Source organism: Genypterus blacodes, unplaced genomic scaffold, assembly GCF_046128005.1.
Source record: "Genypterus blacodes isolate CSIRO-AG114 ecotype Tasmania unplaced genomic scaffold, CSIRO-AGI_Gbla_v1 ptg000128l_1, whole genome shotgun sequence".
Lineage (NCBI taxonomy): Eukaryota > Metazoa > Chordata > Actinopteri > Ophidiiformes > Ophidiidae > Genypterus > Genypterus blacodes.
Window position 1 is genome coordinate 589,987 of NW_027466930.1, and position 112,214 is coordinate 702,200.

At 45.5% G+C, this 112,214-nt stretch overlaps 1 protein-coding gene and 1 non-coding gene across 3 annotated transcripts; both read left to right on the forward strand.

Annotated features, from left to right (window-relative positions):
* Window positions 1–20,104: 20,104 nt before the first annotated feature.
* Window positions 20,105–85,492, forward strand: gria3b (glutamate receptor, ionotropic, AMPA 3b). Of its 2 annotated transcripts, none has more exons than XM_076162762.1 (15): window positions 20,105–20,183; window positions 20,683–20,841; window positions 40,055–40,294; window positions 54,122–54,309; window positions 63,657–63,710; window positions 64,548–64,709; window positions 65,275–65,442; window positions 65,845–65,949; window positions 67,902–68,006; window positions 70,550–70,756; window positions 72,707–73,080; window positions 73,544–73,742; window positions 80,098–80,345; window positions 81,131–81,245; window positions 85,247–85,492. In XM_076162762.1, exons 1-15 carry the CDS (start codon window positions 20,105–20,107, stop codon window positions 85,490–85,492), a joined length of 2,649 nt encoding a protein of 882 aa, XP_076018877.1. The 2 variants fall into 2 exon arrangements, with proteins under 2 accessions (XP_076018877.1, XP_076018876.1); XM_076162761.1 differs by lacking the exon at window positions 81,131–81,245 and adding an exon at window positions 83,754–83,868.
* A 14,085-nt stretch (window positions 85,493–99,577) lies between these two features.
* trnai-uau (transfer RNA isoleucine (anticodon UAU)) lies at window positions 99,578–99,668 on the forward strand. The gene is made up of 2 exons: window positions 99,578–99,612; window positions 99,633–99,668. It is a non-coding gene; the product is annotated as a tRNA-Ile (tRNA).
* Window positions 99,669–112,214: the final 12,546 nt, after the last annotated feature.

A 112,214-nucleotide genomic window follows, 5' to 3' on the forward strand; every position in this document is an offset into this window, starting at 1 on the left:
TTGATTTTGTGTGCAGTGACTGACAACCGCTCTTAATGCTGCAGGATATTCTGTCCTCCCACCGTTCCAGGGAGATTGGATTGAATGACGGCTTTTCTCTCTCTTCAACAGCATTTTACTTATTAATCACATTGAGCGTATGAACCGTGAAATGAAAGCCATCCTGCTAAACTGCTCTGGCCTCCACTAAATAAATGGTCCTCTGTGGGAAATAACTTTTCGCAGGATTGGTCTGGTGGCAATATTCAGAGACTATGCAAAATACGCCAAAAAAAAAAAAAAAAAAAAAAAAAGGCTGTAAATCAAACGCCGACATGAACCTCCGGGAGAATTAAACCGTCTGTATCATTTCAACGACTTTCCAAGAACTTTAGATTACTGGAGATGATTGGTGAAATAAACCAAAGTAACAAAAATGCGACGCAGACGTGCACTTAGCTCGGAGCGATGTATAATCACCGTGGCTGCCAAATTAAACACTCCAGACAGGTTGTACGAGTTTGTATACTTAATATAAAGTTTGATATAAAAAGAAGTTTACGACATCAACAGATGATGTGCATTGCAGACAGATGCACTCTGAAGTGTAGACAAGCAGAAAACACGCTTCATATGGGAGCCGTAACAGAGGGTGTCACTGCTTAATTACACACACGGCGTGTACAGCAGCTTCCTCCTTCCAGGGAAGTTTTTAATTATTTCTTTTCCAGGTGCTTGAACATGCACATCAAGTTAAGTGTAGCTTCTTTTAGTTAAGTTACATCATGCATCAATTGTCACTGTGACAATAAACACATTATGTTCAGCAGGTATCTAGTTTAAGAGAGCGCCTAAATCAGCCCCACTCCCTCTCTATCCAACTACATTTGTCATATTTGTGTATATAATAACGATAATAACAATAATAATGATAATACTAATTAAAATAGCATTGTTGTGAAGCGTGCTTGCCATCAACTTTCCGTACTGGATGAAAATTACTCAGTTGCATCCTTTGATTCATTTAAATGAGCTCAATGAACTGTGCAAAATGTTAATTTTCTTCATGAGGGCCTTTTGTGTTCCATATTCCCAAGGGAGTTGCGAGAATATACTTCATAAGTTACAGCAGCTCAAACTTGGTTCGACTTGAGTGCCCATGAAAATCCCACTGCCTTTATTACCTCGGCTAAGGAGGTGAAGTTTTTAGTCCCGATTATGTTTGCCTGTTTGTCTGTTTCGAAGCAGATTATCACGAGGAATACTTAAGGATTACTTTCTGGAGCCAGTGTGGGACCAACAGCACCACCGTGTAGCCGACTGTAAAGCTGTAACTTTTTTGTTAGCAAAATTGGTCAGTCCCGGTCAATTCTGGGTCAGTCGCGTGGTCTCCACCCAATTATGGACCTGCCTGAAACAGACCTGAGCAGACTTCTCACAAAGGAAAAGTGGTTCTACTCCAAGCTCCCTCCTGACGTCCGAGCTCCTCAGCCTGTCCCTAAGAGCGAGTCCCTCCCTGCACACTGAAGAGGAAACTCCTATCAGCCGCTTGTATCTGCGACCTCATTCTTTGGGTCACTACCCCGAGCTCATGACCACAGATAAGAGCTGGAACGTAGATCAACCGGTAAATTGAGAGCTTTGCCTTCAGGCTTATCCAATCCAAACAGATTTGGATGAGAAAGAAAAGAGGTTTTTTTGTCCAATTTTCCCGTAACTGGTGGCAAAATTCTCATAGGCATGGACTTTTTGATCAGGACGCGGCCTCTCCTCTACCATAACAACCTGATAGAGGTGTTTGCACTCATGCTGACCTTATATTTCCTTTCACAAAGAAGCAGCGACAGACTTCTGAATGCAACGTGTGAACCCTATGGTAAAATGTCAGTAATTGTGCAAAACAATTTGCAATGAGGTGGGAAAATAGCCTGGGTGGTACCAGAGTGGCTGATTTGTTTAAAAAGCCTCCTTTCACATGGGGACACTGAAACTGTTGTGGTGTTGAGGGTGAACACTGTGTGTTAAACACTGATGGAGCCAGAGGAGGTGCAGGATTTACAGACTAGATTAGTGTTGGGACCTTGCTGATGTAATAAAGGAATAAACTTTTAAAGGTTTTTAAAGCTTATGTAAGCAGCATTCTTGCAAACATCGTTTCATCAAGGGTCAAAGACTTTCTGATGTAATATTCCAATGTCTACTACATAAATTGTCTGATATTATTTCTCAACAATAACAACGATGATCAATAAGAACACAAGTGTTAAAGCAATAAACAGTGGCTGTTCATGATCAAACCCATTATTGATAATTATTTCTCCATCAAAGGGTCAGGAATGCTGGATGGACAAAAACTGTAAAATACATGAATTTTGTAGTACTCCATTGTCACTATATGTAGTTTAGTTTAGTTATATGTATATTTTCATATGTTGTGTGTAATCGTTGGTGGTCTCATTTTTTGTAAAAACTGCAAAGTCTGTGCAGAAACATGTCAGAGCGTTCACTTTAATGATTCTGTGAGAGGCTGCGTCTTCATTTATCCGTCACGATCTGTGAGCCGTTTGATACATCACTGCATATGAAATATATAAAGCAATTAAAGAGGGGGAATCAAAGAAACTCTAACATCTGCTGGCTTTTGACATTAACATTTTTTGAACCTCCGCTTAATTTCACTTTAATTCGATACCATAACACAGATGTATAGCGTTTATAGACGGACACCCACACACACCCACACACACCCACACAGCCACGGCCCCATATGTTCCACCTGTAACCAGCATGTGTTGAGTCTTTAGAGGACTTTTTTCCCTACTTTAAATCAAGAATGGTGTAATCAAAGGGTTTCTGATGCAATGTACAGAGTCCCATACATGTACAGGCCTCTTAAATATACACACACACCATCTGATATCACTGTACTACGTAACGAGCAACGCTTTAAAGCAACACACTATGGATGGTCATGATCAACTCCATTATTGATAATTATTATTACAATCCATCAAAGGGATGGCAACTCTTTCATCATTTAGTTCAAAGAAAAGACGTGGAGCTCATCTGATACGTCTTCCAATTCATCAGATAAGTGTAAGAGGCTTTAAAGATGTGAAAAACTTACACCGCTCCTCACTTATTAAGATTTGCTTCTCCTCATAATCCCTCATCAAGCTGAGTGTGCTGCAAGGCCGGAGAAGAATCTGCATTATGCAACACTGCGCTGTGGAGGAGATCCACAGGACGTCCTGGTGGAGCGGCGCTCTTCAGGTTTGTACACACGAGAAGATCGTCTCCGTCTACCCCGTTTCTTTGTTAAGCCTGTCTGAGTGGAGCAGCGAGCAGGGAAGGAGGGATGAAGGGAAGACGCGTTAAATCTTGATTAAACCAGCAGGCAGAGAGCACACACACACACCTCTGCCAAGACTCCACACAGGCTGCAAAAACAACAAACTAACTGTAGCGCCACCTTCAGGACTCTATGGAGGTTACATTGACACCCAGCAACAACTTTTTGAGACACGATTAAAAACACATCGACATAAAAGGAGGTTACGCGGTTACGATCACCTGAAATCTGGGATGACACAGTTCTATCCGGTATGACAAGTCGACGCCTCAGTTATTTCTCAATCTGAACACTTGTTGGACATTTTGAATCAGCCAGACCTCGCCCAGTATGAAGCTTTGTAGCCCAACACGAGGCCTGTTCTCTCAAAGGCTCAATTTGCCAACCATCTGCGTGTAAATCTCCCAAAAATAGCTGAAAACAAACTGTGTACTCTCTGGAAATAGTCCACTGAAACCAAAACACTCCTGCACGTCAGCGTTTCCATCGCGCTGAAAAACAGCTTGAATTAATTGCGAGTCATTAATTTTTCAAAGAGCGTTTCCTTTAATGGAAAAGGAGACACGATGACCTTTCCTGCCTGAGAGAATATTAATGGAGATTTACGCATTTAGGTAACTTTAATACCCAGCCGTGTTGAAAAGTCAGAAAGCGATTGAGGGAGAAAGTGTTTGCGCTCCTGTTGCTGAGGATGACGGTGTGTGTTCATGCAGGGAGCTCCGTGACAAGCCCAGGCACTGATGAAGGACCCAGCAGGGGCCACACACTCTACGTCCCATCTCCATGGTGCAACGTATTAAACTCTCATTTACTGACAAAAGACATTCAGCCCCACTGTTCGTCACACCAGAGATACAACAAGTCGTGGCAGAATGAGAAATGGCTACTCTGTGTGTTAATCACCGCTCCTCACTTTGGCGCTTTTGACTTCCTTGCATCCTGAAGTATGTCACGCAAAACCTACACATGTGGTATAAGATCAAAGTGGAATTGAGGCTCCTTTTTAAAAGCAGGTTTGATTCAAGGGATTTGAGTTTTTTATCTTGACAGATTCGCTATTTGCATTTCAAAACACACATTTCAAAGTCCTGCATGTTGTATCAGTATTATCATAATTACTTCCATAACAAATCAAATTATCCGGCATTTTCTTAAACCACAATTTGAGGTATTAGACTTTGGAACAGTTGCATCCGTCTTCCACTCAGACGTCCGTTTACTTAGTTTAACTGCAGGCAGGTTGTTTGGAATTATCAGTGTCCTAATTTTTCACATAAAGTGTCAGAAGAGAAAACATCTCGCAACATTTAGATTAATGATTCGACCGAGACCATTCTTTTATTTATCCATCATGATGTACAGCCAGTTTGAAGTAAGACTGCAGATGAAATATAAGCTGATTAAAGTGGAACAAAGTGGAACATGTGTTGGCTTTTGACAACCAAATTTCTCTTTAACCTCTGTAATTAATTTCACTTTGAAGGAATTTCATTTAGACCTCAAGTTTTATGACACCACCCACACACACACACACACACACACACACACACACACACACACACACACACACACACACACACACACACACACACACACACACACACACACACACACACACACACACACACACACACACACACACACACCCCCCCATATGTTCCACTTGTAACCAGCACGTGTTGAGTTATTGGAAGATTTCTTTTCCTCCTTTAATCAAGAAATGTTATGGTTCTGCTCAAGTCCATAAACGTCTCACTTTCCCATCGAAATCTTTATCACTTCATATAAAGAAAACCTGTCAGGACTGTTTACATGAGGGCGCAGCTGGTTAATAGATTAGTTGATGTGGACTTTCACATTACTATTGCAGTGTAAACATACAGTAGATTTAAATAAGAGCCCTTTAAAATGGAACTACACAAGCCAAGTACCCCGCAAATGGAGGCTGTCAGAGACTGTGATCATTCAGTGGTTTATCTCCTCACGCAGGCTGAAATCTGGAGGCCGCTCACTTCGGCACAACACTGGGACTGAAATATTGCGCGAACAACTCGTTTCAAAATGAGCGAAAAACGTTTTTGGAGACTATGACCAGAAACTTCAGAAGAGACACATTTGTTTCTGCGAGATAAACAAGCACAATGAGTCGAGTTCAACAATAAACCGCAGCAGTTTCCCCCGTCAACGCCAAATAAGTCATTCTGGGTAACCACGAGGCTCGGGAGGAGAAGTAAATGGGAAAAGAGTCGGAACGGCAAAATTCCACACAAAAGGGCAAAACTGCCAATCATTACACAATTAGGAGACGAGTTTCCCTGCTAATCACAATGTAAAAGATTTGCCGTCACAGCACCTGCACACCTCTCACGCGCCATAAACAAAAATCACCGCCGTGCTCGCTGTGTCGACGCAGTATAACAGGAGGTGTAGAGGGAATGGACTAATTATCCCAGTTTCCAGAGGTGGATGTGTGTTTGTGCCTCGTCTTTACTTATCACCAATGTTCACAGAAACTTTGGGTGACAAAAACCCAAACAGGGGAGCGTAGCAGAGATGGATCAGCATCCTGGGAATAAACGTGTGCCTCAAACGCACTCATGTCATTGACGTGTGCTTACTTAAAGACGCAAAGTCTATCAGGACAACATTTTAACAATACAAGACCCCAAGGGGACTGCACGGGGCTCATATACAGCTCATCGTTCACCCTGATTACTTCTTCCAAAGGTTTCCAACGTCAAAAACCAGCCACAAATCCAGACAGGCAGACAGAAACTACATGAACATTATGGATTTCTAATCCAAAGCTAGAACGTTACTAAAGAAATCAAGCACGTTCTTCTTCTGGGTCTATATTCATATCTGATGATCTTTATTGCGGCTGACTCAGCACCATCCTGGCTAAACATACAGCAGGTGGTTGTTGTATTGATTTATCATTGCATAGATTCTAATCAGCCAAACGGTGGTGGGGTTGGATCAATATCTGGTATCTGTGCGGAATTGCGCCTGCTGATAGATCATCACAGCACACACACACGTGTATCTTTTGAATCTCATCTTTTGATATTTATTCTAAACATTTAGACTCCAGTTGGCAGCAGGCTTCCACTCCTCAGGTCTCCACAGTTGAGGTAAGAGTGCTGTGTAGATACATTGAGTGTGTTTGGCCCCCGTGATTCTTTTTACAGCAGTATATCTGTCACTGTGTGCATCAGAGCATGTATTTTAATTTTGGGGAATCCGGACTTATTTATTTTGTCATTTTCCTGCTGTCATTATGCAAATTTAATGTGTTATTTCGTTCACCGCAATTTTAATAACCAATCCTCCCATTGTCTGCATACTGTATTATACCACTAAGATGGATTACATTAAGTTCCTAAGCTCTGGATGGCTGTATGCGCCTCTGCTTACACATGGCTCCAATTCAACAGTAGCAGGGATTGAAAACACAACTAGGAGGTCATTTAAAAAATTGTGCAGAGGAACTTCAAAAGCAAATGTACATATAGATTTGCTGCATTAAATATGGTAATGTCTGTGTTTGGAATGGAGCCTTCTGTCACACACACATACACAGATCAGAGGACTCAGAGGATTTCAGCGCGCAGATGTTGGTGCCTTACATCATATCCAGAACGTGTTCTTTCCAAGGGAGGAACAAATGTTGTGGTGGGACTTTGAACAAAATAAATGATTCTGCGATACGCTGGTGTTTTGGCTCAGCATGTGGAGCTCAATGAAAATCTCATTAGCAGTTACTGAAGCTGGTTGACAAGTTAGCACGGGAGGAACGCCGGGAAAGCCTTCATTAAAATGCCGGTTCATCCCTTAGACAAAACATTCCACAAACGTCTAGACGCGAGGCCGAGGATCCGTTCGGGAGTTTTCTCATTTGTTCTGCGGAAGCGAGGGCACATAAGCGATAACTCTTTGACTAAATATGGCTCCTTACACACATATTTGGCTTGTGATGGCAGTGACAGTAACACTAATGGCTTCTAAAGTAGTAGTCTTTCTGTAGCGCCTCGCCCGATGACAGCTCCGACTTGGCTTTCCCAATTTAGAGGAACAAATCTTACATGCGTGCCAGAGGTAAAAAGTAATAACATGCACCTCCTCTCGCTCAAACCAAACACTTCTGACAGAGCTTAAACGAGCTTAAGAGTGCTATCCTCCCCCATTCTCAACTGCGGCTATGTCTGGGGAAGGAATCTCAACATATATGCATGCAATCGTGTAAATTCTGCCCCGCCCTCCATCGGAATCAGTGTAGATTTCCTTGTGTCAGGCTGCGTATTTACAGCAGAAATGCTTAGTTAAGAATAAAGCAAAGGTATCCACTCATATCCTCTCAATTAACTGTCCTGCTGGCTCAAGTATACTACAGGGCATCATCAGCTGGGTATCAATTCCAGGGGCTGCATTAAAATGTGTTTATCACACCCGTGCTTAGGGACCCCGCAGTTCATAACACAGGTAGGCAAAAATAGAGATCCTAAAGGGACATCGATAGTGAGATAAAACACAGCGCGAGAACCCCAGGCGTAATTTACATGTTGGTGCTGCAGAATAAATTCGGTTTAATAAGGGCAAGAGATTCACAAAACACATGGACGCACTCGTGTTGGTGATGCATTCCTTACGTTTAAGGTTCTCTCCCTGCACCTTTACTTCCTGGTGGCATTTAATTTGAGTCTTAAAAACAGGTTATCTAGTGCTAAGATTTTGAAAACGTTATAATTGTGAGTGTGTGTGAGCAGCAGGCAGGTCAAAGCTAAACGTCGCCCGGTCCTTTCACACTTTAACAAAGCTGATCTGATCTGATGTCTTTGCTTTAATAACCTTGCTGGGCTTTGGGGCAGATTACAAAGCTGCAGGATAACTGGAAATAAATGTGTTTCCACGACAAAAAGGATTTACTGTCAGATTTCAAACAAACCAATTCCCCCCCGCTAGTCAGGAATGACAAACGTCTCAGACACAAGTTGAGGATCAATGATGTACATGGATACATAAAGGTGCAGCTGTGTGACTTTGCACACTAATTCATTGGAACGGCTTTAAAGTAGAGCCATAGACTAAAACACAACAACATGGGAAATCTGTGTAAGATTTCTTCAGAGAAAGCTGCTTCCAGTTTAAGGTTGGAAATTGTTTCCCCATCGCTGTGATTGCAGTGGTTTACACCCATTGTTCTCTTTAATTTGGCACTTGTTAAGATTTATCAAATTAAGTGGTTTGAGAACAAAACAGGAAGATGGACTGCAGCCATCTGTGCTACATTGGGATGATGTAATTAATTTCATTCATTTAACACGTTCACACATAAAACATTCCATTCATCTGGAGCACCATTATTTGTATTAAATGTTACATAAGTTTATCTGACAAACTCTGGTGGGCACACACACACACACACACACACACACACACACACACACACACACACACACACACACACACACACACACACACACACACAGAGGAAACCCATCGACCAATGAACTGGAAACACATGCTCACATTTACTAAACCTATCTGATGATCCATGAACACTGAAATAAAGTTCAAGAAGTGGGCAAATCCTCCTTTCTTTCTTCAGAGGATGCATGTAAACACGTAAACACGTCCCGGATGAGTACGTTCGCTAATAGCTCCGAGCAGGAACGCCACAATGTTCCCAACATCTCTTCCGAGAGCATCGGAATGTTTTTGCTTTTGCGTTCAGTTTCATGATGGCCTCTGCAGGGACGCGCCCACACTGAAGATGCAGCAGAAGAAGCAGCAGCAGCCCCCGATGGTGCTCAGGGCCACCGCATGGGCAGATTACATAACGTCTTAATATCTTTAAAGTGAGACGAATGAAGCCTCTCAGTGGACTCTCCAACACAAATATAACATGATAACCATTAACTAATTATTCATGTTTTCAAAATGCCTACAACACTGTTTTAATAAACGACCCTGGTTATACGACATGTGACGAGTCAGTCCAACATGAATGTATATGGCTCACTGGTAACAGATCAACTACTTCCAATCACAGTTTTCCTCTGTTTTATGTTATTTGTGTATCATCTCTGCCATGAGCCATATTCAAATACACACACACACAGACACGCAGAGGCTCTATTTCTGTGCTCCACATAGTGAACCGCCAGCCGTCTGCGAGGTGACAAATGAACACTGTCACTCAGCTAAACGCCTACTTGCACTTTTATTACAGTTGTGTCGTTGGGTCTTTTTTTTTTTTTATCATCATCCGTGAGGGAAGTTATTAAAATTACACATAGGGATTTGATTTCTCATATGAAAGCCTATAACCCCCCGTCACACCATCACACACACCAAACAAGGAAGAACACAGAGATACAAACCCACGTCAGTAATATGAATAAGGGCCTGTTAAACCCGTTCAGATCACGTATTACGCCGTCTTTACAAATGAGACACAAGACTGCAAATATATACTGTATATAGAATCGAGATGTGGTGGAATAAACCTGTGAGCCTGTGCCCTTCACGCCACCATGGCTTTGTATGTCTATCAGAACGCCATTAGGGGAGTAGCTTTGAAAGGCATTGTCACTCTACATTAGTCCACCATTCTCCTCAGTCCATTTCATCCTCTGTGTGTGTGATAGGACACAGTCTCTGCTAGGACTGCGGTAAGCAAGATCACCCCTGCGCCATCCTACACTCATGTTATTGCACTGCAGCACACAAAGGCCAAGAGCATAATGTCTCTCTGAAAACATTAAGATGAGGTCCACATTCAAAAGATCCTGATAAATCATCCCCAGTGATGCTTTTGTACATACAGCAAAGCAATTTCTAGAACTGGAGTGCAGAGATTTTCTAAAACCTACTATTGGTTCAAATGGATCAGATTAACACAGACCCCTCATGGTGCAGTTTACCTAACATTTACCTGTCATGAGCAACATTGCAGGGATGAATATACATCACAAAGCGTCAGCACATTGCTTTAAAACGTCGGATTTCTGATTTCAGGTGCAGATGTGGACAAACCCAGTGGGATGCATGCGTTTCCCTGTGTCGGCTGGATATGCAGGGAGCTTTGATACCAAGGTAGCCATAAAAATTAATGAGCTGACTGCAGATCGGGGAAGCCAGATCACACTGGCACAACCCAACATTACCAATCAATCCACTCTGGAGCACAATGTTGATGTAAAAACAGAAACAAACCCTAAAATATTGACGACTATGAAGTATTTCTAAACTCACAGCCAAACATGCACCCAAACGCAACATTAAACTAAAGATGTTTGGAAAACACTCACCTTGCTGTAGTCTGTGTCTTTATTTGATGATAGAATCCACGTTTTCCTGAAGTTGGTCCAACACGTTGATGAGTTGAATCCGCCACAAGACTCCACACAGGTGCAGCCAGGAGGCCCGCTTGTAAACAAACATGGCGGCGAGCGCGAGTTGCAATTTAACTTAAATAAATAAATATAATTAATCGCCCCGAGCCAAACTGTGAGTCTTTCATACTGAAAACCAGATAAACTGAGATAAACCATCATAACATTATCATTAACCATCATAATATTATCATGAAGCCAAAGAACGCGAGCACGGGCCAATCCTGAAAAAAGTGGTGCGTTTACTGACCATAGGAAATATTGGGGTTGTGGTGACTATGCACATATAGGCCTTTGAGGAACTCTTAAGTGAAGTGAGAATAAATACATAAATCAAATTAACTGAATGACAACGCAATTTTTTTGCAAAACAAATTATTCTTTAACATCCGTCAAATTATTGTAATATATACTCATTCTGTATACATAAATGTACGGGTTTCGGCAACATCATCAGCTTCAAAATGCCCCCCTAGTGGTCAGATACCGCTTGACAAGAAGTGCAAAAAAAAATACTGTATGATGTTTATCATTTTCATCACCGCAAATTTACACATTTATGTCACCTGCATTGTGAATTTTGCTGTTACTGTACTGTGATGCACTGCACTGTACTGTACTGTACTGTACTGTACTGTACTGTACTGTACCAAATCCACTATACCTACCAGGATAGACCACTGGAGTTCCTGTTCCACAGCTGAATTCCTCAACTGCAGCCCATTGAAAAAATAAAAGTGTAATGATACATTTAGCTGAGCTGTATTCCGTCTGTAATTACAGTCTTTCCTCGCTTTACTGTTCCCTCACTATATCTCTCTGCCACAGCTTCCTCTAATATGCTTCAAAATGATGATTTAATATTTGCGAAATACATCTCTGCTGTGATGAGCTGATATTTTTTCCTTTGTGAGAGGAAAATTATTTAATTAGCTTGGCCTTTCCAGGGAGCTTAACCTTTCAAAATGTCAGGTGAAGAGGTTTTAAAATAAGTGTGCCAAATTCTCAGAAAATTCCTGTTTTAGCGGCTTATGGTGACCTATAGCTGTGTGGCAAAGAGAGGCTCTGACAGTGATGAATCTTGTGGCCCGGGGCTATTTGTTATCGTTCACATATGCTCCTGGAAACTCCCTTGTAAGGCAGAGCACAACTCTTACTGAGCTGGAACGAACTGTCTTCAGACTTCAAATTTGCAAAGTGCACTTAACCATCGACGAGCCGTGCTGCTTTAAAACTTGTGTTTGAAATGTGTTTGAGGTCTCTTTTTTTTTTTGAATGGGCAACGAAAGGGTGAGGTATTTAGCCATTTGTTTACTCTGAGGCCGATCAATCCGGCTCCATCTTCTTTGGATTTCCTCCGCCGTTGTCGCTGCCACTCGTGCTGTCTTTGGCAATCATCAGCTCTGGTGTCAGATAAATGAGCTGCTCTCTCTCCGGTGTCGATGCACCTCCAACCCATGGTCAGAATAAATGGGACTGAATAAGTGTTCTTCTGCAAGGACACACTGTTGGAGAGTAAACACGGCTGAGCAATCAGCGCCTCTGTCAGTGGAAATTCAATCAAATTAGTGACACATCCAGCACACTTAAGCTCAAGAAGAAAACACGTTAAAACAGTTAAAACATCAACATTTCATGAGTCTAAGAGGAATATGATGTTCAGTCAGGGGGAGGTGAGGAAAGCAACAAACAGCAGTCGGTCACAAACAGAGAACCTCCAATGTAAAGCAAAAGGTTTGTCAGGATTTGTCTACAATTTCAGTTTTATTCCCCTAATGTTTATTAAAGCAACAAGTAGTATCATTTTGAATTGAAACCACAACATTCAAGAGGCCAAAATGAGAGTCTTCCTATTTTCCTTCATGCATATTTCATTATCTTATCTTGTTTTGGTGTGAAGTTCATACTTGGTTTGACCGTTTTTGTTTTGCTCTCCTACTTGTTGGTTGTGTATTTTTGGTTGAGTGATTTTTGTTTTCATTCCAAGGAGAACGCTCTCACATATTTATTCGCAATACCTTGATTTCCCAGGTTTCATAGCACATTTGTCATCCCTTTACCCCATTTCACAGCCATTTCACGTCACGCTTATGTGCTGGGATTTGACCCCAAACTGCAGAAAATGGACCTGGAACAACCACGGCCACAGTTTGTTGCCTCTCTTCTCCTCTTTTATGTCCATTTTGACACTATAAACCTTGTCTGCCGGTCTGCCTGGACGAACCAACCTTGCACAGTACAATTGTTTATTCCTCCCACATGAAACACACAAATTCAACTCACACTCCCAGCCTCCCACTTTGAGAATCACTCTATTCCATCCCCACCTTCTTGCGTCATCAGTATCAGCAAACCTTCTATCCTCCTCTATCTATCCGTGGAGTTGCTGCACCGTAATACTATAACTGCACGTTTCCAAACGATTACATCCATTCCGACTCCAAATCATTAACTGTAAAAACATGTAATGGCTGCTTGCTGACAATTGTTTCGTCCCTTTGTAGCTCGTTTGCTTTACATTGATTCAAATGATGTATAGAGGGTTTGTTTTAAAACTCTCTCTTTTTTTAATCTTTCACTGTATTGTTGGGATTGCGGCTCTGAGGCAGGAGACTATAAAAAGGTTTTAATGCTCAATAGCACCATTATCATCAAGTCCACCACTCAGCTCTATTATCTGCTGATCTGTCCGCAAATAGGATCTTTGTAAGCCCAGAGGATAAAGGTCTGCTAATGTCAAAAGTTTGCTGAGTGTGACTATAATGGGAGGGATTAGCTTACCTAATGGGCACGTTAACCATTTCTACTCTTGTTTATTTTCACTCTGATGTCTCTATTTTTAGTCTCCAATCAGTATCTGTTTGCTATTTTTCCTTTTCCCGCCGATGAAGATCAGGTTCTATTCCACGGCGTCACCCAGAGGACAGCCAGGATGGGTTTTTTTTTTTCCGAAGGCCTCATATCCCGCAGGTGGTGTTGATAGGCTGACGGTGGCTCTGCAGACGTCCTAATGTAATTAGAACAGTAGTTGTCTGCTGAATTGAACAAATGCTGAAGCTTCTCTGTAACCCCCCCCATGTGACCCGCTGCCTCCGCTGACAGCAGAAAACGCCAGAATATGCAAATATACATCATAAACCAGGAGAATTTACATTAAGACGTCACATTCCAAGGTTGCGTTTCTATGGTGATTTGTATTTTAAAATGCTGCATTCTCCTTTATTCCCTATTCTCCTGCAGTCATATTGCCCCCCTGGTCTCTGCCTCGTCAAGGACTCGTCAGCGCGTCGACCTGGCGAAATAGAAAAGCGCTTTACTTCAGCTCGCTCGCGCCACCACCGCCACCACCGCCACCGCTAAACTGTTGGGTGGAGAGCAGTGCATTAGCTTGATTATAGTTTTATCTGTCAAATGAATGCGCAGAAACAGCTGACAAAACATTATGTTGCAAATCCAATTTTGTATTGATTGACAGCAGACGATTCTCCAGCCGAGCCCTCGTTACAGCTTCCCCGGGATATTACGCTACATTTGCAATTGTCCGCGTTGGGGAAGAGGACACATTTACTGAGGAATAATTAGCTAAGCTGCTCTGACTTTGGATATTTAATTGCAGGTATAGTTGAAGCCTCTAACAATGGGGCTAACTAAAGCCTCACAGAGCTGCAAGGGACCGACAGACACAGACAGACAGACTTACAAACACACACACACACACACACACACACACACACACACACACACATGTACATACAGGAAAAAATACATACAGTCTCCTGACCTTTTGCTTCTTTGATCCATTAATAACATGCAATATTCATACGTGCAGCTCCTGAATGTTTCATTAAAACCCCGAAGATGGCGAGTGCATTATTAAGAAGCATAGCACGGCACGATGTTTACCATTTATCCTGTGAAACACTCGACCTTGATGCAGCTTCACGCATGTGTGTCAGAAATGAAATCACAAGCGAGGCTCCACTTCCCTTTTTTTCTTTTTTTACTTCACATACGCCTCCGAACCCGAACGCCGTCACACAAGCCAAGGTAAATATTTCACCTCTGTAATGAACCCATGTGACGTTCACCCCACACAAAGCCATTACACACAGCAACACTGTGGTTAAATCACCTTATACCCGAGTATTTACCCAGGGAGTATCTATCACGCAGTCTAATATGTAAGATTGATGTCGCTTTGCATTTGCTGGTTTGCGCTAAGACCCGTAATGGCTGGGACATCAATCATGGGAACAGTGCCAGTAACATGACACAGTGGACACTGGTAATTATTTAAAAGGATCAATGACTATTAATGGTATTTTACTTCACCTTTTCCATTATCTGTAGCAACCAGTTTGTTTTCCTCTCAATTAAGCACGCAGGCGGTGAACAACACGCATCTCCTATTACTGAGATATGGCAGCCCAGGCCGAGGGGGGAGGGGAGGAGAGAGAAGAGCAAGCTGCTGCTGCTGAAGCTGAACCTGCTGCTGCTGCTGGGGGATTGTTTTTACTATTTTCCTTGGCTGCATTTCATCTCTATATTCCCCCCCTCCCCCATAATTTACCCTATGCATTAAACCCCTGTCAGTTCCTTTTGGAGGTCTAGAAATGATTGGGGTTCATTGGAACCCCGAGTGCCACCTGAGCCTTGATGTGCTGGGGGGGTCCTTCTCCCCTCCCTCCTCCCTCCTCATTCACTCTCTTTGCTTTGTGGGGGACTTAAAGCAAAGGGGGGGTGGGGTTAGGGTTAGGGATTGATGAAGAAGTTCCAAACTAAACAGCTAAATATGGATGCAGGATTTGAATTGTGTTGCTATATTCTCTACTTCTACTTCGACTCCATAATGTTTCACAGGGACGTGCTGCTCTGTTCATCTGATGACTGCAGTTGTTTGTTATTATGCAGAATAAGACATTAAATTCAACATGAGATCAACTTATTCTGCAGCCTCATTGTGAAGTCACAGTGCAGATCAGACATCGTCTCAAGAGGCGTCATGACGAAGAGGAGAGTGTGAGTCTAACAACTTTCATGCAAATATATCAAAAATTGTTAGTTTAAGGAAAAGAAAACTTCTTCATCTCAATTTACAGGTGGAGAATTCTTTAATTCCCGTTAATTCCTTGCATTTCAATTTCATACCGTCCTTATCATTTCATTCTGAACTGGACGCTCGGGGTTGTTGATGCCGTCTACGAACACCGTCCCATTATTTATGCATTAACGAGTAGCAGATACATTTTAATGCATCAATAATGTAACAATCTGACAAAGACCATTCTGCACCTCATTCTTCACCTGTCACACTTGAGTACATTTTACTGCCTGCTGTCATTTACGATTGTAGAATTGTAGCTGCATGTAAAGCCTTTTATCTGTAATGGACCCTCTGCTATTACATATAGAAAGGATCCGGTCCTCATCAGAAAGGATCTGGCTTAAATACTATACCATGGCGACCACATCTAACCCAGACTGCCTGTTCGTTTCCACTAATAAGCTTTCTGAGGTCTCTTGTACAGTTTGGTGTTCCCTCTCTGTGTGGACACAGCCGCTGCAAATCCAGAGCGGGCGTAGTGAAGATGTCTTCCTGCCACGCCGGCTGACTGCTGCGCGGTTGCACGGATGTGACCACAAGCCTGGAGGAGGAGAGTGAAGTGTGTCAGCCCATGCAGCTGATAACGCCGCCTCAGTCACACGCAGGCCCAGAGAGCGTTTGGGCTCCAGAGCCCCCGAGCTCAGGATGAGGGCTGTGACGCAACACACAAACACAGAAACCAAGGGGAAGAAATTTTTCCTCTATTTTAAACCGCGTCACATCATTCCTAGCTATTTCTCCTTTTCTCCCATAAGAATATCCTGCTAATAAACTTACATAGGATTGCATCCCAGTGGTGTTTATGCAGATTTTGTTTATGCAGTCTATTGCCCAGATCTGGTTTACGAGTCGCACAATGGGTTCATAGGGAATGATTTCTTTAACTCCATTTGTTGTTTCTTTGCATCCGAGGGACACTCCAGCACAACAGCGAGTGCCTCACTATCTCCTCAGACCATTGCCTCCCTGCGGTCTCTTTCATGGGAAGAGCCACTCTGACAGAATAAAGAAGAGCTTCTTGAGAGCGCCGACTCTTATCAGCCTCCAACATCTGCCCAAGACTGATGGGCTCTTGGAATAGCTTTCCAAATATCATTGAGTTGGAGCTACATAATGCTTGTTTGACTGCATCCTTCCTATAATACTAATTCACCCCCTGTCATTATGTGTCTTTCACCACAGGAACCCATTTCTATGATTACAAAATTTAGCTCCTCAGTGGGATAGATTGGATGCGTGGTGGTGCGCTAAATGGTGAGAAAAGCAGGAGCTGAAAGGTGACTTGAGTCATATGAGCCAAGGAAACGATTTGAAAGATCGTGTCCACATTAAGTCAAACATTACAGGCTCAGGAATAAAACATTAAATATGCAAGTAAACTCAAATAGACCATCAACATGAAAAGCCGCTTCCCTTTGATATGCACGCAATTTACGCAACCCTTCCTGCAAGACTGTGATTCTTGTTAAATTGCAGTCATCATGGTTGAATTAGACGGTATAGGCGAGGCGCGTTGCATCCCATTAGATAAAAGCTCTGAGGTAATCTGCGCTAGATTTAAGAATTTAGCCCAACACCTGCTGCTGTGTGTGAATACGGGCTCACACTCATTCACAGGGCCGAGCCAATGTGTCGTGTTTATCCGGCTTTGTTCTGATAACAGCGTCACTGCAGCGAATCAGTGTCACCCAGGTTAGATGACTTGTACTGATAAAGCATCTGATAGGATTTAAAGGACTTTTAGCTGAATCATGAATACCATCAGAAGATCATATCACTCTCCACTTGAATGAAGTCGCTCATTATATTTGTTCCACTCTCCTTTTTTCTCTCTTTTTCCATCCTTTGCTTCTTTCCAAACTGTGGTTCAGAGGAGCAATCAGCTTTACCTGAACTCTGTACAGCAGCGATCAAAAGCCTACGTCAGCATCACAAAGCACACGCACACACACACACACACACTCGTGGCCTCGCTTCTAACCAATTTTGCTCAAAGATACAAAAAGAGATCTCATTGTGGAGGAGAAGCCAAATGACTAACTGCTGCTCGTCAGTGGAGCTCCATCATCCAGGCGACATGTGTTCATCCGTTCCTCCATCCTCCCTGTGTGTGTGTGTGTGTTTGCAAAATTCCATTATCACATAATTATTTGTCTTTTTGATCATATCTGTGATTTCTTTTCACAACACTGGATTCCTGCTGAGGTTCATTTGAGGAGATAACACAGCAGGTCCTGAACGTTTTATAATTGCAAACAATGCTGCACATTCATCAACCTTTAATGACACTTAAAACAAAAGCCTTATCTCTAACACTTTGGCTCCCCTTGTTGCTAATAATGACTTTTCTTTCTTTGAGGGTTTTTTTATTTGAAACAATTCGCAATTAGCTAAATCACACAGAGAGACAGTGCGTATATATTAACTCCTTCAATTGCTCCAATTGTTGAAATGGCTGTAAATTCTTTAATTGCTTTGCGTGAGAGTTATTGCAGAGCAGCACAGGTGGGCTTTAATTCCCCCGCTTCCTTCTCTGACGCCGCGTGAAGCGAACGGCTGCAAAGCGAGCGGCTGCAAAGCGGACGTGTCAGCAGGTCGGGGCGTGTGACATTGGTCGTTATGACTTCAGCATTCGAGGTCACGCAACCTCCGCCGTCCACGTCGCAGCTCGCCACTCTGAGACGGAGACGGCGGAGGCCCCGAGAATCAATGTGATGTCATCCCAGATTCATCCCCAGAGAGCCAGTGAGCTGTGGATATAGACATCAACTCTGACCTCTTTGGAAAGCAAATATCTTCACCCAGATGATGAGGTCATGACACATCATTACCTGACTGACGGGACTGATTAACAGCACGCCTTAGAAATGTTATATCACACACACATACACCATAATGAGCAGATCAGATCCCTTATATACACACACACAGCACTCACCTGACCCACCACAGAGCATATGGTCTTGAACCAGGCTGCAGTGTGTGTGGTGTGTTGCAGTGCCTTATAGTATCAATAGTTGAGGCCTCGTCCATTTGCAATGCAATTAAAAACTCAATTTTTCAAAGAGCTTTGCCCGGTGATAAATGGACCAGTAATCCCTTAATTGTTCTCTCTTCACAGGAATGATAGATGTTTCATTACCGGCCGAGTAAAAGTTTATACCTCTTAGTAAATAAAATCATACTAAATAATGCATTTTAACTGCAGACATAGGTTCCAGTTTACAATCGTCAAACCATTAAGCAAAGCAAATACTGGTTTGTGTGTGTGTGTGTGTGTGTGTGTGTGTGTGTGTGTGTGTGTGTGTGTGACATTTATGTTGTAGTAGTTTCCACAGCATATGTTTGTCTGGAACTCCTTTAGCCTTTCAGGACTTCAGACAGGACCCCCCCTCCTCCTGTGTGTGTGTGTGTGTGTGGCATAAACACACACACCACACACACACACACTTCCATCGATATAGATCAACATGTCAAATCTGATAAACATACTAGAACTGATGATGAGTACAAACACAACATATTCTAACTTTGCCCCCCTCCCTCCCCCCTCTCCCCCGGTCTCCTCTCCGCCGTGGTGCAGACGCAGCCTCCCCCTCCCCTCCTCCCCCCGGTCTCCCCCCTTCCTCGCCGCCCGCAAAATCGGTGCGATATGCGGCATCTGGCGCAGCTGGAGGCCCGTTCACGATCATTGGCCGCCGGGAGATTGCAGCGTTTCTCATATCGATCCCGTCCGACACTATATGCTAATATTGACAAGTGCGGCTGCGCTTATGACTGCGGCGGAGCGGAGGAGGAAAATAGATAGAAGAGATATTTATATTTATATTCTTATCCTATCTTTTTTCTTCTTCTTCTTTCTTTTCTTTTCTTTTTTTTTTTTGTAATTGAACGTCAGCTCAAGTTTGACCAACACTGGCCCGCCGCGGCAGGTCCAATCGGAGTTCAGATCTGAGCCTCTTCCACTCACCCTCCTCCTCCTCCTCCTCTCTCCCTCCCTCCCTCCTTCCCTCTCTCTCTTAGTTGCAAGGAGAGAGAGAGAGAGAGAGAGAGAGAGAGAGAGAGAGAGAAAGAGAGAGACGCTCTGCAGATGGGCTGCACCTCAATGAACCTAATTGCTGCACTGTGAGCGACCATCATCTCTCCACTGGATTTCCGCGGCGCTCCGCTTCCACACGGCGCGTATATGAACGTGCTCCGGCTGCTGAACCTTCCACGGAGTTGAATAGCAAAAGGTTCAGAGAGAAAAGAGAAAAGAAAGAAAAGAGAGAAATGGCACAACGCGTGGTTCTGTTTCTGCTCGGGCTCTTCGGCAGATCAGACGCCGGATTCCCGAACCAGATCAACATCGGTAAGCGGCGCGATGAAAGCGACACATGCCAGTTTGGTTGCGACTGTGTGTGTATGTGTGTCGGTTTGTGTGTTCGTTAAAGGCGAAATGTTGTGTGAAGACTGTAAAGCTGCGTGGATTTGCGGGACAAGGCTGCGCGGAGCTCTGCGTAATGACGGAGACACTAACTTGAGTCTCCGTTTGCTTCAAGCTGCCGCAGAATGATGTGAAAACTACATGTTAGTCATATTAGAGTGTAGAGGATGAGGAAGGTGTCCGGACAAGAAGAGGAGGAAGAAGAAGAAGGAGTGGAGTGTTTGATGAGGAAGATGGAAACATTCGAGTCTGAGTTGCAGTCCGGCTCTAATAGTTCTGCTCTGTAAAATGTCTCCATCTGTGTTAAACACTGAGTTAAACACTAAATATGAACGTATGAATCGTATGTTTTCACCATGTATGCACGTCAATGCTGTGCCTGATGTATGTGTGTGTGTTGTCGCCCCTGTGCTGGTGCGTTCAGGGGGTCTCTTCATGCGGTCCACGGTGCAGGAGCACAGCGCGTTCAGGTTCGCCGTGCAACTCTACAACACCAACCAAAACACCACGGAGAAGCCTTTCCACCTCAACTACAATGTGGACAACCTCGAGTCATCCAACAGCTTCTCGGTCACCCATGCGTGTAAGTGTGCTTCTATTTCCATCACCCACCCAGTCCCCCCCCCCCCCCCCCATCTCCCTCCCGCTGCTTCACTCCGAGCAGAATTATTTATGTCAAACTCTTATAGACCTTGAAAGTACCACTGAGTCAATACAGCTCAGGTCAGAGGGGGGAGGGGGGAATCAGTCATGTTCAATCAAAGGAGGCTGTAGTCATGTCTTCACCTCTCCTTCCATAAATTGGTGGAATTACACAACGCACACACACACAGTGTCCCCGCTAATTCCTGCATGTGAGGGTTGAGTTGGACCGGAGCGGTGTTCAGTTCAGTCGTCTGCTTATACGTGCGACTGTCTGAGCCCGGCCGGTTGGTAAATGTGATGTATATAAATATGTATGTTCCTAAATCCCAGGAATGCACCGTCATATTAGTTTCCTTGGCAACATGCTGAATCCTGCCCCATCATGTGTGCTGACATATTGGCCCTGGGAAAAGAAAAGAGACAAGACAATGGCCGCACAAACAGTTGGTTTGTTGGCGTATATGGAGTGAAATTGGAAAGCGGAGAGAGTGTTTGTCAACTTTCATCACACGTGAGATTCAGTGTTTGAGAGTGGGGCCTTATGTTCCAGTCAGTGGGTGTAAATCAATATGTTAAGTCCTATAAATAACACCTGATTCCTTTCCCGCCTCTCTATGCGTCCGGCTGTATGGTTACCATCCATCCCAGTGTGGCAAGTGGTGCACAGAGCCGCCGTTTGATTTGTAGTTGATGCTACAAATAACCTCCTTTATGTTTTGCTGCCTTTGGCTGCGATTTCTCCGGATCAGCAGCAAAAAAAAAGAGCAAACAACAGAGAGAGAGAAACGGACTGGAGAGTAGAATTTGGTGATGTCACTCTCAATGGCTCCACTCCGGCTGGATTATAGACTTTGGCGATGCTCGGGCCGTGTGTGTGTGTGTGTGTGTGTGTGTGTGTGTGTGTGTGTGTGTGTGTGTGTGTGTGTGAGCGGCGTGGCACGCTCATAATGGCCCCTCTGACTCGCCATGTGGCAGAGCATCGCCGCCTGCTCTGTCCTCTGACTCCCCCCTGTGTTACAGAGCATCTCCCCCCAGCATTGCAGAGTCAGCTCATTAGCACCCAGCCCTCATAGCACCTCACTGTGCTGTCATTGGGCGAATGGGGGGTGGGGGGAGAGGGAGAGAGAGAGAGAGAGAGAGAGAGAGAGAAAAATCCATAGCTCCCCAACCAACGACAGCAAATGAGTTGGGCTCAGACCTGCAGAGGAGGTGGGCCTGAGCGCTGAGGGAGATGAAGCAGAGCCTCATATCACACGGCACAGAGCTGCCAGAGCCCCGACCAAGCATCCACAAGAAACAATAAGCAAATGAGTGAATAAATAAGAGATAACGCCGTGCAATTTCACGCATGTTGAAGACGAAGGGGAAGGTTAGAATAAAAAGGTCTGATATCGGAATTTAATTAAATTCTGGGCGGGCCGAGCTTGAGCGGGGAGGAGGAAGGGGGCTTCCTGAGGGAGACTTGGTCCCTGACTCCCGTCTCTCGCCTCCATGTCTCAGCGTCTCAGCGTCTCCGTCAAGAGCTTCAGCATGACACAAACACGAGGTCGTGAAGAGGGAAGAAGAAGAAGCCAACGCTTAAGGAAAGGAGGGGGGTTGTCACGTGTCACGCTAGTGTTTGCTGAGAGCGTCTTCCTCTCCTGTGTGCATATTGATAATCTGAGACGCACTTGGAATGATCTGCTACTTTACACACACACACACACACAAACCCCCACACACACACGCACGCTGGCATAATGAAGTTTTCTTGTGAACCTGTTTGCTGTAATGGATGATCTGAGGCTTTTCCCGGTGTCCTGGGAATGTTGTAAAGCCGAGCCGCTGAGTCTCACAAACCCTTCAGCTTGTCTCTACCAATGTAGTGAATAAAACAGAGCTGATGCTTATTAAATATCACTTATCTGCTGACTGAGGAGGAGACGTCCTGTGTTATAACGCCTTTGATCCGTCAACCGTGTTTGTTTTGTTCTGCCAGCTGTCACTTTTATACAGCGGATATTCAGATTCGCCCCATCATCATCACCATCCTCATCATCATCATCCTCCTCATCATTGTCGGTGGCCTCATGTGGATGACTCAGACCTTTGTCAGCAACAGAGCGCCGCATCTATTTTATCACTCAGCCGGTTTAGACTAAGATTTCTCCTTCTTGCAGAGAGTCTCAGGGTTTATGTGGGTTTGTGGAGTAAATCTATTCCAGGGCAGACGTTCCTTTTTCCTCTGACCGAGATGAGATCTGAACGCCTCGCAGGCATCGGCCGGTCGTTAAAATGACAGCGTTCAGCAAATGAAGCCGAGTGTTATTTTGCTTTGGTGTGCTTTCTGTCTCTCTCCCCCCTCTCTCTCCCTCTCCCTCTCTCTCCGTCTCTCACTCTCTCTCCCTCTCCCTCTCTCCACCGGGGGACAGACACTGGCACAGCCTTCGCCCTCCCGCTCATCTTGTAGATCACTCCCCCTCGTTTGCAGTAAATCCCTTAAATGGAACCGCAATCGACAGAGGAACAAGACGGACGAAACATCCTGTCACTCACTTTGAACTCCACTGGAATTTATTTTACTTTACAGAAAACAAAATATGGAAATCCTCCTCTATAATGAAGGCAAAGGCTTGTGTCAGAGCGATTTCTTTCAAGTCTGCTTAAAGCCTCACACTATTAATTGAATTAGTGGCCGGCAGCTAAACAATGTGTGTCTTCAGTAATCCTTAAAGGTTTGTTCGGGGGGCTTTGTGTGTGTTTTTTTCGCAGCAAAAGTAAACGCTTTACCGGGAAAGACTGTTGTCGCTTTGAAGTGATATCAGAATTGGCAAAAACGGCGTAATTACCACTGGTGGGGCGGTAATGGCCGTACAAGCTGTGAGTCAGGTACGCTCGCGCAGAACGGAGGAGCGCTTCAAAGCGGCGTGTTTGAAGAAAGCAAAGCAGACGGCGTTAATGCTCCTGACGGTCACAGGCAGCCGGCTTAATGACACCGCCATCCCTCTCTCACTGTTTACTCTTCTTCTTCTTTCTTCACCTGAGGCAAGAAAACATCAAGCGCCTACCTACCCCCCCACCCCACGCTCCCCCCCCCCCCCCCCCCCCGCCTTATCTCACCACGCTATTTATTCGATTACTCGCCTTGATTCCCGTTAAAGGGAAATTTTGCGATGCTTGGCTTTAGAATCTCATCTCCCCGGTTCCCCATTCCTCATTCTGTCATTAAGCTAATGGCCTGTGTCCCCTCTGCCAGCCTCTTTACATGTGCCTACCCGTCTTTTTATTGGATCTTCCAGGTCCTTAAACCCTGGCAGAGGCAGACGATTCCTTCCGCGGCTGCACCGGGATGAGCCAAGAGTTGCTGTGGCTGTATGTCCCGGTTCCAAAAAAGCTAGAGCAAACAGGAAGTAGAGAGAGAGAGAGAGAGCAGAGCTGCTAGCCATCAGGGCGACTTCCACGACGCTATAAGTGAACGCTGCAGCGCTTATATCGACCGTCCCGGGCAATATGCTGCAAAATTAATTACCAGGAATTCATGCATATGCTGCGTTCTGCCTAGATGTTGTGTTTGAACATAAGGCAGGATGATGTATGGTGATGCTAGGATGGTGAACGAGTGAGTAAGTGAGGCTCAGAAAGTGGGGGGACGATTAAAATGGACGTTTCACTCAACTGTCAAGGAGGAAATGCCAGCAGATGCCTGATACGCTGCCATATCTCCATATTTGATTATGGTTATTGCTTAACAAGCGTGCCTAACTCTTGCCTAGACGCGGAACATCATTCACACTGACCTTTACGCCGACCAGCGGCCGACATGCCGACTGAGCCGGCGTCCCAAACGGCCGTACGTGGTGAAGCATTATTTAGACTGGCCCTTTACCAAATCTCTGCACGCGTTCGCTGTTGCGTTAGTTTGATCGGACGGTTAACAGAGCGACACGCGGGAGGAAATGCCTCCCCGAGACGTGGCCACGGTTGAGAGGAGCTCCTAAGGTGACGGTGGGGGTGGTCACCTGCTTCGGCCCCGATGAGAGCGTTTGGCGATCAGCCATCGCGGCCAAGTTTGGAGAGAGTCGAGAACGAGCGATGTGCTGGGGAAGAGGATTAAGGCGAGAGGTCTAGAGATAAAATGAATTGATGTGAGAAGGTAATCGAAGTTGCATCGTGTGTGTGTGAGAGAGGGAGAGAGAGGGGGGGGGGGAGGGGGGGGCGTCCTGGAGGCGATGGGGGTTTTGCCGGGACATGCCATCACAGTCCAGCTGTGTAGGAGGCGCAGATGGAGAGTCGTTCATGGTTGCACAGGCATCTACTTATGCATGCATGTGTGTGCACATATACACGCAGACGCCCTCACACACACACACACACACACACACTCACACACCCGCGCACTCTGAAGCCACACACACAATCACACATGCATGGGCGTAAAGTGAACAACACTCCGGCTCTCTTGTTAGATTTGTTGCTGAGTGCAGATATTTTGTACTCAAGCTCCCGTGACGCGGCTCATCATTCATTCTAAGTAAAGGTCACCGCACAGGAAATATGGCAGCCCGACACGCCACGTTGTCTTTGCGCGGCCGACTGACACCATTTTAAGAAAGTCGGCTCACTTTTCCCAGCAGTTCATCAGCGTGTGCAACACATTTTGCGTCCTAACTGTTCACCAAAGCGTCTGACAGGAAACACGAGACGGCAAACAGCGACGTAATGGTCCAATGCTGCATCGGAGGCCTGGGCGTTGGGCTTGGCGAGGTGAGGGGGGAACGGTCCGGGGTCAGGTTGCGTGTCCTGGGAACTCAGACGCCTTTGAGAGGGGAGCGGGACACCACAAGAAGAGGGTGATTGACGGAGCAGTTAAGATAGAGTGGCCGAGGCAGAGGAAGGGGGGGGGGGGGGGGGGGGGGGGGTGTGTCAGATAGAGCGATGAGCTATGATGTGACCTGACTGGATTTCTTCCCATTTTAATGCTGGAATCTTCTTTTACCCAGAGAGCACCTGGACCTGAGGAGACTGCAGATTCGGCACAATTTACATGAGACGGTGATGAATTGTGAAAGGAAATTATAATTCCTGGTTGTGGTCATGAGAGGAAAAGCCTGTTCTACAGCAAACATGCCCCCAAAAAAAGCTTTAAAAATTCCAATTCTGACCTCATTCTTCAGCCTTGAGTTGCCCTCCAATGTGGTTTTTTGGGGCTGTAATGAGATTCAGGAGAGGAATCAGCGAACACACTCCCAGGCAGATTCAACACAATGAATTTTTAATCAGAATATCAAAAGATCCTCTTAGAGCCAACCTGGGGAGAAGTGTTGCTGGCGTGGAGATTTGGTTTGTCTTGGATTCGGTGACGCTGGCAGATGTTGTCTCGATAAAACAACAACAGCTTTCCCGTAGTGCCTTTAAATCTAAATACATCTTTACGGCAAACACCAGGCGCTTGGCACAGCGTAAAGACGGTGTAAGAACAGGTTTGTGCTCCGGTAGATAAAAGGAAAGGCGTCGGTTTGTTTGGAGCTTTGGCTGATATCAATCATCTGTGTTGTGCTCAGATGGAAGGATGTTAAAGGCTTTGAATTTCCTATTGATTTTCCTTATCTGTCTGCTTAATGTTCTGGGCCACATGTGATGAATTGTGATTGAAGACGGAGACTCGGGTGGAATGATTATGGATGTACTGCCGCCACATGACAATATTATCACCACACAGCCCCACAATTACATTAAAGACACAATATGGGCCGGCCAAACCCGCGCCGCGTCCAGGGCCACGACCACGATAACAGAGCCAGACATATTCAGCACATATGAGCGAGAGAGGCCATCAATGCATCAAGGATGAGAGCAAATCTGTGAGGCAGAGCTGCGGGAATAAGGAAAATATATATTCGCAAACATATGTGATCGCTCATAAAACTTCACAGCTTTAATAGATTTAGCCGACAATAAACATTTCTACAACTATAAAAAGTCTTAACGCCACAGCTGCGCCATAAACACCGTCATGTTAAAGCAGTAATCAGCCAACGTGGGCTGAGGCTTACTTTGGGAGAGGCCTGACCCCTGAATGTGAGCTTTACGGCAAGCCCCTGAACGCACCGCGTAGATCAAGCCTCCTTTTGTCAGCAGACATGATGCGAAGTGACAGCCCATCTCTGCTCCACACATCTGTTCACCACAGTTCAAATAATAGGCCGGCTCCTGCGCTATAAGTCAACAAAGACAGGGTAAGGCTGCGTTCCCTTATTGAAGATCATATCAGCCCGGCGTCGGGATGAAGAAGCGTCGGCGGCTGGTTGTATAAAGGAAAAAGCAGCAGCGGTGATAAACGCTATGTGGGACCAAACAGACTCCGAATCTTTGCAGCAACATTAAACACATTGGCGTCTGTGCTGTGTGCAGACAAATAAACAGTTTCTGATAAGAGAAATGTTGTTCCATTTGCTGCATTTGGAAATGAAAGCGGAGTAAGCGCGGGCCGCTGTGGTGATCCGCTCCCCTCAGGTGCCTCAGGGACACGTCCGCCTGCAGCCCGCCGGCACGTGGCGGCTGCTTCCCATTTTGTTCTGTTATCAATGAGGAAAACCTCTCAAGAAGAGTGGGCCGCGCCGTTTGTGGCGGAGATTATTTTTCATTCCAAAGAAAGTCATTTACCGTGGCGCCGCAATTGTGGAAAAAGCAGAGATGGAAAGATGGAAATCCGGCGAGGAAGCAAAGGAGAGGGAAACAATTTTGAAGAGTTGTCACGTAAAGATCTCTCCGGCTGTGTGCCGAGCGTTTTAACGTCACTCTCGCTTCGCTTTAAAGATTAATGTTTCACAAATCACATTGTGGCCGCGCTCATCTGTCCTCCACACACACACACCTGTGAGCAAAGAGCCAGTAACCCTGACTCCAGCTGGAAGAGCACATCTGCATTCTGAGACGAGGAACTCTGTGCTCTTCCTCATTGACTGCGTCGTCCCGACCAAGGTCAGGCGACTCGGGAGGGAGAAGCACTTTTATTATTGCTTATCGACTATACAGAGTTTTTGGTTTCTCTCTGTTGGAGTGTTATTCCTGGGCTGAGGACCGTCTGGGATGAAGAGGACGTGGTGTGGCGTCGAATACAAAACATCAACAGAGAGCGTCCCGATTCGCTCTCCCAAACTGCTAAACACCGGGCGGCGGCGGATCACGGCTCGTCCAGCTCGGCCGGCTCTGTGTTCCCAGCGAGCAGATTGATGGCGAGCCGCTCTGAGGAGAACGCCACCGCCGCCGCAGGGCTCTGAGGAGAACGCCACCGCCGCCGCAGAGCTCTGCCAAAGCTGCATGTCTGCGCAGAAACCAGGGCTCCATCACAGCTGATCGCTTGTGACAGTTCACAGTCGCCAGGCCACTGAAGCATCATAACCTTGTGAAACTAGTGTACGGGCACTCTAGCATGAAGGCTTAAGGAGAGGAGGAAAATATAGATATTAACATATTTCTCGGAGTGATATGGCGATGCAGCCTGCGTGGTTTATGTTAAACCATCTTACGTAATGAAAGACAGCACAGCCCCAGAGACCCTGTGTGCATTTAGGCACAATTACCAGCAGCATGATAGCAGCTCTGTCAGAGGGGCTCGCTTGATGTGTTGGCGTGTGGAGCTCACTCCTCGGCTGATGACATTGAGTCAGAAATACCTTTTGGCAGCTCGGCGGAACAAATCCAAGCCACTCCGACCGCTCTGACAGCGCCGCCTTCATCATAACAAAGGCCTGTGCATTTTTGATTGCACGCGCGGATGTTTGGGGTTGAATGAATGATGAGCAACGTAACGGCTGGAACGATGTCGTCGCAGGATTTAAAGGCAGAAGTTCCGAGGTGCTCCGGCTCGTCTGCCACTCGTTAGCGGTGGAGGTGGTTTTGCCATTAAGGTGTCCATCATTGTTGTCTGAGAGGCGTTTTATTGCGACGCAGTGATGTGGGTTTGGCCATAACGTGGCTCTTACCCTGCGTCATTACCGCTCGCTATCCCCACGAGTGAGAATTAAATGAACATGATGTGCTCTCTCAACCGTCGCCTTCCTCTGTTCCTCCCTCCTCCGACGGTTCGTTCGCAGAGTGCAGTGCAGTTGTGTGGCTTTTGCCATTTCACACATGGCTTCATAAAACCTGTGGGCGGTCGCTCCCCCGGGTAGGGGGGGGGGTCGATGTGTTTGCGTGTACATGCATGGCGTCTTGATGTATGATGAAATATTGAAGGGCGCTATCAGCGGCCATCAACCAGCCCGAGGCGGCGAGCTCGTCCTTTAATTTGATTTTTCCTCCTTTTCCCCATCGCCCTGGTGTGTGTCTTTATTTTCCCCGGCATGGTGTGCAGATCAGGAAGGCGACCTAATCTGGACCCATGACAGAGCTAATCCATCGCAGCTGCGGAATGAAAAGGCCGTTTGGAGTGAATCTATTCCAAAGGCCTCAATGGGAAGCGTCTCTGCGATGCCCTTTGCAGCCCTGACAGAGCTGGAATATGATGAAAAGAGGGTTTGAGAGTTCAGAGGCTTAGCTATGTTTATGAGACGCCGGCGTCCGGGAAGACGCTGCAGAGGCCTGGAGATGGTGAGATGAAGTGACTAACCGCTCTGTGTGTGTGTGTGTGTGTGTGTGTATGTGTGTGTGTGTGTGTGTGTGTGTGTGTGTGTGTGTGTGTGTGTGTGATTTATAGCAAAGTGATGTAAACCTGGAATAGAGCTAGATAGTACAGGAGCCCTCCTCCTCCTCCTCCTCCTCCTCCTCCTTCATCTCTCCTCTAGCCTGCATTTCCATTACACCCTGTCCATCAAATTGCCGTGTAGACATCTGTGGAGCTGAGCTGAGGAAGTTAAACAGCCTTCCACAGGTAGCATGACGTGGAGACCTGGAGATGAATGGCTTTATGTTACCTTACTTCCTTCTTTAGAGACTTTCTGCAACGTATTTCCCATCCTCGCCCATTGTCGTGCTGCTCACCACTCCTAAGTCCAATCCCCAAAGCTGTAAGGGGATCAACTTCTGGTCCTTTATGCATAAAGGAGCTTAAGTTTGAAAATTGCTCTCAAGTGGTCAAAGTTTGTCAAAATCCGTTTCACATTTCTTTCACAATTTCCGGATTTCTTCCCAGTAAAGCTCTTTTTTTTTGCCTAAGGGTGTCGTATAAGAGGATAAAATATTTAGTATTGCACTGAAGACTTTTGTTGCGCAATGAGTTAATGGTTTTCATGCCTTTAAACTCATAGTGGTTAGCGTTAGAAGGTGGTCATCATCCAGATCCATACACTAATACAAGCAGAAAGGCAGAAACACAGAATTGTTTGCGTCATTCAATTGAGCAAATTACCTCATTCTTTTCATTTCGCTTTCATACTTTCCACTCATATACGCGGCAGCATCAGCACCAGCAGGTTGTCACGGCGCCTGAGGATGTAACGGCTGTCACCTAATTGGTCTGATATGACGGTAGCGACTGCGGTGCCACGCGTCCAGAATGGCTCTACTGAGGACGAGGCGGAACACATCCTTGCTCTAATGTGAGAAAACTTATTGTCTGCTCTCCAGGTGACGATATAAAGTGGGCCTGGAAATGAAACTGAGACTTTTTATGGCTTTTGGGATTACGGGATAGGATTACAGTTCACTTCAGCATCTCAGCCCCTGTGTTTTTCCATCTCTCTCTCTCACACACTCCATCTCTCACTCCATCTCTCTCTCTCTCTCTCTCTCTCTCTCCATCTCTCTTGCGGTCTCCAATGTTTATCATTCAGCGTTGTGGCAAGGGCACTAATAAGATGAGAAACGTGGAGGTGGGTTCTACATACCCAGTACCCGGAGAGGCTCAAGGGAATTCTTCTTTCGCTATGCCTTCAAGGTTAAACAACCCCCGGCCCCACCATCTCCTGTCCTCATTGACTTATTCCGTTCTGCCTCGCAGAGACGCAGACGAGAGGCGCTGCTTTAAAATTCAGCGCCGTAATCAAGCCTGGCAACGCAAATCCCTCAATGAATCTGCGATTTGTTGCATGGCCACAGGATATGACTTGCGATATGTAAATTGATGAGCCGGGGCTAAAGAAGGGGGGCAAGGTTTAGTTTACATGCAAGGGAACGTGAGCGAGGGGAGGAGGTAGTTTGTCCCCTGTTGGTGGCTGCATGCATGAGTCTCAAATATGGGGCAACGGGAATCTGAACTCCCCCTAAAGGACCGAAACCACCAGTCAGGAAACATTATCCTCAGCTGGTTTGTACTCTGGAATATGGAGTTTCAGAATCTCCTCACTCTCCTCGCTCTCCTGCCTTTCCAGATGCTCGGGGAAAAAACAGAGCACGGCTGAATAACACTTTCAATTGATGGACGCAGGGGGGGCAGAGGAAAACAAGATCCAGCATTTTGACATTGATGGGAAAATATACGTGTATATGTAGGTGCCAGCCGTCCCAAAAGTTTACCGATTGTTTTCCGACCGTCCAAATAAGAATAGCACTCCAGAGGGATTCAACTGCCACAGCTATTTTCCCCTGCTGTGCGGAATTGCATTCAAAACAAGTCAATTGGCTCGGGTTGTTGTCGGTGTACCTGGGACACCTTGAGCCGGGCTGCTCTCATAGTGGAGTCAAATCATTTAGAGGCTTTCGGAAGCTGGTCCTTGAATCTACCTGATGGGCGTCTTTTTTTGTTTAAGGCGTCTGTCGCTGTTTGCAGTGACTCAGCAAGTCTAATCTCCTCCAGCCCGGCGCTCTTTGAGACCGCGACCGCTTCTGACAGCAACAGTTTGAATGTTTCTCTGTTGTGGTCTGACATGTTAAACTCGGGCGTCCCTGGCTCCTTCCTCCAGCTGTCCTCGCCCGCTCCTGCCTCCTCTCACTCCTCTCAGAGACGGAGGCGGTGATGAGGCCATGTGTTTCAACACGCCGCCGCCACCGCGCCGTCCTAATGCAGCAGCAGCAGCACAGTCCACACCCCTCTTCATCTGTCGTCCCTCCTCGCGTCACGCTCCGTCCTTCCTCTCTCCTCCGCGCTTCAGGCCCCGTAGCTCTGATTGGGAGGATTAGTGGTGTGTGAGACTAAGGCATCAGCTTTATGGGAAATCCAATTACGGAATATCATAAGCTGTACATGCCTCATACCCAGCTGAATCCTGGTTAAAAATACATACGGCCACAGTCGGAGGGGTCAGCGCGGAGTGCGTGTAATCGCTGTGCGCATCGTGAGTGTGACGGTGACGTCTTGGGGAAGGTGAGGGGAGGAAGACAGTGTACAGCTCCTCTCGCCTCTGCATTGCAGCAAATGGTGGACTGGGTGATCCTGTCGAGGAAGGATTCTTATTTGTTCAGCGTGATGGGCCGGGGATCTCAGAGCTGCACTCTGGAGGCAAAGCGAGTGCTCGAGGTTTAGCTCTGTTATCTACATAGGGGGGGACTTAATTGCATCTGTGGGTTTTCCCTTTGACTGTCGACGAATTTACATGATCTGGTCGTGGTCGTGTGAGAGATGAGAACGGCGAAGTCCAATCAAATTCAGCAAATAAAGCAGCCTTATCTGAACTTCTCAAAGAGCCGACGCATTCGTCAAACCTCCTGCTCTGTTTTTTTTTCTTTTTCGCTTCCCCTGCATAATAATTTTCCGTCGGTCCCAACAGAACAGAGGTCGCGGCAGTGATGGTAAAGAAATGATCACATGAGCAGCTCTGCTCCTCCGAGGCGGGTGGCTCTGTTTGAGTTTGCAGCCCCGCCGCCGCGCCGCCGTTCAATCAAAACACGGCGGCGAGACCTTGAAGGTGAAAATATCTGTCAGAAAGAGGTGAAGTTGAGAGCTTTTGAAATTCCTCAGGGAGTCCTCGCCAGCCACTGTCGAGTGGAAAAGACGGTATCATCAAGGTGGCGGGTGGAGAGGGGGATTGTGGGAGAAAAACAAGAGAGGGAAAGAGAATAATGAAAGGATCAGCGGATGAGCTTAAAGCTGCGCTGTGCATCGCTACGGAGCGTCGTCATTTATGACAAGCAAGTCATCACATTATGCTTAAATATGGAGCTATTTAGGATCTCAACAATTAAGGGAGAGAGTTTGAATTAATTAGACATATGAGCGTCTCTCATACAGGGGTTTATGATGAAGTCTGATCAAACATCCTCATAGTGGAAGCGCTGAATATTCACTATTGACTATCTATGATTTTTGATGTCTCTTTGAAGAAAAAACATTATTAGTGAATGAAGTCAAGAATTATTCATCAATAACGAATAATAAGACGACATGAAGCCGCACATATCGAGGTCATCATACACTCTGTGTTACTGCACTGTAGTTATGTGAGCCACTTTCTTGCTCAGGTGCAGTTTTATCAGCGACGTGTTACAGAAAGTGAACTGTGCTCGGCGGGAACAAAGGAAGGACCAAACAATGCAGTGAGTCACGGCCTTAGAAAATTACTGGTAGCAGCTTTTTGAGCTGACATGACCTTTAGTGTTTGTAGCTTTCACACTGAGCTGCTGTATGGAAGCTATAAATAGATACAATAAGTTGGTTTTAAATACCAAACACAGACGAGTGATGTTTACATGAAGCACATCACATGCCATGACATCGTTACTGGGAAGAATTAAGGTTGTCAGACAGAAATGAGACTGGGAACAAAAATATCAATGGTTACTATTATTATTATGATTACAAATGTCAACGAGAATCAGCTGTGGATGCAGATGTGTGTGTGGAGTGTGTAGATGCTGATCTCTGTGTGGTTGAGGAGCAGGCTTGTTAACAGAGTGCTCCTAGGCCAGCCTGCTGAGCCACAAGTCATCCATCATACACTCACTCCAGCAGTCAAATGTATGTCCCCCCCATACATTACATTACATTACATTACATTACATTACGATCATTTGGCAGACGCTTTTATCCAAAGCGACTTACATTACATTACCACCCTTCGCAGAGGGGGGAGCAATTGAGGGTTCGGTACCTTGCTCAGGGGCACCTCGGCAGGGGCTCGAACCGGCTACCCTCTGGTTCCCAAGCGGAAGCACTACCCACTGAGCCACTGCCCCCCACTGAGCCACACACACACCCACACACACACACACACACACACACACACACACACACACACACACACACACACACACACACACACACACACACACACACACACACACACACACACACACACACACACACACACACACACACACACACACACACACACACACACACACACACACACACACACACACTTGGCTATTCCCCGGATCTCACTGGGTTTTCCAAATCAATTGAAATCCATGAAAGCATTCCTAGATGTCTTGGGAATTCATTGGATTCACAGGCTGGATGGAAAATTCCCTTGCAAAGCCACCGCACACACACACACACACACACACACACACACACACACACACACACACACACACACATACACAGAGATCTCAAATCAGTGATTATATGGCCAAGTGATGAAGTTGAGTGGAATCTATATGTCACTGTTGCCACATGCTGCATCTCAGCCATCAGATAATTTGAGGCATAATTGGCCTCATGCTGGAGAGTGGACGTGATGTAGCGGGACCAGAAACACTTCCCTCTTTACTTTCCACAAGCGCCATTGCAGTTGAGGCGTTGTTGAATCTGGAGCTGCCATTCCAGTTAACAGTTTGAAGCACTTCGCTTCACATCTCTATATGACAAGAGCTGATGCAATCCCCCGGGGTACTTACCAGCTATCTCCCTGTGACAGCATCTCCTCTTAGAGCAGGACGTCCCTGATGTAAGCTGGTGAGCGCTGAGGAAGAGCACGCGCGTGCGTGTGTATGTGTTTGTGGGGGGGTGGGCACAAGCAAGCGGGGGCTATGAGGACCAGAGGGAGAACAGGCAAGAAATGCAAGTGGCTGAGAGGAGAAGCAACAGAGCCGAAGACGAGGAGAGAATGCGGGCTTTGGAAAGAAGAGGAGGGGAAAAGCTAAAGAGATACAATCACGGTTGACATTTACTGTTCCCCGGCCTGCTTCCCTGGGCTGTGCCAGGCTGGGCCTCAAAAGAGCCTGCGAGCCCAAACACTTTGAGTGCATGAAAGGGGTTTTTGTTCATGAATAAACCCGGCGTCTTGCCTGCAGGACAGCACATACAGTATCCTCCCGCTGTGGCATTCCGGGCCAGCCGTCTCAAGCCACGCATCAGGAAAATGCAACATCCCTGTAGCACCGCCGAGTGTCCTGATTATGAGGAAAAAGGGAACGAGGGCGGCACACTGTGTGTTTGACCAGTGAACTGGAGATGGGATGCATGGTTCCCTGCAGCATGAGAGATGGGTGGGGGGTGGTGTTGGGTTGGGGGTGGGGCTGCAGAGGATGAAAAACAGTGGAAGGGGGAAATGAGCGAGGAAGAAAAGGAGGGAGAATTCTCTAGTGCTCAGTCTCCATGCCAGCTACTGTAATGGCTCTGTGTGTGTGTGTGTGTGTGTGTGTGTGTGTGTGTGTGTGTGTGTGTGTGTGTGTGTGTGTGTGTGTGTGTGTGTGTGTGTGTGTGTGTGTGTGTGGTCTGCATTGCTGTAATTTGAGGCGACACTTAAGGAATCGCTAAATTATACGAACCAGTAGACTTTTATCCCCACCTAAAACAATTCTTTTAGCTGGACTTAATTACTGTAAGGGATAAGGAAGAGGGGCGTCGCTCCGGTAAACACAAATCCTGATCCATCCTGCTCTCTCTCTCTCTCTCTCTCTCTCTCTCTCTCTCTCTCTCTCTCTCTCTCTATCTATCTCTCTCTCTCTCTCTCCCTCTCTCTCTCCCCACGCCGAGCTGTATACTTGTGCAGAGTTCCAGCGCCAATCTTTGTTCCAAAGGAGTGAGGCGATGGAGCAAAGGGTGATATTATGGGGGAAACAATCTGAGAGGAGGTGTGTGTGTGTGGGATGGGGGGGTGGGGGGCTGGGAGAAAGGCACTCAGGTGGAGAGACAGACCGCCACGCTTGAAGAGTATGTACGCTTTGGGGGAATGACCAGATGGCTGAGGGAAAAGGAGAGATGGGCAGCGAAAGGAGAGGTCAAATAGATTGGCGAGGATGGAAGAGACAGAGAGAGAGAGAGAGAGAGAGAGAGAGAGACAGAGAGAGAGAGGCAGAGAGAGAGAGGCAGAGGAGAGATAGAACGAGTGAATAACCTGAAACTTTCTGTATGTAGAACCTTTCAAGTAAAGGTCTTCACAGGTATATTGGATTCCTTGGTCCAAGACTCAAACCTAGTAAGCAAATCAGTCCGGAACCAAAATGATGCTCAGTCTAGCTGGATCAGAATGGGGTTTTGAGGCGAGATCGAGAGACATTTAGCGCCGTTCGACCACAAAACAGTGCTTTTTCACCCCAAATCAATCTGCAGACAGATGACAAGCGGATGATGTGTTTCTGCCTGATCCGCTCGGCATCCATCGTCTTTGAATCTGACACGTATCACACTTCTATGCCGCAGTTGACACAGATTACCACAAGTATTTATTTATGCTGATGTGGCTCAGTCTGACATGCGGTTAACTTATAAAACTGCTGTTATCTCGTAGCTGCCAGAAGGCGTCAGGAAAATTAAAGTGTCATAGTAAACAGATAAACCTGATGAAAAAGGGAAAAGTTTGTTTTTAAGGTCCAACCAAAACATTATTACTGACCATAAAAAATGTTTTCCTTTTAAATATCAGAAAAGTTTACATTTCATCGTTTCACTGTGCAGCTGATTGCTTTTTTGTTTTGTTTCCCCTCATTAGCCAACTTGCCAAATAATACGTTCTGCTCTTTGTTCTTCCCTCTCATCATTCAAGCTTGAACGAGAGCAGCAGAGAATTATAATGTATTAATATTTAAGAGATGAAGAAAGTTACAAGTGCAAAAAATGAGCAAAACGGTTACAGATTGTCACCAAATGTAGATTAATTACAAAGTTTTGAACAAAGTTGAAGCTAAATTGGCTACAACATGCTCTTTTCTCATAGGCGGCGGGGTTCTGACTGGTCGTCGATAAAGGCCAACGCTTCTTTATTGTTTCGCCATTCACAATAACAGACGACAGGTTGTTTGTCTTATCTCTCTGCTGCAGTTCGTAAACATTGTGGTTGTAGCTGTCAAAGCCTGTCTAGCCTGACAAAAGGGCAGAAGTAAGGGGAAGCTAAACCATCAAAACGGCTGCTTCCATCATGAGGTTCAACTCGGGGTCAGCTTCACCTCTGACTCAACACTTTCAGAAACTTTACAGCGGCTCATGACAACACAGGAAGCCTCAGAACTTTAAGGTGAACGAAGACACAACAGGAAGTCATGAAATTGCGATCTGGCTAATATGGAACCTTCCGGGTGCCTTACATTGCCTTTGCAGAGACCCTGCCAGGAGTCGCTCCACGTCTCTCCACACTCACAATGACTTGTGGATGACTGGAACACACACACGCTTCTGCTACAGCACAGTGACCCGTGGCGAGGGCGCAGCACAAAGAGTTTGAATCACCATCAGGGTTAAAATGAGGAGCGGGGGGTCGAGAGCTGAGGGTGATCCAGGGATGGGAAAACATGTCTGCTATTGAAGCTCGGGTTTGCTCCGAGCTCAACCTAATAAGTAGAAGACTGCCGAGCAGAGAGCAAGAGGCTGCCAGATCGCGTCCCCGGGGAGAGGTTCTGTGTCAGTACTGGCCCAAATTAAGAGGGAGAGCGGAGGAACTGGGCCTTCGCTGAGGACTCGAGCTTCCTACTGGCTTCCATTCAGTGTGGGAGATTGCACCACACACCCTGCAGCATGTACCCACAATGCTGCTGTCCATCTGTTGATTCACTTATCCAGGAGCTAAGTCCCTGTGTGTGTAGCGTGCTTGTATTTCTGCATCTGTGCTTGTGTGTGTGCGCGTGAGTGTGTGAGAGTGTGTGTGTGTGCTTAGAGTGAATGCTAGAAAATGGTGTCTGTTGTAGGGCAGATATGGAGGGAATAGAATTAAAGGGAGGAGGCCAAACCCAGAGCTCCCTAGATCTCTCATTCATGCAGCAATTGTACGTAAGATCCAAGAATACGAGCATTGTCGCGTCCATCCTCCTCCGAGTATCAGAAAGGTTAGCAAGGCTTCAGGAAATTCATATGCAGAAGAATTCTCCCCGGATGTGAAAAATCCCTCTGGCACAGTGACATTGTGAAGATGCGGATGTGTGTGAGCGTACTTTGCTTTTATGTGCTTCTGGATGAAAAGCACTGAAGATGTTTGGTGGATTGTTTGGATTTCAGAATGCTACGGCGTCCGTCACTGTTCTTTTCATGTATCTGTTCAATCTCTTATCTCTTTTTTACTTTAAATGTAAAAAAGCCGTATTCCATCTCTACAACTCTGCTTGTCACCTAGTTGTGGGCAGCGAACAACGTTTGGCGCATTGCAAATGTTCTCCATCTTTGTGTTAGCATGCTATTTTGCTGTATTGCTAAGCTAACCATTGCCTTTATTTTAGAATCCTCCATTGTTGTGACTGTGACAGTAAATGCTGTATAATTTGTGATATTTAGGGAGATTCGGTTGTGTTTTAGTGGGACATTTTAGAATCCCTAAATGCAGTTTCCTAAATGTATTGTAGTTGAATTCAATTGGTATATTTGCAATAAATGTGGGTTCAGTCATTAATATAGCTTAAACGGTTTGTTTAGTTGCTGTAATACCTGATGAGACGCTTGATGAGGCGTGCGTTAGCTATCGGTGATTAACCAGAATCATTTGCAGAGTGTCTTGTTACTGTACACGAGTCCAACATGGCGCTGTGAGCCAATCCTGAACACTTACTGCAGCCGTTGTGGTGCGATTGGACAGATCTACTTCTCCTGGAATATCCAAACTGTTTACAGACGTCAAGAACGCTTGATTACCCAATTGGAGCACAAGAGAGTCGTTGAGAATGAGCGAACTCGCGAATTGTGGGGGAAAACAAAACACACCTGACACTCAATATTAGTTTACACATTAATGGCTCCTGACTGAATGAATCTCACGCCTGACATTTCAGGCAGTTCACATTTTCTCGCTAGGCTGTACGATGAATACACATATGAATACACAAGCTAATGGACGTGTTTTCCTTTCATCTGCAGTGGTGTCATCAGATGCACCCGTTGATTTGATTTCTTCGAAGTGGTTGATGATTTGCCTCAGCGAACATTCTTTACACATTCCTACCTCTGGTTGCCTCATTTGGTCGCTTCACTGAACAGTTTGGTTTTGTTGCCGTGTAAGCTGCGGAGCGAGCAGCATGTTGTTTCTATTACAGTACTTGGCTACACTGAACGCACAGGTGAGATCTAGTCACAGTGTGGGCCAGCCTATCATCACATATGGGCCTGATTTGAAGTGCAAGCTGTTTTTTTGTACACAGTATTTCTTGTTATTCAGGTATTATCCAGGCAGGTGTTACCAGGCAGATATGTGCTTGTGAACGTCACTGGACATTAAGGCCCTGGCGTACATGGAACCTGGTTGATGTTTTATTCAATGATTATGATTGATGAGGCCTGTGTGGGCGCGCACAGAAATATTTCACTGACATCTTGCTGACTCTTTTTAAATGTGTCGTTAGTGCAAGTAGAAGTATTGGCTTTACGGTCCGGGGCTAAATGTAGTTTGTGGAACACCAAGTTAACTTGAGATCACCTGTGTGGGTGTGCAGTGGACATTTACAGTCAGTACATTTACATACTCTTTAAAACTTTGATTATACTGTGATTAAGGCAATAGCTCTGGCCTCATACTACGTACTTTCAGACCACATTGTGTGTACTCGTGTTCCTCATTACTCATTTGCTGAGTATGTAAAGGGACTGAAGTTTAATTAGATTCCAGCAGACCTCTGAAGTCACCGTTGGGTCAAGAGATCTACCTGAACAATTAGTGCCTGTAGAGATGAATCATAAATCTTTGCCACATCATGAATAGTTCAATAGCATTATAATTGATTCAGCAGAATATACTGCTGTGTCATACACAATAGGGGTCATTAAGAGTCACACAAACTCTTAATTAGCTTGACATTAAGGTTGGGGTAAATGACCCAATCGATCCTTGACTACTTCAAGTGATGAGGCAGACATTTGTGAGTGTGTGTGTGTGTGTGGGGCACAAATGCTGACAAATATCTTAACATGTCCTTTCGCCCTATGCTGTCTTTTGCAGTTTGCTCCCAGTTTTCCCGCGGAGTCTACGCCATCTTCGGATTCTACGACAAGAAGTCCATGAACACCTTGACCTCGTTCTGTGGCGCCCTGCACACCTCCTTCGTCACGCCCAGTTACCCCACCGATAACGAGGTGCAGTTCGTCATCCAGATGCGCCCCGCCCTCCGGGGGGCCGTCCTCAGCCTGCTCTCGCACTACAAGTGGCAGAAGTTTGTCTACCTCTACGACACCGAGCGAGGTAAGGTCACGCCGACGGCTTTCAGGGGAGGCTTGGTGTTAAAGCTGGAGGTACGGCACAGATCTTCAAGGAGTGTTTGAGGAGCCTTAGAACGCCAGCTGCACCCAAGGGTTCGCAGATGAAAGGTTTAACTTGTAACAGCCTATAAATGTGTAATTATATACAGCAATTTTGATGTCGTCTTCACTAGAATAGCTCCTAACTCATTTGAGTGGCAAAGTCAGAAGTTACACGTCGGCTGGATTCCTGTTAGTTAATCTCCTATTTAATCATCTTGTTGATATTGGCTCGACTTTCATCTGAAACGAGGTACACTGCCTCCGCTGAAATGTTCTCCTCGGAAATCTCCCTGCTGCCCGTTGGGGTTGCTGATTGTCTCCGCGCGGCTCCCAGATTGCATTGCTTTGTTGACAATAGACACTGGTTTAATGGAGCTGCACTGTGTATGTGACAACCTGTCAACAACGGGGGAAGTGTTCATTGCCGGGATTCCTCATGTCCGATGAGAAAATGAGCTCATTACTTCACAAAGGAATGATGATAGCCTCCTCCTACACTAACTTCACTTTGTTCAAACAGCACCTGGGAAAAAAGGGGGGAAAGATATGTTGGGAATATGACAGACGAAACCATATGAAGTCTTTCTCTTGTTGCTGTATGGCTGCCAAAGATGGTGGCTGCATATTCCTCCCACACTGACGTCTCAGCGTGCATTTGTTATGTTTAGTTGCTCATTATGGAAAGGTCCCGACCTGCAGATAGGCTTCCAGCTACCTGTCTTCTCTGCAGTGCTCTGTTTGGTTCTCTGTCCTGGTCCGGCCCCACACACACACACACACACACACACACACACACACACACACACACACACACACACAAACACACACACACACACACACACACACACACCCCATCCCTCTCTCTGGTCTTGCTTTGAGGCAGAATGTGAAGCATGCTTTAGCGCAGAGTGCTCCGTCTTCGGGTCTCTCGGCCTTTAGGGGTCAGAGCTGAGGGCCTTAATCCTCCACACAGCCTGGAGATAATACGTGGTTAATTAGGGTCACTCTGAGTCGAAACACTCATTGGAGCTTCCCCGCGGACGCTAGCAACCCACTCGTCCTTCAGCATAAGCAATACAGCCCGGCTACCAGGCCCGATCGCTCTGTCATTCCTCCTCTGTCTGGCAATTTAGACCGTCTGGGGCAGAGTTGGATACAAAGCAGAAGCAGGGTAGGGAGGGAGGGAGGGAGGTATGAACCTGAAATACAAAAAGGGAAGGGCACACAAAAGGCCACATGCTTTCGAGGAAGTGCGGAGAAAAACAAGAAAACAACGACGCAGAGCGAGGAATGCTGCGAAAGAAGAGAGGGAGGAAGGAACCAAACAGCAGTTTAGTTCGTTAATTAAGTCAACAGCAGGCGCACGTGATTTACAGCTCACTACCTGTGTACAGACAATTCCCTGTGTACTGTAGAGACCCGTGCCAAGCCACTGTTACCTCTCCGCTTACTGCCAGGAGTGCAACACCATCCCTTATTAACGGGAGGACATTGGCCCCAGGAGGGGATTAAAGGCGTTTATTGATGCACTCCATCCTGCACGTTGGGAGGCTTTGACACTTTGCTCATCACGCAGACAGATGTGTCAGAGAGGCTCTACCTCCACTTATCAGGCAGCGCCGGGTCCCCTGGCACTTTGGACAGCGACTGCTGGCTGAAGCCCGAGGAGTGACAAGGGAAAACAGTCCGTCAAGGAGCCGCGCGTGTGTTTTATTTTCCGCCTCTTAGGATCGTAAGGGAAACGGACAGACAATTCCTTTTCATGGCTTTGGCGCCGCAGAACTCTGCAGATTTATCCGTTTAATTCCTTCCCTCAGCCCCCGGTGAACCTGCGCCGGGTCACCTTGGACGATAATCCCCGTGCATATCGAGGCGTAATTGCTCTTCTATGACTTTGTTGTGTTAACATTGTGCGAAAATGAAAACTGACACACAGAGAAACGCTGATTGGTAATGGAAAAGTACTGATAATCGCAATCAGCTCCGGGTTTGTATTATTAGCGCTGGGTCGGCTCGTGTTGTCATCAGCTGTCTCATCCTCGACTCATCGACAACAAGGGAATAAAGCAGAAATATGTTTTGCTCTCGGGTTTCTTTGAGTTCTTTTTGCTTGTCATTGCTGTAAATAAACAACAAAATAAATAACTAAAATCCATCTGGATATGATGTGTAACACAAAGCAGCCTTTTGCAGCAAGTATTATTTTCTTGAGTGCTTTTTGCTTATTAATTTGTGCTTGATAAAAGCATTGATCATCCACAAGCCTGCAAGCAACTTTGCAATTATTCTCCAAACTCTCCTATTAGTGCAGAGGAAAACACAGTGCCACAAAAGAAGCCCTATTCACTAGCTGACTTCCACTGAGGGGTTTTATTCAGTCAATAGAATAGATTAATTACAACCACACTATGCATTTGGCCGCGTTATTGGCCCTCGCAAAAATGCTTTTAGGCCTTAGTGGAGTGCTTTCAGTCTGAGAGCAGCGGCCCATGCGCTCAGGCTCAGATGTATCGGAGGGCGATCGAGGTAAATGTGTAGCCTAAATGCCGATATGAGGCAGCTGTGCGAGAGCAGACGTTGCCATGACGCACCGATGCGGGGAAGCAAATGGAAGCTCGGCAAGCAGGCAGGCGGTGTTACGAGAGGCTACTCTTCTGTGATGTGTGGTAATAAATATATGGACCAAGGGTAGGAAATGTGTTTAGTGCCTGAATACTAAATGTCTCCCTGCGAATGGAATCAATCTGTCACTGTGTTTTAGAGAAGCAACACAACACGTCCTGGAAAGGCTCCATCATCTGCTGATGAGTCCATACTGTGGCTTTGGCTTCGTCTATGTAACGATGTTTGGAATAATTCTGACTTTTTGGCGAACAGGTATTAACAGGCATGGACAGGTCGGCCTCTTTCCTTCCCTTCCATAATTAACGAAGCTCAACGGAGCCAAACTCTTGCCGGGTATGAACTTGTATACCTTATATTTCATGAAAAGGTTAGCGGATCAATATGTTGTGTGGATAAGCCTTAAAGTATGAGCCTAGGAGTTTGCAGATGCTGTTCCAACAGGCCGTTCAGAAACCGAGACTGGCTGGTTTGAATCCTAAACGGCACCGTTCCTGTATCTCCTATGTGGAGCAGAGAGATGAACCATCGCCACAGCAGGTTCACAGCAGCTCAGCCAAGTCTTCTGTGCTGCTATTGTGCCGTTCTGCGTTTGTTGTCCAATCCTTTCAGTTTGCATCAGCAGACAGATTCTCCTTTAAGAAACTGGGAGTGTATAGGGGTGGAGGGAGATGGATCTCACCCTCTCTGTTCTGGCGGTCAGGTATGGACAGATAATTGCCAGGTCTGTGCAGCAGAGACAGATGATTACAGGCTTTATTGTCTCTCCCAGGCACAATCAACCCTGATTCAGCAATCTCACCTCCACTTGATTTATGAGTCTCCCTCTCTCTCCCTCTCTCTCTACAGCGCCGTCAACCATTTCTTCCCTAAATGTCGTGAAGTGGTCAAGGAAGAAAAAAAGTGAATGGTGAAATAAACCACTGGTAGCCACCACTTCTTGTGCCTTTTGACAGCTTGAGAGCAGATTTTCTGAAGCAGTTAGGGAGCGATTGCAGCTCGCACTGGTTGAAACGGCAGCCATGTGTCCCCTCAGCGTCCCCTTAGCGTCCCCTTAGCGTCCCCTCAGTGTCCTCTCAGCATCCCCTCCATGTTTCAATGCATGACGCGTTTTCCAGTCTTTCACCTTGAACTCAACACAATGACGAAAAATGGAAACGCTGGAATGAAGGTGGGAACGTGACAGATCGGCTCATTCCGCCGCATGAAAGAGCTTCTATTTTCCATTGACATTTTGCGAATAGCAATTTGGAAAGAGCAGTGCCAGGGATCGCCTACGTTTGGTTAAAATTGAAGCTGCCACACCTTTTAATCCACGATGAAGATGGAGGGTTCGACTCCCTCTCGCCGTATCGATGAGGTCCGCAGGTTGCCACGCGATAGAGGAGATGACATATTAAGAACAAAGCTCGGCCTCCTGCCTCTCTCCATTTTTCTACTCCCAATCAATATTCTGAATGCGATACAGTTAGGAGGAAAATGATCCAGCGTGTCAACGCGGCGCAGGAAGCTCAGCTATTTGCTTTTATCATTTAACTGCCGACAGTTGGAACTACAGTAAGAATTGTGTTCGATACCTTCGGCTCATTATAGCGACGGGAAGTCAAACGTTCTTTGAGCAGGAATCTGCCAGATGGAGGCTAGGATCCATTATTCAGCTTCTAAGTATCTCCTGGGTGCTTCTTTCCTTCATGCCGTCAATACTTCCAATGACACCAACTGTAGCCCAGCCCAATTCAGCAAAGTTAGCTGGAACGATAACGTGTGAGCACGGTATTGATCATTGGGTGTTGTCTCTGTATTAGAGAAGAAGAAGGCTGGAAACGGCACACGCAGCTGTTTCTACTCTATGTTTTGTTGTTTCTTTACTAAAAAAATATCAAAATGTGGCTACTGATGGGAGAAAATGTAAAAAATTCACAAGAGCTTTGACTGCAAATGACAGCAAAGCCGCACACAGGAGGAATATGCTCTACATCTATAGCTAGAATATTGACATGCAGCACAGATAAATAACCAACATGAAAACATTGTGACTGAACTCAAATTCAACCCAGAATCAATGATGTTTCAGTATCTCAAAAAAAATAGATACAAACAATAGAATAGACACGATGCTGTTAACAAACAACTCTGGAATACTGTAGAGCAGAGAAAATAACAAAACCCTGACTTGCTTAAGCTCAGTTTTCTTAAACCCCAACTCTTCTAAACTATAGGGCTTTAATGAGTGTAGTACATCTGGAGTAAGTGTAATAAAGTGGGAGAGTCGAGCGGAACGGTGAGAAAACCATAACGGCTTTGTCACTTTCTTAATTACCGCGAGAGTAAAACATGTTGTCCACCAATGCAACTTAGCCTGAACTTATTTAATTTCCTCTGAGAATAGAAACGCCTTCATTTTAATAAACAAGGCCGCTCGGATCAGATCGGCCGCACACGGAGGTGTCATCGCACGGCGCTGCAACATCAGGTTTCCCTTTGGCGCTTTGTGTCATTTTTATTTCCTCTTATACACACACAGTCAAACCTCCCTTTTAAATCTATCTCTCATACTTTGAACCGATAAAAGCCCTTTAGTACATTTCCAGAAGATTGAGGTCTTGTATGTTAACTTTTGGCCCATCAACAACATCATTTCCATCTCCCAGTTGTGTATCGACGGCTGTCATGGCACTCAGACGTGTGTGAGGAAGATGATTGAAAGGAACCAGAGTCGCCCCGACAGACGACAATCTTAACGCGCGTGTAAAGTCACTTACGTGCAGCAGGAGGGAGGACGAGCCTTCGAATCCTTCATAATCACACCACCACTACGACGCAATCTCATGACCTTCCATCTACCCTCCTGCCTAATGTAGTCCTGACAATATGCCATTGATTTGAGGACATCGCCACGTTCACACCGACACACTCACCGGCAGTCATGGTTTTCTTTCAAGCAAAAAACAGGCGTTCGTTTCAATCATTTTGTCCGGCATTGAAGTGACAAATTGCTGCTTTTATCTTGTAATTTCATTTTCAATCTGTTAGTTTAACCACTGTTATCTGGACCCTGATGATACGTTCTGTGTCTGAGTCCTGCCAGCAGCATTATTTTCATGCTAAGTAGCGCCAGAAGTTGCAGATTTCGGAGTTTAAGCGAACACATTCACACTAAAGCAAATCCTCCTTTAATATAAGAGGGTCTGGGTCATAAACTCCTACAGGCACGCACGCTGGATAATGTAAAGAATCTATTAATTAATCTATGAATCTATGCTCTGTATCAATCAGCCACTTGTCCTCCTATGAAAACACGCAATCCAGAGAAGGACGCTCGGCGTTTAACGGCCAGATAAGATAATTCGGCGCTGGCACGATTGTCTGAGCGAGATGCCAGCAGGCTTGTGAATGGGATGATTGGATGATTGGATGACCACACGTAGCTACCAAGCTCATCTTCTCTTCTTTCTGCCAGGCGGGGCAGAAAGGTAGGAAGAAGACAGATATGAGAGGGAGTTGAGGTCAGACAGAGGAGGATTTGCCGGAGCTGAGACTGAATTTGCTCTGTTATTCTCAACCCCTCTAATTGGCCGTCCAGAGACTGTTGTTTCTAAAGGATTCACACAATAAACACCTCTTGCTGCTTTCCTGGATCTCTTTGATGGGACATCAAATCAAATCTGTCTTGTGTCTAGCTCGGCGAGGCGTCTCTGGTGGTCGCCTCGGAGCTTTTCGTCTTTTAAACTCAATTGATTTGCAGCCGTGTGGCAAAATAAAGCAAAACTTTGCCTCCGAAGATGTAAATTCTTCCTTCAGTTTGTTCTACACGTCATTTTAGGCAATTCTGACACATTTAACACAGCTCACATCTCATCAACCTCAATATTGCTGAGCTGGATTGCGGTACGAGTGTGCGCCGGCTTCTTACTGCAAGTGTCTAGAAAACAGTGGGCAGCTCGTTTCCTTTGGCTTTGTGGTGTCATCACAGGCGCCATAATGGCACATTAGCTGCGCCCAACTGCGACTTTACACACCCACATATGCCTCTTGTGCTTTCGTGGCCCTTCTCCTTCACGCCGGCTTCATAACAAGTAAATTATGCATGCATCGGGAGAATAAATCAGCTTGGACACGCTGACAAGAAAGGGCACATCAGAGACACCGTAAAATGCACAAGAAAAATAATATTAAAGAAATATGGATGAAGCTATGCATCGCTGGCAGCTCTCTCTCTCCCTCTCTCTCTCTCTCTCTCTCTCTCTCTCTTTTATTTTCCAGTGGAATTGCCATCCAGTGACATCCTAATATACAGGTAGTCTAACCTGCAGCAGCCACCTCTCAGTAGTCGTATAAAAACAACTACAAGTCACGTATTTGTGCCTTAAAAGACTGATAGGAGAGGCAGCAGCGTCTGACACAATAAACACACTATAAACCCGCTTGCTCTCTCTGTGTCCTCCTTTAAACGAACCTGGAATAAAGCCATTTTACCACCTACCCACTGCTAGTTCAGCGGCCATGAAATTACAGCTGGGAGCATTTTGGTTTTTGGTTATAGCCAAAGCCTCGACCTTTTCTTTAGGCAATCACAGCACCGGCTGATTGCTTTACACTCGGACATATTTATATATTTGGATGTATTTATTTTCTCACGCCAGCAAGAGCAGAATTTGACAGCGACTTTAGAATAATGTGGTGTTGTTAATTAACTGAAGCTTTTCCAGAGAGTCGTGTGCAGATATTGATCGGCCAACTGTCCCCCTGGAGACACACACAAGACTGTATACAGTATGTATATACATAAGGATATACATGTGTGAGTGTTTGTGTTACACAGAGAGAGAGAGAGAGTGGGTGTATTTTCACAGTTCTGAAGCGTCCCTCGTCCTTCTCCACCTCCTGCATGTTTGCTCTTGGACAGATATGGACAGCATGCAGCCTCTGTTTGATTTGACATGCGCTGCCTTTTTGATTAGGACAACACTTGGCAGAAAAAGGCTGTTTTGCTTATAGGCCGGCTGTAAACACCACATCAAAGCCTTGGCTACACACTTTAAGTATACTTTGGCGTCCGCTTCACTGCAAACGTTGCTTTTCCACCATTAGGGTAAACATCTAAAGCTCCCTTCTCCCGTGGGCTGGGAGTACTGAAGACGCTCCCACTGCTTTTACACTCGGCACTGTGCGACGCCGCCATCATTTTCTTTTTATATCACCTCCTCACAATATCTAAGTAGACTGGACCGAGTGTTTTCAGTAATTTTCCTTTCATCTCGGGGGAGCCGGGTGTTAAGCGTCTCTCTCAAGGGCACCTCAGCGGTGGCTGCTGATCACTTCACCCCGCCACATTTTTACAGCTGCTCGGAGATCTGAACCAGCAAATTTAATAAGCCTGATTGTCTCATCTTCACTCTGCCATCAGGCTGTGATTGCTCTTATTGTGTTGTTATGTGATACAGAAAAGCTGAAGTCAAGAGCAGCTTTATGCCACTAACTTACCGCCTATTTCACACAAATTGTGGGGAGATGCTAAATGAGTAATGAGAGGAAATGTAAATAGAAAGCCTTCCACTCTCAGACGGAGATTGTGATCTGCTCTGCACACACACACTGGAGGGATCCGCAGAGCCCCGTGAGCTCACACTCGGCTCCCAGGCAAACACTCACCAGCCACTAAACAGGTATTTATTTTGGCTTCATCAAGACGACAGTAGAGATGAAGCTGCTGTGGTAATATGTTGGAATTGGCACGCGGACACACACACACGTACACACACCCATACATACATAGACACACATACACACTCACACATACACACACACACTCGCACACATACACATTCACACACACACACACACACACACACATACACACACACACATATATATGGGGTTAATGAGGAGCGAGATTGTGATGTTGGAGTTTAATAATTCAATCTCCGTTAGTATAAACACACAGAATGTAATATTAAAATGTGGCGGCTGCGTTTTAATTTATGCGTAGCCTGACTGTGTGTTTTACCGCAGCGATACATTACACAAAGCAACATGGATGATTTAGGATTTAGGATTTATTTATATTTATGATTTTGATTAAATGACATTATACTGTGGAAAAAGAAATATGTTAGTTTTAGCAACATATGGCAACGCCAAACACTGCGGCAGTGTCACATTCATAAAGCTGCGTGCAGATGTTCAGCCGTCTAAACTGGGACTGAGCCAAACGCACAGTTAGGAGTCAGAGCCGGTTTGTGTTTGCGGTTTCATGTCAGCCGGTTTGACGTCCAGACAGCTCAGCGGGCTGCGGCGGCCTCGCCAGAGACCCTCATTTATCAGAGGATTGACCTGTGAGAGGGGAGAGCAGGAGCCACCGTCACCTGCCCGTCATGGCTCACTTATTTATCATTATCATACTCTGAGTTCTGTTCTGCGTAACAAAATGGTGCCTTAATTACTTCATGATTATTAGATGATGTGCGGGTGAAACCAGATTGAAAAGAAATGGTTAAAATATAGAATAAACACATTGAGAGGCTTGAATGTGGAGATAGGAAGTCAGAAAGCTGATGTCATTCTCTGCCTTCATATGATGTCAGAGTTTGTTTGATTATTATGGGATACATATGATGAGTTTCTTTACCCAGAAATCAAATCTGTGAGTGCTGAGCAAAATGTGAGATTTGATGATGAGGTGATTGTAGAGCGAAAAAGAATCAAAATGCAATCAAATCATTGCTGGAGTGAATCGTCCTACGAGTAACCGAGGAGGGTTACATCACTGAGGCTCAGGTGTGTGTGTGTGTGTGTGTGTGTGTGTGTGTGTGTGTGTGTGTGTGTGTGTGTGTGTGTGTGTGTGTGCGTGTGCGTGTGCGTGTGTGTGAGCGCGTTTCTCTGATTTGCCTTGTTATCCTGGACCATTTGTGAGGTACGGTGTGGGAAAGGGAGGAGGGGGGAAGAAGGCACAGAGAGAGAGAGAGAGAGAGAGAGAAATGGGAGGATGTGACACTCTGCACCAAACCCTAATGAGAGTCAGGGAACTAAAGGAGCTGGGCAATGAGATTAGATGCAACTCAATTCAATTACTGCCGAGCCGCCACGGGTGACGCTTCAAAACTCATCCTGTTAAGATCCGATTCAGAGACAAAGAAGAAGAGGACCGCCGCTCTCTCCCCCCTTCTCTCTCTCTCTCTCTCTCTCCCTCTCGGCTGCTGCACGCCATAAGGACGCGGGGAAAAAAGTGAGGCCCTCATTAGAGCTCCAGTGCACTTTGGAGCGTCCCTGTTCTGTAGGTGTGGAGTCGCTATAGTTTTAAAGGATCCGAGCACGTGCGGTTCATCTCTATGCTAACGAGGATCCTGTTAACGATGAAACGCCCTGCCGCTGTCACTCCAAAGCGTCGGCGCACCTTTTGAAATGTAGAAATCCAGTCCAGCAAATTGTTTATTAGATTTGCAATTTGGAATGGAGATGAATTACTGCAATCTGTCGGCTAAACAACGCTTTGATCACAGAAACGGGATAAGTTGTCGCGGAATTCATTGCTGTTAACTTTTATTTGATATTGTTTTCTTTACTGCTGTTGGCGACGGGAACGTTTTCCTCTGAGCTCCGCTGCCAGAAGCCAAAGAGAAGAAGATGTGATTATTTGATGAGCCTGTGTGTAAACAAAGACTTTAGATTCTATTAATACATTTACTAGCTTCTGCACAGTACAAATGCCAGAGTAACGACCTCGATTGTCAGTCAATTTGAATATTTTTCTTAATGTTTTTGCTACAATTGCCTTTCTAAGTGGAGTGGGCGTGGCTTATCCTTCACAAAGTGCCTGAATCTAATGAATAATCAACTGTGATCAAAGCTGACGGTCGCATCAAGTGACAACGTATGCAAACACAAAAGAAACATCAATCGACCTGATGGTGGCGCCAAAACAACTGTTACATTTTAACAAAAAATTCAAACATTAATCCACCATAATAGGAGGAATTCTCGGCCATGGCTGCGGTATGGATTAAAATGTTGCATCCCATGATCCTCCTCCACACACACACACACACACACACACACACACACACACAGACCCTCTCTCTCGCAGTGTGAGCGTTGTGACATGTTAAAGCGACACCTATCTGGTTGGTATAATGAGCAATGAGGAGTGTGAGGAGCAGAAGCTGCAGCATTTGTGCAACAGGGATTTACAGGCGATGATAAGGAAAGGCTGTTGTTGTCGTTGTTGTCGTCAGAATTTATGCATTCCAATGTATTGCATGTTCTAGATGCGGCGCAGCTGTGGGGCCGATCCACCTGGCAGAGAGATTTATGGCTCCTTCGCCATGTTGGAAATACATATCACTTGGAAAAGCATTTATAGGGGCTCTCAGCACTCTTTGGGAGGTTGAATCCATTGATCAGCCGAAGCTGAAAATGGATGCCGGTCTGAGGAACGTAACTAGTCAACGTAAATCTTAGTGGGAAGTTTTATGTGGTTTTGGAGATAACTGATGCGCCGGCTTAGGAAACAACACGCCGCCATGCTGGTTCCCATGATTTACTGAGCTGTTAGCCCTTTTTGCGGCTGTCAGATGAAGTTGTGTGTTGTGCTTTCTTTGCTTTTGAAGTCTAAAACAGGAAGAAAAAATAACTTTTGTGCTGACTTCAGAGCTACTAAGAGGAAATGTAAGCCATTTCCGGGCGGACTATTTACCACCAGAAGATTCCATCTCTTAATTTCCATACAAATGTAAAACGAAGCAGGCATGGAATCTTCTGTGAATCTTAAATGAATCCAATTGTTCCCACACAGCTCAGGGTTTGCTGCAGGCGGAGGCAGACGTGCGCCGAACAAATCAGCAATTTTCAAAATAAAAGCCCAGCGCGGCTCTAATCTGATTGACAGGATGTTTCCCTCTCGCACTGAAGTGTTGGTTTCATTTGTGCGTTTCCCTTCACAGCAGACCTCAGAAATACCTCAGTCCAGCACTACACGCGCAGAGAACCTCAACTAGGAACATTTGCTTTTACGTTACTGAATCAGTAAACAAATACTCTGGCTTGAACCGGTTATCCTTCCCGTCACATCGGCCCATATACTGTACATGACACGCCATACGCCCGGTGTGATGACTCCTAAACGCCTCTTCGCCTTTACTACCCTCACCAGTCTTCCTCCCGACCGTTCCCTAACCAATGGGGACTGCTGACCCAGTTAATCTGCATGACATCTTTTAATGCGAGGAGCTTTTAAAGCTGGGAAGGCTGCCATGGCGCTACCCAGCTGGCTTGTTGTTGGTGAGGTTTTAAACATATGCCTCGGGAAGATGAATAATCCATCCATGATATTCAAAGCCGCATTCTGTGGCGTTTGGCTGTAGGTTTGGGGAGATGTGTGAAGGTATAGACAGCGTTCAGGAGACGCCCGCCGCCGCTGCTGAGCTCATGCAAAAATGATGATGAAAGTAACTTCTGATGTTTTCACTCCACTTTCACATTTTCCCCCCCGTAGAGGAAATTTGCCCCACAGACATGGACGCACACACACGTTGTCCTTTTCAAACGGCTAAACCAACCTACAGAATACACAATGTACGCTCTCATCCTCAACACATCACCTATGTTGTGCTACAACTTCCTGGCAGATGCGACCTGATAACGCAGAGCTCTTGCAGGCTGATGTCTCCAGGCAGCGGGCCATTGTGTCTGCGGACAGATAATACGCCGCGCGCCGGGTCGCCGTGACACACCGCACTCCCTTCACTCCCTTCACCAAAAAGGTCATCTGGTAAAAATGGCTGCGCTGGAGTGGCTGAGGCACACGGGGAGTGCAGACATACGTGGCAAAGCAATCTCAGGGCATTTACAAGCTCTGCCTCTCTATAAAAAGAAGCTACTTGACCATTCAGACGGAATGGAAATGAAGGGAAGCGAAGGCAAAAGGCGAAAGGAGAAATGAAGCGAGTCACCAAGTGGTTTTCTTGTTAGAACTGTTGTTGGCTTCTCTTTGGTCTTACAGTGGCTTTGCGGGCTCCCCTGCAGCCGGTTCACGGAGATAAGGTTCTACAGAGAAACGGTCCACAGTAAACAATCTATGACCAGCTTCCACTCTGCCCGTCGCCCTTCAACACTACGTCAGACTATTTGCATAATACCCAATCACATGCCAGGGTATTAATCACCTTAAAATCAGCATGAGTGCGAGATGAGCCAGAATCTGCTTCTGCTGCACATTTCTCCCATTTTTTCGTATCAGTTGACCTACAATATATGTGACAAATGATTAAATACAGGGAGCGATAGAGAAAAGAAGCTTATTGTACGTATACTTTGCCGCCACATTGTCCCTGGCTTAATGAATACCACCACTCTGCTTGATTTTCATTAATAACGCTCGTGTTCATTCTCTGGGCTAATACACGGGCGAGGAGTTAAGCCATTTTGATTTCAGCTTGTGCGATGTGCAATCCATCCTTCCAGAAATAGGAGCACATTATTCATGCCACGCCACCAGATTTGACCACAGTGTTTCCGAGCGCTCTGTTAAATGAAAATATTTCACGTGTGAATTTTTCATTAGAAGGGCTCGTTCTCCATTCTTCTGCCAGCATAATGATCTCTTTTCTACCACTGGCCTAGATGAATCTTTCATTGTCTTTATCTTTAAATGAGTTGGCACAGCGCTGGGAGGAGGAGGAGACGGCGGGCCCGGGATGCGTCTCATCGCACTGTCAAAGTTAACATGTGGCTCAGCTAAATGCCATAATTTAATTGATGCCAAGCGCAATAACGTCACCCACTGATCCTTTAATGATATCAGATACCATTCTTGTCCTTTCACTTCATTATGACATTGCCTTTTCAGTATGCAAATGTCGGTTCACACACACACACACACACACACACACACACACACACACACACACACACACACACACACACACACACACACAGGTAACCCCACACAAAGTCTAGACGGGGGACAATATTTTAATGGTCCTGCAGACTTTGGAAAGCTCTTGTAGAATGTAATGAGATGGCCTTTAACTTTCTAATTCAAGCTAAAACCTATGCAGAATAAATTAGCGACCACTCAATTCTTGCATAACAACTACACTGTGTCTAATCCTCTCTCTCTCCCACTCTCCCTCTCTCTCTCCCCCTGCAGGTTTCTCTATACTGCAGGCCATCATGGAGGCAGCGGTGGCAAACAACTGGCAGGTGACCGCTCGCTCCGTCAGCGGCACAACAGATGCTGCGGAGTTCAAGCGCATCATCGAGGAGATGGACAGGCGGCAGGAGAAGCGCTACGTGATCGACTGCGAAGTGGGCAGGATCAACACCATATTAGAGCAGGTGAGAGTGACGTCTAAGTCTCTTGTTGCTCAGACTGCCTCGATCGCACAATTACACGGCCAAAAGTATGTGGACATAGATAATGTGGCCATTATGTGGACATCAGGCTTTCGGTTGACGCTCCAATTCATCTGAAAAGGTGTTTGATAAGGTTGAGATGAGGGCTCTGCACAGGTCAGACAAGTTCCTCCTTCAGACTCAACAGCATCTATTCAAGCACTAGATGCTGAAGCTTGTCCTTCTCAAACTTGCGGCTGCTAAAAAAGCTGTAAGCACACAAAAATGTAAAATATTATTGTGTGCTGTGGCAACACGATTCCCTTCACTGGAACTAATCGGGAGACCATGAAAAACAGCCCCAGAGCATCATTTCTCCTCCACCAATGAATGAATCCACTAATTAGAAGAGGTCTGAAACAGCTGCTTTCTACAGCAGCAGATACTGGAAGTTTAAAGGAAATGTGCATCTTACAACCAAGCTGGAGAAACTCTCCAAAGACCTGCAGAGTTCAGAGATAACTTTGACATTGTGTGCCCCCATAAAAATGTTGTGTATTGCAGCTTTATTTCCAACAATGTGTGTACCAATCGTCAAATTTATCTCTCCCCTCTCTCAGAAGTATGTAGTGTAAAAGTGTTCTAGTGTCATTCCGTGAACTAACAAATCCGCATGAGGCAGTTTGAGGAGCTTTTACACTCCGTTCAGTTTATTTTCACTAAGTTTGAGGCCCGGCGCGCCTGAGAGAGGTCTCCAGAGGAGCCGGGGCCCGTGTGCGGTCGGAGCGCGGGCAGCCATTTGGAGAAACCACTGATGATGCTGCCTCCTTAATCCTCTTTTAACAACCCCAAACCTCTCCATCCCTCTGTCACATCCATGCCTTAGGAGGAAATGAAAGGTCCACCAGTCGTTGTAGTAGGGGAAACACAATTACCATGAATAGATGAGTGGCTATTACACCGCGCGTCTCCTCCGTCCTCCCGCCCGGCACCGAGCGGCACCGCTCAGCTTGCTGCCACCGCCGCCGCCGCCGCCGCCGCCTGCTTATAAGGCAATCAGCCCGAATTGGATTCTGCTCGTTAACATTCATTTAGATATTGGCTTCTCTCTGCCTCACAATATCCCCCCAACGACTGTTAGTCCCACTTGTTTTTTATGAATCTAATTTGATCCCAGAGTCATAGTTTAAAACAGAATTACTTTTAGTATTAATTTGCTGTGTCTAATTTAATTCCTGTGCTGAAAATTTGCCGCACGCTCGACAATGTGGGGACGAGACTCAAATCTGTTTCCTTTTTATGCTAAGAATACAAATCAGCTTTTTAAGGAACCCTTGGAATGTTTCACTTGGAACCACGTGAGGCGCAGGAACGGCTGCGTGTTTAATTGCCTTTTTCCCGTGAAACAATGATAAAGATACACAGCAATAATCTGTTTGATGTTCCTCTGTTTCTATCTCTGTTCCCTTTAATGATTCTCTTCTCTTTGTGTCTGGAGGTGCTCCTCGCATTCCTCCACCTCCCACCATCACCATCATCATCATCATCATCAGCCATTTCTCTGTCTACACTTTGTTTTAGCACTGAAGGGGAAATAAAGCTTTCACAAAAACAAACCTTCAAACAGCAGCGAGCTCAGTTTTGCAGCATAGCGTTTCCTCCTATTGAAGCCGGGTGAACGAACCTGGCCAGTATGGATGAGTCACAGGCTTCCAGAGGAGCTGCTGGGCTTCACTCTCTAGCCGCCTCCATTGGGGTGCACTATCGTACAGTGAAAGAGGGGAGCCAGGCTGAAAAGGCTGCAATCGGAACAAATGGAACGTTATTGTTACTGCTTCAAGTTTCATGCTGGTTGTACTTTGGTTCCTGTGATTGTGATGCCAGACGTATAGAGTTGCATCTGCAGAGGGTCGAATGTAGTTTTCCATCTGAACTATGTGCCTTTGTCGGTGTCTATGTGTCGACGTGTCACTTCCATCCATCAAGGTCACTGCCTGTGGAAAGAGGATCATGAGGCAGGACAGATCCAGAAAACTGATTACTGGGAGGAAATGGGAATCAGCTCAGAGGCTTAGTTTTACAATTTCAGCTCCAGTAATCCCACTGTGGGAAGAATTCCTTTATTCCAGTCAGGACCACAGAGTGTAGATTTATCTGGAATAGGCCAGTGTCTCATTGGGCTTTTCACATGTTTGGCAGTGTTGTTGGTCACAGACAGAACCTGCATCCTGCTCCTCGGCCCTTTGTGATGTGTTTGCTGCTCGCACCTTCGTCCTGCTGGGTATTTGTTTGCCTTATCCAGAGTTGGCACCTTCCAATATTGTGATCGGGACGGATGAAATAGAAGCCGTGCTGTTGTGCTCCAGGACGGGGATTGTGTTTCAGCAGAATAACCAAATGAATAAACGAGCGTCCCAATCCCGTACACAGGTGGGGCGCTATTCATTTAAATGTGCGACGGGTTCATGAACTTGCGATAATACATTTGCACAACGCTGTGACTGTGCGTCTCACTCACAAGCTACTCAGCTGAATGTCACTTTTATTGGCTTCATTTATCACTTTACATGATATGGAATCACGGCCAGAGACGCCATTTGCATACTGCTGCATCAGGCACAGTTTTGTTCTCTTGAATAACAGCAGAGAGAGATTCTCCACAAATTTGTTTTGCGATGCTGAGGAGAACGCTACACCCGGACCATTATCATTTCATGCTGTAACAACCACTCAGGATTTATCGCCTATAGGACTTTTCCGTCAATACACTGCACTGCAGATAAATTAACCCGACAGCAGTCCTTCCTTTACAGCGGGAGAGGCTGTGCCGGCTCGGCTCTCTGAATCATATCCAATGACTGTGTTTCAGTCAAACGTACTGCATCCTGTTCTTATATTCCCAGAATCATCTTCCTCTTATGAAAGCAAGATGTATAAATAAGAATTATATAGATTTTATGTTCATCATCCCTGCATCAGGTTAATTTGTCAGCTTGAATATTCGGAGTGCACACGTGTAAAGCACGCCCCTACATGTGTGTTACACCATTAATGGCTTAATTCCATCGAGCTGTGCGATTCCACATACAGTATTGTCTCGTATCTGTGTGCTGCACTCGTCTTCCTGGCCATCTTCCCTCCTGGGATTTCTGCGCTGGAGTCTGCTCAGAGGCAACAACCTGCTCATCACTAGTGTAAAGAGAGGCAAGCAAAAAATGAACGGCGTCTGGGACAGGCCCAGGGCACGCAAGCTGTTCAAAGACAGACAGGCAGGGAGAGCTTTGCCAGCCACAAAGCTGCTTTTTTCACGCGGAGACAAAAACAATGAGAGAGAGAAAAAATTAGATGGGTTTGGGGATTTCTGAGAAAAACATTTTGCTGCCTGTAGAGGCATGAAGGGTGGCCGTATACGCCTCCCCACACAGAATTGGGAACCCTTCTTCTGCCTTTTCTACTCCCAGAAGAACCCAGAGATAATCCACAGCTAAGTGTGTTATAGAATGTGAAATCTCTGTGTTATATCTAAGCCCAGAAAGGGAAATAAATCTCATCATGGGAGATAAGAAGCTGAGGAAGAGGCTGTGGTTGATGTGATTTCAAGGAACAGAATAAAAAATATCCCAAATTTAAATGGTTTCCCAATCTACCTTTACATTCACACAGCTGCCTGGCTAAGACAATAAACCAAACCAACATTTATATGTTTACATGTGGGCGACTCAGGCAGGTCCACTTAACTGTCCTCTCCCTTCCCTCATACATGCAGTCAGCCCCTGAAATGCTTCAAAGTACATTTACATACAGAAATCACCCAAACACAGAGGTTAATGTTTATGTCAGCGTGTGTTCTGTGTGATTTATGCGTTTGTGTGAACATTTGCACTCAATTACCTTCTAACCAATCTCAGCCTGGACCACAACTTTCATCCAGACTGAGATCAGAGCGTGTCATGTGTTTACATGGTCACACCTGAATAATAGTCTTGGTCGGACTAATATAGGATCATTGCTGGGCATGTTAACGCAGCTGGTGATGTCAGTACTCCATAAAGTAGGGGTTGATACTTCTATTTGCATATAAACATCAACATTATGAATGGAAAATTCAAGTTTACTCTTGAATTCTAGAGGTTAAGTTGTCAACAGTCAATTCTGTCACAATAACTTTCTCAGGCAATTCAAATTTTCATCAATTTGATTCCGTCTCCCAGTAATACTATCTGTCACCGCCTGCCTCCTCGTCTCTTTATTTGTTCTACCTAAAATTCAGAGGAGGTGAGAGGAAAGTGAGCTACTGTCACTGATGATCTGAAAGACAATCCTGATCCAGGCACCATCTTATTATCCTTCAGCCACTGAAAGGGGCGAATGGAAATAGGCCGAGCCCTTCCTGTGAGATGTAAAGACGCGGCTACAAAGTGCATTCAAATCCGCAGCACCAGTGTTGCCTGTAAAAGGCCATTTACTAAGAGAGATTACTGAATTAAATGGGATTAAGGTGTTATCGTCGAGGAGAACGACCTGCTGACACCATTACTGGATGAGAGGCCGACGCCGCTTTGCTTTAGCTGTGATGGTGCGCAGCCTGTTAGCTTCTGTACTACAAAATGCAGCCTTGCTATTTCTGTGTCACTCCCTCACCCCTACACAGGGGACCAAACCAAGACCAACATACGCATGGCGTCTGTTCTCACCAGGGATTTGATTAAAGTATGTTAATTTAGAGAGGTCAGTGATTATGTGCAGTTGAGTCTGACACTCTCATGTTAGCTTAGCTCCACTATAGCTCTACGATATTATAAAATAAAACAGTAAATCATATCTTATTCTCCTATACACCAAATGCTAGACTTTAACGTCAGGTACTTCATGTCATTGAAATACTATACAACAATTACACTGTTACTGATATGACATTAACTCTCCTTCACACCACATACCTGCCTGCAGCACAAGGATTTCATGCAGCATTGCCCAAAAATAAAGCACTTACTCATATCTTAGCATTCCTCTTAAACAAGCTAGATACAAGAAGAATTCAGGTACAACCCAAGATGTCTCCTGCGCACGTTCTCTGACCTTTGCAGTTGAAAGGTCCCGAACCCCTTACATTCAGTGAGAAGCTATGACTCTAGCTAAACGATTGCTTGCAGCCTGCGTTTGTTGCGCAAGGGAGCAAGATTCCTCAAGATTCCTCAAGATTGACAGGGTAAATGAAGGGACCAACACAGCATAAATGTAACGCTCCTCACGTGTAAGCAGCCTTACAACAACCCAGTCAGGTGTTGTTATCAATGCTTTTTTACGCCAGAAGCGAGAGAATTTGCCCCGATCATTTTCAGTGTCACTGAAAACAAAGTAGGTCCTGTTACTTATCTTTCAAAGCCATTTTTGGCACCGAAACATGGGAAGAATCCTGAGGCAGCTGCAGTGTCAGGGAATCGGAGAATGTGACTCCCTTCTCCCGAGATATAAAGTCTCAAATAGCTCTCGTATCTCCGAGCAATGACAGACATAATCATACGAACATGAGTCAGGTGTTCGGAAAATGTTTTGCATTTGGGGGAAAGCCAAACTTTTTCTTCCTTCAGGGGCATCAATCCAGGCCGCCGTGAACAGACGCACAGCCACTTCTGCTTGTTAATTAGAAAGTGCTCCACTAAGAGCAATACCACCAAGAGCAACGGAGCACAAATGGAGACGGAAGGAGACGATCGTCATTTTATGCCGAAGCACAGAACTGAAATTACCCTTCTGTCCCATTTTGCCTTCAGTGGAACATTGTGATGATAACTCATGATTACGGCGACACTAAATTATATGTAGCAGCACTTCATACAGCTTGTTTCCATTAACGTCCTGATAATACCACTATAATTGATAACCATTGTCTGCAGCGCGACCCGACTGTTTGGTTAGATGGGTTGTGTGTTTTGGTTCTTGAATTTCCATGATTCACGACGGGACTAGAAATAATTACGTCATAATTTTATCTCCTTTTATGAGCCTCTCTGAATAGAATGGTATTTACAAACTCTTGGGAACCTATCGTTGTCAGCCTCCCTCTGCCTTTGCTGCAGCCAACTCCGCAAACGGAAAGGTCAAACCTGGAGGAAAATGCTCTGCCGTTTATTGAAAATGTCTCGCTGTAGTTTTACATTTAAGGCCCACTGTCTGCTGGACTGAGCTAGCCTGAATGAGGGTGAAGTCAAGGTCATCCTGGTTGTCCGTCCCTATCAGGCTTTAAAGAAAACTCCAGTCAGAATTAGAAGCTTTTCCTTTAGCAGTGGGACAAAAGGTGGCGGAGCAGGGCAAACGGATCGATGAGTAAGACGAAAACCAGAAATACGATTACCGAGGGGTCAGACGACACACATTTTTTCCTTTCGCTGTCAGAGGGAGTTAGTGGGTTCGTGCTTATGGGTTAGACGTAAACATAGACGAGCCTTTATAGTCTTTTCTTATTCAAGTGTATGTATTTAAATGTTTGTGAATGGAGGAGAAACAAATGACTAAACCATTTTAATGCAAAATTGTGGGAGGCTTTGCTTTGTTTGTATCCATTTCATAGCAGGGCTGATTAGCAGTATCGTATTAGCATCGTCAAATGTCTATTACATTTGGACTGCTGTTTATTCATGACTACAAGTAGCCTTTCAACTCAGTCTGAATGATACACAATGAGTTTAATCACATTGATGAAAATTCATATTTGTCGCACAATAGAGAAAATTAGTCCACGCTTAATGTAAAGGCGGGCTTCAAATTGCTCCCCGAGTCAGAGCTTAGTCAATGTTGTTTCTGTAGTTATGACTCAAATAATGTTGGAGCCCAAAAGGAAATAGAATAGAATCGTATCTTAAAGATCGTTATCGCAAACCTGCGGTATCCAAGGGCTTTATGGTCAGTCAGCGATGCAGCAACAATGAAATCTGCTCATCTCAACCCGGGCTGGATCTTGCTCCCTGTCTAATTAAACAGCGTTGGTGTGTTCTGGCGCTGGTTCTGTCAATGCCTGTGCCATTACTGTCTTGCTGTGCTCCAGCCCAAGGTTGCAGCATGTTGGCGTTTGTTGCCAGACTGGGTATGAGCTCCAGACCGCAGGCAGGGGGGGGGTGTGGAGGCTTTTTTTTTTGCCCAGCTTCAGCGCAGGTGTGAGGAGGTGTAAGGCCACAGTCAAGGTTAGAGTGCAGAGAAGACGTGTGGAGCTGTGGGGTCTGTCCAAGAAAATGCAGCGGGTTGGAGAGTTTCCTGAAAAATGACTTCCACCGTAGCTCTGTGCAACTCTTACATCAGCTTCCACTGCAGCGAGGTGCTTTATTTTCCCGTCATTTATTTATTAGAAATAGATTGATATGGTTTAACACAAACTCCTGCTATTCCTGCATTAAAAGCTTCTCATTTTCCTCTTTGTTTCTGTGTCGTGTTTGCTCCGTCTGATGTCCTGCAGTGCTTGAGTGAAAGACTTTCTGTGTTTGTGCTCCCTTGTGTTTATAAAAAAATACCACATCCCTTTCAGACGTCCAAGCAGGAAAGAGAGTGGTTTTACTTTATTCTTGAAAAGAGGCTTTGTCTGAGCAAGGCTAATTGTCTAAAATATTGGACACAGGTCAGTCGAGGTTCAGCTATAGGCAGATCAGGGGGAAGGGGGTTATGATTTCAGCCGCGCCTGTTGGTTTGTTTGTTTGTTTGTTTGTTTGTTAGCAGGAGCTGACGTAGCCGGAGGCATCTGGGCTTGTTGGTTTAAAGACGTTACATGACTCATCCAAGTACCCGGCATTCATCCCCCCATCCTAGGGCTTGTGAATCTTCAGCTCACGTTGGAGTCATGTGAGGGTCATTGGAGTCATATATTTGCAGAGCTGCTTGCGTTGCATCATCGCCTTATGTCAGTCGATGTACATACAGACCTTTGCACATCTAAAAACACGCTGTAATGCTTTCTCTGGCGTAAATGTGAGATTGGATTGAAAAAAATAATTATTTAAATAAAGTGATCAATCAACTGAATGGCTTAGATGTCAATTTTATCGATTGCAAACATATGTAAACCAAATACGGTTCATCACTCAGATTATATACCACAGAAATTTACAGTCAGACTGAACCAGTTCTTAAGTTTTGCCTGACGATGCGTTTTATGAATGAATTTAATGCTTCCTCCACATGGAAATGAGAAAATATCATAGCAACAACCACAGGGTAAACACTAAAGATGATTAAATTCCCCAATAAATTTTTTTTATTTTTAATACTAATGCATTAGTTTGAATCAAACTAAATCTGGCTAAAATTATAATACTCAATCAATCAATATGTTCGATTTGGTCTTTATTAGAGGCATTTCTTTCTCTTTACATCAGCAGATTGATAGAACAACAAAAATCTGCTCTGGGCTTGTCCGGCCTTGGAGGAGGTATGCACCGATATGTGAGCCGCTCTAGTAGATTTTTTTCTTTCTTGCAGCTTAAGATGGGAAAGATAAAGGTTTGCATCACCGCCTCCTGCTAGGCGGGAATGTCGTAAATGATCCACAGTAACAAATATCAAACGTCCCTCTGCTAACACGCACACAAACAGTTGATAAACCCACAGTTTGTATTTGTGGAAGTGTCGGTGCCAGAACACGTGCAAACATGTTGATTTCGCTGTACACTTGCGTTGCCGTGTTTGTAGAACACTGATGAAAACTGAGACGTGGTTGTCAATGTTCTGCATGGCACCCACAACAGGCTGCAAGCTCATAAATAGCAGATGTCAGGAGGGCGAGGTGAAAACAGCGTCGAAGGCTGTAACATACAGAAAGCCAGGACAATTTAGAGTCCCACTATTGGATTTATCTCCAGGCAAGAACAAAAGACGGAAACAGCAGAAAATAAAAGGCAGCATATGGTCGGTACCTCAGTGATGGAAAGGCTTAGAACACCTCTTACTATTTTCAGACAGCCAGCGTGGGTTGAAACATGTTGTTATGCTTGGAAGGTGTGATAATTTCAAAGCTGAGTGAGATCTACATCTCGCCGTCTGTAAAGTCCTTTGAATTATTTTTCCTGCTAAATTTCTACCTCCTGTGCAACAGTTGTGGCAGACTCACATGCCTGGACCGCGGATTACTTCAAAGCCAGCGCAGCATTCCTGGATGTACTCCTTCCTTTATCATCCGCTCTGCTTTAATTAACGCTCTCTAATTTCTTCTTCCCTATTTTTGTTTCCATAGGCGGCAGCGCTTTGTTTGAACTCATAGCATCCTCCACTCGTGCAGGACTTAGCTGCATTTACAGGGATTGTTGTAGCCTCTTCTTAGCTCTCATCTCATGGATGGTTTACTGTATCGATGTTTCCTCCCGTAGGTTGTGACCCTGGGGAAGAACAGTCGTGGCTACCACTACATTCTGGCCAATCTTGTAAGTAATAACCGAGCCGATCCCAGGGGAGGAGGGGAACCTGCTGTTTGCTGCATGTGATGGGACTAAGCAGAGGACCTCTCCTCCTCGCCAGCAGAGACATGCATGCACAACGAGCCCATGCATTTTTATAGCCTGTTTGTTTCACTGGAAGTATTCAAATTCAAGTAGAAAGCAATGCCCTCACATATAAGCACATTTGTAAGGAAGCCATCTTCTCTTCCCACCCTGCTTGACCTTTTATGGTTATGGTTGAGTGTTTTAAGGGAGAGGTCAGCGCTACTTTAACCCCCTGATCCCTGGCTGCTGTTTCCCAGATTGTAGGAGCTGTTATTATGCAGCATTCAGACACCACGTCCTTGTGTCTGCACTTGGAAAAACAGACCAAAAAAAACTCCATCAATTTGACCATAAAAGAACTCCTTAGCTCCGGGGTGCAGAATGAAATTTAATGGCAGCTGGAGCGGCAGACTTTTCAATATGCATGACATAATGCTTCCTTTTTTTCTGTGCCAAAGCTGGTTTGATTCAAATATTTTGTCTTTCGCATGATCTGACATGAAAACAGCAAAGTGTCTGCTGACAAGTTGTTTATCTGCAAATGAATTCAAGGTCCGGCGCAAAGTGTGAAGAGAAACATTTCGCCAGAATGACAAACACATGATGTCGACTGGTGTTTTGATGGGTTCGCACTAAAGCGAGCCGGCTTGTCTCCGCTAACATGCTATGACGCACGCTCCAAGTTGGACCCAGAAAAGACCAAAAACAAATCAAAACAGATAAAATGTTACACGAGTGCCTTTTTTTCCTTCCCCCGTTTCCCTTCTGTCTTATCAGGGATTCGCCAATGTGAGTCTGGACAAAGTCTTCGCCGGTGGAGCCAACATATCAGGGTTTCAGATTGTCAGCCCAGAGAACCCCATTGTGCAGCAGTTTATGCAGCGCTGGGAGCGGCTCGATGAAAGAGAATTCCCAGAAGCCCGGAACACTCCACTGAAGGTACTAGGCCAGGGAGACTCTTCATTCCGTATGCAGACTGCAGCCATCATTCCCTCTGATGTGCTCTCTATCCATTCATCTCCTCTTCTTATCCTCTGTTTGCCTTTGTCATTCGCTCTTCCTCCATTCCCTTGTTTCCTCCTCTCTGCCTCGCCTCCCCCGCCCAGCAATCAATACATCGATAGGCAGTGCAAGGCAAGGTTATATCGCAGCTTCAATTTACATCTAATTAAACAATGATCAAGGAAGAAATGGATTTTGAATGGAATTTAATTAGATCCCGTCATGGTGCAGTGGTCAACAAACAAGTGGTTCAACCCCCAGTGGTGGAAAGGTCGAGCTAAGTTTGAGCAAAGGTGCGTGGGAGATAAAATCAGGTATTAATGCTGTGATCTCTCCCTAACTTTGATCTGAAACTTTTCACAGAGGTCCCGACTGTTGGACAAGCCGCCGTTTCTTTAATTAAATGGCTCTAATCGCACTTTTCCTTGATAAATAAGATGCCGATGATAACTCCTGCCTGCATGACTCACTTATCGACAATTATCTATTTGCATTTGTGCAGTACACATCAGCTCTCACGCACGACGCCATCTTGGTGATCGCGGAGGCCTTCAGGTACCTGCGGCGCCAGCGTGTGGACGTTTCGCGCCGGGGCAGCGCCGGGGACTGTTTGGCCAATCCTGCCGTGCCCTGGAGCCAAGGCATCGACATCGAGAGAGCTCTGAAAACGGTACGGTGTGCACAAGAGAGAGAGAGAGAGAGGGGGAGAGAGAGAGAGAGAGACTGGAAAGCTGATAACTAAAGAAAAGGCTAGAAGAAGTGAAGCAGAGATAGCGAGAGGAGAGTGTGATAAAGATGGGAAGTGACAGAGAGAAGCGAAGAGAGAGGAGAGCTGTTCTCCTCCCGCTGCCTGCAGATATCTTTGCAGAGAGCTCACTCAAATCCTCTCTCTCATTACCATAAAACTACATCTTTTATTAAAGCGTATCCAGTCTATCATTTGATTAACAGACTGTGCACTCTCCAGTAGCTCGGCGGACATGAGAACCTTAATACCAGCTATATATGCAAAGTGAAAGCTTTTACACGCCTCTCTGTGTCCCCCACACGCTTCTCCCCCCACACACACCAGGTCCAAGTGCACGGCATGACCGGAAACATCCAGTTCGACAACTACGGCCGGCGGACCAACTTCACCATCGATGTTTACGAGATGAAAACAGGTGGGCCCAGAAAGGTAAGAACGAGCGACGACCTCTATCATCTGCTGTCCGTCAAGTGTCAGAGCGCAGCCCGATCAAACCTTCTGCTCTGTAGCCAAACACAACCAACAGCTGGCAGACATCAAGCCTCAGTTCATTACTTGTCAAAGCCGTGGAACTGAGCCAAGACATAATTTTAAATGATTTATTGATCATCTGTCCTTATGGAGCAGAAAACTCAATGAATGTCGGCCACATGTGCCACGAATTCTGTTGGATCCATTTGAGAAAAGTGCAGCGAGCGAGCGGGGGAACATTTTCAAACAAGCCTTCACCTTCGCTGATTAAAGTGCCGATAGCCTTTGGAGTCAGGTGAGGCGGCGGTGGCGGCGGCGGCGGCAGCGAGTGATGTTGATTGCTGTTCCCCGTTAGCCAGCGGTGCTCTGCGCGTTGATGAGCTGTGTGAAGCATTATAATCCTCACAAATCACACACAGCCTGCGATTGTATATTGATAAAACTCCTCCGATTGTGCCACCGGACTGAATGATAATTTTTCGATCTTCTGCTGACAGTAATTACAATTTCAAATAGCCAATTGCTGTAAAGGGAACCCGAGATCTCTCCTGGCTCCTCTTCAGAACTGTGATTCCCCCTGGTACACTCACATTTTAACCAGTACCATGTGTTGACCTTTTGGTTTTATTTCATATCCTTGCCCAGCAGCTTTGCATCGCTGCTTGGCTGCGTAAGTGTGGGCTCTGTCAGATACGTCGTGTGATTACACCACCCGCGCCTCCAAAGCCCCGACGTCCAAACAGAGAGAGGGACAGGGAGAGGAGAGGGAGAGACGAGGCCAGGAGGGCGAGAGAGACAGAGAGAGAGAGAGGGGAAGGATGAGACAAGCTGGGCAGCATTTTGTCAAGACTTGGGGCCCCGGTCTCCCCAGTGACAGTTAGAGGATGAAGGTTCTTAGTGGTAAGTGTCAGCAGTGATGTATACGCTGATGTGTGTCCCAGCTGCTCGGGTGAGATCAGGACTCTGTGACACAGCTCCCCGCAGCCTCAACCTCCAGCCGCGCCGCACAAATATCATTAGCGGACGGCATTGAGATTCCGTGCGACGGCGGAGCATCACTCACTGCTGTAGCGCGACTCGGCCGTGTAGTTGAGAGCCTGCAGCTGGGGACGTGCGCTGCTTTCTAGCGCCTCCACTTGGCGGTGTCAGAGACCTGCACTGTCATACACCTGTCTGTCCCCCTGAACATTTAAAGATCTGAGAAAAAATGTGGACCATATGTGAGAGGGGGGAGGGGAACCCAAGCCAGCAACAGTTAGATTATTGGCAGCAACATATGCAACACGTTTCATCGTGAGCCAGAGCAGCCATTACTGCAGACGGGCAAACAAACACTTGACATTGGTTTGACTCAAGCATCTGCATAGCAGGAGAGAAAGTAAGTGCAATGGCAGAGCTGCAGAGGAGAGAAGCTGCGGAGGCACTGGCATATTATGATAAATTATTTAAGGTGTATGCAGTTCACAGGCCGCAATATCAATTATTTACCATCAAACCTGGGAAGCTGAAGGTGGGAGGCATTGAAGTCTTCCTCATCTACTGCACAGAGGAGCTGTTTTCGGTGATCCAAAGCAAAGATATATATCAAAACTATATGTGCATGCTTGCTTTTGTGTCAATATGAAACAAACTCCATGTTTAATTTAGAAACTTCTTGTTTATTCCACAGTGCTTAGACGACCGAGCCAGTTCTGACATTTTTATTATTTGCTCATCTGCTGCTATTTTGGCCCGACTTCAGGGCAGAGGCGGCCCCCCGAAGGCCTCTGGGAAATCCAGTGTTGTTCTAATGAGCCCAGCATTAAGTCAGTTCACAGGAACACTTAGATGTTTCCCCGTTTGAGGCTCGTTCACATCACAACACAGAGGGACGGGAGAGGTTATCACTCCGCTGTGCTTTCTCTTTGCAGATCGGGTACTGGAACGAGTACGAGAGATTTGTAAATATTATGGACCTGCAGGTTACCAACGACTCCTCAGTGGAAAACCGAACGATTGTGGTCACTACTATTATGGTACACTTTCCATGCAGTTTTAAATGTGTCACGTATTCTGCCACTCAAGGTCATTGTGTTGATTCCAGTGATTGATACATTCTGTCCTGGGCGGGTAGAACCACATCTTTTTTGTGTTGCTTTCCATCCACTCACTACACGTTGAAACAGTCAACCGTACCTGGAGTGTTTCAACTGTATCCGTGTGGGTGTCAAAGCATTTTGATTTTCCATACTTCAGTGGCCTGTCGTAGCAGTGACATCACAATAATGGTATAAATGATAATGGTTGACTCCATCAATTACAAAAGCATACAAACGCATACGTAAGTAGACCTGTCTGTCCTCATCAAGTAAATGTTCAATGACACTTGGGATAGACTGGCCGAAGAATGAATAGAGGATGACTACAGCAATGGTTTCTCGGGCCGGGCAAAACAAAAGAAGCAGTTTTGGAGGATGAATGAAAAGGTTTTCCTTGTTATCGTCTCTCTAATCTATTTTGTATTGCCCCTCAGAGTGTTCTGTGGTGAAGTATAACTTCTAGTCAATGATTTATGAAGGACACATTTTCCAAACCTAGTAAGATGGCATAAACATGATTTGTTTTAAATTGATTTCCCTGTGTTTACTCAAGTGTATTAGGCATACTGTATTGCTTCAATTTAAAAATGTATACGCTTTATAATGACATTAGAATTACCCGATAAAGCATAACTAATTAAGTCAAAATAACAAATAAAGTAGCATTGCATTGTAAGGCATCAGCCAGTATCACTCAGCAGCACGGAGACATCTAACATGTCAACATGAGGAATGCAGCCAGGAGGTGAAGCCGTGTTAACTCTTGGGAAACACTGAGTGGTTCTGAGACGAGGGGATACATTCAGCACAGAACAAACAAACCATTGCTCTCCTACTTGCACTCTAATTGTGTGTGGCTGTAATGACAATGCCTGCTCTCCTGAGCAGTCCTATTGTTTGATAATGATGATGTGCTTAGTTAAAAAAAAGACAAGCTGCACCAGAGGAAAAATAGCACGCTCTTGCTCTCCTCATGTAATTTTATTTATGGAGTATTTGCATTTTCTGGACAGCAAACAATGGCTTATTCTGTTTTATTTTGTCTATGTTATGTTTTGGAATGAAACAGCCTTTAACTGCGCATTGGTGCAATGTGCTTGACTATGTTGAGACACTATGGGCACTCTCTGATCCCTCTCCTGTCACTGGCATTTACTTATGAAACCCATTCCCATCCCCATCCCCACCCCACTCTGAGCTAACACACACCCAGCCTGCCCACCACTCCGGCCCCAGCAAGAGTCGCACCGGCGCTCTATTCTCGCCCACAAAAATAGAAAAGAGACCAAAAAAAGCACTCGCTCCTCCCCTTCATGCTGCTGACACATGAGAAGCGGTACAAAAGTGCAGCGCTAAGCATTGTGCTTACTGCTCACATTGCCATCCACACAACTGACGCGGCGGGCATAGTGCTGACACCAAACCAAGGCCCAGGCTCTTCATCATGAGGCACGGGTAACTTTGACGGTAGCAAACGCGTCGGCTCCTTCTGAAGGTTACCCTAAGTAAGAAATGTTATGTTAGCTGCTGAACGCTACATTAGCTGCTAACATAACGTTTTGATCAAGAGGCCCGTTTCACCGTGCGTGCATATGCGGGGCTGAAGCAGCACAGAACGTCTCGCGTCTCGGTTCTGTGCCCGTGTTAACAGGTCACACCTGAGCGGTGCAGGGGAGCGTCTCAGAAGCGTAATGCGAGCGGCGCAGAGATTTTACATTTCAAGTCTGATTCTGCAACCTGAATATGGTAAAACATCAGCTCGATGTAGCATAGATGTAATGATATCGATGTTATAGTACACACAGAGCGAATGACAAATACTATATCAGTATAGTTTGCTGTAGGCTGCAAAACAAAGCCCAAGCAACCAGAAGGAATACGATGCACAAGGGACACACACCCAATCCCCGTGTGCTCGATGCTGTGGGTCCCCAGCTGCACTGAGGAAAGCAAAACCACCAACAACCCAATGAGTTATATTACACGGAAAACTGAGTTTCCAGCACCGGGTCGCCGCGGAGCAATTCCCTTATTGGTTTCATCTCACCGGTTCAAATCACCAAAATGTAGCTCACCAGCAAAGTTGTGGGTGTTAGAGTGAACCTTTAACCTTCCCTGATGACGCCCCGAGTGTTGTGCTCGTGGGCTCTAAAGGAGTTTGGTGCATTGGGCTCGGTGTCGGTTAGCTGCCACGGCTCGATAAAAGCAACGCGACAGAGTCAATCACGCTGCTTCTATCAGAGCGTATCTGTGCATTTGTGAGCATCATCTCTGTACGCATGAGTGCATGGATGCAGCTAATAATATCTTGAATCTGTGTGTGTGTGTGCAAGTGAGTGAGTGAGTGAGTGAGTGAGTGTGTGTGTGGATGCTTAAGTGCACGGGCACATACAGTATGAGTGCATGTATGCATATTTACGTATGACTGAATGTGTGCAGGGCATGGGAGTGAATAAACCAGCGTGTGTTTGAATCAACAGGAAGCTCCTTATGTGATGTACAAGAAAAATTATATGCATCTGGACGGGAATGAGAGATATGAAGGCTACTGCGTCGATTTAGCATCTGAGATTGCCAAACATGTTGGAATTAAGTACAAACTGTCTATAGTAATGGATGGCAAGTACGGAGCCCGAGACCCCGAGACCAAGACGTGGAACGGGATGGTGGGTGAACTGGTCTATGGGGTGAGTACTGGGAGCCTCGTCTTCACTGATTACATGACAGTTTGCAAGGAACTTCAACATGAGAGGAGATCTCATTTTTCTGCCTTAAGGTCATCACCGACTCATTTTGAACTCATCAGCTCTCGACTAAAGTCTAGCGTCGACTCAGGTAGCTCGGCTGTGAGTGAATTTATCGAATGCGCCCTCAGGCATTGGGGAGTCGGTGATCATCTTGAGACGGAGAAAATGAAATCATTTCTCAGTGCTGTTCGTTACAATTAATCTCTCTTGCTCAGGCTTGAAAACTGTGCTTCTCTTACAGCCGAAACAAAGGTAGGTGCGTGAAAACAAGCGCTCCATATGGCAAACACACTGTAATCACTTTGATGAATGAAAAATTGTACGCCTTTGATGTGATTGTGTAATTACGTCCCAATTGTTTGATGTGTATGATGGATATGCCACATTGTAAAGTCACAGCTGAGAAAATCTGCCTCAGAATCAACAGCTAAACGGTGGTTTTTGCGGCTTGAAACTAGATCCATATGTGTTGCGCTCCATAAAGGTTGAACCTCCGTGCAACCGCCGTGTTTCACTCCCGACAGAGGCGGCTAGAGAGGAGGGGTGGGGGGTGCTAGAGCAACACCTCAAATCACCCCCCCCCCACACACACACACACACACCCACTCACACACCCTCCCCTCTTTCTACCAGGCCACAATTGTTCAGCAGGGGTGGGGGCAAAATACAAAATGCATGAGGGCAGAGGATTCCTCATCTGTTCAATTTCCCAACTATCAGCCGCAGAGATTGCCTGGTTTGATGTGCTATCGCCGACAAATTATCTTTCAAATGGGAAAAGTCCACCGCTCGCTGATAGAAAGAGAAAAAATATCCCCATCAAGCGCCTGTCAAGTCTTTCCCGCCCTGTAATTTTACAGCAGGTGAGCTGGGACTAATAGTTGTGTACATGTTGACCTTTTGACCAGTAAATTAATTTGATTTTAGTCGTCTTTTAAAGGTTAGGCCCGAGGCTGCTCTTTATTGCTTTGTTTCCCTCGCCATTGATTGAGTGCTGCTTACGCCTGCACCAGGATTAAATGGCTGTAGCCTCTCACGACGCGCTGTTGACAGGGTAAAGAAAGCAGTCGTGTTTATTGGCTCTATTTGTGCCGCACAGAGGTTTGACCTTGCGCGGAACGTTCTCTCTCTAGCCTGTCAACATATAAAAGGACCAAAACGTCACGCCAAGCGAGGCACAGTGGAGTCGCCGTGGCGTTTTGAAAGAGGGGAGCGGTAATTTGTTTAATCGCGTACGCGCCGCCGCTGCCGTAACGCTGACGTGATTAATTGTTTTCTCCTGTTCCTTACAAAGGCGCCCATTGTGATTCCTCCAAAGAAAGAAAAGAAAAGGGAGCGCCACCTCCTTGGACGTGTTTTGATAACATATTGCGATTCGGGCAAAAGGAGGGAGATAAAGAGAAACAGCTTGGAAAATAAGAAAGAAATAAGACGGAGGCCAAAATAAGCTCTGTGCTTTTTTGGAAATCCCGACTACTGAATGGCAAATGATGAAGAAACCTCAATTGGCTGAGATTACACAGACCTGAGCGGTTACTGACGAAAGATTCACACTCTGAGTGTGTGTAGATTTTACACAAAGATTTAAAACGTGACTCGGAACTACTCAAACCCTTTTTCCAAGCATCTTTTCTCATGATCCTCCTCCTTGTGTGTGTCCAGCACTGAATTCAATGAGTGTTAGCATTTCTTACCATGGAGGCGTCACTACCCTGCACAGTGAGTGACTGTGTGCCGCGGGTAGTGACGTATACATTTCCTCAGATGGTGTGTTACAGAGTACTGTGTGTTTCTCTACTGGCTGTCATTCACATATATGTAGAGTGGCCTTGTTCTCCATGCGAGTGGTCCTAACTAATGCTTGCTGTGCGTGTGCGTGTCTGTTTCCAGAGAGCAGATATAGCCGTTGCACCTCTCACCATTACTCTGGTTCGAGAGGAGGTGATAGACTTTTCCAAGCCGTTTATGAGCTTGGGCATCTCCATTATGATAAAGAAGCCCCAAAAGTCCAAGCCTGGCGTTTTCTCCTTCCTGGACCCGCTGGCCTATGAGATCTGGATGTGTATAGTGTTTGCCTATATTGGGGTGAGCGTGGTTCTGTTCCTGGTCAGTCGGTTCAGCCCGTACGAGTGGAACCTTGACGACCAGGATGAGGCCAAAGATCCTCAGACGCCCCCAGATCCTCCCAATGACTTTGGCATCTTCAACTCACTCTGGTTCTCACTTGGCGCCTTCATGCAGCAGGGCTGCGACATCTCACCCAGGTGAGGAACAACACAACAGAATACATTTATACTCCATTAAAATGTACATTGAGGAAGTAATAGCTGGTGAAACGTCTTGATTTTCTTTATCGTGCCGCCTTCCTTGTTTATTGCAGCGATTATTCGAGTAATTGAGTTTGACAGCCTTCATGGTTTCATCAATACTTCCTTTGAGCTATGAAATCATCCCAGTGATGAACTTTGACCCCAGTTGTTCTGCAGCCAATGATGAGTAGAGCTGGAGCAGTTATTTTACACCACGTGTTTAATCTCCTTTGGCCATATGCCGCCGTACAGCGTGCTGACTCAGCATTTGGTTTCTTTCTTGGGTTTTACAGGGGATTTCTGATGACTGTTACAGTTTGGACCATTAAACACAACTGGTAGATCTTGTGGTTGTTAGGCGCCACATGTCACCGTGTAATTAAATGTTGTTCTGCTGTCCTCAACATCCCTTCCTCAGATCTCTGTCGGGTCGTATTGTCGGGGGCGTGTGGTGGTTCTTCACCCTCATCATCATCTCCTCCTACACAGCCAACCTGGCTGCCTTCTTGACCGTGGAGAGGATGGTTTCTCCTATCGAAAGTGCTGAGGATCTAGCCAAACAGACAGAGATTGCATATGGAACTCTGGACTCAGGCTCCACAAAGGAGTTTTTTAGGGTGAGTGCAGCAATCAAGCTCTTGGGTTTCATGCAGCATCTGTCTAACAAGCCGGTGGATGGGTTTTTTCTTGCTCTCTGACAGCAAATGATTCGTAGGCAGAAATATTTGCGGCCGAGCCTGAGCACCACTTTGTACGACGTCCTTGATCAACCTCTGTTTTTTTCTTGCAGCATTTCATTTTGTACTTATAGCATGTGTGTGTGTTTTTTTCCCAGTGTTGGATTGCAGTAAATGAGGCATGTTGTCAAAGATGTGGCTCTTGAACTCTTATGACACAAACATGAAATTTATGCAGCAGGACTGCAGTGCGCAACCTTGAGGCTTTGGGGCTGTCAGCAGAAAGTGCGATAACAACTTGGAAGACTCAGAGGTGATAAAAAAACAGGAGCCTAATCAAAGCTTCTGCATTGGGCTCAAACTCTGAAGGGTCAGCTCCTGAAATATAATTAGCCAGCCGGCCATGGCAGGCAAATTGGCCCTGATGTAGGTCAAACAGAGCCGTCTGAAAGGCGTCGGGGACGGAATAAGCAATATGTCAGTCAGCATGAGGGACCAGTCGTGCAATTAAGTCATGAATTAACCAAAATCTGGAATTGAAGGTTATTAGCCTCTGAACTCTGACCACAGCCTAGCGAGTTGAAGTAAGCATCGCGCGGTGCAACGTTTGGTGCACGTCTCGGCTCATCTGCTGGTCCATGTCGTTGCGTGTGCCGCAGTAAGTTGAGAAAGAATTAATGGAAGAGCGTTGTGAGTGTGATGAGGAAAGGCAGCATGACAGGCTTTTATCTCACTCTCCCTCATTACTCATCAGCAGGAGAGAAACAATTCATATGTTTCACAGCTGCAGCCTGTTGGCAGAAAGCGCAATTCATTTGTATTACCCCTGGGTTGAATTGTTCACAACAAAATGGAAAATCAAACGCACATTCAGGCAAAGCACGAGGAGAAGCCGTCTAGATTGTGGTATTTAGACGACCTTTGTTTCCTCACGTTCCAGTCTCAACACTTCCAAACTCTGAGAAGATGCTGTGAGAAGCTGCTTCTCTCTGCTAACATGACACATGATTTGTCTGACACGTTATTCTCCATAGAACAGGCAACAAAATTGTCATCCAGAGACGCTACACACAGGTGTGTGTGTGTGTGTCCGTGTCACAGAGCTACAGATTAGCTATACAGCCTGACAACGGAGTCACCACAACTCTGCTGCCGGAGCCATCTGAGCCATCGGAGGTCTAGGAGTCGCAATTTTCCAGCATTCCGTCTAATGAGCGTCCTAGTTCCGTCCTCACTCCTCAACTCGGCGCAAATGACACGTGTGAACCGCGACTCCAAGGGACTTTTAATTAAAACTGCAGAGGGCTGACAAGATTAAAAAATACACTGATTAAGAAGAGTTCAAGTCCCCATATTCGTTCTGTTTTTCAGGAAATACATTTGGGCCTAATTAGAGCCACACGGCATCAGCCAGCTGGAAACTTTAAATCAGGTCTGATGTTTCAAACAAGATACATGTCACCATCTCTGACACTCGGGCTTTAAACACTTTAAAAACTTAATGATGTCACCTGGCCGATGATACAAAGGCCGGCTAACATGTGGTGGTACAAATTTGAAGTATTTTCTGCTCTATTTGTCGTCTTACGACACAGAAACACGAGTGTGGAGTGTAATTATCTTCAAATATGAGATACAAACTAGAACCTTTGAATGTGGTTGAGGCAAATTTTGACTTTAATAGCGAACGCAGAGTAAAAATAATTGCTGTTGTCATGTGAAAACCACAAAACTCCAATTCGGGTTGTTTTCATGTTCTGGCTTCAGTTAAAAGATCACGGCGGTTTGAGACCTCCAAGCTCAACAAAACCTTTCCAAAACCACTAGATCAACTCAAAATAACCCGCCGCCGTCCAGCTGCAGGCGTGCGTCTACTGAACATCCTGAGGTGTACGTTTCCCTGCCCGACAGCATTTACGTCTTCTCCTCTGTGTCTTCCTTTGGTGTGAGGAACAAATCTAAGCCGTTGCTGGAAAAGGGGAATTTTCCACAAAGAGGGGTGTTAGCGTAGATCCCAGGAAAGCCCCAATCCGGCTGCTCCTCTGCCGAGTGGGACAGCTGGCCCGCAAGTGCGTCGCCGTGGGCCCGGAGGAAGGCTCGAACGGCTCCAGGCGCTTGGCAGCTCGGCTCTTCCCGCACTTTGGCTTCACTCTTCCCCAGACTATCCCTGCCGCTTCCATCTCCCTCCTGCCTGCCTGACACTCACTCTACTTCTTCGAGACAGTGTGGGATAGTTTTCCGAGTTGGTTTCCAGGGAGTTCTGCGGCGTGGACGTGCTTGTCCCCCCTTGATGAGGTTTCGCTCCGTCTAAAGATTCGGCTCGCTCACAGTTTGAAAATGTACAATGATGAAGGAGCCGGATCGCAGTAAAAGGCTGAGATGATAAAATGAGCAAGATGTGGCTGTTTAATTGCGTGTAAAGACTCGGGTGAGCCCATCAAAGACAACCGCGCTGCTGTCCCCTCGTGCGCCTCATTAAGCAGCGGAACAGTGAAAGAATGATAATTGCGGCGGGAAACGGGAGCGCACCGTCGTTTCTCTTCCTTCCAAACGTTATACATCACCTCCAACCTCAGCGGTAAGCGTCATGCATCTTCCCGATCAGCAGGTGCGGCAGCGACATTGACGGTGACGGGTCGAGCGCAGTCACCAATACATTTTACTAAGCGTGAAAATCAATTTCACGTCTCAGCTATTGCGCCGCAGACAGACAGAGTATAGATCCCGCGCGCTGCGACACAATGTTTAATAAGCCGCCTTTTTATGCAGAACACACCTGCATTCAATCGGGGGCTGCGGGAGTCGATGCGTCTTCAAAGTCGAAACCAGCTCATGACGCCGCTCCCTGGGCTCTTGTCACTTCATGTTACAACACAGCGGCGAGTAGCGGGAAAGCTCGCCTACAACAAAGATTAGACCCCGGTTGCATGAAAGGAGGAAGCTGACAAAAGCGATGATGGGATAGCGCAAGATATGCATAACCTCTAAGGGGGAGGCAACTCGCTCCCTGCGTCCCTGTCCAACTTTAGATGAGCAGCAGCAGCAACAGCAGCAGGCAGGGACGCAGCGCTATTGGAGTCCAGTAATAAGCATCAAAGACACGGCATTGGTATTCAAGGCGTGCGGCGTGGCACTTCAATGACGAAAGTACACCCCCGGAGCCTCAACTTTCATTCCTGCACGCAGCAGATACAGGTAGAGGAGAAGAAGGGATGACCAGAGAGGCAGAGGAGGGCGAAGTAAGTAGGTGTGCGGTGGCATTTAGATACTCCAGCAGCAGAGCGTATGAGAGCATTCGTAATAAAAGCGTCGGGCAGAAGGCAGAGTGAAAAACAGTGCGTGGTTCGAAGGGCAGCGGAGGGAGGTCTGCAAACGCTGTGGAAGTCCCAATCAATACAGATTAAGTGGTTATTTAGGACGAAGGGGGCGATTTCGTTGACTCTAATCGCTCGTCCTACCTCAGACGTTTTAACGACGATGAGACAACAAAGCCTCTGATATAAATTAAGCAACAAAGTAAGAAGTAAGAGGCTCGGGCCTGTGCGTTCACGAGCCACCTCTGAAAGCACGGCACACTTGAACACAACGTGAAATCCTTTCGTATTTCAGGACATCTCTCTCTCTCTCTCTCCCTCTCTATCTCTCTCTCTCTCTCTCCCTCTCTATCTCTCTATCCCTCTCTCCCTCTCTATCTCTCTATCCCTCTCTCCCTCTCTGCATACATTAGCGGCTGCGTTTGCGTCTCCCTCCACCTCTAATTCTCCCAAGAAGAATAATAAGCGCCCACCTCTCTCTGTCTGGCTTCACACTCACCTTGTCTTGCTGAGGGCAGCACTAACTGCTTCCCCCTGTCTTCACTCCCTCCATAGCTCATCTGAGGTCATCGCTCCTAGAATAACAGACCCGAGTCTATGATTATTACAGGACAGCCAGAAGCTCTCTGACACATTTCAACAGGAACACCTACAGAGATGATGTAACCGTGTAGCCTGGGTAGGAGGGGACGCTGAGTTCGCCCGGTTACTGTATAGGTGCTTCATTATAACTGCAACAACATAACATTAATGCGCAGGAGGAAGAGGACAGAGGAGGAGGAGGAGGAGGAGGGAGACGTGCTCGGCCTTAATGTACCTTACAAAGCATGGCACCTTGTTTCTGTTCATTTCATACAATGGCTGTCAAATGTGGCCACTCCTTCCTAATTGGTTGGCAGCTCGTTTAGATAGCAGCGTGTTCCAACAGGGTGTTAGGACGAGCCACGTGCATGCAGCTGTATTTATGGCGCTGGGCTATATAATTGCTTAACAAATTGTCTGTTCATTACTGATGATGGACTTTTCCAGTCATTATTCCCTAATTGAATTTTAAATGACCACCGAAGACCAGAATGTGAATGATTACGTTTTAAGAGGGAACAGATTTGACTTTCAGCGTGTTATAGTGTGTGTGTGTGTGTGTGTGTGTGTGTGTGTGTGTGTGTGCGTGTGCATGTGCGTGTGTGTGTGTGATGCAGCAGCCTCTGTAATCACACACTGTACTGTATTGCACTCCTTCGCCACATGCATACATCCACAGCTCGTCTTCGTCGTGACTTTAGATTGAGAAGAATCCGCCTGTTTAGGTTGTGGAGGCGCCCCATCCTCCCTCTGATATTGATGAATTGACTTGGTGAAGCAGCGAGGCAGCACACTCTGTCGTCACTAATCAATGCCCAAATCCATTCTTTTATTCTGGTTTGAGGAGGCGTGTGCGGCGCTCTGCCTCTGCCGAGCAGATGAGCTCGCCGGTCTTCGGAGGGCGGAGGGGGGGGAGAGAGAGATTGTCCTCCACACTAGTGTCCTTTTAAAGATGTCTGACACATGCAAATTGAACACATTTAACAAGATTGTCAGCAAAAAAACATCACATCAGTCCGCTTTTCCTCATCTATTGTATTTGCATGAAAATAAAATGGTCATCGCTCCAACTTCAAGGCTTTTTCATCAAAGCGGGGGAACATTCATCATGCTGACTTTTTAATTTGCGTTATGTGGCTGTCTCCTCTCATCCTCACCCCTGGCCTGATGCACCATGACAGATGCCTACAAACAAACTGTATATGATTATATAAAGCCAGTGAAGCACTTTAGATATGTCAAGGTTAATGCTTTTGTTTATTAATAGTGAGGCATTGGAGGTGGATGTGTACTTGTTAGGGGGCTTTTACCAATTCAGGCTTCTGATGAGTCTGTGGACTGATTAGCATGTTTGGACATGCAAAGTCACCGAGCTGTCCATCTGCAACGCGGCTTACCCAAGTGTGCTTTAGCCTCGGCTCATAATGCGGCTTTGCTATACTGGATCTATGGGATACGGAGGCATTACTGTGTAACCTATCGCGTTATTACTTTGCAAAGTATGGAAAAAAAACAACACACTCCACAGCTTGTCCATAATCCAAAATGTATTTCTGAATGTGCACACACACTGCGCAGCTCTGGAACTGGCTCATCGCTGTTTGGACCGAGATCTGTTCAAAGTGTGGGACGCTTATGCCAAAATAAATCCAGCGGCGATGAATAATTTAATTGATCCTTATTATAGATAGAGACCGACTCTGCCAGATTCAGCAGTCATGCAAAGCCTGACCCCCAAATACAGGGAAAGCATCTGTGTCGCTTTGTGATGGGCTGCTGTGTGCGTGTGTGTGTGTGGGTGGGTGACCTGCTTTGCTGCTCAGTGAGTCACAGTTAAGACCTCGCATCAAAGATACACACTATTACTGCAATAAATGGATGGCAATAAATTCTGCAAGTTAAACAGACGATAAACCAAAGTCACCGACGCATGTGGACATCAAACCTCCATCTGAATCTATTTATATGGAAGATGGTTTACATAAGCACCCCAATCGATAAGTTACTTTACGCCAGAGTTCCAACAGAGTTCTAATTTGCATAGGGTTACAGGTGACGTTTGATCCTGATTCAAACTGAATTTCAGCCTCGAGCAGCAACATTTCGACATCACATTTATTCTGATGAAGGAAAATGGATTTTGTGACTTCTTGTACTTCATGATCCCGTAAAGGCCCAAAGGTTTTTCCAGAAGCCCCACAGCTTTACTCCCTGGAAGTATTTATAGATATCACACGGCAGGATTCCTAGATGTCTATGAATACTTCACCATACCAACGGAGTATCCCCCATCCCTCAGTTGATCATCAAGTACAAACGTAGACCCAAGATCCATTAAAACACGTTTCCCGCTTGACCCCGACGTCTAACCTCTACTCTTCTTCTCTCTTTCTGCACAGCGGTCCAAAATAGCAGTGTATGAGAAGATGTGGTCATACATGAAATCCGCCGAACCCTCGGTGTTTGTTAAGACCACGCCCGATGGCGTAGCCCGGGTACGAAAGTCAAAGGGCAAGTTCGCCTTTCTCCTCGAGTCCACCATGAACGAGTACATCGAGCAGCGGAAACCGTGCGACACCATGAAAGTGGGAGGGAACCTCGACTCGAAAGGCTACGGTGTGGCGACGCCCAAAGGCTCAGCATTAAGGTGGGTGGGATAATATAACAATATCCTCCATGTTGTTATAGTATTCCACCTACCCTGATGTCCCCTTGTTGTCATTGTCTTCCTTCTCTTGTTTGTTTATGGACACAGAGGTAACGGTAGTATGTCTTTCAATGCACTTGGATATCAAGGTTAATGTGATGGTGTTTCTGCTTATTCTTTGACATGCAGTATGTGTGTGTGAACGTTGTTGACTTATGTTAGTAGAAGCAAATCCAGATAATAAGGTTAAAGCTAACAATCATTTCTCATATTTATGTCTTTTCTTCCTCACTGTTGCTTTTCTCTCTCTCTCCTCCGATCTCTCCTCCTGTCCTGTGTGTCGTCCTACCTGACTGTCGTGTTGTCACTTTTAATTTAACAGTTCAATGGTTTTTCAATTTAGCCTTTAAAAGCTGCGCTGTCACTTGTGACGAATGTTAATTGCATGATGTTTTGTTGTTGTTACTTTTCTTCTCAATGACAAGTGTCCCCATCCCGCACACTTCAGTTCTAAACAACGTAACCCTTCATGCCACCTTTCCAATATTTAACTCTGTCTTTACCTGATCAGCCCCTTTATCTCTCTCTATTCCTTAAATTCTCAATCAATTTGTCCTTTTCCTCGACCATTCTGATTAACAGTTCTCTCTGCATAAGTCCCCTTGCTTTAACCGTGGTAGTCTCTCTACCATTACCAAGTCTTGCTATCATTACGATGCTACGTTTGCCTTAGATGTCTCACAGACCTGTGCATTTTCTTACAAGTTATGTTTTATCGTTTCAAGAAATGCTGTTAACCTGGCAGTTTTAAAACTGAATGAGCAAGGCCTCTTGGACAAATTGAAAAACAAATGGTGGTACGACAAGGGAGAGTGCGGCAGCGGGGGAGGTGACTCCAAGGTCAGCCTCGATGTCACCACAATCGGGTACTATAGTGCAGAGTAATCGGCAACGCTGTGACCACAACCCAACCATAACCACGGCAACTGTCCATCTCCCATACCCCCCTCCCCCCAATCAACCCTCTGCTTCCCCGCTGAGGCAGACTGCCAAATTAACTGTAGAGTCTGAAAAGGCATTCTTACAGCTCAGATCGAACCAAGGAACCTTCTGTTTGACCAACAAAGGTATAAAAAATAGAGTTTAAAAGGTTTGACTGCAGAATTGTGGCCTCACGTATACATTTCTAGTATAGATGATGCAGGCACAGGTAACAGGGTTTTGTGTAGCTCTGAGGTCTGACATCAGCTATATGATGAAGTCGCAGCGTATGTCTCAGCCATAACCGCCAGCCTTCCCTCATTAAGTCGGAGCTAATCCTAATGAATACGTCGTCACACAGCTGCCTGGCATGATACATCCATGACACTGGGCCCCCCGGAAGCCACCAGCGCTGAAAATCAAAATGATGGGTTCTCCTTAATGACAGAAAAAAACACTCAAAATGGCTGCTGCTGAGCCGAGGGGGACAGGAGAGCGGGGGGGACAGCGGTGTCTTGTAGGGAGGAGACACTGCAGGCGAAGACGAGAATTCTAATTAAAAAATTGGAGATGGAACAAATCGACTGTGACTGACTCCACTATTTGTGATTCCGACAGTGTGAGGCATCACTAAAACCAAGCGGCTGCCCTCAGTGAAGGAAGGCCACGGCTCTACCTCATAAAGGAAGAGAAGACAAACTTTGAGTCTGTCCCTCTGGCTGTGATTGGTAGACTGTAAACAGATCCAAAGCTCTTTACTCCACAGTGTGTCCTTAAACGCATCGCCAACCTATCCATGTAAGGCAACAGCATTGTATTCTTTACAATTCAAGTGATTTTATTGGAAAGTGACATCTCCCGTGAGGAGTTAGTGTCTTATTGATTTGACTGAACGATCAATCCAACATGTTCGATACAGATCAAATAATGTCTCTCCAGCTCCCTGTACTTTGTTTCAGAATAGGATTGGAACATTCCTTACATGATCAAAACTGAAATATTGGACAGTGACTGAACTCAGTCAGAGAACATCTCCATTAGTTTCCATACTTGTGGCTGAGGAGGCGTATGAGAGGAGCTCCTGATGGTTTCTCAAGCACAGGTTCTCGGCTCAGCGAGGCTCTCAGGATTCAGTGGAAAGGCCCGATTAGGCGGAATAAAGCGGCCTAGAGCACTCGCTGCCAAACAGAGCTTTACGTGGCCTCTTCCTGCATGCTTCCTTACAGCTCTATGTTCCCGACAGACATCACGAGAGACACACACATGCACGGCTCTCTTTCTGCCCTTAGGCACAACACAGTGCAGCCTAGATTGAGTTTCAGACACAGAGCGTGTTACAGGGTAATTGCATTGTTAATCAATGTCTCTCTCTGCCAAGACAATGGTCTGGTCTTCACAGTCTGCTTCTCAAGATTGGCTATGAGGGATATACAGTGGTGTAATCTTCTCTCAGTGCATTATGCATTGCCTGGATCCCCTGGAGGGACATTGTTCCCCAGGAAGAGTCAGTTCACTCATTTATTGATGCACTATTTTTCTTCACTTTCAATTTGCTTCTCAGTTTTACGCCGGCAAACTGAGATTGATCTTATCCACAAATTACCTGCGAGGTTAGTTTATGAGTGGAAAGTGTGATCTTTCTGCTGCTTTGCAACAGTTACATCTTTGATTGTTGCCATTTCTCTTGATCCACAATTACCACACAAGCGCAATAAAATGCTTTTATTTGGAAATGAAACGACTTTCATGAGAGAAATTTAAAGACGTTGAGGAGGAAGAACACAAGGTTATGCAGCGATAAATATGAAAGGTATGATTCAGATATTTTAATTAAGTCGCGTAGCTTTGTGGGTTTTAGTTGGAGACGCTCATCTGACACTAATCTCCTGTGTAAGTTGGAGCGAAGGTTTCCCGACAGAGACGTTGGCGTTAGACATAAGAATTAATTGGGCCTTCAATTGTTTTGATATGAAATTGCTTATGAAACAACCATAATGGGCCACATCCACTTTAACTTCATCACGTTTGGATAAAGTGAAACCAACGAGTCGACCTGTTTGCCGACAGGATTCTGTCTTCCTGTTTGTTAAGAGAAGGCTCCTGTTAGACTGAGAGTGTAAGAACGCAGCCCCCCCTTCACCTCCCATACCAGTTTGCCTTTTGATATTCATAGACTTGCAGATTGTACCGTCATGTACCTGCTGGTCGCCGCGTCAACAGCGTCTGCCGATTACTCAAAGCGATACGGGCAGGTCCTGGCTTTAGAATAGGGGTTCTAAAGGTAACAACTAGAATGCCTGCGTGTCTCTGTGATGTTGACAGCCAGGAGCCCTGCTTTATCGCTTTGTCAAGTATGTAGTAGTTTAAAAAGTTGAATAACATAAAATAACATAATATAATGTTATTTATGTTATTTCCCACGTGAAGAACTCCTGTAAACCTTGCAGTATTGAAACTCAGTGAACAAGGCATCTTAGACAAGCTGAAAAACAAATGGTGGTACGATAAGGGTGAATGTGGAACCAAGGACTCTGGAAGTAAGGTCAGTCGCTGCAGGTCTTTTGTACTGATTCCAAATTGCATTTTGACGTATTGTTCATATGCAAAACAAGATTTCTCTAACATCTAGTTTACATTTTGTTAATTTGCTACACATACTTTTCTTTCACACTTTTTTTTTTTTTTTCCCGTCCTGCCACAAATTGATTGATACTGTTAAGCGTTTGTGGCGTTAACAAAAGGCACAATTTCCCCAAAATTCACCTTTTTTTATGCCATTCAGACACTTTTTGATTCCATTTGAAACATAGAATCTCACTTTTTTCTCTCACTGTAATGCTAACGCTGTGGGGGGAAATTGTAAATGTGCCTCACAGTTAATCTCAATTTATTCAATTCTTACAATTCTTACAATTGTTGATATATCTATCTTTTTGTTTTTTGCTCATTTTCACTCTTTGACATTCATGACTATTTGACCATTATGCTGCTGTTTCTATTTACCAAACTGTTAATGAAAATTTGATTTATTTATGTTCTTACTAGTTTGCATAGAGATGCGTCTATTAGATTCTTGGGCCTCCTGTGGTGTGATGAACAAGCTGAGCCTCTTATTGTGACGACTTACCCAAATTCAACTTCCCTGAGCGGAGCGAGCGCCGCGGGGCGTCCTCTCAATCTTACAGCTGCTTTGGGGTTGAGATGGAGGCTCAGTTTGCACATTACAAGAAGTCGAGGAATGTAATAAACCAACGATTTAACCCTCTGAGTCTCAGAGTAACACAGGGTAGGATTGCTAGACGGCCTCCTCATAGGGTTAAACTGCAAATAGTAAAACTCTAATGAACAAATTTTTACTGAATATATTTGGTAGGTAAGCAACAGCAAAATGGTTTGATCTTACAAATATAATAATTGAGCTGCCATCCATTCTATATGAATTTGACTGTACTGTATGACATTGTTGCCTTGAAAGTTATACGTACATGTCGCTAAGGATTGCACAGGCCAGGGATTATCAGAGCTGTTGACCTATGCGATACTGACCAGCTTCCTCACATGGTCAAGAGAGTTAGACTTACTGCACAGAGGAGGGAGAGGCACTGCATTCACCTACAGATACAGCAGAGAGACACTTTGATATGCTTTGTTTCTGTAATGTAGAATGCTAAGGATCCTGGTTAGATCAGTGTGAATCATAGGAGTCAGGCCTTAGCAACCTCTCTACATGATGGATTTCTGTTGCCTAGACAGCAGCTGGTAGCATCCACGATCTGCCTCAGGGAGCCGTAGGGATTTTTACTTTAACTGTGGCTAAAGTCAGGTTTATGTGAGGCTCAGTGTGAAGGACTAGGCTGTGTTTGCTCTGCTGTCCTTCCTCCACTGCAAAACCCTTAACTGTGTTCTTCACTTTCCCCCAGGACAAGACAAGTGCTCTCAGCCTCAGCAATGTGGCTGGGGTCTTCTATATTCTGGTTGGCGGGCTGGGGCTCGCCATGATGGTGGCTCTGATAGAGTTTTGCTATAAGTCACGGCAAGAAACCAAGCGGCTGAAATTGGCAAAGAATGCTCAGAATTTCAAGCCGACTCCCCCGACCAACACTCAGAACTTTGCCACATACAGAGAAGGCTACAACGTGTACGGAACCGAGAGCGTTAAGATCTAGTGGTACGTCTCCTCTACTCGCCGCGCTCGTAAATCATTCAGCTTCCTGTCATATCACATGCAATCAATTATTCATCCGTGTGTTGGCTTTTGCTGCGGCTCCTTGTGAATTTGTTTATGGCTGTCATGTTGGACACAACAGAACACGCAAAGCCAATCACATGGAGCTCTGGAGATGGTTGTTTGTGCTGCAACGTACAGCTGTGCAGATCTGTGCCCCAGGCGACACGCTAAGGCCAGATTACACCACATTAAACAAATTACAGCTGAATACTGTTTGTATTGGGATGCGGCGTCATAGAAACGATGCATGTCACAGAAAATTGAAAACAAACAAAATATTTCATAATGTAGTATCATATTTTTCTAGTTTAGAGAAAAATCTAAAAATGTGCAACAATGACTAAAATATGATTAAATTATTGAATCTTTCCCACACAGTTCTGGTGTTAAAGTAAAATTGCATTTATCCTAGACAGTGTGAAAAAATGTATAAAACATCAAATGAGTTGTTTGTTGAAGAACATTTGCTCATCGCTTTCATAGCACAACTGCACACAACGGATCATAGTAATAAATATGTTCTTAAATGTCATTTCTTGCTGCTCAAAGCTACAGAATGTGACAGCCCTCTGCTATTGCGTGTGCGTGTGTGTGTGTGTGTGTGTGTGTGTGTGTGTGTGTGTCAGATTATAGGATGAGTCAGATTCTGTGGCATTTAGCTTTAACATTTTAAAAGAGATCTCAGCAAACTGATAAGATAAATTAACAACTACTAAGTACAAACGTGCTGCTCTGATTCTAATCTGAGCCTGTCAACACAACATACTATGTCTGTTTACAATAAAACGTGTAGATATTTATAGGTGTAGATAGAAGTGTACTTCATCCAATACTGTACCTCGGTATAATTAGCAGATTTATATGTTTGATTAACTATTTATGCAGATTTGAGTTGCTGTGTGTTTGTGTGGATTTCATAGTAACCTCGTCTCTCTTCTCTCTGTTCAAACAGGTTTTTAGGAACTCTTTACATTGCCCCTTACAACTGTGACTAAACATCAGTGAACGGTTCGGGATCAGCAGGGGGCGGAGCTTTGAGCCTCTGCCCCCTCGGAAGGACACAGAACGATAATCTGCAATGATGACACGACTGGACTGGTCACGGGAAGAGCCGGAGCGGTTCCTTCCTCTCAGTGCCTTATACGGAACTCTGAGTCCAATCAATGCAACTCATTCACGATGATATTGCTTTTGCTTGAAACTCACAGAAAAACAGAAACATGGTACAGTGATCAAAAATAATTAGTTTGACACAATGTTACGATGAATGAGAGAACTAAAGCCATCGTTTGCAACCCTAAGCACATTTTGAAGTGCCAGACAGAAGACAGATCTTATATCACTTATGTGTCTAATTGGTTTTCTTGTAATCAATATGGATCCGATTACTCTTCATCCTTCTGCTGCCAGATTTTCACTGGTTATATCTGTTAAATAAGTTTATTAGAGCTCTTCAGTGCACTGTAAAACACTGGTTATTAGACAATAGCTTTTATACTGTTGTAAAGTCACTAATAGTGACCTTGTAATTGTTTTAAGACAGATCTTGATCTTATTGGAGTGATATATCATTTAGCCCTCAAAAAATGAGTGTGTTGTTTGTACTCTAAACTCTGGTGCTGCTGCCACTGTCTTCTAAACGCTCGATGGGTCTGATGAAGATGGGAAGATGATCTGGTTTTTGGCTTCAAAGACGCACGGCAGAACCAGGTCATCGTTCGCACTTCCAATACTGCCAAGAGTGTGTTTTGTATGACATCGGGAGAAGCGTCTGCTCTGTATAACGAGTATTCATGCTTGATTCAGAAATCTGTTTGTGATTTACAGTTTGTAAAATATCAAAGAGGCGCAAACTCGCAGAAGTTTGTGGCTCAGAACTTCATTTCCCTGAGAGCTGATGGCCAGGGGGGAGGAGGGGGGAGGGGGGAGGGGGCGTCAAACCAAACAAAATGGGTAATTCTGTTGTAGATGAACTGCAATCCAATTAAAAAGGATAACAGTAATGGCTTTTAAACTGTAGTATTTTGGAATTACCTTAACGTTTTCTTTAATAATTGCACAGTGGTTTGCTTTTGGATTTTGATTTTCTTTAATGAGCATTACAGCGTCTGGTGAACTCACTTAGTAATTGAAAATGAAAATATACGAGTGGAAAAAATAGATTTCTACAAGGTCACAACAGGGAGTGAAGCTTAGCACATTTCCATACTACTGTATTAAGTTCTTTTCCTTCAAAAAGACTGTGATTCCATAGGATTTAGGACGATAATTATCTAATCACCTGAAACTATGGGCAGATAGTTTTATATATAAATATATATATAAAAAAGAACTGTGATAAAGACAAAAAGAAGAAGAAGGATGTTGAGAAAGATGTGTACATTTGAATAAAGGAGAATTATTTATATTACACGATGACCGATTGGTTTCCCAGGATGTTTTCTAAGGAATTGCATGTGAAATCCGTGATGCTTGATGAGCTCTGCTACTCTCCACTGACTGACACGAGAATCCTGCCCTGGTTTGATTCTTTTGTAAATCAGTTTCACCTTTTTTTGTAAGTCTCACCTCTGGAGAAAACACACGCACACACACACAGGCAGACACACACACACACACACACACACACACACACACACACACACACACACACACACACACACACACACACACACACACACACACACACACACACACACACACACACACACACACACACACACACACATCATCATCTCACCGGGCATCGTAGAGTGGGTAAAAGAGCATGCATGCATAATTTACTGAACCTCGTTCGTGAGGGGCTGTACAGAGAATTTTAATACATTTTGTAAATAAAATGTACAGAAAGGGTCATGAGTCTGTGTTCATGTACTTTTTTTTTTTAACAATTTCTGAATTTTGTGGGCCACTTTGAATGTTAGGATGCTGCTCAGCTCAACATATCGGGGTTAATTCATTCAAAACAGCCAAATCGGGCAAAATCAGTCCCAAGCTAACTGAAGCCCATGAATAAAATGTCAAACTTTCCCCTTTTTCTGGAACGTTGTTGTAAAACTGCATGAATACGAGCAGGAACATGCTGCATTTACAAGATCAACGCTGCCTCTGGCCTCAAAGCAAAACGGATGTTAGACTAGCAAAGGAAACTGAATTTTCTCGCCGTAACCAAGTAGACCTCCAGTTATGACTCGCAATGATGGAATTTGTCAGATTCCAAACTTAACGACAAAATGGAACTGATGTTGTCACAGCGCCACCATCAGGTCGATAAAGTGAGCGCATCACCATGTTTGGCTTCAGTCGACTAACTTTGGCAACCAGTTACATCAAACAGTGAGGAACATCAAAAACCAATGATGAAGCTTTTGGTCGGCTTGGTCAAGACCGTATACATGGAAGATATTAAGATTTTAAGCTAAACCAATTGACCAAAAACTGTTACAGATACAATAAAACTGTTTTTGAAAGACTTCAAAATGGCTGAAAATATAATTGGCACAAATGGGCCCAAGGACTCCAGGCAAAGAACACCAAGTTTCATAGAAATCCGTCTGTTAACCTTTAGAGAAAAATCCTGCAGGGACACGACTGCAAACATGAAATTGAAGGTGAAGGTGTGAAAACCAAAAGACCAAATGAAAGGGAGAGGAAGTCGATCCAGACACTTCCAGGATCTCCAGAGCAGAAGAGGAAGGAAGCATGAAGAAGAAATCTAAACTTTTCATCCGTTCTATGATTCACTCCTTAATATCTTCATCTGTCATCCTGGTACCAAAGCCTGACTGGCCCCTACAGACAAACACACAAAGAGGGGAGGGTGTGTTTTTGTATGTGTAATGGTCCAATATTGAGTCAGTGGAAGTGTGTGTGTGTGTGTGTGTGTGTGTGTGTGTGTGTGTGTGCTTGTGTGTGTGCTTGCTTTGGATCAATAGTGAGCACCATCTGCCTCACTCGCTCTGTCTTCTTCTTGCTTCCACCGATTGAGGGCTCCATTGACAGCTTCATCTGGCATGTGATCTCTCTCTCTCTCTCTCTCTCTCTCTCTCTCTCTCTCTCTCTCTCTCTCTCTCTCTCTCTCTCTCTCTCTCTCTCTCTCTCTCTCTCTCTCTCTCTCTCTCTCTCTCTCTCTCTCTCTCTCTCTCTCTCTCTCTCTCTCTCTCTCTCTCTCTCTCTCTCTCTCTCTCTCTCTCTCTCTCTCTCTCTCTCTCTCTCACACACACACACTCTTTCTCTGATGTGTGTGTGTGTCTGCCTTCCTCTCCTATTGCAAGATGCTTTTTGACACAATCAATAATGTATTATAACCAGCTAAAGCCGATGATCCGCGGCGCATAATTCCAGCAGGTTTCTGACCATTCAAATTCTATTTCAGGGAGCCGCATGCAAATCAGGATTTACACATTTTATAAACAAATACTGCAGTGGGACAATCTGTGTCTGTTCCCACCGTGCACATTCTCACACACACACGGTTAAATTAACACAATGGTCGGATGGTTGCCTGGACACTCTGGGCCTTTCTACTGTACTGTATTGTTGCTGTCAAATGCATTCCTTGTTCCAGAGTCCTAGCCTGCCGCAGCTCAAATAACAAATCCAACAATTATGGCAAAACACCAGTATTTTCTCCCCCTTTCATTTGTGGATCAGGCGCCATGATTGGGGTTTTATCCTCTTGCACCAGTCGTGTGGAGCAAGCTCAGACTGCAGGAATACTACCGTACATTCCAAACAAGCCGATTCTGACAAAGCATGAAAGGATATTACTGTTATGTTTTTTTTCCTTTGCGCCTCTGCCTCTTCGTTTTCGGTGGTTTGCCTTTGTTATGCCTCGACTGCTCTCAAATAGGAACAAGACAGCGTGGGGATATGTGTGTGTGTGTGGGGATGGCACAGCACCACACCGCACCGCACTGCAGCACATGATGCTCATGAGACTTTGCTCTGAAAATGAGTTGATTGGTGATTCAAAGGAGGCTGCGTTTTGTGTCTTATGCACAGAAAAGGAGCGGAAACAAGACACAACAAGCAATTAGCTGCAGGCCGCGATTAGTCAGACAAACCATGAGGCTCACACAGATACTCTCACCCCCCACTGAGCTGGAGAGCTCTGTGTCCACGCATTGAACTGTTTGACCAGGCTGGGCGCCTCGCTGATTGTGGACATATCGGCTAAGGGGAGACGTGTGTGTATGTGTGTGTGTGTGTGTGTGTGTGTGTAAGGCAGAAAAAGAGAGAGGCTCAGATGGGTGAGGAAGAAAGTGTCATGGGGAGGATCCTTTGATTACCACTATAGAAAAAAAGCTTTTGAGTTCACCGCCTCCCTCACTTTGCACCATGCTGCAGTCTTTCACCCTCTCGCCCGCTCTCTCTCTCTCTCTCTCGCTCTCTCTCTCTCTCTCCCTCCAAGGACACAATGAATAAATCAGATTCCAACTCAGCTGTTCCATTTCCCTCCTTTTTCTCCACTCAGCCGCTTTCTTCAAGTGCGGCCTGAGAAAAGGCAAGCAGACAGGCAGGCAGACTGGCAGACAGGCAGGCAGACAGGCAGGCAGGGCAAGTCTGACCTGCACGTGACTGTTTCATTTGACGATGGGGAGCTTCAAAACGCGCATTGTCGCTCAAACGCTTCATCATAAAATCATCTTCCACATTTGCTGCTGCATCGCCGCATTAAACTTCCTCCGCTTTGTTCCCGAAACTTTTCCAAATGTTGATTGGCTGCTTATTCAGCTGCTTGACGACGCTCCTCGTTGTTTTCGCTGCTGAGAACAAAGACAACGGGGACACAGAGATGTGACACATGGGTCTCACGTGCAAAGTAATGAAATGTATGCGAAAGGAAAACAAATATTTGTCGCATTTGTCGCAGATGAGGCGCAGCATCATAGCAACAGTGTCAGTCTGAACTGGATGAGCTGTAACATGAACACAGTGTCATATGAGAGCCATTAAACCTGAGGAGAACCCATATACATTCGGTAATTTCTAGGCATGTCTCCCATTTATGCAAAACCTCTCCTGCCCAGACCGTGACTAATGTAGCCGTGACTCAGAAAGCAAGAGAAAACATTCCGTCGGCGTTTGACTCAACATTCAAATGACCAAGACACACGATGTGACTTTGAACGCGAACGTGCGATTGACGGTGATAGATGTGTTCGGTTCCTGCGACTCACAAACAAGCTGAGGAGGGAAACAACCTCACGGGATTCTCCTTCTCACGAGAGTTTACAGAGGACGGCGGAGTAAACAAAGCTGTCCTGAGCACGGCAGGGCTGCTTTCACCGCAGGGAGCGAGCCGCACGCCATTCTGACCGTCTGGCTGTGTCCGGGAAAATGTGGAACTCAAACTTGACGAACGGAGCGTCACGCCAAACATCATGCAGTGAGACGAGTCGGAGTGTGACAGTAAGCATGTCGCTGTTTGTCCTTACATTGAGATTCCAAAGACCGAATAACCGAAACATACCAAGCTCAACGCCAGATCTACACCCCACCTCGTGTTTGGACGTACAGTTGATGAGTCACAGGGAGAGTTGCGCGTGTTCGTTGCTTCCTCTGAACAGAGCAAACTAAACGCCCGGGGAGCTTTTACAGAAGGTGTTGAGCCTCATAGTGAAAGCACAAACTGTCTTGCAGCCGCTTTACATTATTGATTATCGAGGCTCGGTGGTGAAACTCGTCTCCTTCTCCAACGATTTTATCTCAAGCAAACGGCAATACCGCAAAAATGCAAAACATGGACTCTTTTAAAGGACACGCACTGATACCTGCATTGCCTGAGCAGCCTGTTAATAATAGAAGATTACAGAATGTATATGGGTTCAACACATAATAATGTGTTGTTGTTGTTGTAATGTCTCAAGTACAACCGGTGGAGGAATCCTCAGAAAGCAACAACATGGCCTCAGGGCTGCGAGTGGCTACATCGCCTGCAGCCGTTTTTGAACAACTTCGTCTCTAATGGTGGAACATTTGAATCGCAAGGTGAGTTTACTCCCTTAGGTGCCATTTGGTTTGGACAGGTGAGGTAGCAGTGATCGCAGGTTCCAATAGAACCTTAGTCCAGAACGACTGTAGTGAGAGAGCAAGTATACCCTCATTCAGTAAGTAAGTATATGGATATCGGCTTATACACGTCTTACTAAACAAACAACAGGCAGGAGTAGTAAGAACGCGTCACAACAAGCCGCTGCCCCTTCAACGTCTCCTCTCCTCTGGTCCGGTTAATATCCATGCAGTGAGAAACCAACTGAACCGAGCTAAAAAGAAGATACAGCGTAACAAAAGATCGATGGCTGGTGGAGACTCAAGATGTGAGCGCGACCTGAGTGTAATGGCCTGTGCAGTCTCTACGTCTCTACCCAATAGAAACGCCTTTGGGAAGCAGTGGAACAGGATGTTCACAACACGGATGGAAAATATGCCGTAATACTGCACGACAACAGCGAGTCAGCATGCACCAACACCCTCCCCCCCATGTACACACACACACACACCCCTCGCCCCCCTGTGGTGCAGTTTGTAGCACCTTGTTGAATCCATGCTTGGAAGAATTCAAGCTGTTCCAGAGGTAAAAGGAAGAACGAGCAGCCAAGTGGACGAGCAGAGAGTATTTTAAGGGGTTTGAACGCTTGTGTATGTTCTTCACAAACGTGCTGGACGTGAGATGGGAGACACTTTGGAGACAGAAGGTGGTAGACAAAATGTAGCAAAGATGAAACCCTGCAGAGTTTCATTAATACGGCCCATTACAACTGACAAGTAACTCAGCGTGACTCCACATCTGGACATTACACCTCTTTATGACAGCACAGGACAGTAGATGCTGCAGACACTTGGCTGCCAAATTGTCCCCGTGAAATAAAATTGTCCATTCTGATGACATTTACAAAAATGAAAACAAAAGATCATCTGTCTAAAAGCTTCACTAAAAGCACTTTTAGTGCTTTTAGTGAACCGTTTACCCTTATCAGCTTTACAGTTTATCTAGTCTTACACCTCAATGTTATTGTGTTTACAATAATTATTAAAAGTGCTTTTCCTCCCAAATAAGAGAGCAAAATCTATTTCTTTATTTGTGGGGAACATTTTGAGCACTGAAGTACTGATTCTTTTATGTAAGTGCAGTAAGGCAAAAGCTAAATGTTCTCTAATTACTGCACTGTGTGTGTGAAGTGTCATTATTCTTTTAAAACACCAACGATGACAACAAAGCTGAGAAAAGGTACAAGCCAAGACTTGAATAACAAAAATGAAAAGAGGGAGAGCGATACAAAGAAATAATAGTGTGTGTGTGTGTGTGTGTGTGTGTGTGTGTGTGTGTGTGTGTGTGTGTGTGTGTGTGTGTGTGTGTGTGTGTCTGGATGTTCTCACACTCTAATTCCTTGACGTCTCCCTTCGTAATTGGCAGCAGTTCCACCGTAATAGCAGTGTTTGTTGAATTCGTCATCTTGTGTGAAAAGGTGAAGGAATAAGACCTAAACGAGACAAACTGGAAGGACGTGCCCGGCGCTTTACTTTGAACAGGAAACGCTTCTTTTAGAACATGATTAGAACTCCAAAGGCAGGTCACCTCTTTCTTCTCGCCTAGGTCGTGTACGTACACTGTAGCGGCAACGCCTCCGCCAGTGAAGTTCAATCAAAGCTTCACTTTAAAGCAAAGTTATGACGCTCACATCTAATGACGCACAGATCAGGACACACTGTACTCTTTGTGTACACAGCGTCAGCGCTGTGTGCATTGCATACAGATCAACACATCTGTTTACAGTGCGCCGTACCTGTAGTGTCTAATGAGCCTCATGGCATACGCAGACATGAATAGATCTATTTCAAGGGACTTTTTTTTTTTCAACTCTTCCACGTTGCAACACATGCATACACGCCTTTGATGACAATACCTTACAAGAAAAAAACGTAGGTGGAATGTAAGAAAGCTGCATTAGCCTCTGTTTAATATTCAAATTCCCTCTATCATATTCAAGGTGTTGAACAAAAACCTTTCAGTTTCATATTACAAAGGACACATAAGGTTGATGTAAACACGTTGTGATTTTGTTTATCGAGAAATATGCACGCCTTGATTTTCTCTCAGTGTACTCGGAATTGTTTCTGTCTGTACAGCTCATGTTGCTGACACAGGAAAACTGTGTACTAAGGAATGTTTACGTCTGGCGTGTTTACGTGTTCCCGAGCTGCGCTGAGACCTGACGGGTGTACGAGGAAAATTGTAGTTCAGCCATATTGCTGTTTCAAACAGTGTATCCATCGCTTCAATGCTACACTTTTAAATCATCTACACCAGATGAGGTGAAATCCCAGCCAACATCACAGTAAAAACCTTGAAAAGCGACCAGGGAACGTGATGGAAACACTGTGTATTGTAAATCCAGAGGCATTGCTGTTTCAAGTGGCATCATCAGCATATTCTGGAAATTCACTGTCATTTCCTTCATTGACCGTAACAGCAAAAACACTTCATCTGCTCCGCCGCTTGACAGGCGTGTAACAGCAAAAACACTTCATCTGCTCCGCCGCTTGACAGGCGTAATTCAACGGGGACTGCCTGAATAGAAGCGCCAAGCCTGCAAGAAGGGCTCGTCCAATCACAGGCCGCAGATTGGCGCACCAGTCTGAGAGGAGAGCGAGCAGCAGGAGAGATATTGTTGTTCAGAAATTGCATTACAGGAATGTGTAATGCAACAATGGGAATAGGCCTGGGCAATATATTCTGTCTAAATGTCAGGGAAGTGCTCTTGGTTACCTAATGCAAAGTTAGAAGTGAAAGGAGTTTGGGAGAAATGAGGATTTAAGTATTTTTTACCTAAGATATAGACAGTTTTATGAAGTGTTTCTACTTTACTTTTTCCCCATTAAGAGGCATTTCTACACTGGTAAAATAATGGATCAAAGCCTCTGAAAGACGAATCCTCGAGGAAAAATGTTTAACAGTATAAAACGTATGTGATTCCTCATTTGTCAGAGCAGAACATCCATGTGTTATGAAGACGGCGATATTTGAGCCATCTCCCTCAGCGCCCGCTCTATTGAATAGAACAGTAACGGGATAGTAGCCTGGAACACTGTTCAATTTGATTACACAGTTCATGGGGACTGCAGACTTTGATAAAGGATTGATTTATTTTGCAGGGAGCTTGAAATAATAACCCTCTGTTAAACCCTCACTGCCTCCAGGCCCATACTTTTAATAACGTTATGAGTGAGATGAGAATAGCGCCTCATCGCTCGGCCTGCTGTAGTTTTGCTCAGCCATCCTGAACAACAAGCTCTCCCCATAGCTGCTGGGGCCTTGACGTGATGGGTTGTTTGTTTTGGTTTGCTGGCCGGTTTCTAAGCCGTCCTGGAATTTGCCCTTGGGTTTATCTTAAAAGGTATACGTGCACTTAAATAACCCGCACCATGAATCATACTGATGGTGAGTGTGTGCAAAGATAGCAGTTATTTCTAAAGACTACAGCATCCTGATAATAGTTGTCGAGCCTGTTATTTAAAGTCAAAAAGGAGCTTAGAGACTTTTGGGCTTCACAGGCTGCTACCAAAATGCTAAATTAAGAAAGAGATGGTTGAGGGCACATGAGGGAGATTGTGATATAAACAGACTCAAACTGCCTTGAACTGCCACCGGGGGCTCATGAAATCTGAATGAAGACTGTGCTTTGTGTGAATAATTTAAATCAGGAGGGCCACGACCATACAGATGCTGCATGCTAAATGTGTACGTGTGGACATCACCGTCGACATGGTGAGAAACCTGCAGTAACACACATCTCGGCCAGATGATGGTCACAAAGCTGCAACCTCTTTAAACAAACAAACCGTCAGCATTAAGTGCTTGTTGGTGCTTATAATCCGTCAAGTATGTTAAAACTGCAGTGATTAAGGCATAAATCCATGTGTTTTTCCATGTATAACTGAGAATTGAAATGAGCAGCTTAGATTCAGGAATCCGTTGCTTGAAAGAAGAGAACGTTCTGTATTCTAGTGGAGATGCTGAAGCCTTTCTCAGCGGTCAGTGGGTGAGATGCAGGGGAGTCAGGCCATCACTGAGCTGACATACAGGGACAGGCAAACCCATTCACACCCACGGGCCAATTTGGAGTTTCAATTCACACAACCGACATGTCTGAGGAAGAAACCAGAGTGCACTGAAGAAACTCATCTGAACTCGCAATCTAGTAAGTTCAGCTGCAAATAAACTAATCTTTAGATATAAAATCAAATATGGCTAAAGCTAGTTTATATTTTTCACTCAGACGGACAGAATCTCCTTAAGATTGTTTTTTTTTTTTGTTTTTTTTTTGTTTTTTTAAATTGTATACACCAACCTCCATCTCAACATACAAAGGAGGCAGTGTGGGGTTATAGGCCAAACTATACGTTCTGTGTCTGTCGTCAGGTGGTCAGTCAACATCCATGCAGACTGCATGGATGGTGGATGTCAAAGCGAGAGGGGATGGAACTATGTGCAGGCAGAAGAAGAGGATTAGAGGCTAAAAGCGTCACTGTAGTCGGATTGCGTCTGCATTTGTTTGCTCTCTGGCTTCATTTTAACACTGCAACACATTTTGTTTCATCCAGTAGGACAAATCGATAATGGCAGAACCGTCCTCCTAGTAAATTATGGAATTGCCAGAGGATATGGCGACTCTAGGTGGGAGTTCTGTCTCTCAGGTATAGTGTCTTTGGAACCAGGACCAAAGGATTTACTTCATTTAAGTAAACAGCCGCCATCAAACTACTACAAGTAGTAGAAGTAGTAAACACAGAACTGTTTGTTGGACCCAGATCTGTCATCTGTAGGAGGAACTACGGCCGTTCAATATGTCATAAAGCCTGTTTAGGCTTCACACGCAGTCGTGTCATCCGGCTGGGATGAGATAGGTGTCTGGCCTTACCCGCCAACATCAGACAAAGATGTTATTATTTCACCAGCCGGCGCCCGTCTCCCACAGCCACAAAAGCTCATTACGATTGATAACTGATAGCATCGCTTAATCATGCCTGGACAAAGGCCACGGCCATCCCAACAAGTCCCACGATTGAATTAATGGTATTCATTAAGCCCCAATGAGAGCCTTTACCGATGCCACGACCTTATCCTGCCACTTCATCTTCTCAAGGATTGACTGAGGTAAAATACGAGCGCGGGGAAGGAAAAGGCGATGCGAGGTAAGAAGAAAGCCAGATTGAGATTAGGGGAGGGCGAGAGAATGAGCCCCGAGAGAGGGCGGAGGAGAAGGAGAGACGCAGAAGGTGCTGAGGAGTCTTTCCAGTGTTCCTGTCACTGCCAGCAGACTGACACTCACACACACCCACTGGGACAACAAGTGCAGATTACTATCAGCTCTGCGGCGACTTGAGGATTCCTGGACTAATAGCCCTCAAATGGCACATTTCATCAAAAACGCTCGAGGAACATATGTGAACAACAGAACAAAGAAGGAGAGAGTAACTTCTTCGTGGTTAATAGGACTAACCTCAGGCTTAATATCCGCTCAGGGACCCCAGACCTTGAGTTGGAGGACATCATCCAGCTGCCTCTTAAAAAACAGTACCCTGGTGAATGTGCCTGCCTTGGCAATATGAATCATTTACAGCCGTGCTCCAGGAGCTTGCTAACACACTGCGGCGCTCTTAGATCCCCCCCCCCCCCCCCCCTCCTCCTGAAGCAAACCTGGACCTTCAGCCCAGGAATACACAATGATTTTAACCCCCTGAGGCCTATGCAGAGGAGTGCTGTTATGTAGTTAAGGAAGCACTGCACGCTGTCTAGCCCATAGGGAAGGCTTAGTGTCGGGTCTGAGAACGTCCCCCCCATCTTCCCCCATCTCCCCCCTCTCCCCCTGTGGTGCTTTTGGACCCTGTTTGAGGCTCAGCTGGGTTTTGGACGGACGTGGAAACATCTTTGGTGGTCTTTTGGTCACACGTGTGGTTTGTGATCCTGGGAAATGGACTGAGACCTCTTGAGGCTTTTTTTGGCTCTGGCAAGAGGATGTACAGGAGTGGATTTAAAACATTGATGTCTCTCTGTAATACAGGAGTCAGGAGTGAGACATGAATCTGAGGCAGGAGGGTTAGTAATGATTTATGCATCGAGCTCCATTAATCGTCCGTGCAGCTCAACATGAGGAGATTCGAGCTGGGACCTCTTGAAATTAGTGTCGAAGCCATGTTAGAAAAGCTCACACACAAACACACGCACACTCTCACACACACGCTCACACGTTTTCTGCCATCTCCAGACGATCCAGAGATACAAGCTAGTTACTTACTCAGTGCGTTTTGCTCCCAGGCTGTGGCTTTGAATATTCTGGGTTAATCAAAGGAGTGCGAAAGCGCCGCACAGTAGACGTTAGAGGATCAGATCTCTGCTCTGTTAAAACACCGTCACTGCTGGCTTCCTTTAGATGGTAATGAAGTGAAAATATTTCTCGTTTTACTCTCGCTCGTGATGTACAGGACTTTGTTGTCATTGTGTCACAGTCTCAACACCTTATTGTTAGATGATTCAGGGAAAGGAAAAGAATGTCGTCAAGCTAAAGCTGCTCTACATTAGTGGATTCTTTTGGTTTCCTAATTGGTCTTAATTAGACGCAGTTACTTAAGCCTGTTTTCCTTCCTTTCTACAAATTAGTCCATAAAGTTGACTGGATGTTTGACAAATTAATATTCCAAATTTGCAAATGAAGAATAGGAAATGACTATAAGGAGGCTGTGGATAATTGCTTTGAAATACAAACAGAAATGAATCATATACAAAATCTGAGAGAGATCTAACAGGCTGACTGGCTGTTTCTTTCTGTTAGCTTTATGCTACACACCCAATGGCTAATACCATTTGAACAGCTAAGAAGAGCTAAAAGATGCCATATAACCATTTCACAAAGGCCAAATGGAGTGTTTCTAGCAGCTAGCAATTCATTGGCACTATAGCTAACAATAGAACAAAAATAGAAGCCCCTAAAACAAGCAAGACAAAACAACTTCTGGTATGGACGTGGCGCAATCGGTCAGCGCGCGGTACTTATAAGACAGTAACCTGCAGAGTGATGCCGAGGTTGTGAGTTCGAGCCTCACCTGGAGCAAAAGCTAGAGTTTTGTACTGAATTTCTCAACTGCGAGATAAATAAACATCCTATCCTATCCAAACAAATGTTAGCTAGTTCAGCATTAGCTTGCAACGTTATCTTTAATGGCCCTAAAGTCACCGTCAGTTTAATTCAGTAATGCTACAAGGATTAGCCGTACTCACATACCAAACTATTAGGTAAAACAATTATTTTCACAAAAATGAAATCTTGTCAAGTCATTTAATCTAAAGGCAGATTTGTTGACATGATAGCAGAAATTTGCACAAAATTCTTGCTCATTTCACTTTTTTGCAGTGAGACATTTTTGTCGTATTTCCCTTTAGAACACAGTCGGGTATAGAATGTATACAACACAAAGCAAACGAGAACACGTTTATTGAGTTTCTAAAAGCTCCAATTGTGTATTCACTTCCAATATCGATTGACATTTAAATTGCAGATCTAGTAGACTTCCACATATCCCATATTGTTGCGCTGCACAGCATTCATCACTGTCACTGTGAAGTTAAGTGTGTGTACATTAGAGCGTCCCCCAAGTCAAGTGAAACAATAAATTCGCCAAATGAATGTGTGGCAAACACACAGCTACTGCTTTCATTTAGTCCCAGCTCAGGCAGTAATTACACTGAGGGATGGATATCAGTGCAGGGCGCATTGTAGCCAGCAGCTTTAGTAGGTCATCTGCAGTGAGACAGAGCGAGAGAGGGAGAGCGAGACAGAGAGAGAAAGAGAGCAAGAGAGCGAGCGAGCGAGAGAGAGATGGCAAGAGAGAGCCAGAGAAAGAGAGAGAGAGACAGAGAGAGAGAGCAAGAGAGCAAGAGAGAGAGAGAGAGAGAGAGAGAGAGAGAGAGAGAGTGAGTGAGAGTGAGAGTGAGAGAGAGTTGTGCGTGTTTCACTTTCAAGCCATCACATTTGTGTGACGTACACGGGGGGAAACGTGTGTGAGCCGTGTGTAAGAGCCAAATGTGTGTAATTATCAACTAGGTTGTCAAAATACGGTCGCTAATAAACACAAACTTCGAGGTCAAAGGTCAAATTCGGGCTTGATTCCTCCTCTTTGCCCTCTCCTCTGCTGTGACTGGGTAAGACAGGCGTGGATCATCTGTGAGCCTATTAATTAGTGCAATCACAAGCAAACAGGCCCGTGTTATCACTGCGGCACGACAGTCTTTCAGAGCTGAAATTAAACCATGCACACTACTGTTTCAGTGCCAAGGGGAGTAGAGATTTAGCTCCGCTGGCACCGTGCATGGATAAATCACCACCACTAAGCAGCCTGTAGTAGTGCCATGGCAAAAAAAAAGGAGAGGGGAGAAATAAAATATGCTTCTGCTTATGACAAAAAGATCATTATAGATGATGACAAACCGGTGATGAGCAGAGCGGATCAAAGCGAGGAACTGTTCTGCAGCTTCACCAGTTGGCAAGTGTCTGTCAGGGCGAGGGAGGAAATCGAGCAGAATAAAGACTGAAGAGTGTGAGTAACAGAGGAGAAAGGAGATGCCAAAAAGCACTCCAACAAGCCAAGGTTTCCCTTTATTGAAGGAGAAAGATTAATGGCGAAAAAATGTGAGAATTAAGTGACAAGAGAGAATGAAAGACAGGGAGAGAGCACCGGAAAACAGGCAGTGATTGAAAGGGTGTTCGTCTACAAGTGTGTCTGTGTCTGTGTCTGTGTGTGCATGCCTGTGTGTGTCGGCCCAGACTTGCAGAATTGTAGATGTGTGAGTGTTATGACACCGTTTCCTAGCTCAGGCCTGTTTACTCCCCTTAAAATGCAGATGTTGGTAATAAATCCTGCGTTTGCTCATTTATTTGGGGGGACTGCACCTTGCTTTATTAAACCCATCTATCACTCAGGGCTGCTGAATCAATGGGGATGCAGAGGAAAGCAGTGTCAGCAGCGAGGCACGCAGGGAGAATACCAGCAGCCTGCACAAGTCAGGGCTGAGGAGCGCCGAAGCAAGAATAGATCAAAGCATCTGTAACACACTGCGAATGCACGGTGACACATTTCAGTTTCTTGAGTGCATTAATATCGAAAACAAAAGATTTAATAAATTACGCAGATGTCATAGTTTATGGGGAGCCGTGCTGTATCTGTATCTTGTTTCACAGCAGTGTAGTGCTGCACGTCGGCAAGGCAAAAGACATAGTTACCGCATGACACCTGAAGAAAATATCAGATGTAGCGTGTAAATAAAAAGCTAAATGCAGTCAGGTAATTAATTACACTGGAGATGCATTTAGTATTCAGATATGCGATACAATCCCGGATGGGGCTCGTCAAGGGGAACCAGGGGTGAAGTGCTTCAAACCCGGCCCATCTGGAGCCTCCTTCCGTGGGATTCACTCTCCTGTGGTGGAGGAGGGACCACATCCACCTCCCTCAACGCAGCTGCCACTTCCAGCAGCCTGCCAGGCGCTCATTAAATAAGTCTGTCTCAGCCTGTGGACCCCAGCAAAACGGAATAGGTAAGAGATCTGGCTCGGTGGGGGGAGATGAGAGAGAGAGAGAGAGAGAGAGAGGAAAGTTGGGAGAGTGAGCAAACGAGAGTGCAAGGGGATAAGTGTAGAGCAGGGGGGGAATGTGGGTGAGAGGCGAGAAAAGGTGGATTGCTGTGCAAGCGGACATCAAAGGCTCCGGGCCGGCTCGGCCTTTCTCTTTTTTTGAGGTTGCCGATAAACGCTGAATAGAATGACACAGCACGACCTGTTAGCGGCTGAGAGAGGCAGAAGTTTCTCCGAGAACTTCAGAGAAATTGTTGTGCCTGATCGGGGAGAGAAGCTGTGAGGTTTGCTCGTCAGCATTCAGTGTAGCAAAGCCTTGATCCTTGAATCCTTGATGACTCAGTAGAGACGCTGTAGGGCAGTGATGGATTTCAAGGTGTCTCTCTCATGATTGTAGCAATACGTGATGTGAGGCCAAGCCCAAAACAATGGCCAGACTAAGCTTGTAACCCTGAGACGGGGTTCTTGCATGATTTAATGTCCAAAAGGAGAGAGATAAAAGTTGGGAGTCGCAAAAAGAAATTTGCTAAGATTTTCGTTGAGACTCTGGAAATCCAACAACCCCATCTAGAGCCGGAAAGTGTTCATGTTAGGTTTCTGTTTTTCTATTCCCTAGTGCCCAAAAATGGTTAATGCAGATTGAAGTGCAGGATTTGCTTTAATTTACTCAGACACGTCCAACACTCAGTAAATCATTCCTGCTCTATTTGTCCACTTGACACTATTTATGCACAAAGCGCAAGACGAGGACGTGCACATTGCTACAAATTAGAGGCTCAGTTTGGTGTTAGTCAAAGGCAGCAACTATGGAGATGAGCTGGGAGGAGGAACCAGCGGAGAGTGAGTGCACAGTCCCGTGTAATCAGCCCCGGCTTTGTACATCTATCAGAGCTAAGAGGGAAAGCTCTGGGACTGGCTGCGCCGACCCAACACTCAGTCTGTCTGGGAGGCCTGGTCTCCGTTTATGAAAGGGTCACCACTCAGATGGGACAAGCTCTCCAGAAGGTCAATGCACACATCTCTCCTCTGCCTCCCGCGTAATCATTAATCACCACCATTATTCAAGTCTGTCATTGGCAAGTCGGGTAAACACCCCAAGCTAATTGCAGGTAATGTCACTAAAGCCCAAAGTCACACGACAACCTGAATACTGAACGCTGTCTGAGCAAAACATGACAGCTCACAATGGCTCAGCACAAGAATCTGGTAAATATTCAAACAAACAAACCACTGTTATCTAATACTTCCACTTATTCATTTCTGTTCTGACACATTCAAGAATGAGCCTATGAATGACGCAGCTAAGTGGCTAAAAACAAACATTTTGCGACGGGTGACAAAAGCCCTAATTTGGACGTTTCAAAGCGTTCCATTGGGCGGGATCATCTTAAGGTGCCATAACGCTCATGCATAAATCATGCAATCATCATCAATGCATATTCAGAAAGGCTGCAATGCTCGGCTTCTCTATGGGAGATTAGAGGGAGCCTGGACTGTGACAAAACCCAGCTGATTATAATGAGCTTCTTTGTGGCTTCCTGCACTGACAAAACAAGCCTAAATTAATCATGATATCACCCTCCCACTGCGGCAAGCAAACCTCAAAACTTCCACCGTTGTAATTTGGACTCTGGGACAGAGGCTACGCAAAGTGAATTACGGCTGGAAAAACGTCTTTAATTTGAGTCATTCATAGGAAATGGGTGAGAGAATATGTTTTCAATAATTGGCTTGCCTTCATGCGAGATGACTCAAACGGTTGCTGTTTGTTTGTTGCACCATCTGCAGTGAAAGGAGTTAGAGAAGAAGTAGTGAGAAATGAGGGAATGAAGAGCAGTCAGAAATACACTGAGCTCTACAGCTGGTGGTCACAGGAAGCACTCTCTCTCTCTCTGTCTCTCTCCCTCTCTCTCTGTGTGTGTGTGAACATGTCTTTATCGTTTAGGATTCTGGACTCGTAGAGAGACTTCAGAACAGTCTTACTTTCGAACAGAAACTACTTTTCTCACACTGGACTGTGCACTTTGGCTGGGAGATGGTGTGAGAGTCTTCTGATTGCATCACCCAGTGGCAGCAAAGCAAGCGCCCCAAACACCACTGAGCCTGCTGCATGTTTCACAGCAGGGGGGCGTGTTCTCATCTTTGAAAGAACACCCAGTTAATGTGATTTACCAAAAGGATTTTATTCTCTTTCCCTTTCTTTGCTAAATTCATTTTTAAAACTGTGGCATGTCTACAGGAATTCTGTCAAACTCAACCCCGCCGTATTTTGAGGGGTTTTTTTCTCCGTGGTTCTTTCTTTGCCCATTCCTTCATTCGCTCTTTTGGTTTCTTCCTGTTTGGGATGCAGCCGGGCATGTTGGCTGCTGTCCCATTCTGCCGCGTTGTACTTGTCTAGACCACAGTGATTTGGGGCTTGTTTGAATCAATTTCCCATCATTTTTATGCGATGCAGGTGGGAGCTCAGCTGTAAAAATGTCTTTTGCACAATAAAGCACAATTGTATGTTAGGTGAAAACCAATAACGGAATTCTAATACGCTACAATAACCTGCCAAGTGTAATTTCATTATAGAACATTAGGGGGGAAAAGAAACATTGGCAAACTTTAAAGCACCTTCCAGAATTCAAGAGTTCAGACTTCAGCAAACCCAGCGTTGTGGTTTTTGCCACGTATGACACTCATCAGCTCAGCCAGTAGTTGGGGGGCGTTGGCCTGGTCAAACACTCTGTCCCTGTGGGGTTGTGATTTCACAGCGAGCTGAGGACATGCCTCATCTGACACTTTAGTCACACGGAAGGATGATGCTCTCGTCCCTTTATGTCTAACTGATACTTGCCTCATGATTCCATTACCTGGAGCGCCAGAGGGCTGGTGGAACAGGAGCCGTCCACGCAGGATGCCAGGAAGCAAGGGAAAGAGGTGAGAAGATGAAGGTAGCATAGGCGCGGTGAGGACTCAGGGGACAGGGATATATCAAACAGTCTTGAATGTCTCCCTCCCTGGCAAACAGACTGCTTGCGTTGGATAGATTTCATTCCAGCCATATGCCTCCAGGATATACTGGCTCTTCTCATTTTAGGGCTCATCTTCACATTTTTGCATGTTCAACATTTTATGATAATAGAGGAAGTAGGTCAAGCCACCGCTCACATATTCCAATCACATAATTTCAAAGGAGGGAGAGACAGAACTTATTCGCACCATACTTTCAGATGCTAGAAGAAGAAGGAGAGTAAGTTTCAATTTCGTGTGAACTTCAGAAGCTGATGGTTTCCGGTGAATATAGTAGGAGTTAGTGTATGTAGACGGGTATATAAGGGAAGAAGAGAGGGATCACTGCTGCTCAGGTGCCTGCTGCTGCCTTATGGTTATCAAGGGCAACATCTCACAGTTGCAATCAAACCTGCTATGCACAACACAAGGTACCAGAGTAAGTGCAATATATACAACCTGTAGGTTCAATGTGAGAACAGGGATGCCCTAAAGTCATTTGCCCAGAATGACCTAGTGTATGAATAATGCACAATGCACCATAAAATGCCAAAAAACCTACTTAATGGCTTTACTTTGCCTTATACAAACTATCCCAAGAGATGCCACATTACAGAAAAAGAAACTGGTATGGAACAGCAGCTACTGGAGGCATAGAAGCCATAATAAAAATTGCTGACTCCAGTAAATATGAATCCCATCTCAGCATGCACTTTAGCTGCAGCTGAATGGCACTGAACTGAGGAGTGTATGTGCTGCAGCGACTCTGTCAAGGAACCTAGCAACCGTGTTTATCAATGCAGAATCGTCTTTGAGGAGAGGCAGTGTGACAAAGCAGGGGAAAGGTGGGCAAAAGCCAAACAGGAGCGGAAGTGTGTGAAAGGCAGAGAGAGGAATGACAGTGAAAGAAGAGAGGGGGAGTGAAGGCGGGAGAACTGAGCCAGTGGAGCTGAGTGAAGACTATAGGGGGCTGTTTGGATGCCACCCAGACACCTGGACCTGTTCTCAGGTGGGGGGGCGTGGGGGCTTTCAGGGGGGTTTCAAAGGGAAGCTGGAGCTCAGCACTTACGCACAATCCAAGGCTCTTTTCCTCTCATGATGGTGGCGTTTGAAAGCGGGTCAAGCTGACGGGGCAGGGCAGCACCCGGGGCCCAGAGACGCGACACTGAGTCAAGCTGATTGAAGGAGAGAACGACAGGGCTATGTGAATACCAGGCATGTTTGAGATGTGACACACACACACACACACACACACAGGAAACTCAATTGCATCTCCAAGCATTGCTAAATCTGTAAACATACACACATATATACACAAACACACACTCACTTCCATTCTCTGATATGTCAAATGCTTTTTGAAGAACAGCTCTTGTTATGACTGAAGAAAGCACATCACAGCAGTCAGACTGCTCCTGCAAACACACAACCTTTCAGAAATAAAACTGATTTGTTTCTCGGCAGATGACAATAGATTTTAAAATGTATGCAGAACGTTCGGAAAGGAAACTGGGACTGGTCCAGCTTTTTCCAGGGAGTATCTTCAAACATTCCATGTATGTTAAAGGAGCCACATTACACAAAACTGGCCCTCAGCACATCAATCAGTCATCCCACCCGGAAAATGCAAAATGATGAAACCTTCTGGATCCTGCAGCACCGTTCAACTTTGTGGAATTATTGCCGTAATTCCCTAAATTATTCTTTAACACGCTGCATAATCTGGGTTTGCATGGATCGTTCCTGTCCACAAACTTCACAAACTCTATGTGCAGACCCAAAGGGGACAACGCAAACTTGCTAATAGAGGAAAATATGGGTTAACTTATATAATTGATTCAAACCAAAGAAAACAGGAGATGTGATATGTTCTCATGGAAACAATGAGAAAAAAAGTCAGCAATTACAATGATTAGACATTAAAAGGGAGCTGATACAATGAAAGACTGACAATCATTCGTCTTCAGAGTAGCGAGTGTCGGGGCTGAGCGAAGCTGGAAGGAGAAGTGGAGGCAGGAAGAGATGGAGGAAGAGGAGGTGGGGAGCTTTTCCCTCTGAACATTAGTCCTTGCTTCTGTCAGTCAGTGCTGATCCAGCCTTTTTGTTTCCAAGCTGATTCCTCTACTATTCCCTCTGAAATGCTAATATGGCAACTTAGTGAGCCGGCGTCAGCCTTTCGCAGCCTCTGCCTCACATATCTGGATCTGCTAGAGATGAGATCACTCTCTTTATTTCTGCTCCTTTCTTCTCCTCTAGCTGTGCACAGAGCGAGCAGCAAAAGCAGAGTTTAGTGTCAGCTTATTTAAAAGAGCTGCACGCCGAGGAAAAGGTCAAAGGCCGTGTAAATTTAGCAACCTCAGAGACGGTGTGTGTATGTGTGTGTGGGGAGGGGGGGGGGGAGGCATCCACACACACATATACACGCGACTCTCAGTCACCATTCGCCAACGCGGTGGCCTTTCATTGTGCTGTCTGAAAAGAAGCAGCTTCACGTACTTTTATCTGCTTTGCATTTGGATGAAAGCTGTAATTTCAGCTGTTTCTCAAATCTCCCTTTGACAGTTCATTTACTGCCTGGAATTGTCAGAGTGCTCACCTGAATTCCAGAGAGAAAGTCGTGCTTTCACAGTATCAGCACCGGTGGCAAGGCAGACAAATCTGACTATTCATCCATCCGAAGAAGGAGAAAGGCAAATCAAACGTGTTCACCATTAACACACCTCTGTCGGTCAAACGTGTGTCGATGGATGTCATGGACTCAAAACCCGGCATCTCACACTGCTGCATTAAGATTACAGCACGCCACATCCACATCCACACTCCACTGGCTGGGCTCCAAGTCTCTTCCAGGATCTATTCTAATAAGGAGCAGAGTTAATCGAGAGCACAGAGCAACACAGCTCCCCCCTGGGAGCAGCCGAGCAGCTCTGCTCACTGCGCCCCTGACATCCACAGAGCATTAAGCACAGGGCTACTGCCGCCCAGTGCAGGGGTGCAGTCAGCCATGACGGTGTCATTTCTTTTAATAGGGCTTCTCTCTGTCTCTCTCTTTCTCATTCGCTCCTTCGTTCTCTCGCTCCTTCTCTCATAACCTGAACCCTGCTCTCTCTCTCTCTCTCTCCTCCTGCCTCTGGCTTCTCTCTCCCTCTCTTCCCACCAACCATGAACCTCTTTCCCATCCTCCATGTCCCTCTAAACATCCGCCTCTCTTATTCCTCGCTCACACTCCCTTTCTTTCTTTAATCCCCGAGCTCGTCCGCCTGTTTAAAATGCAAGACAGGGGGATGCAGTTGTTGCCGAGAACCCCAACGGCGTGTGGGGAACTCTAATTGGTTTGCTTAACCTTCAGAGCACAATGAGCGAGCTGTAATGAAGGCTCATGATTCATGGCCAGGTAATAAAGCTGAAGAGGGCCGTTTACCCAGCACCACACACACATACCTTAAGACGCTCCCGCTAACATGCAGCTGCACATGGGATTTAACACAACATCGGGAGTGTGTTGTCAGACAGGCGTATGGTCCCTAATAAACCCCCGAGCCATTCAGCGCACAGACTACAGAGAGAGAGAGAGAGAGAGAGAGGCAAGAGATTTTGATCAAAAACATGCAACCAACATGGCGACCAGGTGTGGATAATTTAAACGTTGCATGCCAGGAGGGAGAAATTATCAGAGTATGTGACAGTTGACGACATAATATAAAAAGTTTTCAGGTTAGAAACTCTCCCTCTGCATAGAAGGCGTCTCTGCGCGGTGACACACCAGCTTCTCACAGCTTGTGAACAGCAAAGCGTTCCAAATGTAGCGTAAATTACTCGCAGAGGCCCGAAGCCAAAGTGAAATTCCTTGATGTGAGTTAAAGCGAAATGCGTTTATGCTGCGCTGACAACATGAGAATGAAGGGGAAAACCTCCAGATCTCGCTGGTATTCAGGTATTTATGTATAGCGCCGCATCAGACAGATGAATGAGCGTATGGATGCATGTTAGGGAGTGTGTGTGTGTGTGTGTGTGGGTGCGTGTGTGTGTTTGTGTTGTGCATGTTTCATGAGGGTTCTTTAATGAAGTGGCAGGCTGCTGGTAGATATTGCTGCGTCAGGGTACAATCATCCTTTTAAGGATGAATAAGTTATGATATTTGAAGGGATAATGAGATGTGGTGAAGGAGATACGGAGCCTGGATCATCAGCAGAAAGTGACAGTTTGAGAGGTTTGGGCCGACTATTCAAGGTCACACTGAGGCATTCTGGGCAAAAACTTCTCCTCTCTTAAATAATTTAGTGTGTTTGGAAGAAATACACAAATATGAAAAGTGTAGTAAAGCTCATACTTTCAGATACAACAAAAGAATTGACATGGAGTTCATTAAAGACGCCTTTCAGCTCAATATTCTCACATTTAGAGCACATTTGGTCTAAATACAGCTTTGGATGATGACATCATACATGCGACAGGGGTCCAGTCTATTGTTTGAGCTCCTGCCTGGCATTGCCACATGAAGAGACAGACTCTCTCACACACACACCCACCCACCCACCCACCCACACACACACACACACACACACACACACACACACACACACACACACACACACACACACACACACACACACACACACACACACACACACACACACACACACACACACACACACACACACACACACACACACACACACACACACACACACACACACACACACACACAGGGCCATGTTGCCAGCCTCACATTGAAGCAGAGGAGCACAGATGCGCTGTAACATCTTAGCTGCAGTGAATTATTGGAATTGTAAGTCACTAATAGGCTTTCAGGGGCTTTAGCAGCATTAAATCTTGATACTAGCGCGTTCAAGATTCATGGTCGTCGCAACAACTCACACAACAAGAAATGTACCTGGTGGATTATGAGTTTATCCAGGTAATATATTCTGCGACGCCTTGAGTCATGTGTGAACATCCAAACCCTTTGCCAGATCAGATGCCATAGGCCACCCGTTTCTACCAGACAGAGGCAGATAGTGTACGCGTAAAAATAACCGTTGTATGGCCCGTGGGGAGTATCGGGAGCTGCTTTGGGTGGTTAAATTCAGCCGTGATATTGGAGATATGAACTGTATCAGGGTTTAACACCTCATACAGCAAAAGGAGCCCTGCACCTAATCTCCAAAAGGACCAGATACCTGATAGGGCCTGAGAGTACAGAGATCTCCCGTGGAAACAGTAAACCCTGCTAGGGACATCCAGGCCCTCCACGTCCCTCAGCAAACCCTTTGTCTGCAACTCTGTTCGGGGTTTCTGTCTTACCTGAGCACTTTGATTAATCAGTTTGGGGAACTTAAGCATTGGACTAAGATTGTTTACTAGCCTGAATGAATCGATGTATAATCTTGGTCTGTTACTTAGAGTGAGAATACCTCCATTTATTCCAGTTTCCATCAAAATACCAGTTTACTTGATGCTTTAAATACATTTAATTATGTTTGAATTGGAGTATAATCGGCACTGCAAGCAACAAAAAAACAATCAACATCCCAACACTTTTGACTTAAACCTTTTTTAAACCTTTTAAAATAAAGGAAGTCCCTTATTAATCCGTGTCAGTGACTCTGCACCTTTCAGAAATGAAGTCGTTCCTTAAAACTCCATCGCAGCTGATGGGAAAGATGGCCGAAACTATGACAACAACATCCAGGTTGTGAAGCAACTCATTTTCCTTCAATCAGATGTAACATCATGTGGTTCACTGCTGATGAATAGCAGCAGATTATGGAGAACGCTGCATCTAATTACCCTGAATCCCAAAGTGGGTTAGGATCACAGCCAAGCACCACTCACTGAAATCCTGGACATTCATCATATCTGCTCAATTAAAATTCTTTTGTTGTGTGAGGATGCTGGCAGATTGTGTTCTCTCCAGTCAAAGGGAATAACAAGCCAAAACTTGGCGCGTAAACACACCAACAGGGAGCAGGTACTCCGCGCTGACCACTGCTTGATCTCTGGCTTTCCCGCTTCCCTCTGGCCCGCTTAGTTTAAATCATCACAGATGGACGAGGGTGGTCGATGCGTGGCGAGATGCGAGTGAGTGTACCTGGCATGACATCGCATCAAGCTGATGTATGAAGGCACACATCCCATGCTGCCATTAAAAGCCACCGGCGTGTGAAGCTGCCCTGCGCCGAGTCATCACTCATCTTTGTGGGTGGAGACGTCAAGGGGGGGGGGAGAACAAAACAGAGGATTTACTTTAAAACGAATGGTTAATTTCAGGTGAGTGAACCTGCCTGTGATATGTGACTCTCCTGCTGTGCGGCAAAGCACTTCTTTGTAAGTTGTTTGCCATCTCTCTGCTGAACACAACAGCAATTACTTTCGCTGGTTGGCCTTTTCACACCTCCCATTCACTTCCTTTTCTTTTTTTTTAAGGGCTGTCCGTTCAGCTATTTGGAGGAGAGGCGATTGCATTGTTTAACCACAGCCATTTCGCAGTGAGTGTGCTCCAGCTATTCATCTTACAGTGAGTTCAGGTGAATTCATCCCACGAGGGGGGGAAATATAAACAAGCGCAACCTGGCAAACATATTTTTTCACCTCCCAGCAATTGACTTTGCCGGGGCGCAGGGATCTATATTGAGAATCGAGGGAGACAGAAACAAGAATTGTGACAAAGTGTGTGACTGGGGGGTATATGAAATGGACTGAGGTCACTGCTTCCTGCGGAGATGAGATGGAAAACCCCATCAAACGGGAGTGTTGGAGCATGGAATGGTGTCGCTGAGGAATCAGGAGTCAAAACAAGAGGGAGAACCTGGATCTGTTCCCTTCCAAACAAGTGAAATATGAGCAAGTGGAGGAAGGAAAAAAAAGCAGAGTGTAGTAAACAGAGAAGTGTCAGAGGAGAAGGTGAAGGGTTGATGACTCGGGGCTTTACCTCAGGTGTACCTCCTGCTCCCGTACTGCTGGTGTGGCTGGGATGTTTTGATACGGGGAGGACTGTTTATTGACACTGGCAGAGGTTCCAGCTCTCTGAGGTGG

Bases quoted from the DNA above. Each gene is read 5' to 3' on its own strand.
- gria3b (XM_076162762.1), top strand. From the start codon at position 20,105: ATGGCACAACGCGTGGTTCTGTTTCTGCTCGGGCTCTTCGGCAGATCA. The intron at 70,757-72,706 runs GTGAGTACTGGG...GTCTGTTTCCAG, and splicing joins TGGGTGAACTGGTCTATGGG to AGAGCAGATATAGCCGTTGC. The intron at 80,346-81,130 runs GTGGGTGGGATA...TATCGTTTCAAG, and splicing joins CCCAAAGGCTCAGCATTAAG to AAATGCTGTTAACCTGGCAG.